Source organism: Camelus bactrianus, chromosome 19 (assembly GCF_048773025.1).
Source record: "Camelus bactrianus isolate YW-2024 breed Bactrian camel chromosome 19, ASM4877302v1, whole genome shotgun sequence".
NCBI classification, from domain to species: Eukaryota; Metazoa; Chordata; class Mammalia; order Artiodactyla; family Camelidae; genus Camelus; species Camelus bactrianus.
The window spans coordinates 20,667,398-20,810,359 of NC_133557.1; the positions used below are offsets into that span (position 1 = coordinate 20,667,398).

A 142,962-nucleotide genomic window follows, 5' to 3' on the forward strand; every position below is an offset into this window, starting at 1 on the left:
ACTACAATGAGGTATCACCCCCCACTGGTCACAATGGCCATCATCAGAAAGTCCACAAACAATAAATGCGGAGGGTGTGGAGGAAAGGCAAGCTTCCTACACTGTTGGTGAGAATGTATTTTGGTGCAGCCACTATGGAAAACAACATGGAGATTCCTTAAAAAAACGAAAAATAGACTTACTGTATAATCCAGCAATCCCACTCCTGGGCATAAATCCAGAGGAAACTCTAATTGGACAAGATACACGCACCCCAAGATGCATAGCAGCACTATTTACAATAGCCAAGACATGGAAGCAACCTAAATGTCCATCAATAGATGCTTGGATAAAGAAGTTGTGGTGTACACACACACACACACACACACACACACACACAAGGGAATACTGCTCAGCTACAAAAGGGAATGAAATAATACCATTTGCAGCAACATGGATGGACCTAGAGATGATTATACTAAGTGAAGTAAGTCAGAGAGAGAAAGACAAATACCATATAATATCACTTACATGTGGACTCTAAAAAAAAAAAAAAAAAAAAAGATACAAATGACCTTATCTGCAACACAGAAATAAACTCACAGACATAGAAAACAAACTTATGGTTACCTGGTGGTGCAGGGAAAGGGGGGAGGGATAAATTGGGAGTTTGGGATTTGCAGATATATGTTACTATATATAAAACAGACACACAACAAGTTTCTACTGTATAGCACTGGGAACTACATTCAATATCTTGTAGTAATGTATAATGAAAAAGAATTTGAAAAAGAATACATAGGTGTGTGTGTGCATAACTGAATCACCATGCTGTACGCCAGAGACAAACAACATTGTAAATTGACTCTACATCAATTTTAAAAAGAGGGAAAAAAATAAAAAGGGGGAATCGGGACAGAGAGATGGACACGTAGAGAGGAGAGACGACAGGAAGAGACACATCCATCTACCAGCCAAGGAGGGCGGCCAGGCTCTCACGAATCCGTCCCTCACACAGCCTCACATAAATGCGCCTCCCACGGGCCCACGTATTCACACGTAAGGAACCAACTCTGTTGACACCTGGATTTCACACTTGCAGCCTCCAGCACTTGAGAGAATAAATCTCTGTTGTTTAAACCACCTAGCTTCCGGGGCTTTGTTAGGGTAGCCCCAGCGAGCGTATCCAGGGGATGTGAAGTGTAGAAAGCGCTTCTCCGTCTAGCTGGCTCCTGCTTCCCGCAGACCCATTGCGCAGGCGCTGGTACTGTAATCCGCAGGCTGCCGCATTCCCCCTCTGCGCGTGGGATCCACGAGGCTTTCTCCAGCACTAAGTCCTCTGCCCTCAAGGCCTCAGGTCATCAGCCCCTCCTCTGGGCTTGACGACCCCACTACTGCCCCTCTTCCAACCCCTCCCCTGTCCCTGTCTCTTAGCTTCCTCCAACTCTTCCTGACAAGACTGGACTTGACCAACTTACCAAGAGAAAGCACATCTTTTTCTTCCCATATCCCCCCTCTCCCCATCTGGCTCTGTGTTCTGTATACAGCAGGTGCCCGCTAAAGGCCTCAGTGAGGGGCCCCAGGCTTTCAGTCTCTTTCTGGGCTCAGGAGTGGGAAAGAGGACTCATCCCCATTGCTCCTTTGCTCACGCCGAGCCCCGGTGTCTGCATCCTGCTCTTACTCTAGACTAGGGCTGAATGAAGTGCTAGTCGGGGGCAGTTCATCCTCCAAACAACCTTATGAAGTAGGTAGTATTTTAGCCCCTTTTTCCAAAGAGGAAATGGGCTCACAGGGAGGAGAAATAAGTGGTCTAAGAGGACACTTTAATTCTTGAATGTTTGATCAGGAAGGAATTTTAGACCCAGTTATGTTATCCTTCTCACCTGCCCCCATTTTACAGCTGGAGAAACTGAGGTCCAAGTGGCTTCTCTCCCTTCACCTGCCTCTGATGCTTCCTCCGAGTTCACCCTTGACCTTCTGATCACTCTACCCTCCCTTGCCCTTACGATGTGCTCTCCTCTGCAGAGGAGGGTGACCAGCAGAGGTCTTGTCAGCCCTCCTGTTTCCTGAGCTCCAGCCCTGAATTTCCACATCTTGTGCACTTGGCCTGCAGGCCCCTCAAACTCAACATGTCCCTCGCCAAACTGACTTCCCATGATCCCTGATCTGAGGCTTCTCCTGGGTTCCTCAGCTCATTACCAACTTCTCTGTTCTTGCCACTCAAGCCTGAAGCCTTTAACCTGCTCTACCTGCCATCCCCACATCCAGTCAATTGCTGACTCCTGCTGGGTCCTCCTTTTAAATATTTCTCATACCTATTGTAGCTGACCCTGGTTATGTCTCAACTTCTCTCTTTCAGATTCCTGTATCGTTTTAGAATTAGGCTTGGCTGCTTGGGACAGAAAATCAAAATAATAGTGACTTCAACAAGTTGGAAGTTTATTTCTCTCTCTTGTAGACCCAAAGTGTGGATGTGGGCAGTTTAGGGCTAGTATGGTGGTTCCATGAGGTTCAAAGAAACAGTCTCCTTCTAGTTCACTGTTTGGCATCCAAAGGGTCAGCATTTGTTCTCATGGTCCAAGGTGGCTGCTTGAGTGCCAGCATCGCAGCTGTGTTCAGCCAGCAGAAAGAAAAAAAAGAGCAGGAAAAAGAGGCTAAAGGCATGGGTCAATAGTCTTTTGAGGAGGTGTTCCTAGAAGCTGCCTCTTACCCATTCTGCTTAGATTGTGTTGACTAGGACTCAGTCCATACAATACATAGTTTTGATGGGGACTGGGATATGTGGTCCTTGTTATAGATGTCCATGTGACCAACCAAAGATTAGTTTTTTTCTGATTAAAGAAAAAGGTGAAAATTAGAGCTCCTTACCTCTTCACTGCTCTCCTTCTCTCTTCTTTCATCCTCTAATCTACCCTGAACACAGAAACCAGAGTAATCTTTCTAAAATCCAAATCCGTACATAGGGCTGCCAGGTTTAGTAAATAAAAATACAAGATTCCACTTAAATGTGAATTTCAGATAAACAATGACACCTGTTTTATTTTAAGTATGGCTCAGACAGTATTTAGGACACGCTCATGCTAAAACAATTATTCGTTAATTGTCTGAAATTCAAATATAACGGGGCACCCTATAGTTGATCTGTCAACCCTTTCAGTGTTTCCTGGACAAGTCAGGCACTGCTACTGTGTCTCCAAGCCTTCAAGACTTTGCTTAAGCTGTTTTGTCGGCCTGGAACGCTCTTCTCTATCTGAGAAGCCCTGTGTATCCAAGAGGGACCATGGCCTCTGTATCTCTACCTTCCTGGGACAGGGTAGGGGTGAGAGATTATTTCATGAGGGAAAAGACAAATCCAAGACCACACAGCAAATGAGGGGCCAGGTTGCAGTGGCCACCTGGACTCATGACTCCCTCCCCAGCGCTCTCTGCGCCCAGCTGGCTCACGTGGGCCCAGCGCTGGAACCTCTGTCTCCCGGGACTTCATTCTCTGAAAGCCCACGTCTGAGCACAGTGCCGCCAGCACACAGGAGGTTAAGCCAGCCTTGGAGTTGGGAGCTGGAGCCCATGGAGTCCTTTCTGACAATAAAGCTAATGAATCCCTCCTTGCCGTTTTCTCTTGCACAATAACATTTAATCATCATTTGCACAGCAGATGAGAAGTTTGAGGCAGATGCAATTCTGCGTGAGTGGCGATTTCTGTGTGTGGGCACCATTCCTGTTGTCCCCAGCACACCTGACAATCTGGGACTGGGACAGGCGGTTCCCCAGAGGGGGTCTGTGTGCACCCAAGTGCCAGGGCTCTGACCCCACTCACGTGTGGAAGACGGGCTTTGGTGGCACATGTCTGGGTGTGTGTCTGCTTATGTGTGGAGTCAGACACACATGGCATGGCTGTGGGTGAACCATGGTGGGTCAGCCTGAAGGCGCATATGGACAGAGGTGTTTGGGTGCCTGAGGACACGTGGTGTGGAAGTGGAAGTACGCCAGTGTAGGCAGGCAGACATGTGGAAGTAGCTATCATTGCAGGGATGTGTGTCCTTGGTGTAGATCCAAGCGCTTGCTGGAGGATGTCGGTTTGTTTGGATCCTGTAAGTGATCGTGTGTATTATATACACACAGACCTCTGTGCTCACATGTGCATACACATCTATGGGCGTCATGCACTTGAATTTAGAGTTTGTAACTGATGGTTCCTGAGGCTACACATATCTTCCTGTGCATGCGTGCAAAGGTGCATATGCATTACGAATGTGTGCATAGGGCCATTAGTGCATGTGCATGGGCACATCTGAGAGGATACGCGTATGTGTACCATGCACTTGCATGGGAGTGTCTGGGGACACACATGCTCGTTAATGTGTATGTTGCATGCCTGAATGGAGAAATGTGTTGGCTCCTGGAAGAGTATCAGTGGACACACATGTATGTGCATGTAAGAGAACACAGGTGAAGAAGGCATGTGTATGCTTTGTGGACAAATGTGAGTGCATACATGAGAGCGTGTCCTGAGTACATGCATGATGCGTGGGCCCGTGACCACGCTGGCAGACCTACAGGGGGATGCCCTGTGTGTGTGGCTGGGAACATGCATGTGGCTGCACTGTGCACCCAGCTAGGAACATGTCTGAAGGTACACACGTGCCTACATCATGTGCTGGCCTGAGTATGTGGGCGTGCTGGTACCCCCGTGTGCGTGCACTGAAGCGTGAACCCACTTGCCTCTGAGTGAGGGCTGACAGGGTTACATTTTCTAAAGGCTCAGCGGCCAGTGACAGAGCTGGCCTGAGAGCACTTGCTGGCAGGAGGTAAGTGGAGTTGCTGATTCGTGACCCGGGGGTGGGCAGCAATGACGGCTGGCTGACGGATGCAGCGCTCAGCCGCCCCCTATGACAGCAGCCGGCTCTCTGAGCTGCCTGAAGCAGGAGGTGGGAGGTTAGTTCTTGACCTGTGCGCTCAGCGCTGGCATCCCACTTCCCCAGTGCCTGCCCACACCCACGTGCAGACACACACACGCTGGTACACAATAGAGATGCAGACCCTGGCTTGGACTGCGGCCTCGGCCCCACCTCCACCTTGCTCCCCAGCTCTGCCATCTGTCTGAAGTGCCTCCCCTTCTCACCAACTGTTTCTCTCTCCTCTCCACACTCCCCCAGAAACTCCACTCTGAATCCGAGCTGCCCTGGTTCTGCGCAGAATCGTGGTGGGGTGTGTGTGAAATGGTCCTGTTCTTTATAAGCTTGGCGTCCCTGAGCTAGACCCTCCCCATCTGTAAGTACTGGCTTCCTCATCTGTAAAACAGGGCTAACGATGTGCCTGCTTAAAATTAAACAAGGCAACTTAAGTAAAGTGCTAAACACAGTAGAGTCCACCCTCCATGGGCTTTACCTGTATTAGTAATAATTACGTACAGTGCTTCGAACAGTGCCTGGCATGCAGCAAGCGCCATGTAAATGTGCTGTTACCATCATTATTACCATCATTGTCATTGTCATTAATATCTCTGGTTCTAAAATTCTTGGCCAATTATACACCCATTCTTGCTCATGACCCTGAATGTTCTTTTATCCTGTACCAATGATGGTGACCGACATGATGACAATAAAAGATGATTTTTTTGTTTGTTTCATGTTCCCAGATGCCTTGAAAGGAGGGCAGACCTGGTGAAGGGAAGGCTCTTTGTTTTCTGAGCTTCTTGATAGGGTTGGGTGTGCCCAATTAGAGCCTGGAACCAAGGTGGCTGTGCTCTCTGCATAACACAGGGAGAGGAATTGGAGCGCCAGTTCCCTCCAGCTGGTAAGAACCAATGAGACAGGTGTCCAAAGGCTGTGTATGCATGATGAGACCCTCAAATCATCAGGAAAATGTACAAAGCTCACAAAACACTTGGCATTTGTGGATACCTTGTGGAACCCAGCGAAGAAGCCAGACGTACCTATGTCCCTCCTGGGTTGGCTCAGGGCCAGTGCGGGTGCAGGAGCTGGAAGCAGAGGGGACTGAGGAGCGTTCCCTATCCCTCCATCCTCACCCCTGGATCAGCAGAAGTCATCAGGAGGCCTGAGGACTCGCACAGGCTGTAGAATGTGCTGGTGAGTGGAGGACTAGGCTCTCCCAGGGCACAGGTGGTGACATCGGATATACCCAGGTCATATGTCCAGTGCTTCCGGGGCCAGGCACTGTGCATGCTGGAGATGGTATAGATTCTGGGGGCGAGAGTGCCCCTGTTAAATCTTGGCATCTCCACTTATTAGCTGTTAGATCTTGGGCAAGCTACTTAACCTCTTTGTGCCTCAGTTTCTCACCTGTAAAATGAGGGCTGCCTCATTGAGTGAGTGAGGGATTAAATGAGTTAATTCACATGAAGTATTTAAAGCAGTGTCTGGTGTGTGGGAAATACTTGGTAAGTGTTAGCTGTTATTACTACATTTTATCCTCATTACAACCTTATGGTGCAGGTGTTCTAGCACATGAACTTTATGAATAAGAAAACAGAGTCACAGAGAGGGTAAACAACTTGTCCAAAGTCACACAGGTGGAAAACGGAAGTGCCAGAGGCTCAAAAGGTGAATCTGGATAAATAATGTTTTTTATTTCTGGCAAGATCTTTAACTCTGTGTGACCTTGAGAAAGTCATTCCCCATGGATGGTGTTTGGACAAGATGTCCAAGGGTCTTTGTGATTCTGTGTTTGTATGTCCCTCTGGATGCATAACCTGGTTGCAACCTCCCTCTTGGCAGGGTCAGAATCTTTCAAGGCAACTGGCACATGTGGATGGAACAGAGACTTGGAATCAGAGCTCCTGTGTTGTCCCAGTTCTGTCCCCCACCAGGCGGATGACCTGGAGCCAGGCACTTTACTCCTCTGGTTCTGGGCCTCCGTTTCCCTCTCTACAATGGAGATAGCAATAACCAACCTGAGATTTGTTGGGATTTTGTATGTGAGAGTTGGGCACACATGGGTGAGAGAGGGGATCACAGTCTCTCCACTGGTCCCCAAGTTACAATAACCATTCATAGCATGTGCTATGGGAACTATAGGTTGTCTCCTATATGGATCAGGGACCCAATGTGCCCCTACCTGGGCTGACCACACTAACCCCATATCCCTCAATGCACTTTAGGAGACACGGTCAAGTTGAGCAAAGCATCAAGTTTCTTGACCTGGCCTTCAAGGTCTTTTCCCAGCCCGCCTCCAACAAGCCTTTCCTGCTCACATCTTACTATTCCTGTACCCAGTAATTCAGCCCCGGGGACCACACACCACTTCTGAAGCCACCGTATCTTTGTGCTGCCCCCAGCCTTTGCCGATGCTCCTCTGCCTGGAATGCTCTTGCTTGCTTGGCCATCTCGTACATCTCATATTCATTCTTCAAGATCCAGTTGGAGTCACCTCCACCAGGAATTATTCAATCTTTCTTCTGTGTTTCCACAATCTTGTTTGGCTAATTCTGCTGCAACTCTTACCCAGTGCATTACTACCGGCTGCTTCTGGTACCCCTGCCTCCGGCCCCCACCCAGTTGGGTCCTGAGTTCCTGGAAGGCAGGAACTACTTATGCTGTGTGTAACCTGGTCAGGGTTACTCCTCTCTGAGCCTCAGTTTCCTCACCTGTGAACTGGGGCTGACAGTAGCTAACTTAGATGAGACAATACAGGTAAGGCACTCAGGAAATAATAACTATCTCTGGATCTGTCACAGTGGACCTTGGCAAATGTGGAGGGAATGAATGAATGCTTCTTGGGAGGGTAAAAAAAAGTAAGGCGAATGAACATTTATCGAGCATTTTCAATGTGGCAGAAAGGCACTGAGATCAGAGCTTAACATTCATTATCTCCTTTAAGCCCCTCAAAAACCCTTCATGGGACTATCATTAGCCCCATTTTACAGATGAGGAAACTGAGGCTTCAGCAGTTAAGGACCTTGATGAAGGAGGCCTGCCTCACAGGAGCTAGAGTTCACAGCCAATCAACGTGGAATGAATGAATCACTTCAGGGGTGGGGTGCAAGACAAAAACCCTATAGTCAAATGGTTTTAGAGCTGGAGGCTTTTAGAGATGACTTAGCCTTAGGGGTCCATGGATGGCGAGACTGCTGGGTTTCTGGACCAAACAAGATCCCATCACATCCAGTGGTGTCCAACCCCTCCATCTCCCACCAATCCAACCCTCCCACCTCATCCAAGTCCTGGAACTTTCCAGCTTGTCCTCTTTTGGCACCCCTGCTAGGTGTCCTATTCCAGTGTCACCTGAGACTCTGGAAGGCTCTCCAGTCACTAGGAACTTCCTTATCCCCCACCTGAAGCAGGAGTGACACCGATAAGACTATCCCCCCCCCCTTGGAGATGCTAGGAAAAAGGGGAGAGAACTCAGATCTGGGAGGCAGATGCTGGGGGATGCTGGGCTTCTAATAACGACAAAGATAAAAACAGTATCAAAGGCTAACATTTATTGAACACCTACTATGTGCCAGGCACTGTCCTAACCACTTGACATGCATGAAACCTATCTTCACAGCTCTTCGAGGTAGGTTCTGTTATTTGCCTCGTTTGACACAGGAGGAAACTGAGGCCCAGAGAAGTCAAGAAACTTGCCCAAGGCCAGGTAGCCGGTAAGTGTCATGGCTCCACTGTATACCGGCAAGGTGTCCTTGGACAGGGCACAGCCACTTCTCAGGTGCCTTTCTCCATCTGTTACCTGCGGGGCTCCACGTCATGGTTTCTATGACAGCTAAGATGGTCTCTGTACAGTGTCCCAGCACACAGTAGGCGCTTAGTAAATGAACAGCCTGTCCCTCCTCTTAACTGATGGAGGGTACCTGGGGAGGTATGTCCTTCTTTCAGCAGCGTCCTCCCTCCAGGCTTCTTCCCCAAGGCAGGAGGGAGCCACGCGGCCCTATCTCCCTGTCTAACCCCAGAGCCACGCGGTGCCCGTTCTCGCTGCAGTTTTAATGATGTTGGTCATAATTCCCGCACCTCTGGGTGCAAGCTGCCCCCCTCCCGCGGTCGGGGAGTCTGCCCCCCAACAAGTCCCCCCTCCTGTCCGGCCGCCTTGGGAGGTTGGGAGGGCTGGGAAAGGGGGTGAACAGGGGACGTGCTTTGTCCTGGAGTCCAGTCGGGTCCTAGGTGGCAGGGAGGGCAGGCTAGGAGGCCTGGGCCTCGTCGTCCGGGCGGTGGCCGGCGTAGAGCGCGGCCAGGGGCCGGAAGCGCGGGCCCCAGCTGCTGAGATAGGCGAAGTCCTGCTCGGAGCCCGACGAGCCGCTGTGCAGCGAGCTGAGCGAGGCGGCCGGCGAGTCCGCGCCCTCGAAGGCGTAGGTCTGGAAGGCGTCGTAGGGCGGCACCGACAGGTCCGCGTCCGCCAGCGCCACCTTGCGGCTGATGAAGTCCCTGAACACCGAGAAATCCGGCTCTGGGCTCTGCGGCCCCTGCGGGAGCGAGTGTCGCTCCGAGGGCAGGTGAGTCTGCGGGGGGCTCCCCGTGCCCCCGCCTGGGCCCCCGACGCCGCCCCCGTCGCTGCCTTTGAGCTCGCCGAAGTCGTAGAGGCTCCGCAGCGCCGACATGTCGTAGGCCTCGGTGTCCTGCTCGCCGCCGCCCTCATCATTGTATTTGATGACGTTGTCCCGCATGTCCTCGTCCTCGTCCGAGCTCAGGTGGCTCTTGTGGTGGCGCCTGAGGGTGAGGATCAGCAGCACCAGCACTGTGCGGGAGACAGCCAAGGACCAGTAAGGGCCGAGCATCCCTCAGGGCATTCCGGGACCACCCCTTCCCTTCACCCCAGCAGAGCTGGCTCAGCCTAAATGCTCATGCAAATTTCCTAGAGTTCTGTGCAAAAGAAACCTTTCTCACAGTCAGAACAGAGATGGCTAGCTGGATAGATAGTGAGCTACCCGTCTTGGGAGGTGTGCAAATCAAGGCTACACCACCACTGGGGGTGGTGTGGGGACAGAGAGCAATGTTAAGAGACTTCATGGATGCTGAGGGCTAGACCCAACCTCGGAGGTCTCCACCCTCAACTCTTCGAAGAGATACATCCCTGTGAGGTCTCTCGGTGCTTGGGAGTGGGAAGGGGTCAGCTGTGGTCTGGTGGAAGTAAAATGACCTTGACCCTGACCTCTCTTTCACCTGCACCCTCCTCTGTCTGCTCCAGAAGCTCTAGGCACACTGTTAGCCCTTTGAGTCTCAGCTCAAGATATCTCCTTCCCTGAGAGCTCCAGGTCAGGTTCAATGCCATCACCTCCAGGCTCCCCTGGTGAGGGGTTTCTCTAGCACCCTGCCTTGGTCCCTGGACCAGCAAAATCAACATCTCCTAGGAACTTGTTAGAAATGTAAATTCTCAGGTCCCACCCTATACCTACTGGGTGGGTGCCCCTCCCCATCCTGCAGTCTGTTTCAATAAGGCCCCCAAGTGATGCCGAGGCAGCTCAGGTTTGAGAACTACAGCTCCATCATAGCATAGATCCTGCTGTGTTAACATGTGGGGCTTGCCCTGGAGGCAAGCTCAATTTAAATTGCCCTGGAGGCCCCAGGGAAAGTTTCCCTAGTGTGGTACCTGGTATGCAACAAGCCTATGAACCGTGTTTGTTGAATGAATGACTGAATGAAGAATTGGATGGAGACCCGGGTGAGTACAAGGATGAGCGAGTGAAGGACTTGCCCCTTCTTGGCTTCCTTCACTTGACTTCCAGGACTCTGCATACTCTTCTTCCCCCTACCTCACTGGTAGCTCGTTCTCAACCTTCTAAGCAGGGTTTTCCTCTCCTCTTCAACTTCTTGACATCAAATGTCCCAGAACTCAGTCCTTGGTATCCACACTCCCTTTCTTGGCGCTTTCCTTGTCTCATGGCTTTAAATTCCACTTAGAGGCTGACAACTCCCCTACTGCAACCTCCAGCCTGGACTTCTCCCCTGAAATCTAGATGGTACACCCAGCTGGCTCCCCAGCAAGTCCTTGGGGTTGACCAGGACAACTGTGAACTTAATGTGTCCAGATTTGAAATAATAATAGTTCCCTCTTCCCGCCCTCAGTCACCCCATTTCAACGATGACAACCCCAACTTTCCAGTGACTCAGGGCTTTTAGTCTCTTTCATTTACTGATGAATCCCAGTGCTTAGAATAATTTAGCACATGGAAGGATTCACTGGATGAATAAACTAGGAACTGATAAGCAAATGAGAGAATTAAATGGAGAGATGGGTGGATGGATGGACAGATATGTACTCGGTATCATGTCAGGCACTGGATTCTTCTTGCTGCTCCAGTGGCCAGAGCCAGCTGCTAGGGCCAGGGGGCAGGGTACTGGCTCACGACCTAACACGGTGGCTCATGACAGGGGAGGAGGTGGGATCCGGGGACAGGTCGGGCGGGAGGGAAGGAAGGTGTCAGAAGAGAAGTTGGGAAGATGGATGGACGGCTTTCAGAGCTGGAGGCTGGGAGCTGCACAGGGGGATGCCCGTGAGAGCAGATGGTGGGGAGCGCGGGCGGCGGGCGACAGATGTGCCAGGCCTGATCAGCGATTCCGCCTGTCACCTTTAGAGCACTGATGTGCACTTTCTTCGTTTGTGGGCAATTAGGCAGAAATTTGTTTGCACTGCCTCGGAAAATGAAACCGCTGTAAAGTGCACCCTCTGGAAAAAGGGTTTCTGAGCCATGGGCTGGGGAGGGGAGAGGAGGGGGGTCTCCCAGCTAGGAGGAGCCTGCCCAGGGCCTCTGCAGGGATGGAAGAGGTGCGGCTCAGCCACAGGCAGCTTCCCCAGGGGTGGGCAGCGAGGTGTGGGAGGCAGATGAATCTCCCAGGGAACTGAGTGAACAATCTGGTCCTTCCTCGAGTTCCTTGGGTTCTGACTGTTCCATGAAGTCCAGTAATCAGGACTGAGGTGAGGCCTTTCTGCTTCGACAGTGAGAGGAGGCATGGTGACCAACTAAATCCAGTTTAGCTCCTGGAACCTGACCTCTTCATTTGACCTCTTCACTTGAAGGGCTTGACTGGCTGCTAGTGGAACTAATACAAGAGTAGATTTTGCCCTACAAAATGTCTTAAGATTTTACCCCAGCTGCCCCAAGATTTTGCCCCCAGTTTAGATTCATAGCAGGTGGGGTAGTTAAAGGAGAAGTGAATATAGAACAAAAAGACCTGATTTCAAGTCAGAGGACTAACTGGGTCCCCTTTTGCAAGCCACTTAACCTCTCTGAGCCTCAGTTTCCTCATCTGAAAAATGGGGATGATACATCTGGCTGACAAGATGGTTCACAAGAGCTCTTTTTACTACATAGAGAATAAAGTCCTACATAGAGAATAAAAGAGGACAATAGACATGAGAGAATTTTTTTTTAAATATGCCTGTTTTTTAAAAAGTACGGACAGTTTCGGCCATGGAGAGAGTGGGCCAGCATGAAACTTAGTCTCCGGTGGGGGTTGACACTGTCTGGAGCTGGTGGTGGGGCTGCTCTGTATTTAGGAGACTTCTCATAGGATCTGCATGTTAGAACTCGGAGATCACTCAGGCCAGCCCTTAATTGTGCGGAGAGGGAAAGTGAGACCATATGGGGGCTCCTAGGGAAAGAAACCCAGGGTCCAAGGATGGGGCCCAATTGGGGAGAGGGGCTGGCTCTTGGCAGACTCACCGACCAGGATGAGGACACAGACCAAAAGGGCGATGAGGGCGCCGGGGCTGAGGGAGGCAGCCATGACAAAGGCGGTGGTGTTGCAGGACTGGATGGCGCCGGAGCTGTCGCAGCCACAGATGCGGATGGTGAGTGTCCCTGTGCTGCTCAGTGTGGGTGGCCCGCTGTCCACCACCAGGATGGGCAGGAAGAACACGTCCTGCTCCTGCCGGTTGAAGCCCAAGTGCTGTGTGTGCACCGCGGCCGTGTTGTCTGCGCCAGGAAAAAGGGAGTGGCGTGTGACTTGGGGTCTGGGGTCAGCCTCCCCTGTCCCAGCCACTTCTTGATTCTACTTTAGGATCTGCCTCCCTCTGCCCCCAACTACTGCCTCCCAGCTGACCCCTGGGTCTATTCCCTGATCTCCCCAAGTTGTTACCGGCTGTCCCCAAATTCTGCCCCAGCTGCCTGAAGATCCTGTCCCCAGCCATACAGCCCACAATTCTGTCCTTAGCTGTCCTAAGAGTATTCCCTGCTGTCTCAAAATTGTTTTCAGTTATTCCAAGATTTTGTCCCCAGCTGTGCCAAGGTCCTGTCCCCAGCTATTCCAAGATTCTGTCCCCAGCTGGGCCAAAGTCCTGTCCCTGGCTGTGTCTTTTTTTTTTTTTTGCCATCTGTCTCAACAGCATTTTTTTGGTTCCAGATTCCACCCCAGCCACCCAATGCATCCTGACCCTGGGGTCCTGTTGTCCTTGGGTTGTGGCTAGCTGGACCCTGATAAGTCCTGGGTCACCAGAGAAGACTGGGAACTTGGGCTGCCACCTGCCTTTGGCTGAAGGAAACTTCTGTCAGGAGTCTAGGAGCTGAGCCTGGAGAGCCGGGGGCACGGCCCCTCAGGCCTGATGGAGAGACCCTAGGGCACCAAGGTCTCCTCTCCCACCTCTCCTTCTGATGCCTGTGGCCAGAGAGGACAGCGAACTCACATGAGTCATACTCATCGCACTGGGAGCGCCCGTCAGGACTCGGGGGACGGGTATCTGAACGTGGCAGGGTGGGTGTAGAACATGGGCTGGGGGGCGGGTGTGCCCACTTCCCTGCTCCCCTGACTCCGCCACACCTCTTCTGTATGGCTCAGGCCTGCACGGACCCGAGATCGTTTTGGTGGCTGCCAATGGAGTGGTGTAGAAGGACTCCGAGTCCAGCCGGCTGCTGTCCCCACCCTCCGCAGCCAGCTAGTTCCAAGAAAGGGGGCCCTGCTTCCTTCTGGGGGCCCAGGCCTCCCTCCTGAGTCCATCTCACCACCCTTGCAGTCTTCAGGCTGGTCTCTCTGGCTTTAGACTTTGACAGCCTGGGCCCCTTCCACAGTTAACTCAGCTTCTTCCCCACAGCCCTCAATTCAGTGTGCCCATCCTGGCCTCCATGGACACAATGCAGGAAAAAGAGCGTTTGGAAGGGCTGACTTGTGACCTTGGGCACACCTGTGACGTAGATTGGAGGTCCCGCTGAAACAAGACTGGTCGTGGATTGAAGCTCTTGTGATGGGCACATGAGGGTTCATTGTGTTATTCTATCCACTTCTACACAGATTTGAAAATTCCCATAAAAATATTACAAACTAATTTAGCTGCGTTGATCATGTACTAGCTTGGGAAAGTCACTTAGCTTTTCTGGACCTCAGTTTCCTTACCTGCAACTGAGGACAACAGCATCACAGAGGTGTGAGGATTTAATAGAACAATAATGCTTAGAATAGCTCCCAAGACAGAGCAATTCTCCATGAATGCTGCCTGTTATTTTTGTCATGCCCCACCCCCATGGGCTGCACCCCACCTCCACTCTCTGCCTAGTCTGCTCTGCCTTTATTCACCAAGTTCCCGCTAGCTAGAACACCCTCTCCACCTTCTTGCCTGGGCAAATTCCTCATCTGTCATGCTCCAGCTAAATGTCACCTCCTTTCTGTGGCCTCCTTTCTCCGCTTCCCTGGGAAGGAAGGATTTATGGCTCCCCACCCCCGGCTCTGACTATACAGGTGCCAGGCACACTTCTATTACAGCACTTGTCACGTTGTGTTAAGGTAGCAGGTGCCTGTCTCTTCCCTGGCACTGAGCCAGCCTTGAAGAGTGGTGCTTGAATGAACCACATCTTTGAGGGTTAACTGGTGGTCCGGGGTCAGACCCTTGAGCTCTGGCTTGAACTTTAGCCCTCCTGTCAAAGGGTGAGTCAACCCCAGCTGTGACAACATCTGCCTTCCCCTGGGAAAGAAAGGCTCAAGAGCAAGATGAGGAAAAGAAGGGGTGGGGTGGGACTCCTTTGCACTGACTGCGTACTTTTGATGCATCGAGGACTGGGTGGATGCCTTAAGTACGTCATGATGTTTAATCCTCAGAACTATCAAGAGTTGTGACAGTATTCCCATTTTATATACGTGGAAGTTGAGGCTCAGAGAGAAGGGACATGTCTGAATTTATCCTGTGAACTGGTAGCATAGCTACCTTTTCCACCCATCCATCAAATCATCCATCCAGCCATCCTCTACCCATCCATCCATCCTCCCTCCACCCATCCATCCAATAAATCTTTACTGAGTAACTACTATGTGCTAGGTACCATGCTAGTCACAGGGGAAAAATAAAGCAGAGCTAAACCAACCACAGTCCTGGATCTGCCCTTATGGCCTTATTGAGAGACAAATGTTACTCATATAAATCCACAATTTAGTCCACAATTACAAACCATGGTAAGTGCTAAGAAGGAAGAATATAGGAAGAGTATCTATCAAGAGGACCTGACCCAGCCCAGGAGGTCAGGGGGAACTTTTTGGAAGAAGTGATATTGCTGAGTCCTGAACAATGAGTTCTAGGAGTGGGAATAGCCCATGCAAAGGCCCTGAGGTTGGAAGACATATAATACACTCAAGGAACTGAAAGCAGTCCTTTGCGGCTGGAGGGGTGAGGGTGATGGCTACAGTGCACCAAGCAGAGGCTGGAGGGGGAGGCAGGGGCTTGCTATGGAAAGTCTTAGAGGCCAGGGTAAGGAATTTGCATTATTTTCTTAAAGGCAATAGGAGACCATTGATGGGCGGGACTTAAGCAAAGAAGCAACCTAGTGACATATCATCCATCCATTCAACAGCAAATACTAATTAAATACCTTCTACAGGTCAGGATTATTCCGGCCCCTGAGGATATAGCAATGAACAAGACAGTCATGGTCCCTGCCCCCACTGAGCCTAGACGCTAGGCAAGGGAGCCTCTAATCCAAAACACAAGAGTGGATGCAGAAGACCAGTTAGGAAGCTATTGTGTGTTTTAGATGTGAAATAATAGTGGTAGTGGAGGCAGAGAGTAGTAGACAGATTTGAAAAATGAGACGCTGGCTCTGGCTCAGCCTCAAATTCCCAAGCAAGAACAGAGAAGGGGAGAAGAGATGTTTGTTTCTCAGGGTTGCTGTCTTTGACCATGGAGCCATATGTTTTGAGAGCTCTAGTCCCTGCTACTCTGTCACTCCATCAGTGGGAATCCCTGAGCATCATCCCTGTACCCCTTAGCCACCCTCGTAGGCAGCAGCTGGCTTCATTTGGGAAGCCACTGGCCACCCCAGACCCCTACCCCACCCTTCTAGGCGGGATCTGCTCCCAGCACTGCATCCATCCATCTGGACTGACATACATCAGTGTCAATCCCTGGCTGCAAAAGCAATATTTATAAATCACATTTCCAAACTGGCTACAAATTTGTACAAAGAAACAGATGGGTTGGGGTAGCCGTTTGTCAACCTGGATATTTATATGGTGAGGAGGAGGGGGCTTGGCATTCCGTGGGAAGGGGCTGGGGGATTGGAGGAGGAGCCCTTCCCTGACTGTGCTGACCTCAGCACGCTGCCGCCACCCTTGGTCCTAGGGCTCCTATCAGGTGGTCACACTGGATGGGAGCCCTGGTAGCCAAACCAGACCCCTATCCCTGGCCAAAGAGAGGCAGCTGGGGCAGAACCTCCGGCCCCTGGAGATGGAAAGATCTCTGAACTTGGTGAGGTCAAGCCAGGACTATTTATGTCTCCTGGGGCCAGCTTAGGATACCATTGCTATAACAAGCAGGCAGGGCAGTACAGGTCATTAAAGTTGATAAAATACTGAAATAGTTCCAAAAAGATTTAAGTAGCCATGATTCTGAGTCCCCCAAGTCCTTCCCTGCTGCCTCAGCCTCTCCCTCAAGCACACCCCCAACTTTAACACAACCAAGGCACTAAGGGTTTAAAGCTTGGCACAGCGAAGGCTCCAGGGTCCTACTCCAGACTATTTATAGTCAGTGTCCTTCTGATGGGTTATCTGAACTGCACAAGTTGTTAAATATTTTTAATATGACTCCTGGAAATACAGATGGGTCTGGCTTCAGAGGTCACTGAGGAAAGTGGTGTCAAGGTCCTGGGGGTAATTCCAGACCTGTTCCAAGGTCAGAAGGAACCCACGTGATCTGGCTCCTAGTACCTCCCTGACTACATCTCCTCCAGCATTGTCACTCACTCACCCTAACCATGCAGGTCTCAAACATCCTAGGCCTGCTCCCACCTCAGGGCCTTTGCACTTGCTGTTTCTTGTACTTGGATCATTCTTTGTCCAGTTGTCTGCATGGCTCACCCTTTTACTTCCTTTAGATCCGTACTCACTATGGATTCCTTCAGAGAGGCCTTCCTAAACCCCTTTATTTAAAATACCTTCTACTTTTATCTTGCTTTTCCCCCCGTTTTGTTTAACATATTTTATTCAACACCTACTATGTGCCAGGCACCCAGGGTCCAGCACTAAAAACAAAGTCCACACTCTTGTGAAGATTGCATCATTCCTCGCTGCTGGCCACTTGTCATCCCCATAATATTATTTATTTGTTCAATTTCTGTTTCCCCTCCGTAGAATGTAAAATGCCACGAGGGCAGGAATTTTGCCTTGTTTCTGCTGCTGCATTTTCAGAACCTAGAATGGGGTCCTGACATGTAGGCACTGTGTTTCTTTCTTTTAAAATTTAATTTATTAAAAAAAAATTGGGGGGGGTATTAGGTTTGTTTGTTTATTTATTTATTTTTAACAGAGGTACTGGAGATTGAACCCAGGACCTCGTGCACGCTAAACGTGCTCTACCACTGAGCTATACCCTCCCCCTCAGCACTGTGTTTCAATAAATGCTCAGTAAATTACTGCTGAATGAAGTTACTGCCATGTTCTAGGTACTGACAATATACCTTGTTAGCCCACATCTCACTGGGGCCACCTGGCTGCCTGAGGTGGCAGGCATTTTCAGCCCCATTTTACAGGTGATGAAACTGAGGCAGAGCATAGGGTTGCATAGAAAGCCATCAACTGACCCTGGGCTGGGACCCAGGTCCCTCACTCCCCGTACCCTGGTCAACATCTCAAAGGTTCATACTTCACCTTCTTGCTGAAGGGGAACTTGCAGGGCAGTGCCTCACCATGGGATCAGCTCAGGGTGGGCTGGACAGTTTGCTTTCAAGGCAGCGAGCTAAGGCAGGCAGCACGCTGCCTCTGAGACAGGTGTGGGTCTGAATCCTGGCCTCACCACTGACTCCCTATATGACCCTTATCCTGTTAAAGTCTCATCATCTGCAAAATGGGGGTGAGTAAGCAAACCACCTCCCAAGGTGACAGTGAGGATGCAAAGAGAAACGTGAATGGGTTAAAGCACATTTTAAACAGAAGGGTGGGAGGGCGTGCGTGTGGCTTATTCCAATCTTCACTTAGACCAGGGCCTCTCTCCATCCTGGATGCTGGCCCACCCACTCCTCATGCATCCCCTCTCTGGATCTTTCCAGCTACCATTCTCTACCCTTAGGGTGCCACCCCCACGGCTCTGCCAAACCACCTCCTTCTTCTTCTCCAGTGTCTGGCAAGCAGTCTGGGTAACAGCTCTCACTTGGCCCAGACTTTGTGTGATCTTGGACCCAACGCTGGCCCCCTTGGTGCCTCAGTCTTTCTATCTGTAATATGGGAAGGGGGCAAGAAGGCTAGGCCCCTCCTTCCACGGATCCTTGGATTTGGTGGTTCAGAGGTAACTCACCTTGGATGTCGAGCAGTGAGAAATGAGGGTTGCTGGGAGCTTCAGGCACCAGGCGAAAATAGAAGCGGTGCCCATTCTGGGGCTCGTCTCTGTCCACTACGCTGATGGTCTGGATGAGCTGAAGGGTGAGGAGGGGGCAGGGAGCTGATGTAAGGCTGGGGCCACTCTGGGCTTGAGTAGAGGGTGCCCTGGCCCGTCCTGGCAGCCACCCCCTGTCCCCAGCCTGTCAGCGGTACCTGGCCTGGCTTGGCATCCTCACACACGGCTGCCTCGTAGGGTGTGGCCAGCTCTGGGGGATTGTCATTCACATCCAGGATTCGGATCCTTAGGGAAGCCCGGGATAGCTGGGCATGATTGTCTGTAACAGGAGCACAGGAGTAGGGTGAGAGGCGTCAAGTATGAGACCCAGACAATCCCCACCTACTGCTAGGACAAGATTAGGCGGTGGGGTCACACTGAGAGAGAACTGTGGGTGGATCAAGCTCATACTAGGACCATGACTGAGGACATCTGGCTAAATGGGTCATCACCACCATAACTGTTACCACCATCACCACCATTGCTATCATCATCACGACCATTAGATCATCAATGTAAACACCACCATTACTGTCATTATCGCCATCACTGCCATTGCCATTAGTAGTGTTGGTACCATTGGCATCATCACCACAACCGCCACCACCATAATCACCATTACCACCCCGTCACCATCACCAACATCATCATCATCTCCACCATTACTACCTTCACCATTACTATTACCACGACCACCATTAAATCATTATTGCCACCTCCACCAACATAACTGTCAGTACCACCATCACCATTCTCACCACTATCACCATCACCAATGCCATGACCACTCCTCTGTTACCATCACCATTAGATCATCACTACCATCACCTTTAGAATTATCGATGCCACTACCCCCCTATCCATTAGTACCACCTTCCTCATCTCTGCCATCACCACAAACACGAAAGCCATTGCTATCACCACCCTTACCACCACCACCATCACCCTATTGCCACCATCACCAATATCACCACCATCACCAATAAAATCACCATCTCCACCATCTCCGCCACAACTGTCATTACCAGCCCCACCAAAACTATCATGACTCCCACCATCATCATCCATATCATCACCACGCCCACTCCCACCCCCAACAACACTATCATCACCATTGCCATTTCCATCCTATCACCATAGAGGGCACAGAGTGATCCTGGAGCATCCTCCCCCATTCTTTCAGGCATGCTTGCACAAATCCTGTGATTTGGTACAATTTCTACCTCCATATTGCAGAAGAGAAACTAAAACATGGGAAAATTTAAAGAAGAGGTCAGCTGGCAACTGAAGTCCCAAACCTCTGCTCTTTCAAGACCCGATCCTGAGAGGGCAAGACAAACCCACCCGAGGAGGGTCTTGGCCAGGGTCCTCAGCAAAATCATGACGTCCCCACTCCTTCCACTGTGACGTCTCTGAGGTTAAGGCCTCTGTCCTGTTAGTTCCTGGGGCCCCAGCATTGTGGGGGTGTGGCACAGAATAGGTTCTAATAGGTTTGCTGAATGAATAAATGAATGAAGCCTGGTAAGGAGCTATTTGGGGGGCAGCCTGGAAGTTTCCAGGCAGCCAGGAGCCCCATGAGTTTGTGGGGGAGTGGGGCTGGTCTGCCGCCTCTTTCTCTGAACTCCAGGGCCCACTGGCTGCCGACTGCAGCTGCTTGTGTGTTGATAAAGAGAGAAATGGAGATTGGGAGGCAGGTGCGGCCACCTCCTGGGGGTCAGGGAAAGGAACGGGGGAGGGGGGAGTCCTTAATTAACTCAGACCCCGACTCCTCTCTGGAGCTCCCCTTAGCCAGGGGCACCTTATCTTCCCAGCTCACCCAGATCTGCCGCTTCAGCGATTAGAGGGGGCTTTTCCGGGGGCGGGAGATGGAAGTCGTGACTGGGAATGCCGGGTGAGCTGTTATTTTTAAGAGTGTTTTGCTGGAGAACTTAAACAGCCAGCCGATGGGTGCTTTCGGGAGGAGGGGAGGAAGGAAAGGAGGAGGGGAGGAGGGGAGCGTGAGGCCGGTTGCCAGGAACAGGCACCTCTCTCCACACTGAGGCAGAAGGGAGACCTCAGAGTAGTATGAGACCCTCAGTGGGCAGATACCCTGCTGGAGGGCTGGGTCCACTGCTGGTGAGACCCCCATTATTGTGCCATTCCTTTGGTTCTGCTGGGTTTCTCCGACCTCTTTTTTTTTTTTTTTTAATTTCCAGTTTTTTGAGACATAATTGACATATTGTATAAGTGTAAAATGTGATAATTTGATACATTTATATATTGCAAAATGTTTACAATAAGATTAGTTAGTACATCTTTATCTTATATAATTACCATTTTGTTGTTGTTCTATTTCCTCCTTCCAAATGTCACAGGTCATCTCTTGGGAAAGCCCTGAATCCTTTGGCCTGAGTGAGGGTCTCAGATCTAAGGCAGGGGCCGGGGGCAGCTGAGAGGTGTGCCTGTACATCACCAAAATTGCCACCTACAGAGCTTACCCCAGAGACCCGTGAGTTGGGGGCTGGCCTGGAACCTCTAGAGCTCATGGGCAGGCCCTAAATCAGCATCCTGTGTCCTTGACATCATAGAGGTCTCCAGCCTGGCTCATTAGAACCATCTAGGAAGCCTTTAAAACATACAGATGCCCAAGACTTGGTCATTGATGGTTTTTTAACCATGCCGGGTAAATCTAATATGCAGCAAGTACTGCAAACTACTGCCCTGGGGTGACTGGCTGGTGCTAGGGGAGGGTCCCACCTGACCCTCGCCTCTGATTGGTTTCCTCCAAAACCCTCCTGACCACAGTTAGCATCATTTGTAATAACTGATAATAATGCATAATTTTACCACCTGCAATGTTTCTGGTCTAAAACAGTGACTCCCCCAATTAATTAATCTTCATCTCTGTGCAGGACATTCCAACTTATAACAAACTTTCTTATCTATGAGCTCATTTGAGACTCAGAACCTAGAAAAGAGATCTTTGTAAACCCATTTTGTAGATGGAGAAACTGAAGCCCAGAAAGGGGCAAGACCAAAGCCACAGGTGAGTCAGTGGCAGAGCTGGGGTTGGGTCTTGAGTCTCCCAACTCTATGTCCAGTGCTTGGTCTAGATGCAATGCCAGTGGGCCTTCCAGCTGCCTGAGTATTTGTCCATCCAGCTGCAGCTACTGCTCAGACCCGGGCCCAGGCTGACCTCACCCAACGTCCGGCGGCAGGTGCCCTCTCTGGGGGCTGGGCCCCCCCTGGGTCCCACCCCCATCTCTTGGCATCTCAGTTCAGCTGACTGACATGCAAATTAGTTTAATTATTTCTTCTTCTAAAATAAATTATATTTTGCAGTAGCTGCAATATGTTGTGTCAGGCAAAATTACATTCAATATTTTTAAACTAATTGATGCAGCCTTGAGGAAGGCTGATTGACAGCCCAGTGCTGAGCAGGCCTGCAGCCTTAACTGATTCCTAAATTAAAATTAAACGTGCTTCGGCCGGGTGCTTCCTCTCTGAGCTGGCTCACCATTAATCCGCAGAGGTGGCAGGGAAAGCCCTGGGGGTCCAAGGGGCTAAGGAGGGTGGGCAGTTCTGTGGGTGCCTTGGGAAGAGAGCAGACTTGGGCCGGAGAGATGCCATGCAGTGTGGACAGTGTGTCTCAGAGTCCCTTATGTGTAACAGATGAGAGACTGGATTGGGCAATTTGAAACAGATTTCTGGTTTTTGCTGACTATTACAGTTTGAGTGCCTCCTTTGTACAAAGGACATAATGTTGAACAAGGCCAACACAGTCTCCTGGTCTAGCGGCAGGGACAGACACCATTCCAGACTGTGATAAGATTTGAGAGAAAAAGTTCAGGACTGGGAGGGCATGGGGCAGGGGCTCCTACCCTGGTGGGGTGCAAGGATGTTTGCCCTGGAGTCAGTGACCTTTAGGCTAAGATCCAACTAGGAAGTAATCAGGTAAAAGGGACAGAAAGGAAATAGTGCTCCAGGCAGTAGAAATAGCATGTGCAAAGGTCCTGGGGTAGGAGGAAAGGCTGTAGATGATGAGACTCTGGCTCCCTTCCAAGGAAGACCCTCAGCCCCTGGCAGTTACTCACCTGGTGTCTAGACCAAACTGGGCTTGGAGGGCTGGGGGCCAGCGGGAAGGGAAGAGGGGACGGGGCCTGGCCTGGTGACCCTGTTAGGGCACTCCTAGGAATGCGTTCCTTCCCAGAAGGACACCAGCAAACATATATTGAGCACCTGCCATGGGCCAGGGTCTGTTCTGCCTCATTTCATTTTGTCAGTCACTGTGGGAGGTAGAGATTAGAATTATAGCTGTTTTGCTGATGAGGAAACCAGCTCAGAGAGGTAAAGGACTTGCCCGAGGTCCCACAGGGAACAATCAAGGGAGCCAGGACTTGAACCTGGGCTTCCAAAGGGGGAGTTTTAACCATCAGATTGTACTGTTTCTCTTACCATCTTTAGCTGCCAGAGTTCTACTTGCCTCAAGACCCCAAACAAGTGTCTCTGTCTCCTCCAGGAAGCTTTCCTTGACTGATTTCTGTCCTGGGCAATCAGAAAAAAAGCCCAAGACCCACATGACCACAAGCCACCCCTCCCCCGGCCCCATCCCTCACCCCTCTCTCCCTTTGGCTCTGCTCCAAGCTTCCTGCTTTCCCTCCTTCAGATCTTTGTCCAGAGTGACCTCCCTCAATGACCTTATTTAAATTTGCTCCTTGCTATCTGACCAGATACCCCCCTCCCTGCTTTATTTCTCTCCATAGCACTTATCCAATATCCTCTATGCTTTCTCTTACTTAACTTGCCTATTATCTACTTCCCCCACTAGAAAGGAAGCAGAATTTTGGTCTCTTGGGTTTACTGCTGCATCCTAAGCCCCTGTGTGCATGACACACAGTAGGTGCTTCATAAAGTTCTGTCCAATGAATGGATTTCATCATCTGTGGCATCCTTGACTATGCTGGCATGCCGGGGAGGTGATGGGGAGAGGAGAGGGGAGGTGGATTGTGCCCCCTCCAGGATCCCTCCATCTGGGGAGCAGTCTAGCTCTGTGACCCCGTTCCTGCGTCTCTGTCTCTCTGCACCAAGGTTTTCTCATCAGTGAAACAAATGGAGTTGGACTCTAAAGTTCTCCTTGGCTGTCACACAGAGAGAGAGAAGCCCAGAGAGAGAAGTGAGGCTGCAAGAGTGGAAGTGGGAAGAGAGTGAGAAGTGGGGAGAAGGAGGGAGGGAGGGAGGGGGAGAGAGAGGTGGGGGCAGCTGGACGGTATCTCTTTCTCACTCACTTGCAGTGCGCCAGGTGGGGGGAGCAGAGCCTGGGCCCTCTTCTCCGCCATCCCCTCAGCACCTCCCCCTTCCCGAGGGAATTAAATTGCATCCAAACACGAGGCTCTGATTAGCGCTGGCCAGCTGGGCAGGAAGATTTATCATCCCAATTACAAGCTGGCCAAGACAGGCAGGCAGGACGGTGAGGGGGGCTGGGTGAGTAGGTGGGGTGCTCCGGGGAGGGGTGTCAGGGCTGTTAGAAGCCGATGGCTCGAGCTCCCTGCCCTGTCCCAGTTCACCTCTAGTGGAAGCAGGAGGTTGGCGCGCCCTTTTCTGTCTCTTTGATGATCTGTTTGTCTTCCATGTGGAGATTGGAAGTTTGACCTTGTTGGGGTGGAGATGTTTAGTCCTCCAAAGGGTGGGGGAGGACTTCTGGGTGAATTAGGGGCCCTGGAATTGGGAGGGCGGTGGGAGAAAGTTTTCCTCCCTAGTGCTAAGCTGGTTCTGATGTTCTGGGCTGTCCTACAGAGACCTCATGGACATCACAAAATCTTTCTTCCTGCCGGCATCTGTTAGGTACCTAGGTGGTACAGGATCCTGGGAGTTACTGGGTCCGAGAGGAGCCTAGGCCTGATTTACACACCTCTGGTGACGTGGAGCTCACTGCCTTCTGAAGACTCCCCTTCCATGCAGGGCTGTGGCATGCCTCTTTCCTAGACGGCACCGTCAGCCTCCCTGGTGCTTCCTCCCGCCTATCCCAGCCTGTCCTGCACCCTCAGTGCATGTTTAAGTCTGAGTCTTCCTGACAGCCTCCCATCTGTTCTGCTCCAGGCTGGCCCCCTCCCACCCATCTTCCCCTATGAACCCGGGGGACCGTCCATCTGACCATCTCACTCTTCTGCCCTAAGTCTTCTATTGGCTCTATGTTGTCCCCTGGAGATGGCCAGCTCCTCATAGGACATCTGAGGCCCTTCTGGTAGAAGCCCAGGGAGCTTCTGTCCATTCACCTCACCTTGCCCACTCCCACCACTCTCCAGGCCCAGCCTCTAGCCACACCCAACCTCTCTGTTCTCAGAATAGACAGGAGTCTTTTTGCCTCCAGGTCTTGGCACACAGGGGTCTTCCTGCTGGGAGTACCCAAACCCCCTTTCCTCCACTTCTGAGACCCAACTCAGCCTTTGTCCCCTCCTCTAGGGAAGGTTTCCTGCCTTCTTGCCCTCCAGGGTGGGGGGTGGGGGGCAAATCACTCCCTGCACCTAGTGCTCACCACCCACTTCGTTCCACTCTGCATTGTCACTGATGTCTCTCCCTGCCCATCTGTGGGCTCCCGAGGTCAGTGGCCAAGACTTTTTACCATCAGATCCCAGTGCCCAGGCCAGGTAGGTGACAAGAGGCCCTCAGCAGACCCTTTATATAAAGCATTCAGCACAATAATGGGCATATTGTGAATTTCAAATCAACAGAAGCTGCTCTTATTAATAGTTAATAATAACAGTTATTATCCTTCCAGCCACACAATACGGTACTGTTGAAGAGATGGGAAAACCAAAGCAAGAAGAGGGGGAAGGACTGTCCAAAGTCACACAGCTGGGAACCGTGCCACTAGAACCAGCTTTTCTCCATCACATCACGCTGCCTTCCTAACTGGGCCAGCAAGCCCATTTCTCCATCCATTCAGGAAATATTTATGCACACCTACTAAGAGCCAGGCCCAGTGTGAATGCTACAGATACAGGTGGGACCCTGCCCTCATGGAAGGTACTGTTTCCTGGGGAAGAGAGATGAACTAAGTATGCACACAAATTCATATATAAATCATAAATTGTGCTCTCTGGTAGGAAGGAAAAGTCAGGGTGCTGTAAAACCATGACTTGGTCCTGGGGTGACCCAGGTGGGGAAGCTTCTAGCTAATCTGGTTAACTCTTTGCTGTCCCAGGCAGCTAGAGACCACCCCTCCAGACCAGCTTGGGGCCTGGAGGAGGGGGCCGGATGCAGCCCCCTGGCACCCCCCTGACCCCCATGCTGGCTTTCCAAGTCCCCACCCCCACCTTGTCTCTTTGAAGACTGTCCCTTTACAACTGCCCTTTCCACCGAAGGATTCAGACACAAATTGTACTTTAAATTCAATATCGGTCATTAATATTTCATGATTACAAAACGTTAAAGATAATGTCAGTGGAAGGAGCGTCTGCATGGGCAGAATGGATGACTCAGACGTTCAGAGAGAGGGGAGCCGGCATACTAAGTGGTTTGGGAGTCTTTGAGGTAATCCAGGATGACAGGCGGTGGCTCCGGCTGGCCAAGCGCTGCCTTCTCCGAGGTGCTTGCAAAGCTTGGCCGCTCTGTATAAATATTTCTCCTCTGATTCTCGTCACCTCATGTTTGTTATGCCCGGAGCAGGTGGGGCGCCAAGACCCCGCCACTGTCCCTTGTTTCTGAGGAAGCCAAATGGATTCTTCAGCAGGAGGGCATGTGCTGGCAGACCCATGGGCATTGCACTTGGGGCCCCAGCTGGCTGCTGGCAGTGCTGGCCCTCTGTGGACTTGCTCTGTGACCTCAACGCCATCACTGTTCCTTCCCGAGCCTCTATTTCCTCATCTGCAAAGTGGAGATAATAATTCTGTCTTTGTCTCACTGAGATGGCAAGAAGCTGGAGTGGGTGGATTATTTGTGACGTTCCTGGCTTCGTGGCCGGCACCAAAGACATACAACTTGAGGGGCATCTGGGTGAGAGCTGGGCTGTGGAGTCAGACAGGCTGGGGCTGGGAATTTGGACAAATGACTTCACCTCCCTGAGTCTTAGTTTCCTCATCCACACACTGGGGATAATGGCAGAACTGACACCTGATAGGTGGGAAGATTCAATGAGCACATCACTGTAAAGTGTCTCACACAGATTTGGTGCTTAAGTCAAGTGCACAGAGTCAAGATCAATAGAGCCCATTAACTGAGTACTTACTAAGTACCAGGCTAAGTTATTTCTGTGCATTATCCTATTTAATCCTCCCAGCAGGACTGTGAAGTGGGAACCACTCGTTTTTCCCATTGGTTAATATCCCCAGTGAAAGGTGGGCAGGTGTTGTGAATTGCAGCTCAGAGGGGCGTGGTCTCTAGCCCAGCCACCAGTCTTTTCCTTTCGGAGATTCATCTCCTTCCCCATGCCCAGTTGCTGGGGATGGTCAATTTCTGGGGATGGTTGGGGGGATAGGAGTGGGGCCCAGAGAGCCGGGTACTGGGAAAAGGGAAGGCATGTAGCAAAGCTGTGGAGGGAACCAGGTAGACCTATTCTAGATCCCAGCTCTGCCACTGCACATCCTTGGGCAAATCTCCTAATGCTCTGAGCCTCGATTTTCCCACCAGTAAAATGGGTACTGATCTGTAACTGGTCATGATTCAGTAAAAATATGTGCTACAAAGCATCTAGCTCAGAATACCTATTAGGTAAACACTGTAAAATGTTTGTAGGGGAGAGTCCTCCCTCCTCTCCCCCCACCTCTCTCCTGTGAAATGGCAGCATTACAGACTTTGTACGCTGCTCTGGCGGTTCTCTGAAGGAGACTCACTGGCTAGAAGCACAATGCTTAACCCAAGAAGGGACCTGCTGGGTGGGCCATCAGGTGGTGTGACAAGCTGGTGGGGGAGATGTAAATGTGGGTAGGGAGAGGAGGCATCTCTGCCCAGCAGCCCAGCCATTCCCCCTGGCTGCCCAGAGAGCAGGTTCAGGGAGGTAAGGAGGGGGAGCTCTCTTCCCGCCAGTCCAGCCACCACTTCCTCTCCAGCCACCTTTGTTATCTCCCTTTCATGCGGTGGAGAAGTGGATTCAAAGGCTCCGGAGCAGCAGGCACTGAGGTTTGAGCCAGCTTTGTATTTTCTTTTAAACCGAAGTTGAAAGAGACGAAGGGAACTTCAGCCTAGGGACTTCCTCGGCTGGAAGGGGCTGGTGGGGCCCGGGAAGTGGGAGGTGGCAGCAGGGGGAGGAGGAAGAAGGCCACCAGGAGGGCTCGAAGGGGCAAGAGGAGCTTGGGTCCAAGGCATGAAGAGGGGAGTTTGAATGGTGCCCGCCAGAGGCTCAGAGACTCCCGAGTATTCCTGTTGTCACCATTGCTTACTGGCGGCTCTGCTGGCTCCTGAGACCTTGAGAGCTGACAGGGAGGGGGAGCCTGGAGAGCAGGTCCCGGCAGTGGTGGGGGCAGCACTGCTCTGGTTGTGGAGGGGGCCTGGGGCTGCACGCCCCCATGCTTTTAGCTCCTCACCTCCATGGCCTGACTTGTCTGGATCCCGCGTCTCAGGGCCCCCCTCTTTCACTCTCAGCACACACTCCCCACGAGCTGCACCAAAATGCCTGTGACACACACGCACATACACACTCTTCTAGAAACTCAGGCCAAGCACCTTGGAGTCATCCTTGACCCCTCTCCATTTCGCCCGTCCACATCATCTCATCAGCAGGTCCTGCGGGCTCTAACATCAGCATGTCTCCCTGAGCTGACCATTTCTCACCTCCTCCAAGGCTATCACCCTGGGCCAGGCCATGGTCTCATCTTCCTGGCACTGTCACCTGTAGCTTTAGCTAAGCCCCTGCTTTCCCCCACCGAGTCCCCAAACAGTCTATGCTCAATGCAGCAGCTAGAGGTATCGTGTCAGGCAACCTCCCTCCTCTGCTCAAACCTCCCACTGACTCTCACTTCACCTGGAGTCAAGTCCAAACACCCTGCAATGGTTGACCACTTTACATCCCCACCCCTGCCCTCAGCCAACCACACTGGCCTCCTTGCTGTTCCTCCAAAGTACTAGGCAAACTGCCACCTCAGGGCCTTTGCACTGGTTGTTCCCTCTGCTTGGAACACTCTTACCTCTGATGGCAGCATGACTCCCTGACTTTATCGAGATCTCAGCTGAAATGTCTCCTCAGAGAGGCCTTCCACAAAGAGAAACACCCTCTTCCTCCCAATCCCCTTCCCCTGCTTTCTTCTTTCCTGGTTTCCTGTTAGCACTTAGCATCAGCTGACATGCATACACCCTTTCTCTCAGTTAACATCTAGCTTTCCCCCGTGAAGGCAGAAGTTTTTCTATCTTGTTCAGGGTTGTATGCCCAGGCTCTACGAAAGGGATTGGTATGTAGTAGGTGCTCAATAAATGCTGAAGGAAGAAAGCCAGCCTCAAGACTGGCCCTGCCCTTTTGGCTTGGGATCCTTCCCAGGTTTTGTTCCTTCTGATCAGCTTTTGCTGTCCCCTCATCTTTGTCCAGTTGCTTACTCTTTGCCCTGCCCACAGCCCCGTCCCTCAGCCATCGCCCCTCCCTCCCACATTCACCCTGCCCCCTGGCTCACCTGCTTCCATGGCCAGCACCGTGATGTTGTGCCAGCCGGCTGTCTCTCGGTCCAGCCCCTTGCCTGTCACAATGGCGCCTGTGTCCGCATCAATATCAAAGATCTGGTCCAAATCCGAGTCGCGGTCAATGGCATACCTGAGGAGGGCAGGGCGGGTTTGACTGAAGGTGGAGCCCGTGCCCTCCACCATACTCCCAAAGAGGGACCACATTCTTGGGAGACACAAGGAGCAAGAGAGATCCTTTCCAACGGAGTGGAAAGGGATCTGGTTTGCATCTCAGTTGCCCTGGGTACCTGCTGTGTGACCATGGGCAGCTCTCAACCTTTCTGAGCCTCACTTTTCTCTACTGGGTAATGGGGCTAATAATTTGCATCCCACAGCAGTTGTGAGGGCTGGAAGAAGACAAAGTGGCCAGCACAGAGTCGGCACTCATGGACTATTTGATTCTTACGTTTCTGTAAGAGGTGACCCTAGAATTGGGCTTGAGAAAGGGACAGGGACGGCATGCCAGACAGGGGGAACAGAAGGTGCAAACGGCAGGTGAGAACTGTACAGGTGAGAATCATTTAGGAAAGGGAAAATGGTGCAAAAGATGGCCAGAACTGGGAAGTAGGGAGGGGGCAGCACCGGAACACGGAGAGTGCAGAATTCAGGGGGGTGACGCGTCCCAGGGAGCCAAGGGGAATTTTGAGCAGGAGGGAGGGGGTCAACTCTGCCGCTGTGAAGCTGTCTGGAGGCCCCAGACCAGGGACAGGGGCTGAGCAGAGGGCAGCGCGGAGGGGCCTGGGGGGATGGCCGCCGGCCCCTCCCTGCCAGCCCAGCACGCCGCGTGCTAATCTGCGGCTTTTCAGTTGCCGCGTGAAAAAGCCCTTTGTTCCGCCTTCTTCCCGGGCCTTTGTGCGGCGGCTCCAGGCCTGAAAGGCCCGTGTCCAACACATGTCTCGGGCGGCGGTGGCCCAGAGAGGCCCCGCCAGCCCTGGCCGCCGCTTCCCCGCGCTGATAATGCGGGCGGGGGCGCCGCCAGGCTTCGCGACCGACAAAGGCCCGGAATGCCAAGCAAGGGCGCTTTGTGCTGCCAGTACAAAGGAGCGTGGTGGGGCGGGGCTCTGCCCCAGCCCTCCCGCCGCCCTCTCCGGCAGGAAAGGGGCCTTCCCCCATCTTCCAGAAGGTGAAACTGAGGCCGAGGTAGGGGAGGACACCAGAAACTCCCTCTACTGGGGACCCCAAACCCCGAGATGACCCTTCAGTAGGGCCCTGGCTGCATTACCAAACCTCTCTGAGCCTCAATTTCCTCATCTGTTGAATGGGGATAATGGTACCCAGGGGGTACTGACAGATCTGGGGGCAGACAGAGCTGGCTTTGAATCCTCTGTACTTATTTTACCTGTGTGACTTTGGACAAGTCATCGGACCTCTTGGGCCTCTGTTTGCTTGTCTGGAAAAGGGGGTGATTCATACTCACCTCACACAGTGTGGGTTAGAGGTGGTAATTCATGGAACTGGGTAACAGCCCTTATTGTTTTCATATTCACTGTTGTGGTGGAGCTGAAGGCTTGTGGCAAACTGTAAAGCGCTGTATCCATGAGTGTAGTGGGCATTACAGTCTGTCTCCTGAGTCCCCAGTTCAATGCTCCTTCCTGTCCCTGAGATGCTAAGCCCACATCCTCTTTGGCCCTGATCAGCCTGGATCCTCCTGACCTGGGTGAAAGTGTGTGGTGAGGTTCAGACCCAAGATAATAATTCCTCCCATGAATACAGGACTCAACAGTTTGTAGTTTCTTTTTCTTCCAGCCATCCCTCAATTTGTTTCTTTACGCCTAAACTTCTCTGTGCTGCTCTGCGCTAAGCCCTGGGGATAAAATGGCAAACAAGACAAACAAGGCCCTTCCTTGCCTGGCATCTTGTAAGACTGATGTGATCTCACCCCATTTTGCAGATGAAGACACTGAGGCTCAGAGAGGCAACCTGCCAATCTTAGGACTACCGAGTATGGTTGTGTGTCCTGCACTAAGTTACCAGGCTAAAGAGTGGAAGTGGCGGGGGAAGTCTAGCCAGTGTTCTGCCCGCCCAGTTGTGTGTCCTAGCCCAGGGAGCATCTTCTCAAAGAGGGGACCTTTTTCCTATTTAAGTCAAGTTTCCATATGGGCTAGCAATAACCCTCCCCAAGGTTGCACAGGGACTGTCACAGAATTGGAATTTGTACCCCAATTTGGGACTCTATGCCCAGAGTTCTTTCTAGTGTGCTGAACCATCCAAAGTGGCAATGCATGGAGCCTCAGGTTCCCTTTGCCCCAAGCCTGACCCTGTCAGATGTTCGGGTCCAGAAGACGTAGAACCAGATTCTTGAGTGTTGGCTTAGCTGGAAGGAACCATGGAGACTTCCTCCTGATTTTACAGGTGGAAGAACTAAGCACAGGAAAGGGCCAGAGGCGTGCATGACACGGCCTGGGGCTCTGATTGCTGCACATGAGGCAGGGCTGGTGGAAGGATGCCCACCGCCTTTTTGTTTCTCCTTCCCTCTCTGCTTAGACCTCTCTCCTCTCTTCTCCCTCCTCCTCGTCCTCCTCCCCCCTCTTTTGTTCCCTGCTAGAGGAGAAGCGGGGGCTGGAATGTAAGTGGAGGCAACTGTTCTCAAGGCCAGGGGGCGGGGGCTGGGGGGGAGGCGCCATTAACCAGCTAGGGACTTGGGGCTGCCGGTCAGTGTGGCTGGCTGAACCCAGGTGGTTTTGTTCCAGCTCAAGGAGCCAGCGAGTAAGTGGGAGAAAGGGGTGGAGGGGCATGTCGTGTGGCAAGGAGCGTGGCCTGGCAGACATGGAGGGCAGTGGGGGAGGCTTGTACACCTCACATGTAGGTGCATGAGTTGTGGGTCTGGTCTGTGTTGGGAGTGGGAAGTGTGTATTTGTCTGTGTGTGTGTGTCTGTGTGATGCTGTGTTGCAGTTGGAAGAACAAAGCTACAAGAGGCAGCCACTCAGCCCTGGGTCTGGATCCAGGTCCACGATGTCCCCGGACAAGTCACCTCATCTTGAGCCTTAATCTCTAGCAAAATGGAAATGATTTTACTGCTACCTTGCAAGTGGTTGGGAGGATTCAGTGCCTTGCTGGGGGATAGGTGCCTAGCCAAGTTCTAGGAAAATGACTCCGTGAGTGAGAACATTGTTATTCTAATTAGCATTTAGAAATGTCTGGTAAGGGGTACGAAGGAGACCCTCCAACCCAGCATGTGGTCTGTGTGCTGGGGGTTGGGAGGCATCATATCTGGACATCGGACAGTGGTCTCAGAAGGACAGGAGGCAGCTGTGGGTCTAGAAGGTTCTCTTTGAATCCCATTGTCCTACTCATTTGGTCAGCCATGACCTGGAGGGCAGGAAGGGGAACATGAGCAGGTGTGGGTGGAAGAGCACAGTGAAAGTGTGGGTGTGTCAGTGAGTGTGTGCATATGTGTGTGTGCAAAGGAAGCCTGAGAATGGTGGTCAGGAGATCGAGCTGTGTGACTTTGAGCAAGTCACTTAACCTCTCTGTTCTTCAGTTCCCTCCTCTTAAAAATGGAGCCAATATTAATGCCCACCTCACAGGGTGGTTGTGAGGATTAGACAAGTACTACCAATAAAACACTTTTAACAGCGCTGGGCACCTGCCACATGACGTAAGGATTAGCTCTTATTCTTCTTTGTTCAGCAAGACTTTGTGCCAGGCCTGTGGAAGGGCTTCACCTGCATGAGCTCCTCCAATCCTTGCAGATACTGTTGTCGCTGCACTGCCATTTTACACTCAAGGAAACTGAGGCTCAGAGAAGCCAGGTGCCTTGCCCTGAGTCCAAAGGGCTGGTTAGTAGCAAAGCCGAGGTCCCCAGCCACGGCTGTCTGCCCAGAGCCCCAGGTCTAACTAAGAGAGCCCTCCTCAGGACCAGCAAGTTCTGCCTGCGGCCACTCCCACAAGGTAGGAACATGGAACGCTGCTGTTGTCAAGGTCAGGGTGAGAGAAGAGGGGAGGGTACGTCTTCCTGGCTTGAGGATGCACGTGGTTTTTCTCCATAGAAATATGTGCACATATAGCGCACACAGACATGAGAAACACGAAAGTCGGCAGGCTCATGTGTGTCCAGGCTGCCCGGAGCTCCTGAGTCCGGGCTCGTGTACATAAAGGTCTACGTGCAGCAGGGCTGAATGACCCGGCCTCCACCTGAGCTTCTAGCGGGGGAAGCTCTTCAGATGCCAAAGGGGCTGCTCCCTTGACCAAGGAATATCCCCCTCCACTCGCTCCATCCTGTCTGTGAGTCTTTCCCCTCCCCCACCCCTTTTAAAGCATGCAAAGACCCCACTTGATGTCTAGAAATTTGAGTATAGTCAGTACTGGCTGTGGAATGAAGGGGAGAAATGGGTGTCTAGACAACTGAGAAAAATGGTAAAGCCCATTTCCTGAGGGCCTACTGAGTTTGAATAACATGTTTATGTTTTTTATGAGTGACAGTCACAGCTAAATGTGCCAGCAATTAACTGTGAGATCATTGGTGATGTTATAATAAAATAATAATGATAATTCCTAAAAAAAAAACCTCCAACCTCAAACCACCAAACGCAGAACTTGATACATAGTAGAAACTTAATACCTGTTTTTTGAATAAATGAATGAGGCAGGTGCTACTGTGACGCCCATTTTAGAGATAGGAAAACTGAGGTTTGGAGTAGGTGCAATGATTTGCCCACAATTCTACAACTGAGCTGGGATTCAAACCCAGGTCTTCTCTGATTCCAAAGCCCATGTCCTTTTTGCTGGACCCGACTGTGGAGTGCTGGGAGGAAATGAAATATTTGCTCCCTCTGGTCCAGCGTGGGCTTTCCTGTTTTTGATGTTCAAAGGAGACTCACAGTGGAGCTGGGGCTGGTAGGGCTGTGGCTCGGCTGGGCTGGTAAATGGCCAGGCTATCTTTAAGGCTGCCTAATCCAGAGATGAGCCCATCTGAGCCCTCTCCTCCTCCTCTCAAAAGCCTTCCAAGGCTTCCCACTGCCTAAGGATAAAGTTCTATACCTTCATCAAGGTCCTTGGCAGCTTGTCCCCAAGTGCCCCTCCCTGATCTCATCTCCCCCTCCCACTCCCCCTTCCCACCGCCATGTGAACTTATACAGCTGACCTCCCTACTCCTGAATTTAACCTCCTGGCTCCATGATTCTGTTCCTGCCACCAGGCCCTCACTATCCCTTCACCCTGGAGTGCCCTCTTCCCATTCCAACCTCATCCTCTTGGTCCTTGCTCAGGGGCCACCCCTCCTTGGTACCCAGAGTCGTCACCACCCCCTCCACCCCGTGAAGCTCCTTAATCCTTAAGCCCCTGCCTTAGCCCACTCAGATCCATCACTAGATTCACTCACTTGGGGCCCCAGCCCTCGCATCAGCCCATGTCTGACTCATCTCTGTGCCTGACACACAGGGGAGGGCATGGCATAAGGTCAGGAACTGCTCTAACTGCAAAGAGAGTCCGAAGCATGGATGAAATGACAGGAGGCTGGACTCAGGAAGCAGGTCATCATAGGTTAAATCCCATTCCTTCCCCTGACAGGTTACATACTGACCAAATGTAACATAACAGTATGACACATCCTCCAATCTCTCCAGTGCAGGGACTCAGAAAATTTACTCTGTACACCTGCATTTCTGTATTTCCCAGCTGCTGCTATGCTAGGCAAAATCTCCCAGGATGCCACTTCATTTCTTCATTTCCAGAACATACTGAGCTTGTTCCTGCCTCAGGACCTTTGCCCTTGCTGTTCCTCCTACCTGGAATGCACTGCCTCACATCTTTGTGTGATTGACTCTCTCTTTCTCATTCTGATGCTCATTGGTCTACTCCTTGACCACTCAATCCAAAGTTGTCCCCTGTGGCCCCAGTGGTCCTTATCCTATTATCTTGCTAATTTTCTTCATAGCTTTCATCTGCAATGACCCCTTTTAACCATTTGCTGACTACTTGTTGACTGTTCCTCTCCTCCCCCAAGTGAGGGCAAACTTCATGAGGGGAGGGACTGGGTCTTATCATCACTGTTTCTCTATTGCCTAGATCAGTGCCAGACATGACATGACTCAAGGCGTAGGTGTTGACTAAGTCCCTGAGCTTCGGAACTTGGGAGCTGGAGGATAACCCGGGCTCTGGGCCACAAATGTGGCCTGTGAGGACCCCTTTCCTGGCTTCCCATTTCTACATCTGTCCTCTGTAGACTGGGGACTCCTCCCTAGCACTGCCCTTCGCTGAGTCATCTCAGGCCTGGCTCAGGGCCGGGCACGGAGGAGGAGGAGTTGAGTAAATGTTTGTGGTGTTAAATTGGACCTGTCTCAAGCTCCTCACCGCCTCCACATCTGAGGAGCCCCAGGGAAGGGGCAGCAAAGAGAGATGAAAGGAGGTGAAAAGCAGGTTTCAAAGTTGTCCCTTTCAGTGCAGATAAAAGCAGGGGGGAAGGGAAGCCAACGGAGGGAGGAGGGAGAGGACTGAGAAGGGGTGTGGAGAGCAATATTGGAGAGGAAGGGAGCAGGCAGATTGGAGCACCGACCTGGGAGGCCAGGATCAGGCTCTACTCCTGGTTCTTAACTCCCTCTGAGAACCCGGGGAAGCCTCCACGCTTCCCAGGCCTCATTTTCCTGATAAACATGGGTGATAAGGCCCTCCTGGGAGAGGTCTGGGACTGAGCTAGAGGCTGACAGAGATGTTTAAAGCCTGGGCCTCCCCCACAGTGGGGATGGAAGGGCGGTAGAGGAGTTCAGAGGTGGTGGAGGGCCATTTCTGCCATGAGAAGGGTGGAGACAGCCCAGGAGGCATTCTGAGCTCCGTAGCGTAACTTTAAGGCTGTCAGAATTCTGCCGGCTCATTCCCCTCAGTCTCCAGCAGCTATCAGATCTAGTCTTCTCTGCGCACACCTACCATGCCCTCTGCCTCCACACCCCTGTGCTTGGAATGCCTTTCTCATATTTACATCTGGCCAGACCCACAAACCCAGCACAGTTCAATTCCCACCTCCTCCAGGAAGTCTTTCTAGATCCCTGAGGTGAGTTCCCAGTCTGGGAACCCATGTGTCGTTAAGCAGGATGGTATCTTTGTGTCCTCATCTAGGGTTGCCATGGAAGGTTGCACAGGCTGCATACAGCTCCCAGACAGCCAGCCATTCACACAGATGACCATGGGAATGTTATTCTCATCCATCCCACCATGCCCATTTGCCCCACCCCAGTCTCCTCCTCTGGATCATTTTCTATCTGCCATTCTTCCATCTTGGGCCACAGTCAGGGACTCCCCAACCCCTGCAGTTACCAAACCCTTTTAGGGCCACTGACAGCGTGGCAGCATCCCCTCCCCTCCACCCACCTGTCTCCCTCCCTGCTCTTCCCCTCTCTCTGCATCTGTTTCTATTTCTTCCCCTTTCTGGCTTTCTCTCCAAGTCTCCTCTCTCTGTTCCCACAGTGCCAGGTAGGTCCTTCTGTCTTTAGTTATTCCTGCCCTCTTTCCACTGGCTCTCCTGTCTCTCAGATCACTTCCTCTCGCTGTTGGTCTCTCTTCCTCTCTGTTAGTCTCTCTGTCTCTTTTCTCTTTGTTTTTTTACATTTAGTTCATTTGCCATGCGGCAGTGAGTGTCCACTAGGCAGTGGGTGAGGTCCTGAGGATACAGCAGTGGACACAGACATGCATCCCCACCCTCCTGGAGCCTACTGTTCAGGGAGGACAAACAAAGGCAGCAGAAAAATAGGCAGTGTGTTTGATGGTGATGAAGGCTGATGAGGACAAAGGAAAATGGATATGGAGTCTGGGGGCATGAGGCTGGGGTGGGATTGACATTTCATAAAGAGTGGTCAGGAAAGGCCTCACTGAGAAGGTGGATCCTGAGGAAAGTCCTGGAGGAAGAGAGAGGACCAATCATGGGGATATTAAGGGGGAGAAGATTCTAGGTAGCAGCATCGGGAGTTGCAAAGGCCCTGAGGTAGAGGAGGGCGTGGTGTATCTGTACAGCTGTGAGGAGGCCAGTGTGGCGAGCAGAACGAACAAGGGAAGGAAGGCAGTGGGAGGTGGGGTCTGAGATGTTACAGTGAGGCCACATCACGTAAAGTCTGAGGGTCATTATGAGGGTCTAGTCTCTTATTCAGAGCCAGAGAGGTGCCTTTGGAGGGGTTTGAGCAGAGGAGGGCCACACCCTGCTTTACATTTGGGTGGGATCATTCTGGCTCCTGTGCTGATTCTCAATTCAAGAGGGGTGAGGACAGGGAGACCAGCGTAGAGGCAGTAATCCAGCCAAGAGAAAGCAGTGGCCTGGACCAGGGCGGCAGCCGTGCTGGAGGTGAGAAGTGGTTAGATTGTGGAGATGTTTTTAAAGCGGAGATGACAGGACTTGCTGATGGATTGGAGGGAGGTGTGAGAGAAAAACAGAAGTCAAGGATGTTTTCAACATTTTTGACCTGAAAAGCTGGAAGGATGAAGGGGTGTGTGTGTGTGTGTGTGTGTGTGTGTGTGTGTGTGTGTGTGTGTCCCAGGCTGAGCCCAGTTCACGTGCTGTCTGTTATACCTGGTTCTCCCTCCTTATCCTGAGTCCCTTGTCTCCCTGCGACTGTTCTCGAATGTGTTTCCTTTGTCTCTTTGGCTCCCGGCCAGTTTCTCTGCTTCTCTGTGTCCATCTCTCTCTCTCCCCTCCCCCGACACCGTCTTCTCCCCTTTCCCTCCCCGCCCCGGGCCCCTCCCCCTCTGCCCGCCATCTGTCCGGGGCGCTGGCAGGATAGCAGGCAGCAGGCGTCGGCCCCGGGCGGGGGTCTCACCGGACGGGCCGGTTGGCGGCGTCGGGGTCCCGCGCCGTCACCACGCCGACCAGGGAGCCCACCTGCGCGTCCTCCTGTACCTCCAGGAGGCCGGAGGGCGGCCGGAACTCGGGGGGCTCATCCACATCGGTCACGGCCACGCGCACGATCGCCTGGTCGCGGAACGTGCCCAGGTCAGCAAAGCGAGGATCCACGAACTTGTTGAGGGCCTCCAGGACCACGGTGTGCACGGGCTGGGACTCGAAGTCTAGGCGCTGTTGAGGGAGAGAGGAGAGGGCCAGTGAGTGGCCTGGGATCTGCTCAACACTTCGACAGGACAGATCCCAAGTCAGGGGCAGGTGGGCCCAGAGAGGGCGGAGCTGGCCCAAGGTCACAGTTGACTCCACAGGGCCACTGGAGTACCAGGGCTGCACCACGCAGCTGACTGTCCAAGACCCACACCAACCCTCTCAGGTTACAGTTGGAGAAAGTAAGACCCTGCTGGGGACAGTCTTGCCTAGGGACATGAGCCAAGGACTGACACCCAGACTTCCTGCTACTGGGCACAGTATGTTGGGGGCGTTACATTAATTGATTAATGTACAAAGCACTTACTATGTGCCAGTGTTTTAAATATATTGACTCATCTAATTTTACAACATCCACCCCAAAGAGGCTTGTATTATTATAATCACATTTTACACATGAGGAAATTGAGGCCCAGAAGGTTCTATAACTTGCCCAAGGTCACTGAGCAGTTAGTCACTGGCAGAGGCAGGATTCAAACTCAGGCAGTACCGCTCCCAAGTTCCAGCCCTTAAATCCATGAGAGGAAAGGGTGCTGAAACTGCTGCTGAACTGCTGTGTGTCTGTGGGCCATCTGTCTGGCCTCTCTGGGCCTCAGGTGGGAGGGTTAAATGAGCCCCATTCCTGGTATATTGGTGGCAGCTACTAATGTGAGTTGAGCCCTGATAAGCCAGGCTGCCTTAGAGCTTTCCTCAGAGATCTAACTAAATCCATGCTGAGCCTTGCTTCTCATCAGGGAGTGCTGGTGGCTGACCCTCTGATGAATGAGCTCCATGGCTCTTTGGCTCTGGCCTTCGAAGGACAATGCCTTAGAGCAAAGAGGAATTGGCAATGGTGGAGCCATGGGCACTTCCGTTACATGGCGGGGGAGCTATCTGAGTGGCAAGGGTGACCTTCCCCGAGACCTGCCTTATGTGTAGGGGACCTCTTATACCCCCAACCCCTTCTCCAGCAGCAAAATATTAAAAAAAAAAAAAAAGGAAGAAAAAGAAAGAAAAGCTACCTTCTTCCTCCATCCTGTTGCGTGGGAAATCAGGATGCAGGGAGGCAAGTGCTGGCCTGGCTTGGGAGTGAGCGATGGGCTCTGGAGCCAGGTCATCAATCAGGCAGGGGCTCTGCTCCCTGAGCCAGCACTGACTCCACAGAGACACCTCAGGCGCCACTGCTGGAGCAGGCGGGAGGGGGCCTGGGAGCCAGGGAGGAGGGGGTGGACATGGGGCAGCCCTGGGGATGAGAGCAAATGCTGCGCTGCGGTCCCCAGGCGGGGCTTGTGGCCTGAGCATGCTGCTCTGTGATACAGGGCCTCTCTGGGGCTCCAATTCCCCATCTGTGAAATGGGCTCATCTTACAGTGAGGACAAGTGGAGATCAGAGGACTAAAAACCACATAATGCTTAAAAGAGTAGGTTCTGGAGCCAGACTGCCCAGGCCCGTATCCCTACTCTGCTCTGTAAGATACATGACCTTGGATGCACCTGATTGAACTTCTCAGGGCCTCAGTTTGTCATCTATAAAATGGGTAATAATAGTACCTCAGAGGGTTTTTGTAGGGATTAAATGAGTTAATACATGGAAAGCAATTGAAAGGCGCCTGGCATATCGTAGACACTTTATTATAAGCATTAGTATAATATTATTATCCTCTGAAGAGTAGTTGAAGAAACTGGGAGTTTTCTCCATCCTCAAACCCTCAAGGCCAGGTAGAGAGTGGGTCATAATGAGCTTATTGAGTGAATGAAGGGCCATCAAGAGCAGATGTTTCTGTGGGTCCCAGAGGACAGAGCCCAGGCTGTAAGAAGCAGATTTAGGGAGACAGATTCTGGCTGAATGGGAGGAGGAAGAGCTGGACAATGGCAGGGAGTGCGCATCCCATCCCCAGAAGCGTACAAAGGCCTACGGCCATTTGAGCACCAGGGCAAGGTACTCAGACCTCCCGGGGGAGAGCAGGGTTGGAGTGGAAGGTCTCAAAGGCCTGCACAGTCCAGAGTTGCCAAGCCTGTGAACAAGTCCTAGAAGATGGATTTTTGCTTTTTTATTGGATGTCTGTCCCCTTCCCCTAGGGGTCACTGAGTTTGCTGTTTTGGCTTCTGGCTCCTGGGCTGGCCAGTGGGTGAGGAGGCTGTTAGACTCAGGAAGGAAAGAGCTTTAAAGTCACCACACCTGGGTTCACATCCTGACTCTGTTCCTTACAGGTGTGATCTTGGGAAAGCCCCTTTCCCTCTCTGAGCCTCTGTTTTTCCACTTGTAAAAATGGGCATAACATCTCATGCAGAGGAAAACACGAGGATTAGAGGAAACGGTAAGTGTAAAGGGCCTGGTACAGACTTGAAGAAGCACAGTGTAGTGTTTAAGAGCACAGATTCAAATCTGGATTGAATACAACTAGCTGTGCAGCCATAGACAAGTCACTTAACCTCTCTGTGCCTCATGGTCTCATTTGTAAAATGGGAACAACACCATCAGCGTTTTCCCAGGTTGGTCCAGGGTCTCTGGAGAGACCTAATCCCTGGAGTGGAGTGGGGTGGGGGTATTTGGCCCCTCAGTGGCCTCCCTGACTCCACTGCCCTGGGGCCTCCCCGACCCCTCCTGGGGCAGCCATACCTTCTGCACTACGATGATGGCCTCCTGAGTGTCGCTGTCTGTGGTGACCTTGAACACATGGCCGCCGCTGCCACTCTCCTCCCTGAGGTGGTAAGTCATGTCTGTGTTCTCACCCACGTCCGAGTCCTCGGCCTTCACTCGTCCCACGGCCGTGCCGATGGGAGCCGACTCCTGAATGCTGAACTGGTACATTTCTGTAGGGGACACAGCTGTGAGCAGGGATGGAGGGGCAGTCCCTCCCGCAGCTTCCACCAGTGCTAGGGGAGAGGAGGTGGGTGGGTCTCAGATGGACTCCTTGGAGGGCAGTGTTTTAAAGGACCTCCTGCCTTGCCAGCATGAGTGCTGGGGGAGGTGTGTCCTCTGCAGAAATGAGGAACACAGTGCAAAGAAGAGGGCTGTAATTCTGATCCTGACTCTATTCCCTGACTGATTTGGGGAAATGCCTGCAGTTCCTTGGGGCTCAGTTTCCCTACCTGCCCATTGAGGGGACAGAAGAGCACAGTGATCAAGGGTAAAACTCTGAAGCCAGTCCTGGCTGTGTAATCCTGAGCCTTGGTTTTCCTCATCTGTAGAATGGGAATAATAACAGTGCCTTCTTAACAGCATTGTTAATATCACAATTATCTCAGACGATGATGCATATAAGTTGCTTAGCAGAGGGCTAGCACCTGATAGCTACCCAATTAATGGAACCAATTATATTAAAATGCTGGGGCTTCATGCTGATTTTTGGTTGCTGTTGATGTTAATAATATTGATGCCTTTATTTCCACATATTTATTGAGCATCTATGATGTCCTAGATGCAGCTGTAGGCACTGGGGTTATAGCAACAAGCAAAACAGACCAAAATCCCAGGGTTCACAATGCTTTCCTCTTAATGGAAGGAAAAAGACACTAAAAGATCACATCAGTAAAACATGCAGTATGTCAGATGGTACTTTGGAGAAAAATAAAGCTGGGAAGGGGAATGGGGAGTTCTGATGAAGGTGTGTGTGGAGTCATAAATAGGGTGATCAAGGAAGGTCTCACTGAAAAGATGACATTTCTGCAAAAGTCTGAGGGAGGTGAGGGAGTGAGTCAAGCAGATATTTGGGAAAGCATTCCAGACAGAGGGAACAGCACATGCAAAGGCCCTGAGGTGGGTGCAATGCCTGGCATGTTTGAAGATGGGCAAGATGGCCATTGTGGCCAGAGGCGGAGAGCAGAGGGGAAACCAGAAGGAATGAGGCCCAGGTGGGACACCAACAACTTCCTACTCTCCTCCCAGAGCCGAGATGAAGGTGAGAGTGATTTGCTAAGTGATGGGCCAGCCCAGGTGAAGCAGGGGCTGTGGAGATGGGGATAAGTCTTCTGGGACCCCCACAGGTCTAGATACCCTGGTGTGGAGTGACTGCCTCTGATTCTTTCTCACACAGCGGTGGGGGGCGGCTCTTGCTAAAACACAAGCTGACTCCTCCACTCCCATGTGTTAATCCTTGCCATAGCTCCTCGCTGCCCTGGGGATGGAGTTGTACAAGCCCCCTTGGCCTGCCCTGCAAGCTGCTTGTTTTGTAGCCCCTGCTGACTTCTGTAGCCCCCTGCCCCAAGCCCCCCAGCCCAGCTTGAGCTTCAGCCTGGCTGAAGTTCTTGTAATTCCTTACATATGACTTGCTCTGTTCCACCTCTAGACATTCCCTCTCTTTATTTTCCTCTCTGCCTTCACCTCCCTGATTCCCACTCTTCCCTCGTCTCACTGAATATTACCTTCAACAGAAAAGCTTCCAGATCTCCAGGCTCTGCTCCTGTGTGTCTGGGGACCGCAGACTTATCCCATTGTAAGGATTACTGCATGTCCCTATCATTTTCTGTTTATTCTCTTTCTCTGTCTATCTCTCTCTCTCTCCCCTTCCCTTCCTCCCTCCAGGATGTGAGCTCCTGCAAGGCAGGGACCACATCTCTTATTCATCAGGCATTCACAGTGCCTGGCAGAACACCAGGCTGTCACATAAATGAAATGTGTGAGTGACTAGTGAATGAATGAATGAAAAGGGGCATGAGTTACTAGTGTACACTCACCAGATTAACATGAATGAAAGAATCTGACAATAACAAGTCAGTGAGGATATAGCACAGTGGACATGTGCATTTCTTTGTGTGTGTGTGTGGGGGGGCAAGTTGGCTGTATTTAGTAAAGCCGAAGAATTTATCCCACAACCCAGCTATTCCACCCCTCTGTATCCTAGAAAAATGCATGCAGAATGACACTAAGAGACATGCAACAATGTTCAAAGCAGTATCCTCCACGATAGCCTCAAACTGGAAACAACCCAAATGGCCATTGACAGGAGAGTAGATAAAGCATGGAATACTCTACAGCAGTGAAAAGGAATACATTCTAGCTACAAGCAGCAACATGTGATTTCACAAATGTAATTCTGAGAGACAAGAAAGCAAGATAGAAATCATTTATATGGTATGATTCCATTTAAATAAGGTTAAAAAACAAATGAAATTAAACTATAATGTTAGGTGATAATTACATGGGTGAATCAACCCTAAGGACATGAAGAAGAGGTGGTATATATAAATGGGATACTACTCAGCCATAAAACAGGAGGAAGTTTTGCCATTTGCAGTGACATGGATGCACTTGGAGGGCCTTATGCTATGTGAAATAAGTCAGATGGAGAAAGACACATACTTATGATATCACTTATGTATGGAATCTAAAAAATATAATAAGCTAGTGAATATAGCACAAAAGAAGCAGACTCGCAGATATAGAGAACAAACTAGTGGTTACCGGTGGGGAGAGAGGAGGGGGAGGGGCAATATAGGGGGAGGGCAGTAAGAGGTACAAATTATTGGGTTTAAAATAAACTACAAGGATATATCGTCCAACATGGGGAGTAGAGCAAATATTTTATAACTATAAATGGAGTATAACCTTTAAAATTTGTGAATCACTATACTGTACACCTGTAATTTATATAATATACATCAACTATACTTCAACACGAAAATAAAAAATAAATAACAGCAAGGAGGTAATCATCACAAAAGCAGGTAGAGTGGTTAACTCTGGAGGAAGGGTTAGGGGGAGAAGTTACAATCAAGAAAGGGCATGTGGGCATAAAAAGAATGAAATGATGCCATTTGTAGCAACATGGATGGACCTAGAGATGATCATACTAAGTGAAGTAAGTCAGACAGAGAAAGACAAGTATCATATGGTATCATTTATATCTGGAATCTAAAATATGATACAAATGAACCCATTTACAAAACAGAAACAGACTCACAGACATAGAAAACAAAGTTATGGTTACCAAAGGTAAAAGTGCTGGCGGGGAGGGATAAATTAGGAGTTTGGAATTGGCAGATACAAACTACTACATACAAAAGAGATAAACAAGGTCCTACTGTACAGCACAGGGAACTATATTCAATATTTTGTAATAACCTACAATGGAAAAGTATATGGAAAAGAATATATATGTATAACGGAATCACTTTGCTATACATCTGAAACTAACACAACATTGTAAATCAACTATACTTCAATTTTTTTTTTAAAAAAAAGGGGCATGTGGGGACTTCTGGGGTCGTGGTGGGTGGTTCCAGAAGTGTTTGCTTTATAATTATTTGTTGAGCTGGACACTGATGTTTTATGTCCTTCTGCATGTGTGCTGTATTTCACAATAAAGAAATAATGAACACATGAATGAATAAACAAGAGTCTTCTGGGGGTCCTAGTTTCTCTTCTCTGCTCTGCTCCCCCAACCTAGCTCAGGGCTGTCACAGAGCCTCGCACAGTTGGGCAGAGACTGGGTGCCCCCCACTCTCCACCACCTAGTGCTTCCAAGCTTCCCCATCAGTGAGTAGGGTTGGGCCGGGGCAGTGGGCAGGGGGCCGGCCATACCAGGCTCCCCAGTGAGTGGAGCTGCCTGGCGGGCTCTGCCCACCCCACTCTGTGTCTGGGCTGAGGCGCTGGGCTGCGATGCGCTCTCAGCTAAGGGATTGGATTCCCTTATCTCTCGGGGGTCAGTCCCCTGTGGCAGGGCCTAATGTGAGAGCAGCAGACCTCAAGTAATGACTCGCCCGATAGGAATCAGCCCAGCTCCCCACAGCATTTAGTCTCTGCCAGCCTCGCCGGCTTCCCTGGCTGCGCGGCTCTCGGTTCTCGACAGAACCTGGGATGGAGGGGCTGGTGGGTGGGTGGCTGGGGAGGTGGGGGACTGGGCACAGCCACCAGGGGCTTGGCGGGGAGCAGAGAGTGGAAAGGCCTCCTAATTCAGAAGCACAGAATCTTGCTCTCCAGGCTCAGAGGAGAAGGGAAAGACCTGTCACTCCAGACCCCAGCTTCTCCGTGCACAGTTGTAGGTGTCCCTCAGCCTGGGCATGGCTGTAGCCTCTGGCTGTAAACCTGTGATATCGCTGTATCAGCTCCCCGCCCAACACCCACACCAGGATCCCTTTGCAAGCTTGGGTCAGTAGCGGGTCACACGCAATAAGCAGGACAGGGAGGGGCCGGTGGACAGATGGGGGCTCATTCTCGGCAGGAGGCAAGGTGAGGGGTGGGAAGGTAACCGCGTTACTTGGATATATGAAAAATCAGACGACTCTGGGGCCGCCCTCTGCAAGAAGTATGGTTGGAGTGGGGCAGAGGTAAGTGGGTGACTTGGGTAGACAGACGGACCACTGGGGGAGTCCCTCTTTTGGTGGGAAGCCCACAGGGCAGCTTGGGGTCTGAGGACAACTTGGAGAGATGATCAGACAGACACACAGATACACCTCCTTCCTCTGGGAAGTCCTCACTCACTCTGCGGGAACCGGGGCGGGTTGTCATTGACGTCAGTGACCACGATGGTGACGGTAGTGGAGCCCGAGAGGCCGCCCAGCTGGCCCGCCATGTCTGTGGCCTGGATCACCACCTCATAGCGCTCCTGGCTCTCGCGGTCAAGGTCGGGAACGGCCGTCCGGATCACGCCTGTGGGAAAGGGAGGGTGAGGCCAGGGATGCCCCCAACCAGCTGCCAGCTGATATGGAGACCAGTCCCAGGAAGGGGCTGGGCTCATTCAAGTTTAGGAGGGGAACGGCTGACACAGCAGACAAAGATATGGCCACCGTGCCAGCCACCACCACACACATGTACATTCATACACATGCACGCTTATACAGATAACTCACTCATACTCAATACTATACACACACACTCAATACTACACACGCTCACACACACAATATTCTTTCATGCATACACATACAGCTATCAGATTTGTACACACACATTTTTAAACACATACCCCTCCCCCCACATATACATACACACACACACATTTATACCCAGACACACTAACACAAACTCGCTTTCACACACACTCTCATACATGCTCCCACACTTTCAAACACACATTCACACACACCCATATTCACGTGCAACACAAAAGCAATGGGATATGGACTATTTGGTTTACTGAAAAGAGGTGTAGGGACTAGAACCAGCCACTGTGTGATCTCCAGGGGTGACCGATCCTACTTTGGGAGCCTCGGTTTCCCCCTGGGAGGGTGAAACCTGACCCTCTTTGCCAGGGCCCTCCTGTGCCTGACTTGTCTGTATGGGCAGCACTCAGTCCAGAGCCAGGCCTGGAGCAGCAGCCTGGTGAGTGTGCAACAAAGTGAACTGGACTCACACTCACATGCATCCACACTCACTATGGAGTCACACTCACCTGCACATGAACATTGATGTGTCTCACACATGTACTACAGGTCACACACACATGCACACTCATAGCTAAGAATACACACTCTTATTCTCACACATACTCCTCCATGATTAAGTCACCCCAGCCCCCTCCCCCTAGGCCTGGCCCTAGATTCTCTGTCCAGGCACCGGCTGGCCAATCGCTGATCAGACAACCCTTCAAGCTGTTTGTGGAAGCAGCGGGAGGGGCAGCATGAAGGGGGTGACTGCAAGACTGATTCTGCAAAGGGAAAGGCTCGGCTCCTTGTCTCCCTGCCAGTGGGAGCCCGGGGGGAGGGGGGAGTTGATGAGGCATTCAGAGTCTCTCCCACCAGCCACTCCAACCTGCCGAGCACCAGGTGGTGACAGGTGGTGCCCAGGGCCTGAGCGCCAGGTGGAGTCATGCACCAGCAGCCCCAAGATGCGCCCCATAAAACCCAATCTCTGACTCCTGATGTCCCCAAATGGCCCCTAGACACCAGTAAAGGCAATGGAATGGGAGGAGAGGCTGTAGAGTGTGTGTGTGTGTGTGTGTGTGTGTGTGTGTGTGTGTGTGTGTGTGTGTGTGAAGCTGGGGGAGCCCAGGGTGGGGCACCTAGGGGGTGGCCCTGCTTTTGTGGGATCACATGGAGGTATGGAATATGCAGTCTGTCTAATCAGGGGTCATACAGACCCCCTGTCAGTGGCCTTTGAGACTTCTCAGTAAGCTCCTTCCTGACCCCTCCTTGGCCAAGACTCCTCCTTTCCAAGGGCAGGCGAATCTTGGAAGCAGATGAACTTGGGATAAATCCCAGATCTGCCATTTGTTGACTATGTGATCCTGAGCAAATCCCTTCACCTCTCTGAACCTTGGTTTACTTATCTGTAAAATGGGACAACCACAACACCTTCCTAAAGAACAGGATTTCTCCCAACTTGGCACCACTGACATTTTGGGCAGGATAATTCTACCCAGTAGATGCCAGTAGCAGCACCTTCCCCCTACCCCAACTCTGGTTCCAGACATTGTCAAATGGTCCCTGAGGGAAAAATTGGTTGAGAACCACTGGTGGAGAGTTTCATCTCATGAGAACTACACATGACAATAACAATAATGGACATTGATGTGCATTTACTCTGCACCTGGCACTGTTCTAAGCACCTTCAGTGAATTGTTTCATTTGATCTTCTTGACATACCTATGAGGAAGGTGCTGTGACAGTACCCATTTTACAGGTGAGGAGATGGAGGCACAGACAGCTTAAGTAATAGCCCAAGGTCACACACGTAGAAAGCACACAGTCAGGATGCCAGCAGGCACTCTGGGGTCAGAGTCCTTGCTCTGAACTGCTCTGCTGGACCACTGTAAGGATGGAGTGTCCCTGCCTAGATCGCTGGGTGTCCCCTGTCCCACCCACTATGAGGTACAAGAGGAGAGCCCAGGCCTCTGAAAGAGTGATACTACTTATGTGGCCCTGTCTCAGGTCCCGGGATATCCTCCTTGCTCGTCTTAGTCCTCATCAGGCAAACCACGTTCCAATCATGCAGCAGGCCCTCCTTGACCCATCCTCCAGGAGCTGCACTCGACACTGGGATTGGGAGGAGGATGCCCTCCTGGGGATGAGGGCAGACTCAAGGCCTCAGCTTGTCTCTTTGCTGATTTGCAGCCCCGAACCTCAGGGGCTGTACTGGGAAGGTGGGCCTGTTGTGTCCTCTACCCTGGGGGTTTGGAAGGAGGGAAAGCAGAAAGGGAAGAGAGAGGAGAGGAAGAAGGATGAAGGTGGCAGAGAGGGAAGAAGAGAGAGAGAAGAAAGAGAGGAACATAGTGAGAGTCAGACGGGAAAGAGTCAGAGAGAACCTTGTGCCTAGAGACAGAGAGGAAGGGAAAGGAGGGGAGGAGAGGGGAAGGGAGGGGGAGGGAAACCTACAGAGACAGAAAGAAGGACAGAGGACAGCAGTGAAGCCAGAGAGAAATACACACACCTGGGAGGAGGCACTTGGAGAGAGATCTACCAGGAGAGAAACAGAAAGGAAGGAAGGAAGGAAGGGAGGAAGGAAGGGAGGGAGGGAGGGCAGGCAGAGAGGCAGAGTGAACAGACCTTCTCAGGGATGCTAGAGAGGCAGAAGGACAGGGAGGGGTGGAGACAGATAGTGGGAGGGAGGAAAGGAGAGCGCAGACAGGCAGGTTGATAGGGGAGTGATCACCGGGTCAGAGACAGGGGCTCCCTGCATGAGCCAGGCAGAAAGGCAGCAGGGGAGCAGGCCAGTGGAGCACTTACTATGTGCTCAGCTTTGCACACATCATTTACATCTAGGATCTCACTGGTGCAGAGGCTGGTGATGGAATCAGGGCCACTGTGCATCTATGAGCTTGTGGACCAAAAGCTCAGTGACCCTGGTTCTGAGTGGGGCTTGGAGCAGGGGTCTGGCTAAGGTCCACCCCTGTGGGTGAGGAGCCACACTCGTGTGGCTGGCCTCCTTACTATCCCTGCCACTTCCAGCTCCCGAGGATCTGGGGACACTAAAGTCTTTTCATTTGGAAACTGGCCAGGAAGCTTTGTTGTGTGTGTGCTGAGGTGCCATCTTTGGGCAACTAGGAGGTGGGTATCCAGAGGTCACGTGGCCTCAGGCCCCTGCTCCCAGGGTCGCAACCAGTGATAGGTTGCTATGGTGATACCTCCTGATGAACTATATCCCTGCTGGGATCCACGCTCTTGAGTCATGCCTCATACGCTGACTCTGGCCTTGGCCATGCGACTTGCTTAGGCCAATGGGACATCAGCAAGTGGGACAAAAGCAGAGGCCTGATAAGCCCGTGTGCTGGGACTTGTCCTCTTAGAATCCTGAGGCCACTGTGTTGTGAGGAAGCCCAAGATGAAAAGCCACCTGGTGGGCCCAGCCGTCCTAGCTGACCTGCCAGCTGACTGTTGCCATGTGAGTGACCCCAGCCAAAGAACTGCCCAGCCAATCCCCAGAATTGTGACAAGTAGTGAATTGTTGCTGTTTTGAGCCACCATGTTTTGGGGCGGTTTGTTATACAGCAGTAGATGGTTAATAGAGGAATCGAGTTCCCCAGCTCATTCCTCTTCTGGACTCAATCGTGCAGCCGCATTTAACTGGAGGGTCAGCTGGCTGGAAGGTCCCAGATGGCCTCACGTACATGCCTGGCTGTTGGTCCTGGCTGTCAGCCAGACCTTCTCTGATCCTCCAGAGAGCTGGGCTGGCTTCCTTATATGGTGGTCTCAGGACCATGTTCCCAGAGAGGAGTGAAAGTTGCAAGGTCTCTTAAGGCCCAATCTGGGAATTTGCAGATTGTCACTTCGGCTACATTCTACTGATCAAAGCAAGCCATGAGGTGGCCTGGATTCAAAGGGTAGGGAAATAGAGCCTCTCCCCCACTTGATAGGAGGAGTGGCACAGCCATTTTACTGAGAGATCAGTTCAAGGACGGGAGGAATTGATGGCATATTTTGCTGTCTACTCTGTCCCACTCCCACTCTACTTTGTGATGCTGGGGGAAGCGTCCCAGAGGCTGGTGCCCAATTCCCAAATCAGCCTGTGAAGTTGTTCTTAAACCATCTGGTTCTGAAAACTCATTCACTGACTCATTTATTAGACTCTTCCTGAGGGCCTGCTATGTGCCAGGTTTCATAGACTCAGATTTTTGGAGTCAGATGGATATGGGTTCAAGTCTTCTTTCCACTGCTGACATGTTATCTGACTCTGGGCAAGTTCTTAACTCTCTCTGAGCCTCAGTTTCCTATTCTGTAAAATGAGAACCAGTTAGAAGGGCTGTTAAGAGGGTTAAATGAGACAAAGCTTCTAGAAGCTGGTCCCACATTTTGAAGATACCTTGAGGGTACCCCCTCCTCAAGCCCTGGGCTGAGTACCTTACATAAAGAAGTTCCATGAGGGCAGAGACCCATGTTGGCCTGGTTCATCATCTTATCTATAGGGCCTGGCACATAGTAGGTATTCAAGAAACATTTTGACCTACTCCCTTAAACTCTCTGCCCACCCTCTCGCAGCCTGAGTGTAGCTGTCTATTTGTTTCTGGCTTCTCTGTTGGAACAAAAGCCCCATGAAGGCAGAAACCAGATCGAGTCCATCAACCTGACCCCAGGATCTGGCACTTACAAAGGTTCACTTCATTCCTTCCCAGTTAAGAATTTGCAGCCGGAAAATTGAAGTCTCTGGGAGAGGCTTTCTATTCTTGCCGAGGTGGTGGTGGGCGGGGGCTGGTAATTAGAACCTGGCCTCGCTCCCCACAGCCTTGTCCTCACCCATCACCCCCGGTTCCTGCTGTTGTCCTCCCTGCCCCTGCTGTCCCCTCCAAATTCTGCAGAAGGGGCCCCGGGGCCCAAGGGATGCCTCATTAGCCCGCAAATGCCACCCCTATTTTCCCTGTGGGGGGCTTGCTGGCAGGTCTGGCCTTTAAAAACATACAAGTTAATTCTTCCTCTGGCACAGGCCTCGTGGCGCCCCGCCTCCTCCCTTCCCTCACACCTTCCTCTCAGGCCCCGTTCCGGCTCTGCTCCCTGCTATCTGCACAGCGAGAACAGACTGTACCTCGCAGCAGCTGCTAAATATAGACCCGCATCAGCGGAATATTCCTGGCTGGGGAAATGGAACTGGGGCTGGAAATGGCACCAGGGTGGCTCCTACCATGCAGCTGAAGGCAAGGGGAGGACAAATCAAGTCCTTCCTGGGCAGTGTCAGCAAAGACCCTTTCTGACTGAGACAGCCATAGGACCCTAGAACAAGGACCCTATCTGTGTTTTATCACTTGCCTTGCCTGGTGCCCACTTTCTGGCTTCTTGGTAACCGTTCCTGCCCTCCCAGGCTTCATGGCCTCCCACTTGCCACCCTCCTCCTGACTCTCTGCACTGGGGGATGTTCCTTCCAGAATCTGGCCATCCTCCTCACTCTTGGAGTCTGATGCTTTATCTGCCCACCCCTGCCACCTCCCAGCCTCAGTCTTGGCCCTTCCCTCGTTTCTGTGTTCTATCTTCCCCTCCCCACCTTAAAGCTGGTCAACTCTAAGGGTCTCACCTTGGGTTGGATGGATGAAGTCACCACCACCACCATCATCATCCCCTTGGTTCACGTTTATGTACCAAGTATGGCACTGAGCAAGTCACACACTCGTTGTTCCCCAGCCTGCATGTTCTTTCCTAGAGAGAGTGGCCCACATCCTCACTTTGTTCAGGACTCAGCTTCCATGTCACCTCCCCAGAAAGGCCTGTCCTGATTTCTTCCTCTTAGTCTATTCTCTTACCCTGTTTATATGCCTTCCAAGCACTCACTGCTGCTCAACATTATGTGCTTACTTTCCATATTTCCTACTTGAATAAAAGCTCCATGGGGGCAGGGTCTTGGATTTGCTTGCTGCTTCATTCCTAGAGCCTAGAGCAGAGCTGGCCACATACAGGCACTCAGTAAAGAGTTGTTGAGTGAAGGAATGAACTCTCCCATTGGATTCTCACGTCATGCGAGATGAGTATTATTATCTCTCTCGTGCACATGGGGAAACGAAAGCTTAAAGAGCCCCAGCCGTTCTTGGAGCTCCAGGCCCATATTTCAAATGGCCTATTCTAGATGTTTCTTTCCTCTTCTCTCATTTTTAAGAAGCCGATATCATTAAAGCTCTGTATCAGATCTCGGAGCACATTCAGTAATTCCTCTGCCTCTAGACAGTTTTCTTAATCCACATTCCTCCTTCTGTTTCTGTAGGTGGTACCCCTTCCCATCCCAGGCCCCAAAGTTAAGAATCCCCAGATTTTTCCCTCAGCCTAGTCCCGTACATTCATCCAGGTCCCCCCAGGTTTGCCCTTTGCAGGATCTCACTGCCATCCCTCACTCCCCCTCCTCAGCATCTCAACTAACCCTCCCTACCAATCCTATAGCATCTCTGGCTCCCTAACTAGATGAAGTAGGTTCAGGAGTCTGGGTGGGTGCTGAGAATGGGTGAAGGTTTTGGTTTTTGCCTTCGGGACTCTCTACTGGGCACCCCAGAATGCTGGGTCTCCCTGAATTCAGTTCCTGCCTCTGAGCCATGCTATATGGCAGCAGCCCGAGGGATCTTGTTAAAATGAAAACCCAAGCATGTCACTTCTCAGTTTAAAAGTCATCAATGAACCCACAGTGTTCGTGAGGGGGAGGGGGAACAGGCTCTCTTGCATGTGGCTCTCGGGAGTGTAATCTGGTATATTTTGGCATTATCTATCCAGATTCCAAACGCACCTGCTCTTTGACCCAGCTTTTCTACTTCCTGAAAATTATCCTGCAGATACACCCGCACAATCACAAAATGATATATGTATGAGGTTATTCACTGTAGCATTGTTCGTTGTAGCAAAAGATTGGAAACAGCGTAAGTGTCCATCAATAGGGGACTGGTGAAATAAATCTGAGTATATCCACAACAGCTGTTAAATAAAGGAATGAGGAAACTCTTTATGTACTGATATGGAATAATCTGCAAGATATATTGTTAAGTGAAAAAGGCAAGCAGTGTGTATAGTGTGTGTTTATAGCTACCATTAGTGTAAAAAAAAATAAAACAAATACATGTACCTATTTCCTTGTACATACATAGAATAGCTCTGGAAAGATACACAAGAAAATTACACTGGTTGCCTTGGGGATACAGACTGGGTGGCTGGAGGACAAAAAAGGGGTGAAGAATTTCCACTAAATACAAATTTGGACTTTTTGAATTTTGAAGCGTGAAATATATCGTCTATTTAACAAAAACTTAATTTTTTCAAGTGAATGAGTTCAAGGTCTCAGGATATATACACTAGATTACTGGGGAGGAGGGTGGGAATCCCTTCCTTCCTTTCTTCCTTTTTAAAAACATTCCTTTAATGTGTGAATGTGTTCCAAAATGTATTAGTTTTGCAAGGAGGAAAGAATAATGCAGATATTATGTGTAAGAGAATGCAATTATAGACTGGAATCCTCAACCCCTCCCCCTGAACAAAACAAACACACAAACAAAAACCCCAAGCCCAAATTCATCAAACACCCTCCCACCCCATTGCCCTTAGAATAAAATACGAGCTCTTCATTCTGCCTCACACGCGGCACAGTCAGGCCCCTGTCAGCCTCTCCACAGCTCCTCTCAACAAGCCTCTTCCCCAGTCCTGAGTTGCTTACAATTCCCCTCATGCCTCAGGCTGTTCTCTTCCTCTCGGCTTTGCCTGCACCATGCCCTCTGCCTGGAATGCCCTCCTCTGAATCTCAGTCTGGCCAATACCTTCTTATCCTTTGGAGATTGCTGCTACCGCCTCCGAGAAACTTGCATCCTAATTACCCATGCAGATGCCTGTCCCCCTGCCCCCACTGGATTGTGAGCCCCCTGATGGCACTGGATAAACATTCTGTCTGATGTCTCATCCCCCGCCTCCTCCTGTCCCAGGGACACAGAGAGTACTGCCCTTGGCTTCGGCAGCTGCTCCCAGCTGCAGGACCTTGAGTGAACCACTTCACCTCTCTGAGCCTCAGCCTCCTCCTTCTGTCCTCCCAGCCTCTCTCACCAGGTCCCTCAGAGATGTACTCAGGTTCCAGGTTCAGAGCGAGTAAAGTGGGGGACGGTGGGTGGAGGTGCTGCACTATTGCTTACTTGTGGTAGGGGAGGGCAAGTAAGCCAGGAAGCCATCCTTCCTTAAGGGGCTCGGTTTCTGTCTTCTCATCAGTTCTTTAACAGCTGCCACATGAACAGAGCTTTCATAACTGCTGAAAAGGTGCCCTTCACCAGCCAACATTGCGTTCTGCGCCCCCAGCCATGGGCCCCCAAGCTACCCTTATGACCATGACCGATCCCATATGGGCTGTGGACATGCCTTCCTCAGTTTAGCTCCAAGTGCAAGAAGGGCCACTGAGTTCAGATCTCCAAAGTCTTTTCAGAGGACCCATAGTAGCTGCCCCTGCCTTTTTGTTTTTGCGCCAGTCTTACAGGCATCCCCCGCCCCCATCCTTTTCTTTTCCCCCCTCAGTTCTTCTCTCTTTCTGCCTGGCTTCCCCTTCCTCTCTGAGACCCAGGGTCTCAAGGCGCGGGCAATTTGCTTCGGTGTGCCCTGTCCCAGCCTCAGCGCTGTTTGGTTGGAAGGCCGAGAGTAGATTTTGGCCCGCCCAATCTGACCCCGCCCCTTGTGCCACTCCTCTGGTCCCGCCCCCGCTCCACCCCTTTGGCCTGGTCCCACCCCTCACCGGTCTTGGGGTCCACGGTGAAGTGGTGCTCGCCATCCAGCACGCTGTACACCAGCCGAGCGCTGCTGCCGTAAGTGGGGTCATCCGCATCCGAGGCCATCACCTGCATCACCGACGTGCCTGGGCCCGGGGGACCAAGCGAGACATAGGTCAGCTGGGGCCACTGTGCCCGTCCTCCCTGCCTCTCCCCACCCCCAGAGAAGCTGGGAGAGGAGACCTAAGCGGCAGGTTATTGAAGCCAGTCCCCTCACAGTCCCCGGGCCCACATTAAGCCCCAACCCACTTCCTGATCTGGGGCCTTCCTAATGGCACAAGCACTACCATGGAGTCATCTGGATTCAAATCTCCCTTTGGCGGTTCCCAACTGTAGGACACTGGCAAGGGAAGGCAGCCTCTCTGAATATCAGTTTCCTCTTCAGCAAAATGGGGTAATCCTAGTCCTTGGTTCATGACGGAACACATTTTAAACTCCCAGTGCAGAACAGGCTCAGAGCAGCCTCTCAATAAGTGATGGAAATGGTGATTTTCACCAGTTAAGGTCATCACAGAGTTAGAGATAGGAAAGGAAACCAGGCATCTTCCTCCCAAAGCAGGGGTCTTTCTAGCCCCTCCGGATTTCTCAAGGGAATTCTGCCTTCTCCCTCCTCATCCCCATATCCCCCTATCCTCGCCATGGAGAGGTGTGAGGGGGGACATCCCAGAAGGACAGCCAAGTTCATTGGGGTTCAGGGGGCAGTGTCTCCTGGCCCCTAGGCAGAAGAATAGCAGCATCCAGCTTTCGCTTTGGGAAGTAGTTGTCTGTGGGCCCTGGTGCCCTCCTCGCCCCTCCCCTGGGTACAGACAGTCCCCGCCCCCCGACACACACTTCTCCTTATGCTCTGCACGTAGGCTGCTGGGGAGAGTATAAATTGGATAAAAGTCCATCAAACAGCGGCAATTAAGTTATTGATTTTCGACGCTGCCTCATTAAACTGGGAGCTTCTCTCGGCCTGTCCCAGAGATGGCTCTAATTTGACATCATGTTCAATTTGACGAAAGCAGGGCTTGGGACGTGAGGCTGGACAGGTGGGGGTGATGGGAGGGGTGGGGGAGGGGTTAGATGAAGGGGAAGGTAAAGCAGTGTGGTCCATCCAAACCTTTCTAGATGGAAAAGCTAAGGTGGAAGACCCAGGAGGGAGTCTTGGGGGCTCAGGATATAACCCAAGGGGGATGAGACTCAGACCTCAGCTTCAAGGACATGCCCTCTTCTAGGTACCCTGCTGGTGAGGGGGTGGAACCCAGGTCCCCTGAAGTTCTGGGTGGGGCCCTCCCGGTGGGCTGGGCTCTCTGGGCCAGCAGGGTGGCATACTGGGGTGGGGGGTGAGGCCAGTTCACTGCCTGGCTAATGAGTGAGGCACTGGAAGTGCTACTGCAGCAGTTCTCTAAGCCCAGCCACCGCCTGCCTCTCCCGCCTCCAGCCTGGGGCCCTCGATCATTCCAGACAGACACATGTATTTATTTTTCACTCTTTTGCATTTCTCATTTCCCTCTCCATGTCCCCCTCCTCCCAGCCTGCTAAGCCGGCCCTGCAATGCGCCTTTCTTTGGTGGCTCCAGCTCCACATCAACCATGTCAGAGTTGCCTGGAGAAGCTGGGGAAGAGGTTTGGGCAAGGCCCCTTCCTCTTGATATTTGGTAACCCAGGAATCTCCTATTTAGGGCGAGGGCAGGATCCTAGGTGCCTCCCAGTATACAGAAAGAAGAGAAAGAAATAAACTCTATTGAGCACCCACTACATGCCTGGCTTCACCAGCCACTTAAACCCATCATCTCTAATTCTCATAGCATCTCTGAGAGGCAGAGTGGGCCCCTCTACATCACAGGTGAGGAAAAAGGTCAAACAGGGGAAATGACTTGACTGAGGGCACAGAGTGAGGAAGCAGTGAGACTTGAACTCAGGACCCTTTAAGGATAAAGTTTGCTGGGAGCCAGTGTCAGCACAGGCACAGTGGCTCTGGATGGTGGCTTGTGTACTGAATCACAATCAGGGATGACTCTGCCACTTATTAGCAGTTTGACCTTGGGCATGTCATGAACCCCATTTTTGCCTCAATTTCCTCATTTGTGCAATGAGGCTGATAGTACCACCAAACTCTTGGGATTGGTTTCAGGATTCAAGTAGATTTCTGTATTCAGCACCGAGGACAGTGCCTATCCCATGCTAAGAACTCGATAAATACAGGTTGTCCTCTCAGGAGGCACTGCATGCCTGTATACAACGGAACAATCGTGCCTCCTGCAAAGACAAACTGAAATGAGAGAAGATACATAAAGCATTAGGCTCATGGTGAGTGCTCAACAGAGACTGTTGTACTGTTATGAGAGAGGGTCTCCCTGTCACTCTCCCCTGCATGTTCCCCCCACCCCAGGCAAGGCACAATGCCAGGCTGAGTGACTCCCCAGGGACATGGCTGAGCTAGCTCTCTCTTTCTTTCTCTCTCTCTCCCTGGCTGCATCCCAGGGACTCCCGCGGGGATGATGGAATCATTTCCCCAATCTGGGATTCTTTATTGCAGCCATTACACTTAATGCCAACACATGGGGATAGTGAAGGGTCAGTGATTCACCACTGGTTCCCCAGGCCTCACACCCCCTCCTACCTTCTTCACAAGTCAGGAGCTCCCCAGAACTGGCAGAAAAAAGGATGCCAGGCTTGTGGCTGCTGTAGGACCACCTTGTGCCATGCCCTCAGGTTCAGCAGTTTGCATTTTACATTGCATCATCATGTACACTCTCTCCTTCAGTCCTCACACCAATTCTATGATGCAGTGGCATGCTGGCAAATGTTTAACCATTGGCTCTGGGGAATGGAGGAGTGGGGAGGAATGCCCTGCTTTGTAGTGTTTGCTGATTTCCACGATGTAAATACTCTCACCATGGCCAATTTCAATCTACCAATGTGATATCAAGTCGCTCATGAAACTCCTAAAAATCAATATTTGGCTCTCATGAGCTGATACAAGCCAACTCCAGTACAATCCTGCATCACTTTTATTTTACAGATGAGGAAACTGCTATGCAGAGTGAAGGGTGAAAATGTAAGTTAATAATAAGTAATAACAATATCCATTATTATATATTTTATTCAATGATAATGATAGATTTGATTAAATAAGTACTTTGTGCTAAGTACTATAATAAGCCCTTTATGTATATTATCTCATGGAATTTATACAATAAAGCCTTGAGGTAAGCTCTATTAAGATTCCACTTTGCAGGTGAGGGAATAGGGGCTGAGTGAAGTTTAGTAATAACCCCTCTTGTCTCCATTTCATCATTTGTGAAATGAGGGTAATATTACTACCAAACTCAGGATCGTTGTGAAAACTCAAATAGATATCTGTGTTCAGCACCAAGGACAGTGCCTGGCTAAATTCATCTGGCAAGGAACTAGGAGAGGCAGTATTCATACCCAGTCTATCCGATGTCAAAACACATGCGTACCGTGCGTTATAAAGTATTTGGGGGTCAACAGGGGTATAAGTAGACAGACAAGTGAAGAAGGAAGGAGTCAAAGAAAGGAAAGGAAGGGAATAGCAAGGAACTGGATTCAAAGTTCTCCCTCCCTGGAAGGTGGTTCAAGCCCAGATTTGCAGAAGCAGGGCTGGGATTGGCTAGGATGTGCTTTTCGCTGTCCATGGTACTGCCACCCATCCCTTCTGCTACGTGGGGCTAATGGACTAATTCCAGGCTGTCATAGGAAGGGTTGCCCAAAGGATTCTTGGGTAAATAGGATCTCAGAGCCCAGGGCTCCATGTGGAATGTTGAAAACGGAGAGGCAGGTCCCTGGAGAGCACAGAAATCAGTGGTTCTCAACCTTGCTGCACATTAGAATCTCTTAGGAGCTTTAAAATAAAATGATGCTGAGCCCCATCCCAGACCAATTCAGCAGGGCTCTCCTGGGGCAGAACACAGGCAAGGGTATTCTTAAAAGCTCCTGCAGTGATTCTAAAGTACGTTCCAGATTGAGAACTGATGCCCTAGACCCAAACTCTGATTGAACTGATGAAGAAAATGAGTCACAGAGAGGCTCAACGACTTTCCCAAGGTTACATCATTAGTTAGTGGTAGGGAAAGATTCAAACCCATGTCTATGTAGCCAGCATGTCATACTTGTGGACTCATTGTGCCTGTACTGAGACTGACACCCAGAAGGAAGCAAGAAGGATGACACATGGCACCAAATCAGTATGAGAAGTCAGACACTCCTGTAAGGAGATGCCTCTCACAACTTCATGGAGGCTGGGTGGACTTTGGCATCAGGGACACTTGGGCTCAAATACCACCACTTCACTCTGTGCCCTTGACCAAGTCTTTTCACCTGTTTGATCTGTTTCCTCACCTGTAATTTAGAAGGATACACTCTGCCTCTCAGAAATGCTATGTGGATTAGAGATGATGGATTTAAGTGGCCAGTGAAGCCAGGCATGTAGTAGGGGCTCAGTAAAAGTTTATTTCTTTCTCCTCTCTCTGTATGGTCAGAAGATCTCTGCGGCTGTGTCCTTGGTTCTGAGTAGGAGGCCCTTGGGCACCAGTATCAGGAGGGAAGGGGCTTGCCCACCCCTCACCTCTGATTTACCTGGTTGGTTCTGACATGTTTTGTCATGGAGCCAGAATTGGAATCCATGCTCTGACTTCCAAGCCAGAATTCTTTCTCCTTATGTCCCTTAACCCTTGCTGTCTGTAAGACCTACCTGAGGCCCAAACTTGGGCTCCAGAACCCTCAGCTGCTTAGGGTGGAGGTGGTGCCATGTACAGTGCAGCTCAGAGATTAAAGACAAATTCTCACTCCAGCCCTGTCCATGGCTCTCTGTGTGGCTGTGGGAAAACTACCCAACCTGACTGGGCCTCAGTTCCCCTCCGTAAAATGGAGATAACACTTTTATCTTTCTTGCCTGCCTGGGTGAGGGAGACCCCTTTATGAGATGAAAAAGATGAAACTCTTTGGAAAAGAACAGAGTCCTCAACTGAGGTGACCAAGTGTCATTATTATGAAGATGTTTGTAATTATTATCATCCTGCCTCTTCCTTACCTCCCTTGGCTGCCCAGCTGGGCTTGGGGAAACCCTCAGCTCACATTTAGCTTCTCAAACATTTATGAAAAATGAGTCCCACCCCCTGCTGCTGCTAGAACTGCGTGGAATGCTTTCTATTAAAAATTAAAAACGACTTGTCGAGTCCTTGGGAACGCTCAGATTACACAGGAAACAAGCCCCTTCTCAAACTCCTCCCTCACCACCCTTCTCCCAACTCCCTCTTTGATCATAACTTACAGTGCCAGCTCACTGGGCTGGCCTCAACCCCACTTCCGGCCGCCCAGCCAGGGCAGCCTAATGTAGATGAATGATACACAGGAGATGCAGGGAAGTGGCTGCACGGGAAGGGGAGGTCGGAGGATAGAGGGGGAGGAGGCAGGCCCAGAGACAAGGGACAGAGAAGGTGGCATAGAGAGATGGGGCCAGAAAGTGGGTCAGAGACAGAGATACAGAGAGATGGACAGAGAGAAAGTGGAGAAACAGAGGTACCCAGACACATCGGGAGAAATTAGGACAGAGACTGAGAGACGAGGGTCAGAGAGGCAGAGATAGAGACACGGAGAGAGAGTGGGACTGAGACAGTGTGACAGAAAGAGGTAGAATTACAGAGATGAAGTCAGAAAGGAGGGTTATATACAAACAGAGACAGACAGAGATACATAGGAAGCAAAAGGAGAGTGAGAGAGAGCAGGAGGGGGGCAGGGAGAAGAAAGGGGAATTGGCCTGATAGGGTTAGGCACCCCCATGTCAAAAACACTTCTCCAGAGTCTCCAGTGAACCCCTGAACAGCCTCCCCTCACTCTTTCCATCCTCATGGATCTCAGCTGCGGACTCACCTAGGCAGGCAACACTTGTGTGTGTGTGTGTGTGTGTGTGTGTGTGTGTGTGTGTGTGTGTGTGTGAGTGTGTATCTCATCTGTTCCCCCGAGAGAGAGGACTCTCCTACTATCCCAAACTGAGTCCCATACATTCTTCTGTCCTCTCCACACATAAACGGGGCCCTTTATTAAGTAGTCTGGTCACCTTGTTTGCTGGGACAGCAACATTCTAAGTGCCTGCAGTAGCATCCCTCTGCCAGTTGCAGAAAGCAAACATCTTTGGCTTACAATTCAGTTCCATACAGTCACTCAACATCTACAGAGCACCCACTATGTGCTAGATCTTTGAGGGCAGGATGGGGGATTTGTCATCCTTGTACCCACTGCCATGTGGGCATAGAGCCTGGCAGAGAGAGGGTGCTCATGTTGCTTGAATGATTTGTTGATGGAAAAGACAAAGAAAGATATGGGTATTCCTCCCTGTCCAGATGATCTGGGCCACGTGGCCAACTCCTGAGGACCAGGGCTTCTGCTCCCCTCTGCCACCTCTCCACCAGAAACCTCCTGTCCCGTTTCCCCCCATCCTAGGTGGTGAGAGTCAGTGCCGTTGCTAGGCAAGGAGATATTGCACATATAGATCTTCCTGGACTTTAATTAAAAACATCTTTAGAAGTTGCCTCTGCAGAGGCCAGCGATTGATTCCTGGTGTGGGCCTGAGGGCTGGTGAGCCACACTCTCTCTGACTGCAGATGGGACAGTTGGAGGCTCCCAGCCTGCTGCTGCCCTCCCCAAACGAGACCCTTGGGGGACACACTGACTCCTGCCTCCTTCCTTTCCTCTCTGCCATCGACCCCCCAAGCACTGGACTTAGGAATCAGATTGTGTGCCCTCCCAATTTTATTTCCCTTCACCTCTTGAGTCTCAGTTTCCTCAGCTGGAAAATGGAGGTGTCAACACTTAAGAGAGTTCCTGGGAGGATGAAATGAGATTAGGGATGTGAAAGTGCTTTACTCGCTGTGAAGTTCTGTGCACACGAAAGAAATGGTTGTAATTGTTTTCCATGCATAGTGAGGCAAATAGCTTGGGTTCTGATTCCAGGTTCTGAGTCTGGTTCCGGCTCCAGTTCTTACTGTGGAATCTCAGGCAAGTTACTTCATCTCTCTCTACCTTTATCTCCTCGTTGGTAAAATGAGGACAGTTATACCTGCCCTGCTTATCCCCTAGGATTGTGAGAATAAAGGGAAATAGCTTCGTGAAAGCAGTGTTGGCTGATAGCTATTATTCAGTGAATGTCCCAAGAAGTGCAGACTGTACTACAAAAGCGTCTTTTCCCATCTATTAAAGATGCTGCTCACAGAGGGACCGGGATTCACAGGAGAGTGGCTGTGGCAGGGCCCCTGCCCATTTCCACAGTCTGTTGAGCCTCAATCCCACGGTCCAGCAAGGCCAACCCTATGGCCTATGTGCCACCACATTCTCCTTCCTCTGCTCCCAGCAGACATCAGATTAGACACCTAATCGATTGTGGCATTCTTCTCTACTGAGCCTGAATGAGACCTCAGACTCCTTCTCAACACCGCCCTATCGTCACTACCAACTGATCAGAGTTGGCACCAGAGATGAAACTGATCTGCTACCACTCTGAAACTGTCTCTTTCTTATTTTTGCATCCCTACATACCTAGCAAAGTGCCATGTACATAGTAGGAAGTATTACGTATTTACTGAATTAAAGCAAGTGCTTATTTTTCTATCCCCTTGGGGGCTATTTATTTAAAGTGCTAATAAACATTGGCTTAGTTGGGTGACTCATCTTTGCAGTCCCTCCAGAGCCAAGTACACTGGAGGCCTTGAATATAATGGTTGCTAATAAACATTTGTGGATTTAATTCAATTACTTATCTTTACATCCCCTGAAGTGCCCAGAATAAAGCAGTAGGCTAATAGATGTGTGTTGGATTGAACTTCTCATTTCTGTATCCTCAACAGTGCCAAGTATTTTGTCTTATACCTAGTTGGCACTAATAAGTAGGTGGAGTTGAACTGGGCATGAGAACCCCATAAAATTCTCTTGCTGTCCGGCTGACGGAAGGGGTCTGACCCCTTGACATCAAGAGATTATCTAGTCCAGTTCTTCTCTGCCAAAACTCAATCCATTGCTGATTTCGCCCAGCCTCAAGCTTTAAATTCTCTCTCTCTGCCTATGACTTCCAAAGTTGTAACTCTAGCCCTGATCTTGTTCCTGACCTACAGACTCAGGGATCCAACTGTCCCCTTGACAATTCCACTTGGATTTCTAGTAGATGTCTCAATCTTAACATGTCCAATCATGAATTCTTAATTTTGTGCTGCAAACTTGCTCTTCCTGGAGCATTCCCCATCTCAGCAATAGCAGCTCCATCCATTCAGTTGCTTGAGTCAGAAAATTTAGCATCATCTTTGTCTTCTCCCTCCCTCCCCACATCCAATCCTTTGCAAACCCTGTTGGTTCTACCTTCAATGTACACTCAGAATCCCGTATCTTCTCACCACCCACTGATCCAAGTCACCATCACCTCTTGCCCTGATGATTGCAGTTGCCTCCTGAGTAATCTCCCTACTTCCAACTTACCCTCTACAGTCCATTTTCAACACGGCAGCCAACAAACAATCTTTTTAAAATGTACATTGGATCATGTCACTCCTCTGCTCCCTCTCTCACTCACAGTACAACCACAAAGCTTTCAACGGCTACAAAGTCCTATGTGGTCCAGCTTCCAATGCCTCTTCCAACTTCCTTGGACACTCTTCCCCTCATTTACTCCTCTCTTCAGCCAAACTGACATCCTTGCTATTCCTCAAACATAACAAACACAGTATGCCTCAGGACCTTTGCACTTGCTGTTTCCTCTGCTTGGAACATTCTTCCTCTAGCTTAGTGCTTCTCCAAGTGTGGCCCTGGAACCGGTAGCATCAGTATCACCTTTGACAGTATCTTTGTTAAAAATGCAAACATTTCTAATAGCCCAGACCTACTGAGTCAGAAGCCCTGGGCAGGGAGGGGGGTGTGTGTGTGTGGGTGGATAGGGGGCACCATCTGTGTTTTAACAAGTACTCCAATTAACTTGGATGCACAACAAAGTTTGAAAATCACTGTTTCACATAGCTCCTTGGTCCACTCCCTTGGTTCCTTCAGATTTTTCAAATGTCCTCTTATAAAAAGAAAGAACTTCCCTGACCCCTCTATCTAAAATAGGACTCCCCTAGTATAACTCCCAACTCCCTTATTCTTCACAGCACTTACACCACAAGGTGTATTAGATATTGGCTTGTACATTTCTTTCCTGTCTCTCTTCCTGCTCTAGATGTAAGCTCCCTAAGAATTCCCAGTGCCTGGAATACTGCCTGGCACAGAGTAGGCACCTGATAAATATCTGGGCATGAATGGACCCCTTCAGTGCTCAGAAAGGAAACTGGGACCAGAGAGGGGCAGGGACTTTTCCAAGGTCGTGAAAGGAGCCGGGCCTCCTGACTGTCAAGATACAGGATCCGCTTTGCTGTATTAGGCTTAGCGTGGCTGTGTGGCCCACCTCAGAAGCGTGGCTCATTGGAGGCCCCCCGGCACACTTCCCTTCCCTTTTAAGCTGTGAGTGGTTTAATTTGTGAACGCTGCTGCCTTTCATGTCCCAAGCTGCGTCCCTGCTCCCTCTGATCTCCGAAGCGGCCCAGGTCCTAGTGCGGCTTGTCGGCCCCGCCCCCCTCAACCCAGATCAGGAGGCTCGGTAATTGTGACTGATTTTCAAAGCCGCCTGGAGTCTCCATAAGCACCCCGGTGTCGGATTTGCTTCCCCTTCAAAAAGTTGCTCAAATGAAATAAACTAATTTAATTTCAGCTTCCTCGTTCCCCCTCCTGGGTTCCCCTAGCTTGTCCGAGTTAAGTCCCCACTTTTTCCTGAGTGGAATGGTGAGTCAGTGGGCTGGGAGAGGGAGGCGAGGCAGGACTGGGGCTCCTTGGGGAGCTGGGGGCTGGCTCTGCCTCCTGCTCTCTGGGTGACCTTGAATGAGTCCTTGCCCTTTTCTCTGTCTCATTTCCCCCATGTATGGCACAAGAACCTAGCCACTCCAACAGTCTGGGAGCCAAGCCCAACAACTTGCTCAGTCACTGACTTGCTACGTGACTGTCAGTACATCTCCCCGACCCTGAGCCTTGGTGTTCCCATCTGTTCAACGAGGTTGCTCACATCAGTCCTGCCACCTCTCGGAGCTGAAGTGAGAGTGAAGTGATGATGGGCAAGCCACTGTGATGCATATGGGGCTGCATCTCCCTCTGAACCCCTCATCTCCTTTCATTCTCTATCCTGCAGCAGAGGGAGATTTCTCAAAGGCAAGTCTGCCCACATTACCTTCTTGCCTAAGCCTTCCCCAAGTGCTTTCCTGAAGAATATAATTCCAGCTTTCTTCTCCAGCCTCATCTCTCTGAGCTTTTCCATGTGGAAACATGCAGTTTTGGGTGAAGAGTTTGAGTCCAGTAGTGGGGGCTGCTGGACCTGGGAAGTCAGAGGCTTAAGTTACCTCTGATTTTCTGTGTGACCTTGTACCCATCACTGCTCCTCTGAGCCTCAGTCTTCCCACTTGCAAAATTGATTTCTAAGTACTCCCTGGGCTGGGAAAATCCATGGATCTTTGTCATGGACAATCTCCCAATTGATCTCTCCAGCTCAGACTTTCCTGCTGAAACTGGGTATTGAACTGCCTTTTTCAAGAACTCTACTTGGCTTTCTAATAAGTACTTCCAACTTAGCACATCTGAAATCAAACTCTTGATCTCCTTGCATCCCCCAGATCTGCTCCTCCCACTGTTTCTCCCATCTCAGTAGATGGAGATTCCACCTATTTAATTGCTCAGGTCAAAATCTCGGTAGCCATCCTGGAATTTTCTTTCTCTCACATCGCATCTAATCCATTAGCAAATGGTTTCAGCTTGACTTTCAAAATAGATCCAGAAGTCGACCGCTTTTCAGTCCCCTTACTGGTACCACCTTGTTCCAAGCCACCATCATTTCCTGCCTAGGTAATTGCAATATCCCTCTCAGTGGGCAATCTGCTTCTGCTCTGACCCCGTCCTCCCCACCAAATCTTCACAGAACAGCCACAGGATCATGTTAAAATTAAATCAGATCATGTCACTCTTCTGAACAAGCCCCTCCACTGACTTTTCAGCTTGCTCAGCATAAAATGCAAAACCCGGACTACGACCACCTTGCTGCATGATCTGGTCTGCTCAGAGGGGATTCAACTTTGGGGCCTTTGCATATACTGTTCCCACTGCCTGGAACCCTCTTCCTCCAGGGCCCATGCCCTCACTTTCTTCAAGTCTTTGTTTCAATGCCATCTTCCTAGACCCATGATCTGTTTGTTAACTTGCTTCCTGCCTGTCTTGCTTGGCCAGAATGTACCTTCCAGGAGAGCAGGGAGTCTGGTCTGTCTTCTCATTGCTGTGTCCCCACTGCCTATGCATATTTGTTAAATGAATGAATGAATCCATTCAATAGACACACAGCACGTCACACGCACGCACGAGTCTTAAAGACTGTGCACATGCACATCTGTACATGCATGAGAAAACATATGCACACCAGATACACGTGCACACCCCTGTGTGTGTGACCACCTCCACCCACATTCACACCCTTGCCATTCCCTCTTTTCCCACCATCCCTTTGTGCACACCATTTTCTCTGGTCCACTCCCTTCTCTTCCATTACTGGCTACCTGCCTGTTGCCCACCAATCTGCCAGATTTGGCCCAATCTGGGGTAGCTGGGGATGACTGCACTCTTCCCCAAGAACCCAAAAACCCTTGGCCCCTGACATGTAGCTGGAGAGCTGCAAGGCCAAGAGAGAGGCAGTGCCAAGCCCTTGGCCACCGTACATCAGCAAGGGAACATGTTCTAGGACCCCAGGCCACTGCTCCCCGTCCGGCCTGGCCGGCAGGTGACTCAGGCTAACGTTGTGGGGACGGAGATGGTGGCTACCAGTTTGTCCCTCACCCCATGACTCCAGCTCCTACTAAGAGCCCCAGGCTAAGTGGGCTTTGATGGTCAGTCAACTACCTGTGGGCCCCCCAGTGGGAGGGACAGATTTATCCAACCTTTCTTTTCAGGGTCCCGCTGCTGTGTGAATGTGTTGCTGAGTATGGCTGCATCTGAGGTCTTCTTGCAGATGTGTTTTAGTGTGTGTCCTGCCTTTTCTACATGTACAACGTGTGTGTGCAGTGCCTCTGGGTGTTTGCGGCCACATCCAGATACGGGCGGCTGAATCTGTCTGGGGACTTGCCATCTCTGTGAGCCTGTGTCCCCAGGTGGCTGGGTCTTGGTGTGCTGAGGCTTCCTGTGGGCATCAGATGAAGCTGTCTGGGTGTTACTGCATTGACTATGCCCATGCCTGTCTGCTCAACCTCAGGACGGTAATAATGTCTGGTTGTGGCTTTTGCCTGTGTCTGTGGAGGCGGCTGTGTCTGTGCATAAGCTCTTTCTGTATGAGGTGCTGTCTCCTGGGTGGCACTGTCCGTGGCTACGTCGGGTGGAGGGCCATGTCTGATTGTGGGATGGGGCCTTGTTTCAGCTGTGTCCCACCCTGGTTGATTCCGGTGGTAGGTGTGCCCGTGTTCAGCTATGCCTGCATTTATGTGGGGGGTGGCGGCTGAAGGCCACGCTGTATCTGTGTGGAACTGAAGTCTGGTGGAGGGCCGGGTAAAGGTGGACAACCGTGCCTGTGTGTGTGACTGTCCAGTTGTTGCCGGTGCACGGAGCCATGCCTGAGTGGTGCCAGGGACAGGTGGACAGCTGAGTTTGTAAGTGGGGCTGGGCCTGTGTGACAACATGTGGGGGTATGAGCATGTCCAAGTGTGTCGCTGTGTCCACATGGAGGTCCATGTCCATATCGGCACTGTGTCCACGTATGTGCCTGAGGTCATCTGTGTCCTCTGTCCAGGTGGCAGCAGTGACTGCCCAGGACTATGCTTGAGCCCATGTGGGCACCTGGGCTCACACCTGTAGCCTCTGCCCTGGGACAGCAGTTCCTGTCTCCCCTGTCCCTCCCCGAGGCAGGTTCCCCTTCCTTCTGCTGTTCTGCTGGCTCACCCCATTGCCCCCCCACCGCCTCCCCCTCAGAGCCACCAGAGCCCGCAGGCAGCCCACCTGTGGGTGAAAGCTCGGCCACGCTGCCGATGTAGGGCCCGTGCAGGAAGCGGGGCTCGCTGTCATTGATGTCCTGCACCTTGATGATGAACTCTGACTCAGGCTCCAGCAGGCGGTTGGTGGCGCGGTCCCGAGCCTGAGCCCGCAGCGTGTAGAAGGTTTTCTGCTCCCGGTCCAGGCGCTCCATGGCGTGGATGTCGCCTGTCAGCTCATCGATCAGGAAGATGGTCCCAGCACCCTCGCCTGAGATGGTGTACTTGATGGTCCCGTCACCCTCGTCTGAGTCCGAGTGGATCTGGGGAGGCAGAGAAGAAGGCATCGTAGAGACTATGGTGGGAGCTCCTCTAGGCATCCCCCCTTCAAGTTCCACGTCTCTTCTTTAACATACCCACTCTTCAGCGAAGACACTGAGGCTGGGAAGCTACACATCACCCCAGTCCCAGGCCTCACTGACAGGTCTGGAGTATTTCACCAGCCCTGCCCCTGAAATCTACCTTCCCCTCTGCAGCCAGAGCAATCAGCCTGAGGCAGATCTGAACACATCCCCATCCCACTGCTTACAACTCTCAATGGTTCCCTGTTGCCCTTACAAAGAAGTCAAAGCCACCTCCACATCTCTTGGCTCCTGCTTTGAGGACCCTGTCCTTATTTCTCTGCCTCCTGAAAGTTTACTCATCCTGCAAGGCTCAGATCAAATGCTACCTCTTCCCTAAAGCTTTTCAGGATTCCCCCCCGCCTCTGCCACCCCATTTCCCTCCAAAATCTTTGTAATACATCAAGCCACCATCATCATGCTCAGCCTGTAGGATAACTGTAGCCATGCTTTTCAAACCTTAATGTGCATGTAAATAACCTCAAGTTCTTGTTAAAAAGCAGATTCTGACTCAGTAGGTCTGGGGTGGAGCCTCACAGTTTGCATTTCTAACAAACCTCCAAGATGCTGTCCAAGACCTCACTCTGAGTTACAGGTCTAAGCTTCCTAGGCTCAGAGCCCCCAGAGGTTAGGGTTGGGAACTTCTTACTCATCTGCTACCCAGAGAGCCAGCCTCAGGGCTTGGCACATGGTGGGGACAGGGAGTCAAGGGACAGAGGAGGAAAGGGAACCCAAATTGGAGGGGCACCTACTACACGCCAGGCACTGTACTAAGCAATTCACACACTTACCCGGTTCAGAGTTCTTTAAAAAGAAAATCCCTACTAGAGTAGGTTTTGCTATCTGTACTTTACAGAATTTTTTTTTCCATTTTCCTGCTGAGGATTAGAGAAGGAGGATGATTTGCTCAAGGTCAGACTGCTGGAGAAACTGGTCTCGTCCACAGCCTGGGCTTTCTCACTCTATCCCCAGCCCCTGGGGAGGAGCCTCTGGGGCGGGGGAGAAACAGGACATCCTGGCCTAGCCTGGGTACCAGCATCATCTCCCTGTTGAGTCCTTGCACAAGTGGCTATACCTCTTTGGGCCTCAGTTCCCTCCTCTGTAACATGCGGATCATAATAGCACCTCGCTCCGAAAGGTGCTGTGGGGCTAATTGAGTGTGAAGCCCACATAAAGCCTTTAGCACCTGCTTGGTACAAGGTGACACTTACAATATGTAACAGCCAGCTTGGCAGAGGCACTGCCCATGGAGCGGTACCACAGCTCCTGCAGGGCCAGGCGGGTGCCCTTCGGTTGCTGGATCACGGAGAGGTCGGAGGGGCTGAGGGAGTTGGAGCAAGGGAGAGGAGAGGGACTATTGACCGCAGGTAGGGAGCTTTTTCACTGTGTTAAGAACCACTACAACTACACTGGTAGCTACCAGCTGAAAATCAGCCCTGCCTAACACATAATAAGTGTCCCATAAATGGTAGTGATCGTTATTATTAAATTATTACTAAATGTTAGCCATACATAACTGGGATTTAATCCAGGCACTGTTGAGCTCCAGAACCCAGGCTGTTTTCAGTGCACCAAGATCTCCTGGGCAAGGAACCAGCAGAAAGATTGTTCTCCCAAATAGAAACACCCAAGTCCTTATCCTCCAATGCCCAAATCTCTGGGCAGCTCTCAGCAGAGGAAAACGCATTCTAATGAAACCAGTGACCTTGGGCAGGTCCCTGCTCCTCTCTAAGCTTCTGCAGAGATGGCATGTGAACAAGGACATCCCTAAAGCCCCTTTCAGGCCAGGACACCATGCACCCCAGCCCACTCAAGCAGGATAACAGGTGCCAATGAGGTTGTCACGAAGGGGGATGAAAACCCACCCCTTGCCACGCAGGAGGAGCCTGGGTATAAATTCTGCTGGTGGAACTTTGTGTCTGAAAGGTGGATTATAGAAGTGCCATTTGGAAGATTGAATGGCCCATAAACATTTTCATATTTCATTAGCCGATTAATGGGCATCTCTCTCTTTTTGGCGAGTCTGCTGATTCTCAGCAGAAATTGCGGGGAGTAAATGGAGGCGTCGGGTGGAACCTTTCCGGGTCCCCGTCCTGTTATAGATTGCCCCAATTAATGCCCGTCCTGGGCTCCACCGAGAAGCCTTCTTCCTGTCCAGTTACTGTTAATAGATTTCTCATAAGTGGCTGGATTGTAAAAACCTCATAACTCAGTTTAATACCCCCAATAAAATTATCTCAAGACATCGGCCCTGAATCATCGGCAGTGCTGAGGATGAGGAGACCTGTCTCTCCTGTTGGCTGTTTGCACTTTTCCTCCACCTTTACCCAGGGGAGATGGGGACAGGAGAGGGTAAATTTGTTCCCTCTTAGGATGCTTCCACCCACTTCCTAATCAGACCTGTGGCCGGCTTATTTCATCAGCAAACATTCCTGAGCAGTGTGGTGGAAGAGACACCATGCGGGGGAAGGTTTAACAGCTATCATCTTATTTGTCTTCCTCACTGTCATATGAAACATCATTATTCTTCCCATTTCTCAGATGAGAAGAATGAGGCACAGAGAGGAGAGGTCATTTGCTTTGACACCCAGCTAAGTGCGAGAAGCCAGTCTCCTGACCTCATCGCTCACTAATGTTGTGATCATGGGCTTGTTCATTTGACCCCTCTGGGTCCGTTTTTCCATCTGAGAAATCAAAGCAGGTCCTACCTAGCATGGTGAGGATGTGGTAAGGATGTGGTGTCATGAGGATGAAACACGAGCATGTTTGTATGGCCTGAACACTCTGGAAGCAGTTGTCTCCTCTTTCTGTCTCCTGGGTCTCCAGCATGTCCCTGCAGCCAGCCATTGATATTTTATCTCAGACCTGGGCCAGGGATCACTTGCCAGTGAGGAGGGGGAAGGAGAGAGTGGAACCTAGTGGTGATGTCATTGATGGTCTTCCGTGAAGCATGACACAGAGCTCACGCTGGGGCCCAGGGACTATTCTCTGGGGACTGCATAGTCAGACAGGGCTGGTCAGCCCAGGGAGGAGCTAAGAGCTTGGAGCTGCAGATTTGGGCTGGGCTGGGGCTGCCTGCCCTGCCTGCCTGGGTGGCTGGCTCTGGAATGGAGCGGGAGTGCCTATGACTCTACCCCAGAAGGGTATTTTCAAGACTCTCAGTTATGAGCTGGGGGCTGGTGAGTGCCTACTATGTGCCAGTTGTGTTGCAAGCCTCTGCAGAAATCTAAGTTAACCCTGTGGCATATGTAAATGTCTCCCCATTTTCCAGGTGAAGAGACTGAGAAGAATTGAGGTCTGTTTGACTCCAAAGCCCAGGTTGGTCCCTCTGCAGCCTCTGGAATCTGTTTAGTCCGCTTACAATGTTTCCGGCTAAGGAAGAGGGAGAAAGGAGGAGGGAGTGCGCTGCGGGGCAGCCACTGGGCTGCATGGCTGGGGGAGAGGCCTGTACCACCCTGTACGCGCAGGCCATAGTCATCGGCAGCCTCTTCAATCTGAGCCTCTTATTTCATCATTTGGAAAAGAATTTCAAATCACTTATCAAGAGAGGGGATGGGCTTTGGATTCAGGAATGGCTGGGTGCCAGTGTCAGCAAGACGTTACGCTCCTCTGGGCCTCAGTTTTCTCATCTATAAATGAGACTGATGTTGCTTCCCCACAGATTCCAAAGATTCATCAGATAACATGTGGGAGCTCCTCGCACACAGTAAGTGCTCAGCGCTGATGAGCTTCACTTCCTTTTCCATCACCTGGTCTCAGGAAGGACTGAGGTTCACCTAGTTCATCCCTCCACCCCATCTGACACAAGAACCCCAGGCTCAAATCCTAACACACTAGAGACACAGGGGCCACCATGCAACATCTTCTTGTCTTTTAAACTCATTTTGTTTCTTCATTCAGGCAGCCTTCCCAGATGCCCTCCTATTTGCCCTCCCCCTGCTCTGTACCCTTGCCCCACGCACACTCCCCTCTGCTCCACACTCCTCTGTAACACCTCCGTGTTGCAGTCCATCTGACCAGCTGCCATGGGCCTCAGGGCCTTTGGTTTGTCTTTGTCTGAACTCCCCATGCCTGGCCCACACTCGGTGTCCTGACAATGCGTGCAGAGAAAATACAGGGGGAGTGGGAGAGGTGAGTGTGTGTGTATGTGAGCACACATATGTGAGATTGTGAGCTCCCTGAGGATCAAGCATACATCCGTTCGTTTCTAAAGCACCCAGTACAGGTCACAGCACCAAACATTGACTAAATGAATAATGAAATATACAACTGTCATTAGAATTCCCCAACTGTCTTTGGGGATTTCTGGATGATCCAGTTCCTCTGTTAAATCTCGGATACACAAGAGCTAGGCTAGGAAGGAGAGTCATGGGGCACTTCTAGACCCTCTACCACTACCTCCTTGATATCCCATAGTGATCTTGTGACTCAGAGATGATGCTCTTCCCATTGTATAGATTGGCAAACTGTGGCTCAGCGAGTGCGCACATCCTACTGAAAGCCACACAGCAAATAAAAGACAGCCCGAGGCCTGTCTGACTCCGTATCCTGAGTTCCTTCTTCTGCCTCAAGTGCCGACAGCCCCAGAGTGAATTCCCCCTCCCAAAGCCCCAGCCCTGGATCATAAACAACGTGGAAAACACAAGAGTGATGGCTTCTCATCCCGGGGGGCTGAAAAATGGGATTTATGAGGCCATTAATTACTTCCTCCTAATTAAATCAAAATTAAATGCGAGCAGAGGTACGTTTTCCTTATTAAAGACAATTAAATGGACGGTGCGGCTACGCAAATAAAACGAGTCCAGGATTTAAACGGAAAGCAAATCAAATAAAAAGCCTCCCCCGGAATGAGGGGGTCTGTTCATGCCTGTGCTCCTCGTAAACCAGGAGTTCATCAATTTTCTTTAAATATTAGCAACTTAATTAAATCTGCTCTCCTCCCCACTTTAATCCTGCCGTATATCTAAAATAGATCTCACCGCCCACAGGAGTTGGTCATAAGTGCTGACCCCATAATTCTCTCTTTTAAAAAAAAAAATTAAAAATCCTACAAAATCCACATCCAGCTGACAGAAGCCTCGAGGGAAATTACAGTTTGGAAAAGAGATTAGTCAAAGTACCCAGATTGTATGGAAATGTTGGGAGGTTGCTTTGAGGGTGGGTATTGTGCGGTGAAGGGAAGAGGTGGGTCGGGCTGCCAAGGGGGGCAGGACAGTAGAGGGAGCTGTCGGTGTGGGGCCCTGGCGACAACCACAGGGGGCCCAGTGGTTCCCGCAGGTGCCGACAGGAACCTGGCGGTGAGTGATGGAGGAGGCGGTTGTAAAATAGGTTACCGTTGGGCGCCCGGGGTTCACTGGCGGATGGTGCTGTTGCTAAGCTACCTTTGGAATTCGACAAGGACGGATGCTCCGAGCGGCTCTCTGGGGCGGGGGACGGGGAAGCAATGAATTAACTGAAACCGTGGAGAAGTCCTTTCTCCCTGAAGAGCCAGAGAGCGTGGTATGAGTGAGTGTGTGTGTGTGTGTGTGTGTGTGTGTGTGTGTATGCTGGCATGTGTGCACCCACAACCACTTGTACAAATGTGGGACTCGGCTGGAAAGGGACAGGTCGTTTTCAAGAGGTGGAGCTCATATTCCTAGAGTGAGGGGTGGGTTGGCAACCACCTCCTCCCACTTTGTAGTGAGAAACTGGGACATCAGGTTGCCAAGAAGGCTTTCGGGATTTGGGGCCGGGGTTCATCATATCTGTATATACTCGAGGTGGTGGAAATATCAGGCAACACCTATCATAACAGAAGATGATACTTACTGAGCACATACCAGGAGCTGTCCAGGTTCCTGACACACACTAACTCACTGAATCCTCACCACAACTCTTTGAGGAGGTGCCAGAACAGCCTCACTCAGCAGACAAGGAAACTGAAGCACAGAGAGGTTAGATAACGTGCCAAGGTCAGAGAGGGACTAAGCAGCAGGGATTTGAGTCCTGGCAACCTGGCTCTGGTTGGCCCCCAGCACCACACACTCTACCATCTTTCGTAAGAAAGGGCGCTTTGGGCAAATTTTAAAAAGAGATGGAAACTTCTCTTTCCTCCCTGCATGGAGTGCTTTTCTGGACGTGGCCTTGAGAGTAAGAGACGAGGGCTCTGGGTGAAGATGACGGAGGGGGAAGATAATGTAGTCATGACAGCAGTGGAGATGCTCCAAGAGGTTGTTGTGAAGAGGAGAAGAGAGACCCCCGAGGCCAGGCACAACGCTTGGCTCATGGTAGACGCTTAATACAAGATAGCTAAATTGCACTGGGTCCAGAGCCAGTGTCAGCAGAGCCTCTTCTCTTGGGGTTGGTTCTACCACAGTGTTAGTCTCACCCCATCTCTGCTAATCAAAACTCCCTAGAAAGCTGACTGGGCTTGGCATGATGTTCTCTGCCTCTAGCCCCAGTTTCCCCATCTTACAATGAAAGGATTTACTAGGGCCCTCCCATCACCAACAGACTGTGGTTCAAGGAGACAGGGGTGGCGTTTGAGATAATGGCTAGGCGGACACAGATGGAAGTGGTGAGTCAGTGGCTGGTTTCTCGTATCTTTTCAGGATGTGGGTGGCTGAGGGGGCCATCTCAGAGCCCCAGCTGCTGGGCAAACAGACAGCTGGGCTGAGATGCCTGAGACCATGACAGCGGACATTTAGGCAGATGTGTCAGAGTCCTTCGTTGACTTTCTGGGGTTTTCCTGGACCAAAGTCTCTCTTCCAGGCCTGGAGGTCTTGGAGAGGTTTGGAGAATCAGGCTGGGAATGGCCTCCAACACACTCAAGTTCAAATCCTGTCTAAGCCACTTGCCCACTCTGTGACTCTGCCCTACCTGCACCTGGATTTTCCTGCCTTACAAAAAAGATTTCCACCTTGCAGTTTAAGGGTTAAGTGCTCCATACGGGCATAATGAGAAAACAACCATAAACAACCAACCAGGCGGCAGGCTGAACACTTTCTGTGCTCAGTTTTCTACTTTAATCCTTTTACAACCAGAGGAAGTGGGCTCTCCTGGCCCCACTTTTGCAGAAGAGACTGAGGTCCAGAGAGGTGATGTAACTTGTTTAAGGTAATATGGTTAACGGGTTGGCAGAACCAAGCGTCAAACTCAGGTGTGACGGCTCCAAAGTCTGCATTCCCAGCTACCTCATGCTCAGCTGACACTGGTTCCTCCTTCCCCCTCCCCTCACCCCATTCCACTGTCTTACTGTCCTAGGGTCTGCCACTAGTTTGCTTGGTGACCTTGAGCAAAGACGTGAACCTCCCTGTACTCTGTCAAATCCTCATTTTGCTCAGTTTTGGGGATCAACTTCAGCCACGTGTCCAGAGGGGAGTGTAGCCAAGAACCAGGGATTACTACTGTATCTAGACGGGTGAAAATCTGGGTTCCTGGCAAGACTAACGCACAAGTTTACATCAAGACTTTCCTCTCCTTGACAAAGGTCCTGATCCTTGAGCCTTGAACTGAGCAGCTTGGTCAGCCTCCCAATTCTCAGACTCATTTAAGCACACAGGAAATTCCACAGTTGGTCTCCCTCGCATCTCTGCTGACCAAAACTTCCTGGAAAGCTGGCCTTGGCAGAAGCCAGAGAACTGTCCCTGGGCACTGCCCCGCTTTCCTTGCCCTATGAGCACCCTCCACCTCAACATCGTAACTGCTGACAAGTCTCTGAATAAGCCAGGCTCCCTCAGGCCTCCAAGACTTTGCACAGTCTATGCCCTCTTCCCCATTAGCCTGAACTCCTACTCAAACATCAAAACCCAGCTCAGGCATCTAGAAAACACCTCCACGAAGCCAGCCAACAGAAAACCAGTTATGAAATGCCTCGGTGTCCAGGTACTGACCTGTGAAACTTTTTATGCACCAAGGTATCTCTGCTACTCTGGGGACCCCCCAAATGGCAGAGGCTGGGTCTCACTTGCCTCTGTGAGTGGGCAAGTGAGAACCAGCCTCTGCCTCTCCAGCACTGCACCTGAGAGGGGCTCAGGGATTGAATGGATGAACGAATGTCTTTCTCCACTCCTTATACTCTTAGGACACAATTCTTCAGCCATACTAACCAACATTTATTCAGAGAGTTTGAGAAAGCAGCTTTCATTCATTCATTCACTTAATGAACAGTTTGTGAGCAATGCCTGTGCTAGGCGCTGGGGGTTTATGGTGAGCAAAACAAACACAATCTACAAGGAAAGACACACATTAACTGTGTAATCAAACAAACACATGCATAATTAAGTGTTATGAGGGAAAGATACGGGGACCTCAGAGGGCACACAACAGAGAGGGATGGCCACATGCAGGGGGATCTGTCCCAGCCTGGTGTGGTCAGGGACAGCTTCTCTGAGGAGGTGGCATTTGAATGGAGGCCTGAGTGTGAGATACATAAGCAGTAGAAGGAGCAGGACTGAGCAGTTCCTGAAGAATCTAAGGAGGGGGGTGGTGCTGACAGGAGCCTGTGGGCATCAGAGGAATGGACCATCAGAAGGGCATCAGAAGGGTGTTGTGTCCCAAATGGGAGTGAGTATGGCAGGCGTGGAGGCTGGAGGGGGAGCCGAATTTTTGCAGGCAATGGGATGGAATCTGGGCTTGACCCCAAGTGAATGGAAACTATTAAAGAATTTTAAGCAGAGCAGGGCGAGTTTGTGTGTGACATGATCAGATCTGCAAACTCGTTCTAGATGCATTTAGCCACAGGATGGACCGGGTTTATGTATGAGTACTCTCTGCTCTGAGATGCAATGGGAGAGAGACTACATAAGGAGACGGGAGCAGAGAGAAGACCCAGTTGTCCGCCTCCGATCAGGGGCAGCTGGGAGGAGGCAGCAGGGACTGGGATTTAGAGGGGAGGAGAACTGGAGTCCCTCGCGTCCGGCAGCGGGCGTCTCTGGGGTCCTGGGAGCAGGACAGAGGGTTCGGGGCCCCACTTTACCTTGCCCACGTACAGGGGCTCGGTGCCCGTGTACTCCTCCACCACGAAGAACTGGTTCCACACCCAGCCGCGCTTCACGCGGCCCGCGCCCGGCGCGCCGTACTGCGCAGCCCCGGGCGCCGACGGCGCAGGCGTGCCCGCCGCCCGCAGGGGTCCCGGCAGCGGCGGCGCTGGCGGCAGCAGCAGCAGCAGCGTGAGCGTCAGCAGCAAGGCGGGCGACAGAATGGCTCCCGCCCGGAGCCCCCGACCGTCGGGTCGTGGTCTCATGCTTGGCCTGCGAGGGGCCCGGGCCCAGGTGCATGGACGAGAGGCACCGGGGCGTCGCCGCTCGGTGGCACAACGATGCGGCGCCGCGTCACATGGTGGCCTCAGCGCGGCCGCCGGCGCGCCGCCCCCGACGGGGCACCCGGACAGGCCCCCGGCCCTGAACGCCGCCCAGCCGCGGGGGCGCCCGGCTGGAGGGGGAGGGGGCGCGGCCGCACCCGGGGCATGGACGGCCCCCGGGGGTCCCCGCCCGCGCCCCCCTGGCGCCGCCGCCGCGGCAGGATCACCAGGCGGCGCCTCGGCGGCTCCAGAGTCTGGGGTGCGCCATGGTCTTTGCGCGGTGGGGTGCTGGCTGGGGCCCTGCTGATCCTTCGGGGACTAGTGGCCGTCCCGACCAGGAGCCTGCGGGAGAAACAAGAAAACGTAAGAGGAGGCTCTCTGTGGGGACAGGGCAGGTTGGGTCTATCTCTTTATCCTTTAGCTACTAATTAAACACCTATTGTGTGCTTGGCATTGTGCAGGGTGGGACAAACAAGACATAGAAATCCCTGCCTTCTTGGACCCATATTCTAGTAGTCCTGCCCGCCCCCGCCCCCCGCGCCCTAGACGCTTCCTTTCCACTCCTAGCCCACACTTCTCCTTTCCCAGCACCACCCCCTTTCCTTGCACCCCCCCTTTCCTCGCCCACCCCCCCAATCCAGCTCTTTCTCCTGGTTCTCCACCAGCCCACGTGCCTACAGGGGCAGGACCTAATTAGCTGCTTTCCCTGCGCCTGGCTGACCATTCTCTCCAGCCCAGCCTACCCCCTAGATAACCGCCATCTCAGAGAGGAAGGAGGCCCTTCTAGAAGGGGTCTTCAAGAGCTCCCAGGACTCAGGACTCCTGGGTGCACAGTCTGGCACCCAGCCTGCCAGCCACCACTCCTGCCCTCCCACAGCAGCCCCTAGAGGTCGTTCCATCCAAAACAGGAACCCAGGGAAGGTCCTCTGAACTCATGTGAGTCCCTCCACATCCTGTTTCAGGGATGGGGCACCTGAGTCTCAGAGGGCCTTACTTGGAGACTCCCTTGTGTGGCTTTGGGTACAGTCACATCCCCTCTGAGCTTGCCTTTGGGGTCTCCCACATCCCCCCCGAAGACCTTCCTTTCCCAGAGTCTGAGAGACACTTCTCCCCCTTCCTAGGCCAGCACTGCCATCCCCAGATCCATCCATCTCTCCTTCCCTCCCTCCATGAGATCCTGCTTTCAGCAAGAAAGGATCTGAGAGACTGACTCCTACTCAAACCATAATGATGAATAATGGCTTAATGTGGGTGTTTACAGGGGACAGCAATGCTGCTTTCGTGGAGGAGTTTCAGGCACTGAGAAGCATGTGTGGGGCTGAGGGGCTCAGTCCCCACTTATCCTCTCCCTAAGCCCAGTTCAGTTCAGTTCAACAACTCCATTCCTCTTAGCTTTGACTCTGGGCCAGGTTTGGACTGGATGCTAGACAAAGATAAATAAGCTTACAGTTTAGCGGAGAGAGACAAGACCCCCAGTAACAACCTAAATGCTAGGTGGTGTGTGATCAGGGCTATAAGAGGGAGGGGCAGCCTGGCCCCTGCGGGGCTCAGGGAAGGGAGTGGGTACAGGTGTCTGGAAGGGGGAGGTGGGCAGGAGGGAATCAGGGCTGCTTCTTGGAGGAGGGGGTATCTGGTTGAGTGGGAAGAAAGGGATGGGCATTATGGCAGAGGAGTATGCATCCAGGCTGGGGGTAGTCTGTCTAGTTTGGGGAGTCAGGTTGGAAACGTGAGATATGAGGTTGGGCAGAGTATCTGGGAGTTACTGACCTAGCCCCAGCCCGGTCCTCAAGACAAGGGAAGTGGCTGGAATCTTTTGGGCAGAAGACATACTGATCACCTTCTGTGACCCAAGACCACAGTGGGCAATTCTCATCCCTTTAACTCACTAATTCACATGAGTCACTACAACTGTAAAAGTTGGTGTCTTATTTATACCCATTTTGGATATGCTCAATTCCCTAGTGCTCTTTCCCAGTATCAGCTCCAGAATTCCTTTATAGAAGGGGTTCCAGGGTAGGGAGTCATGTGTTGGGAGGTGGGGGTGATGCTGAGGGGATTAAAACTGCATCTTAGGGCAATGAGAATGAGAAAACATCAGCATCATCCATAGGGAAGAGTGGAGGGGAGGAGTCGAGCCAGCTGTTCCCTCTAGGACCCACCCTGAATTAATGGATGTCTGGAGGATCCATGAGCCTGCTGTAAGCATCCCCAGCACCCGCATCACACTGCCTCCTCACCCCCTCTGTGGGGCCTAAGCATGAAGGCACAACCAAGGGATGTTGGCAGACCCTCCTCCACCCTGGCAGCCCCGCTCCGCAATCCCCGAGTGCTGCTGCTTCTGGGGATCCGGCGTTGATTCCCCACGTTATGGGCTGGTCATAATGAGGCTGGAGTTATGGGCGAGGAGGAGGCATTGCTCCGAAACCTTCATTTCCTGGAGCTTATGACTTCCCTGCGTGCTGCAGGAACTGGTCCCCTGACTCCATCAGGCAGTTTCAGGGCCCATCACAGCCCTGCAGGGATGCACAGGGGAGGGAGGGTTTGGGCGAGGCTGGGGCCATAACTAGGGGGGTGTGGGGGGCGCAGGAGGTGGAAGCACGGGGAGATCCCTCAGTGTTCACAGGCACCCCACTGTGGTTCTCTCTCCTTCCCTGTATCCTTCTTTCCTTCCTCCCTTCCTCCCTCCCTCCCTCCCTCCCTTCCTTCCTCCCTCCCTCCCTCCCTTTCTTTCTTTCTTTTCTTTCTTTCTTAACCTTTTATAAGAGGGGGGCACAGTAAGAGTCAATCATTCATTCACCAAACATTAGTGTCTACTACAGGTGGGGAGACAAAAATGCCTTTCTTTCATTCATTCATTCATTTATTCAACATACTTTAAAAACCATCTCAGCAAGATGCAATCAGCCGCTCAGGTATATGTCAGGAGAGAGATGCATTTCTTCTGGTTATTCATTTACTCTTTCCACAGATATTTACCTATGCCTCCCTGATGCCAGACCCTGTGCTAGGCACTGGGGACAAAGTAATAAAATAAAGTTCTGGCTGTCAAGGAGCTGACCTTCTGGTAACAAAGGAATGAAATCTACCATATACTTTCAGTGATAAGTATTAAGAAGGAACATAAAGCAGGAAAGAGGGAGGAAGAGGTTGATGGAAGGGCTGGGGTGGGTGTTATAGATAGGTTATCAGGGAGGACCTCTCAGAGGAGGTGACATTTGGCTGATCTGGAAGGATGAGAAGGAGCTGGTCACACCAAGGTTCCACACAGAGGGAACAGTGTGTGCAAAGGTCCAGAGGCTGGAACAAGCTGAGGAACAGTAAGAAGGTCACTGTGGCTGGTATGGAGCAAGGGGGTGTCTGAAGATGCATCAGGAGATGGGGGGTACAGGCCAGATTGGGCAGGACTGGAGGAAGGGAAACAGTTTCCATTTTATTCTGAGTGTGCAGAGAAGCACTTGGAGGGACAATAAAAACCCTGGGAGACTGAAATGGCACACAGCCATAAGGGAATTTCATGATGTGAGTCCTCCGACTTTGGAGGGCCAGGCACAGTGTGCTGTCGAGTAGGGACAGCATCATAGAGAAGGTGGCACTTGGAGGTAAAGCGCCGGAAAGATTTGGACACGTGGAATTTGGGGTATTGGGGAGAAGCGCTCTCTTTGGAAGGGCTGCAAAGGTCTGAGGTGAGATCCCACTTTTTAAGGGGGCAGAGTCCAAGAGTGTTGTCCAGAGTTGCATAGGATACTTGGTGATGGAGTGGGGCCTCGAACCCAGGACTTGGAGTCCCCCTGTCAGAGGGCACCTTAGAGGGGATGGGAAGAGATGCTCGTCTGAGTGGATGCAGCTCAGTGCTGGGGGCACGCTTGATAGGACAAGGGTGGCTGCGGCCCAAACCCTCCGCCCCCTCCTTGGCCGGACACCCTCGTACAGGGCACATCCTGCATTGTCATTTGAGGGGCGAGGCCCTCACAGCCCCGTCTCTCCCTCCCTCCCTGGGCCTTCATACCTCAGCCCACTGGGCCCTCTTTCTGGCGGGTTGGCCAGGTTCCCTGGCTTCTGGCCAACTCTTCACCGCTCTGCACGGCCCTGCCAGGACTGCCGCAGACACTCCAGCCTCTTCCCTCCCTCCCTTCCTTTCTTTCCTGCTCCAGCTGCTTTTCCTGAGTGGGTGTCAACTACAGGACCCTGTCCTGCCATTCTGAGTCCTTCAGGGGAGGCAGGGGAGGCAGCTGTGGCCCCTTGGGGCTGTGTTCGGCTCTGCTGGGCCTCCCCGTGAGATCTTGGGCACGTTGGTGGCCTTCTCTGGGGCCCGTCTCAACCTGCTGCACAGTTGTTTAATCCCAGATAGGATTTAAAGCCAAGCCCCAGTCTGGTTTAATAAATATTGGCCTTGCCCTGTCTACTTTTCAGCCTCACCTCCTATAATCCATGTGCCCTCAGGCCCACATAAGTGCGTGTGGTTCTTGTGTGCGTGTGGGCATGTGTCTGCAAGCATGGATGCCAGTGCTTGTGTTTCTGTGTGTGTGTGTGTGTGTGTGTGTGTGTGTGTATCCGGTACACATTCATTTATTCCACGGAGATTTGTGAGTTTCTACTCTGTGCTGTTCTAGGCATAATGAGAGGAAACAGGTAGAGTCCTTGCCCTTGCAAGTCTAGTGGGGGACAGACAATAAACAAATAAATAACATGTCAGATGATGGTAAGTGCTACAGAGAAAAACAAAGCAGGGTAAGGGGCACAGCAAGTGCTGGGGTGGGGGGATTTGCTCTTTCCTACCCTTTTTCTTAGTCATCTATTATAAATGATAATTTATACAAGGTGGTCAAGGAAAGCCCCACAGTTAAGATGACACTTGAACAGAGATCCAAAGTGAGGAGAGGAGAGAGCTGTGCACATAGTTGGGAGAAGAGCATTCCAGGCTGAGGAAAGAGCAGGTGCAAAGGCCCTGAGGTCAGCACATGTTTGGTGTGCAGGAGGAACAGTGAAGAGCCCAGTGCTGCTGAAGCAGAGTGAGTGCAGGGGGACAGCAAGAGATGAAGTCAGAAGTGCAGCTGGGCTTCAGAGCCCGCAGGTTCTCCTTTAGGTTTTTCTGTGAGTGAGATGAGACCCCTAGGAGGTTTGAAAGCAGAAGAAAGACGTGATCTATGTTTTAAAAGATCATTCTCATTGGCTGCTGTGTTCAAAATAAAGGGAAGCTGGGGCTGGGGTCTATTTCGATAATCCAGACGAGGAATAAACGTGGCTTGGACAAAGTGGGAGCTGCAGAGGAGCTGAGAAGTAAGGCTGTATCACAGGATATGCTGATGGGTCAGAAACTGTGTGTGAAGGAAAGAGAGGAGCCGAGCAAGGCCATACCTGCAGCCTAAGCAGTGGAAACGATGGGGTGTCCTTTCCCGAGCTGCAGACATGTGTGGGCAGAGCAGATTTGCGGAGATGATCAGAGACTCATTTGGACATGTTACAATCAAGTCTTGGACGTATTACATTCACTGCCTGTTAGACACCCAGGGGAGACATCTAGCAAGCAACTATACTTGTAGTCAGGAGCCCAGGGGTGAGGTCCTGGCTGCAGATAGAAAGTTGGGGATTTGGATGGTATTTATAGATAAGACTGGAAGAGGTCCAGCACCTCAACACATAGAGACTGGGGAGATGAGGAGGAAACAGCTGAGAAGGATGCTGAGAAAGAGTGGAGAGAGGAGGAGGGGAGACAAGGAGAGAGGAGGTAACCTGGAAGCCATCAGAAGAAAGGACGAAGAAGGCATTAACTAGTGACCGTCTGTCCACCTTTGCCTGGGATATTAACACTTACATCTGTTGTCCTGGCATAACTGTGAATAGTGTCCTACCCGCTTTTACTCTCATTTTGGAGGATAAGTTATATAGTCATCCTATTGATGCGGCAAGTCAGATGTAGACTTTGAGTTAACCATTGGATTTAGCAACATGGAGGTCATTAGTGGCTTTGATAAAAGCTATTTTGGTTAAGTGGTGGGTGTACAAGCTTGGCTGGAGTGGATTCAGGAGAGACTGGGAAGAGAGTAGGTGGAGACACATGTGGGTGAGTGGCTGGTCCGCTAGAGATTTTCGAAGGTTTGTTTGCCTGCTCCCCCAGCTTCCACCCCTATTTCAGCAGTCTGGCTGGGTTTTATGATGTGTAAAAGAGATTTATGGGAAATATAAAAGATAGGCTGGTTGCTAACAGCTAATTCGTCCCCCTATCCTTCCTTCTTGTTTCAATTTTGTTTCCATATTCACCCTCCCACAGCTTGGCCATGTGCTCAGCCCCTCCCCTTTTAACAGTGATTAGCCTAAGCCAGTAAGAACCATTCCCCTCCTCCCCACCAATGATTGATTTAGAAAACATCACATGACACAATGCTGGCCAATGAAATATAAAAGGGTAACTCCTGAAGAGCTTCTGGATATATATTTTTTATACTTTAAAAAGAGATCCCTTGAAGAGAAATTTTTTGTTTTCTGCATGTATAAGAAAGTGATGTCTGGAAAAATAGCAGCCATTTTGGGACAATGAGGGGAGCCACTCAAAGAGGCCAAGGAAACCTACTAAGAAATGATAGAAAAATCGGTACCCTTGATGATACTGTTGAACCACGAAATGTATCCATTCTGGGCTTTGACAATCCATTTCCAGCCCCAACTTCCTCCAGACTCTTACTCTTTCTCTCCTCTGAACTCCCTCAGACCTATATGGCTGGGTCTTCCTCTGGGGTTTGGTGTCAGCTGTGATGGCAAGCTTCTGGAAGACAGAGATCACGGCTATTCCTTCCTCTATTCCTCCCCTGGCCTTCACAAACACACCTGCCAGAGCTAAGCACGGAGCTGGGGCCTGGGAGGGGTTCCGGAGAGTCTTTCCTCAGATAGATTTTGGGAGCTGCTTGGACAACATGTCTTTTCCTCTCACTGAGGATCTGCCAACCTTGCCGATTTGCTGTGGCCCCATCTATCCTGTGGGCATCACCTCCACTGCCTACACTGTATCCTTCCAGAATCTGGGCTGGGTGACCAGCACGTCCTTTCTTGACTTCTCAGTGCCCCAGTACCATTGCTGCCAAGGCTGTATGAGCTCAGTGACTCTAGGCCCTCCTTTGTCATCTGGCTGTCTCCCTGGGGAAGGAGGAAGGTAGGTCTAATCTTACCCATCTTATGTTTGTTTCCCAGCTTCTCACTCTGCCAAGACGAAGAAGAGGGGCTGGGCTCAGTGACCCTCCCCACCACCCCCTCACACAGGACAAAGCAGGAGAGATTTCATGGTGCAGCCTGAAGCTCCTCATCCCTGCCTCCTCCCCAAATTCCTGATAATCTTCCTAGCCCCTATCTCTGGGACAGAACTTTATATTCAGCGGACCTCAAACCATGGGATCCAAAGTCAGACCAGGGTTTGTGTCCCAGTTGCATGTGTTACTGTATGTGACCTTAGTAATTTTTTCCATTTCTCTGAGTCTTAGTTTTCTCATCTGAAGAATGGAGATCACAGTGCTTACCTCCTAGAGCCAGTGTGAGGAATAAACGAGATGGTGCATGTTAAGGGACCCACAGTGTTTAATAAATTTTAGCTAATGTAATGGTAATGACTGTTGTTATTATTATTTCTGATCCCTTGAACAATACTACTGGACCCCTATTATGCACAAAGTATCCTGACTAGGTAAAGGGGGTTCATAGATATTTGAGCCCAGGAGTGCACCTCGTTCTGAGAAGAGTGAAGACGCATACTGGGTAAGGGTGGTTCCTCTGGCTCCGGGGCTAGGCTGGTGCCTGGGTGAAGGGTGATGCAGGAAGAGGCAGCTCATTCATCTGCTCACTCATTCACTCCCTCTGACCCGAACACTGTTTTGACACATACATGTCCTCTTTCCATGACCACCTGGCTCCCAGGTCTGCCAGTGGGAGCTGTGCCTGGCAGTCTGGCTCTTGTCTGCCCTGTCTGAGTCCCAAGGGCACTGTGCCTGCTGAGTCCTGAGCCCAGAGCTCTCTGCTTGGCTGCTGCCTTCTCCCTGGGGTGACGTTATCTCTACCAGCTCAGTACTCTCCCTTCAGGCCAGAATGGCTCCCAGGGTAATGCAGGAGCTGTTGAGGTATGGAGTGGGTGCTGGGCAGAGCCATCTTGTCTCTGTTCACCCATCATTGCTCCCCCGCACCCTGCTCTGTGGAAGACAGGGTGGAGCCATGAACAAGAAAGCAGACCGACTACCACTTCGGCCTGCCTTGACACATATGAGCACATGTGTGCCTGAGTACACGTGTGCATTTGCATCAGTAATGATGTGTGCAGGGGCAGCACGCATGTGCACTGCATCCTAGCACCTAGAACAAACACCCCTACCTAGCAGGCACTCGGTACATGTGGAGCGAGTGACTGGCTAGTGGCCTGCTCGCTGTAGGCTGAGCCCACAAAATGTTCCCGGGGCCCTGGGGGTGATGCACATGTCCTATAAGCCCAGCACTATATTGGTAGGTGGGGCCAGGACTGCCTCTCTGTGTTTGTATGGTGGGGGTCAGGATATGTCAAAGCTTCTGGACCTGGTAGCTGGACCATTATCCATTATATTGCCTCCCATTATCCAGGGAGGCAAACGTGGGAGGTCAGAGGAGAGGGGCTGAGCAGGGCTGGGGCCATGTGCACCCCATATACATGGCTGGTCCAAGGGCCCCTAGTCTTGGCCACAGTCTATGCTGGGCATGCTGCCAGATGCACCTTCATGAAGCCTGGCTCAGTCTGGAAGGTTCTGTTCAAAACCTTCCCCAGCTCCCTTTCACTTTCAAGATAAAGTCCAACTCGGGCCTGGCATTCATTAGTTATCATTCAGAGTATCTGAATTTTTCACACTCAATGACTCGGCCCACAAGGAATCCTTAGCGGTAAGTACTGTTACGTTCCCTTATTTTCCAGGTGAGGAAACTGAGGCACAAAGAATTCATGAAAAATGCCCAAGATCCAACTGGGAAGATGTGAAGCTGGGATCTGAACTCTGGGCTGTCAGCTCCAAAGCCTGTACCTTTAGCCACTGCACATGTGGCCACTCAAAGCTCTGGGAGATCTGGACCCGCCCACTCTGCATTATAGTCACTGCATCTTTTCATGGACTCATCTCTCTGGGCACATGGAGCCACCACTGTTGACTACATTCGTTCTGGGCCTTTGCTCCTGCTGTTCCCTCTGCCAGGATTTCCCCTCTCCCATGTTGCCCCACATCCAACCCTGGCCCACCTCTCTCAGGGCCCAGCCCAACTGCCTCTCTTCCATGCAATCTCTCTGCCTCCTCTGCACCCCTCCCCCCATCCCAGTGAGCTCATTCATCTGAGCAGGTGGCTCAGAGCCAGGCTCTCTCTTGTCTAGGTCTCAGCACCCTCCCAGCTGCCCGAGGGCACCTCCCTTACTGCTCTCTGCCCTTCAGCTCAGACCTCTGTGCCGTGCTCAGAGTGGGTGCTTGCGAATGTGTGAGTGAATGGAAGAAAGAACGCATGGATGGATGGATGAATGGACAGTCAGAAGGTCATGGTGGGGTTGCCTGGTTACTGCTACACTACCTCCCCCCACACTGTCCTATGGCATCGTTTCCTTCTGTTTGTTCCATTCATTGATTCGTCGAATGTTTATTGAGCACCTACTCTCTGGCGGCAGTGTGCTGGAGGCTGAGGATGTAACAGTGGGCAAATCAAAGTCCCTTGCCGCATGCCTTCTGTTCCGTGTGTGAGCACGTGCGCGCGTAGGGGGACATACTCATCAATCCAATCATCTCACAAGTAAATGTACTATTACCAAGAGGGTCGTGTTCCACGAAGAGAAAGTACGGGGGACTCCTACATTTAACAGGTGACACAACCTCTTTAGGGATGGGTGGGGCCACGGGAGGGCACTTCCCTGAGAAAGAGGTTTTTGAGCTGACAGGTAAAGGATAAGAGAGATCCTGGGGCCCAGTAATAGAATGTGTGAAGCCACATGCCAGGGCCTGAAAGTTCAGGGGCCAGAGCATAGCGTGTCAGGGGGAGGGGTGGCTTACAAAGGGACTTAAGGCGTTTGGATTTTGTTAGATTTTGGCCCCAGAGCAATGGGAAGGCACTGAAGGGTTTTTAGCGAAGATGAGGAGATCAGATTTGTGTTCTGAAGGAGATCAGAAGCTTGTGGCTTGAAGGACAAACTGCGCGTGCGCGAGATCGGAAGCTGGAGACCCGTGAGAAGGCGGTGGCGGTGCCTGGGCGAGAGGTGGTGGTGGCGGCTCAGACCAGGGAGGCCGTCGTGGGATGGAGAGACGGTGACAGATTTGAAATATTTAGGAAGTAAAATGGACCAGACTTGGTGATGGGTCAGACGTACGGAATGAAGGGGGAGAGACATTGGGCACGACCCGCGGTTTTTGTTTTAAGTGATATTTTATTGATCACCGACCTAAGAGCCAGGCACTCTTTAGCACTCGATGTGCATCACCTTGCTTATTCCTCACAATAACCCTATAAGGTAAGTTACCATCACCCCCCTTCACAATCTCATTTCACTCTGATAAGAATGCAGCGGCGGGTGGGCATACCAATGGGACACAGTGGGGTTGTTCCTTTGGGGGAACAGCCTTGGCAGATCAAAGGAATAAAGAAGGAAGAGAGGGAGGCAGTTTGCATATATTGAGCTGATTCTGAGTCAGTGAGAATAATGATAGATAACATTTCTAGAACTTTTACTGTGTGCCAGGCTCGGTGCCATCCAATTAACCAATAATGAGGTAACACTTAGCTCCATGGAGGGCACTGTATTTCAATGATCTGATTGAAATCTCACAACAGCTCTCTTTAAAATTTCTGTTACAGAAAAAGGGGCTGTTGTGGTTCAGAGAGGTGGAGGGACTTGCCCAAGGTCACACAGCTAGCTAGTGGTAGTTGTGGAATTCAGATGGGCTGTGGCAGAGAGAGGGGGTGAGGATGGGCCCAGAGGTACTTAGTGGCTGCTGGGAAGGAAGGAAAGGCCCGCATTTGACTCTAAGCATAAACCGTGTCCCTCCCTCAAACACCTCTCGACACTGCTTACGGCAGGCCTCTTAAAGCCGGAGCTCCCATGAAAGTTATGAACATACACGTGTATGCATGTTCACACTTAGACACACATGCACATGTACACACACACACCCCTTGGCTGCCACTGTTCACCTGCCCTGGGGTGGCCACCTGGACTGTCTACTCCAGGTGCCCCAAGCGCGCACCTGTCTCCCCGCCCTGCCCCCACCCTGCTCGCCGGCTGGTGCCGCAGGCAGAGCCCGCTGTACATCATGTTGACAGTAGAAATTACATCCGAGCCGCTGTTTTACACCTCGCCCTGTCAGAACTCACCGCAGCCCAGTGATCAGGACAAATTGAATACCATCCTGGCCGTGTCAATATTTATTCCATTTTACAAACTCGCCGAATCGGGGGCAGGGCCCTGCTGTGGTGCCAGCTGCGAGGAGCCCCAGGAGGAGGCCTTTCTCCCACTCACGCCTGAGCTGCCCCCTCCTGTCTCTCCTCCTCTTCTTTCTCGACTTTGTGACCAGTTAAAAATTGGGAAATTAAACAGTCATGCCAAAAAGGGCACAAAACAAATCATTATAAAATGAACTCCATGGATCACCTTTTGATCAAAATACTGAAAATCACCCCTTCTTCAGCACTCTCCCACTGTGTCCCTCCTTGATCTAACTTACTGCTTCCTCCTTCCTGGCTTTTATGATAACCAGTTTCTGGCCTTTTAACTGTTTACCACCTAATTATACATTCCTAAAGTCTTAGTTTACTTTTGTTTTTGAACTTGAGATAGGTGGAATCATCCTGTACACACCCTTTTGCATCTTGTTTGTATTGTTTTTGAGATTCATCTTTGTTCTTGCGCATTTCCTTTCCACTGCTATATAGTACTCCATTGCATGCATATGCCACAATTTATATATCCTTTCTAATCATTTGCCTTTTTCCTCTGCTTTCCTCCTTTCTCCTGCTCTTCTTTTAAGTCTATCTCTTCTTTCCCTTCCGTCTTCTTCTCCCTCTGTTTTGCCTCCTTGGTTGTCTCTCTCCCATTGTTCTGTCTGCTACATCTGTTCATATCACACACACACACCTGATCCCAGCTCCTCCATCCTACCAGGGGACTGAATACTCTCTCTGAGTCTCTCTCTCTCCCACCTAGTTCCTGGAATACATGGCTGCAGACAGAAGGAGGTTCCCCCAGATCTGAGTCTATTAAAGCTTATCTGTCACAGAGGATCCCTAGAGGCAGAGACTTGGGGTCCACAGCAGGATCCTTTGCCCTGCACATCAGCTTCTACTCTGGCTCAGACAAGTAAAACACTACCCTCTGGGCTGGGGTGAGAACCCAGGTGGCCCCAAGTGGCCCTGTGGCCATCTGTAGGATATCAGATGAGTTAGGAGTGGGGACTGGAACCTGGGCTGGCCAAGGATGAAGCCCCACCCTCAGCTCTGCTCACTCAAGGTCTCTTGGGCCACCCGTCCTGTGCCTAGCATTGGGTCTCACTCAGGCTAGAGCAGAGGAGACCAGCAGGCTGATGGGGGTCCTCATAGGGTGAAGGGCCCTCCAAGGAGTCATGAAAGAGACTGCTTGGATCCCCCAGGAGCACACATGGCACCTCTTGCTTCCAAGCTCTGTCTTGGAGCTGCGTTGATGACACACATATTTCAGGGTAGTTAATTTTTATTGCAACCTGAGCAGATGACATTAAGGGATCTGTCCTTTTGCAGCACCGGAGAAAGCTCCCCAGGCTGGAAGGCAAGTGGGCTAAGTTGGAACTTGGCTTTGATTCCATCGTACTGGGTGACCTTGGGCAAGTCCCTGCCCTCTCTGGGCTTCTGTACAATGGAAGGTCAAACTGCAGTTCCCAGGGCTTGTCGGAGGATCTGCTGGGGGCAGGGTCATGCTGGCAGCAGAACAAGAGGAACTCTTTCAAAACACATATCCACAGGTCCCCAGAACATCTGATTCAGTAACAATGATAATACTAACAGGCAACATGTATAGGGTGCTTTCTATGTGCCAGGACTTGTGTATTTGATGAGCTAAAAATAAGAAGGTACACTTGTTGACCACTTTACATGAATTACCTTATTTAATTTGTGCCACGGACTGATGATGATGATGATGATGATGATGATGATGATGATGATGATGATGATAATTTTACAGATGAAGACACAAGGGCACAGAGAGGTGAAATGAATTGTCCAAAGTTACAGCCAGGAAGTGGGGATCTGGGACCTGAACTAGAAAAGTCTGGCCCCAGAGCCTGTCCTATGTCTGGGACAGCCCCCTGGCAGACTCTGATACTGACCCAGGAGTCCCTGGACCAGGTAGCCAGGAAGTTGTGTAGCAAAGATCAAGCATCGTGTACCTATGACAAGCCACACATTTTCACAGGATTCATCAAGATGTGTGTGAAGGGCTCACCCAACACACAACCAGTACGAGCTCTTATTGTTATTATTTTAGGTAAGCTTCACACCGTCCTCCTGAGATGCGCTTCAGTCTCTCCAGTTACTGATGAAAAATAGGTACTGAGAAGAGGTGGCTTGCTCGAGACCGTGTGGCTAGGGTCCAGCTCCAAAGCCACGAGCTTTCACCCTAGCACACTGCCTTCATTCCTGCAGTTTCTCCTGCACCTTATAATAGATGCTGAATTGCATCCCCACACTCTCTGGGCCTCAGTCTTCCCATCTATAAGAACGAGGGGCAGGACTAGTGGGCGGGGAGTCTGGCCTCCTAGCTTCTGCCTCCAACACCATGTGTTCTTGGGTAAGTTTCTTGCTTCTCCAGGCCTCAGTCTCCCCATCTGGAAAAGAAGTTTCTATGATCCTCTTCCAACACTACACACAAAAGCTGCTTTACAATAAGCCTCCTGGTGATGGAAGGTCTTAGGTCTGGTTCCCTGGAAACAGGCTTCCTCGGGTAAGGATTTGCCTGCAGGAGGTTTGTTGGGAAGAGTTGAAGGCAATGCCGTAGGAGAGGTGAGAAGTTGAACCCCAGCAGAGGCTCCAGCTGCTCCCACGGTCGCTCTGCAGCTTGGATGCCTTGAATCTATGCATCTACCAGATATTGGACGTGAGTTGTCCACCTCTCTGGGGGCGTGACCTTGAGCTAGACAGCTCCCTTTAGCTGAGGCCAATCCCAGAGAAGGGGCTCAGCTGAGGGCTGTCAGCAGCCACTGTCACAGCTGTCCTGGGCAGTAGATTCCACTACATAAAATTGGCTGAAAAGTCGGGGCCCGACCTCGGCTCTGGAGACGACAGCAGACAAGACGTGGCCTGAGCCTGGGGCTTAGCCAGCCAGGCCCTGGCCCTGCTCTGAGCCCTGTGCCCCGGGTCGGCCACACGCTGTGATCACAGTGGGATCAGCGCCCCAGATCTCGCTTAAAGCCTGGCTGCCACCGCCTGCCTCGCGGCTTGTCTCCCGTGGCTCCCCGAGGTCCCAGCGATTATGCCACTGAAAATTCCACTTTCATCTTGTCAACCTAGCAGTAAATTACAGGCCCGGGGAGGCGTGGGCCTCCTCCTTAAACAAGATTCAATTCCACTTAGCTGCCCCGCTTCCCACCCCACACATGGGTTCCCTCCCGCCCGCCACCCCAGGCTCAGGATTTATGGCCTCTCCTTGCAGGCAGCTGGTAACCATGGCGAGCTCCTTAGGGAGGCTTCGGGCTGGAGCCTACTCAGCCCCAGACTCCAGGGCGGCTGCTTCCTCCTAGGAAGGAAGGGAAGAGAGGCCAAGACGGCAGAACAGGTTTCTGGGGGCCAAGGCAGAGAGACAACAGTAACCCTAGCGATAAAGGAGCAAGCTGATGATGCTATTCCATCTAATCCTCACACTAACCATGATGCAAACACTATCATCACCCCCATTTTATAGATGGGCAAACTGGGGCCCAGGAGCGTGAGGTCAACTGCCAAGGTCAAACACCAAGGAAGCAGTTGACTCCAGGGCTGTGGCACTTAAGCACTATGGCCATTGCCTCTTCCCCCCGCCGCTGCTCCTGGAGGGCTGTCGTCTCTTAGAGGTTTCAGGCTCTCAAAGACCTTGGCCCACCCATCTGATGTCTGAATCCTCTCTTAGATCTCAGCCCCTGCTCGCACTGCTGGGGGATCACTGCCTCTCTGGAGGGCCCATTATCTCTCTAATGATTAGACACAGTCTCCAAATAATTGATCAAGTCCTGTCACCTCTCAGAAGCATTGTTTTGGCATTTAAGGTTCTCCGTGATCCGGCAGCTAACTCTTTTCCAGAAACTTGCCTTTTGTGATTCATCAACCCAGTAGGCTTCCTGGGGGTCTCCTCCCTGCTTAGGGTTCAGCTCTGCCCCCAGGGTCTTTTCTTATACTAGTTTCCTAGCTCCTGACATTTACGACCCCTCTTCATTCCTATCCCAGAATATCAGACATGGAAATCCAAAACTTTCCTCATTTTCATGATGGAGAGAGGCTCAGAGAGGAGGCAGATTTCCCTAGTGCACAGGGGGAGCAGGTCATGGACCCAAATCTTCTGCCAACTAAATTGATAAATAGTAATAAAACAGCTAACATCCACTGAGGGCTTGATACCGCCATCCTCAGCATCTCACATATGTAATCCACTTAATTCTCGAACAAGTCTATGAGGTAGGTGCTATTTCTACTGTCATTTTGCAGAGGGGATGAGGCACAGAGAGGTCATGTGACTTGCCCAAGGTCCCACAGGCGGTCTGACATCAGAGCCAGGCTCCTCTCCAGGTGCTCCCCTGCTCCACGTTGCCTCTCCCCACCCCACCTGGCTTGTTTGTAAATGGTTGAGCAGACAGAAGATGCCAAGAGGGGCCAACAGACCAAGGAGAAGTAAGGATGGCTGCTGTGTCAGGGAAAGTGGCCTGTCACTTACATTTTCGGGCCTGGGTCCTGAGGTCAGCAATCCCCCTGCCCCAAGTCTGCCCATTTGGGGTTTTCACTTCCTGCTTCCTCTGCAGCTTCCCATCCACGTCCCCAGGGACCTCCAGCCTTGTCATTTCTTCCTACAGGACTGCAACCCTGGACCTCTGGAGGCAGAGCCTGGATCTGCTGCATCTCTGTGCCTAACCCAGGGACCAGCCCATAGTAGGTGCTCAGTAAAGTCTTGCTTTTCTCTAAGGAAGTCATGTGGGGCTTCCTGTATGAGGTGTCATTTGAACTGCTCCTTGAAGGATAAGTAGGGGTTCACCATATAGAACAAAGGGGAAAGGGAGTGCCGGGCAGAGGAACCTGCTTGAGCAATGTCTTGGAGGAAGGACTATTCAGTGTAGGGTGGTCTAGGAGGTGGGGAAGAGGGCAGAAAAGTAAGATGTGGCTGGGCTGAGCACCTTGGCAAGGGGCTGGGGCCTAATGTAGAGGTGGAAACACTCATTATGACCTAGCTGTGTGTGGAACAGATTGGGGAAGGGAACAGGGAGAGAATATTTCTCACGGGTCCTACATCCCCAGGTTGGGACTGCTGGAGCTGCCAGCTGCAAACCAGTTCGGCCAAATCGCACCCCCTAAACTAGGAGCAGAGCCTCATCTGGGGTGACAGCTAACCGGCACTGATGCCAGGCCTGAAGGAGGCTTCACTTTATTCTCTCTCCTGACAAGCGATGGAGTTGGCAGATAGGACATCTTCTTCCTAATCTCCTGTCTCAGGCTGGAACAAGAAAGCAAGCTGTGCTCGGCACCTTGTTCAAAACTTAATCCTCTCCTTCCTGAGTTTAAAGTTATAGATTCAAATCACGGATTCCCCATCCTTTTCTTCAGGGGACACTAAGACTATTAAAGGAAGCAGAGCTCACACACAGGGCTGTCCTGTAAGGGCTGCATAGAGGGTGGTGAGACCCTAAATCTGATTTCATCTTTGTGGAGAAGGCAGGAGCTGGTGTGGAGGGGAGGGGACTTGGGCGTTAGACCTAGACTGGATTCCCAACTCTACTGCTACCAGCTGTGTGACCTCGGGCAAGTCACATTACCTCTCTGAGCCTCAGGGTTCTCCTCTGTCAAAATGGGGAAATAAGTCCTCCCAGGTTGGCTGTGAGGTTCACGTAGATGAATGTAAAAGTAATCCTCTGGAAAGAGTCAAGTGCTGTAACCAGGTGAGGTTCGATTATCATGATCCACGAGCGAGAGGATCAGAGCTTTGAGAGTGAAAGATAATCCTAGTAGCTGCTGTCTGTAGAGCTTTAAGCACCTGCCATTACTATCCCAGGCTGAACCCATCATGAATACCCACTCATAGAAGCCCCACCCCATCCACCCAGAGGTAGGCATTATTATAATCCCCATTTTAGAGAGAAGAGAATACACCTCTGTCTCTCCTCTTTCTTACTCTTTGCAAAAGAGAAAATGTCTCTCCTGTCTGAGGACAGTCCCTTGATTTGAGTTCTGGAGCCCACTCACACCTTCCTGGCATCTGAGAAACCTTCCCCTGGAAATTCTCCCTTCTCCTGCCTGATCTTTACCCCTCTCTGATGGGCTCCTGGCATTTACATGTAATCAAGTAAGTTCCATCTTAAAACAAACAAACAAAAATAAGCATATACCTGCCGTCACCTCTCAGCCCCTTCCCTTAACAGCAGAACTTCTCTGCAAACCAGTTGTACTCACTAACTCCCTTACTCACCTCCCACTGTCTTCTCAACCCAGTGCCATCTGGCTTTCGTCCCCAGCACTGCATCAGGATGGCTCAGAGAGGTCACCAGCAACCTACGTCTTGCTAAATCCAATGGATGTTCTCCACTCTTCACTCTACTCGACCTCTCAGCAGCATTTGAAACATGAAACTAAACAACTGGGTTCCTTCCCTTCTTCTAAAATGCTTGCTATATCTCCTTTTTAGGCTTATCTTTCTCTGTCCCATTTTCAAACTCCTCAATCTCTTCCTGGGCAATCTCAGCCATGCCAGTGGCTCCAATTACCATCAGTACTATAATGACTCCCAAGCTTAGTCTCAACCTCCCTTCTGAAGAAGTCCAGAGATAAAAATATAATTGCTTCTCAACACTTCCACTCAGATGCCTCAGAAATCTCAAACCCAACTTGTAAAAAGCCAAGCATATGTCCTCCTTCCTCCGTACTGGTCCTTCTCCTGGGCACCTCATCTCCGTGAATGGCACCCGTACCTGTCAAGTGGTCCAAGCTAGAAGACTGGAAGTCATGTTGGACAATTCTCATCCCTGCTCCCCCAGTGGGCAATCTATTATTAAGTCTGGTTCACTTTACTTCCTAAACAACTCTCTAAGTTGTCCACTTGGCATCATCTCCATTACCACCCTAATTCAAGCCAGGGTGACTCTTAGATCTTTGGCTTGTCACTGGATGGTGTGACACATGATGGAGCAAATGAGAGGAGGAATGGTTGGGGGAGGAAGCAAGAGTTCTTATTTAGATATATTAGGTTTAAGACACTCATGAGATATGCAAGAGGAGATACGTAGCAGGTAGTTGGATGGAACAATCTGGACTCCAAGGAGAGGGGATATAAATCCAAGATTCATCAGAATGTAGGTGATATTTAATGCTGAGGGAGTGAATGAGATCACTTGGGGAGAGATAGAGAGCAGACCCAGAAGTGAGCCCTGAGGAACTCCTACATCAGAGATGAAACAGAGGATGAGAAGGAAGCAGAAAGACTGAGAAGAAGCTGCCAGTGGGGTTGGAGGCCATCCAGGAGACTGTGGTGTCATGGAAACCAAGAACATAATGAGAGGTCAGCATGTTGAAAGCGGCTGAGAGGCAAAGCAAACTGAGGATGGAGAAGTGACTCCACTAGGGGATGCAGAGGTTGTTAGTGGCTTTGATCAGAGTGTTGAAGTCTGTCTTCTTTGCTACACTGTAAGCCTTATGAGGCAAGGGATGTCATGTATTTGCTCACACTATACCTCTGGTGCTTACTTAGCTCAGTAGCATCGCTTTTTGCCATGTCTGGTTATCTTTGACTATGTGTTGACCATTGTGATTGGATTTGGTTTTTTTTTTTTTTTTTCAGGAATATTCTTTTTTAGGAAGAATTTCATGCTTAGGATGAAGGTATTTGCTTCTAAGAAGGATTTGCATTTAGCTGTGGTGCTACCATTCTGGGATTGCTTTAAATAAAATTCAAGGTTTGAGGTTCCCAGGAATACCCAAGTCATGTGGAGAAAGTTGTCAATCCATGATTCAGGACTGGGTTACTTTTGGCTCACCGTTACCCCAAGGGTGAAGCCCTCTGGAGTCCTACCTTGTTATGGTGAGAATCTCCTACTTGATTGCCTACTTTGTGCAGGCCATGGACTTTGCTGTGAGATCATAAAAAAGAAAAAAAATTCAGAATTTCCAAGATCAGCAAACGCCCTCAGGACAAAAACAGATTCTATGCTGTCAAACTTCTCTGGGTTTCTGTTTTCCCTTCAGTTTTGACCTAATAATTCCTGGTAATTCCTTACAAAGAGCTTACTTGTCAGCTCTTTGATGCTTTAATAAGATGCTTTTTCTATTTTATCTAACATTCTTAGCTCTTTCCAGCTGAAGGGTTGTTCCAAAAAACCTGTCTCCTGTTTCTAAACACAGAAATTGCTAATCCCTAGGGCTTGGCAACATGCATGGCACATTGTCATGACTCAATGAATATTTGTTGATTGAATGGATGAAGTGAATCCAGGTCTCCAACATCCCCGTTCTTTCTAATGCATTGGCCATCGCACTCCCGGGCCGGCGTACTAACAGAGAGCTGTGGTCAGAGCAGCGAGCTGTGTAGAAAGGCACGGCTATGAGTTCAGAGAGGGGAAGACCTCTGTGGGAATGGGGAGGGACAACAGCATGGGGTAGAGGATAGAGCGAGGGTGAACACAAAGATGGAAGTGCATCTTGGCAGAGGAGCCATTGGGTTGGGAAAGGAGAGTTTATAGGAAGTGACGTTGTGAGTGAAGGCTGGAATGCGTGAGAAATCCAGGAGCTAACAGTGGACAGTGGGCAGAGTAGCAAGGACCAGCCAGGGAAAAGTTCTGAAGACCCAGGGAGACCCACGGGTCCAGAGTGAATTTAGAAGCAGAGCCCCAGCAGGGGCAGTTCCCTGCAGCTGGTAGGAGCAGGGAGGAGAAACAGCTTTTGTTGAAATACGCACATGGTAATTGCTAAGAAGAGTCTTTCCCCCTCATTTAAAAAGCTTTCTCCTCTGCATTTTCCTTGGTCCCAGTTTCAAAGGAATTTTAATTGCAAAGAAAATTTTGTCATCTCCCTGGGGGAAGAGGGCTCCGGAGCTTCGAACAGTCATGCCTGATGCGGATTCTTCTCCACACTGGGGATTTCCACGCTTTGGCTGCGTGGCAGCTGTCTGGGGATTGGGTAGTGTGGAGGGACGGGCAGGGGTGAGATAGGCCTCCCTGCACCTTTCTGGGGCTGGGAAGGCTAGGTTTGCAGCTGGGGGTTCCCTGGCCTGTGTCCTCCATGACGGTCTTCAGTGCCAACCGGATGACAGTCCTAACTCCTTTCTCCCCAGACCCAGTGGGTTTCTTTAATTACTTATCTTAGTTAAGCAACTGGTGTCTCAGCTTCCATCCTTGATCTACTGTAGACTTCTCCACATAGCAGCCCATTTGGAAAACAGTTTGGGAGTTTCTTTAAAAGCTAAACATAAATTTACCACACGATCCAGCAACTCCATGTCTAGATAGCCAAGAGAAGTGAAAACATATGTCCACGTGAAGACTTGAATGCCTGTGTTCATAGCCACATGATACAAAATAGTCCAAAAGTAGAAACAATCCAAAAGTCTATCAACTGGTGAATGGGGAAACAAAGTGTGGTATAGCCACACAAAGGAATACTATTAAGCAATAAAAAAGGAACACACTGCTGATATATGCTATCATATGGAATAAAAAACATTATGCTCAGTGAAAGAAGACAGATGGAAAAAAACCACACATTGTGTGGTTTTGTTTATGTAAAATGTCCAGAAAAGGCAAATCTAAAGAGACAGAAAACAGAATAGTGGTCACCTGCGGCTGGCAGTGAGAATGGGGATTGACTGCAGATGGGCACAAAGGATCTTTCTGGAATAAAAGAAATGTTCTAAGAACTGGGTACTGATGATGGTTGCACAACTCTGTAATTTACTAAAAGTCATGGAACTGTACACTTACAATGAATGAATTTTATAGTATGTAAATTACACCTCAATAAAGCTGTCATGGGGAAAAAAAGGCTCATTTCTCTCAGCATAAAAGCCAGAGTTTCTACAAGGCCCTACATGATCTGCTCTCATGGCCTCTTTGACCTCATCCACCCCCATCCTCTCCTTCCCTCCCTCTGCTCCAGCCCTGCAGGCTTCTGGGTTTTCCATGAACACAGCAGATGTATTCCCACCTGACAGCTTTTGCACTGGCTGCTCCCTCTGCCTGGAATATTCTTTCCCTAAATATCTGCAGGGCTCTCTTCCTTACCAATTTTAATATCTTTGCTCAAACATCATCCTTTCGGTGGAAAGCAACCCAATCACTCCATCTGAAACTGCAGCCCCCTCCAAGGCTCTGCCAACCCCCCTTTCTCTGCTCTTTATTTTTCATAGCATTTATCACCCTCTAATATGTAATTTACTTATTTATTATGCTCATTGTCTGTTTCTCTCTCATCACTAGCATATCTGCTTCACTGGGATAGGAATTTGTGTTGATTTGATTCCCCAATGTACCCTTAGGGCATAGAACAATAACTGACACAAAAAGGACTGAAACAAATATTTGTTAAGTGGAAGAAGTAACATGTGATTCAACAGACGTTTCCTGAACACCCTCTCTGTGCTAGGGGCTGAGCACAGAGCAGTGAATGGGTGAACAAATCTCTCACCTCTAGATGGCTTGCATTTTAGTGGTCAAGAGACCATAGGAAACAACAAATCTTAGACTAGTAATGGAGGGGAACCCCCAGCTCCGTCACCAAGAAATCACAAGTGTGGTAAACTTTACAAAAGGCTGTTAGAGGAGTGGGAGGTCGGAGGGTTTTCCTGGAGAATGAACTGTTGGATCAGTGGGAATTGGCCAGGTGGGAAGGAGGGAAAGAGGATTTCAGGTCCAGGAAATAGCGTATGTGAAGGCCAGAGGTCAGAGAGGAAGTGTGTCTGGTTTGGAAACATGTAAGATATTTGCTCCAGTTGAAACATGAACTGTAAGGGGGTTGGGGGAGAGATGCGATTGGCGAGGTGGGCTGGGGCTGGACTGCACAGGGCACATCAGAATATGTAATGGTCAGTTCAGCAGGGCACCAACCAATCAGAAAAGACACTGGCCATTCACAGTTGGGACCTTCCAGCTGTATCTCTGTTGTGCCCTAAGCCACAGGAGAGACCGTGGAGTTCAAAGTGTTGATGATCACTGAAAGGTTTAAATAGGGGAGTGACCATAATTCGATTTACCTTTTGGAAGGATTACTTAAGAGCAGAACAGAATGGAGGGGCCTGAGTTGATTGGGGGAGGCTGGATGGGGATGTTTAAACCAGTTCAGCTGGGAGAATGGACAGTCACAGGTGACTGATTGGATGTAGGTGGTCGGAAAAGGGAGGGATCATGGATAATAATCATAATCACAGCCAGCATTTCCTGGGCAGGTACCATGTGCCAGGAAAGGCTCTGAGCACCTGACGGGTCCTATCTCTTAATCCACACAACACACCAGGAATCTGAAACATATTGGGGGTTCCACGACCAAAGTGGTGCATCCAAGATTCAGACACAGGCTAGAGCTAGGCTTTCCGGGGTGAGCCCAGGTTGCTGGCTTAGCTGAGTGGTAGAGACATTTGGGGAAACGGGGGTGGCTGGGTGTGGGGGGAAGTGACAGGTGGAGCCAGTTTGTGAGGGAAGATGCTAAACCCACCAAAAGTGGGGGATGCTACCCAAGCAGAGATGCCAGCTCTATGATTGAATATGTGGGTCTGGAATCCAGAGAAGAAATTAACAACAAGTGATTTGGGCGTTACGCCCACCACTCTGGTTCAAGACAAGAGTGAGAAGTGAGAAAAGGCTCAGGTCAGCCCCAAGATTTAAAGGATGGCAGAAGCACGTAACAGGGTGTTAGGATGATCTTTTTGGGGTAAATAAAAATAAGTGTCTTTAAACAAATTGAGGGGCAGGTGGAGGTGGTGATGGCAAAGATGATGGAGAAGAAGCGCTCAGAGAGGCAGGAAGAAACAAGGAGAGGGGTCCCAGAGGTTGGAGGAGGGAGATTTTGGAGGATGGCGTGGCCACAGGTGTCCAACATTGATAAAGGACCAAGGCGATGAGGGGGCGGGGTACTGGGATCCAAGGTGAGGAATGGAAACATCGTGGTACAGGACAGCACCAGGGAGGCCGTGGGGACCCTGAGGGAGTTGTAACAGGGAAGAGGGCGGACAGCTAAGCAGAGTGGGTTGAGGATGGAGGGCTAGGGAGTGAAACGGAGACAACTTGGTAAGTTGGGCTGGGAAGGGAAGAAGGGAGGCCCGCAGTAGCTGGAGAGGAACTCGGTGGGAAGGAGGGAGAGACTTTGAAAGGAGACAGAGTTGAGTGTGTCTGTACTGATGAGGAGGAGCCGCGAGAGCCAGAGAGGCTGACGTGAGGAAGACTGAGGGCAGAAGCAGGAGACGGGCTTGGAGCACAGGCAGAGAAAGGACAGCTCCTCTGATGTAACAGGAGGGGAAGGGCGGAGCTGGGAGCAGAAGCCACGCCTCCTCTCCCTGGGACCGCCCCTCCCGCTCTTTCCCACGTGGTCGTGGCCTCCTGGGGACAGTGCTGGCTTTGCGTCTCACGTTGGCCACTAACCTCGGCCCAGGCTTCAAAGCCACTTCACTCAACTGCTCGGGCCCCTGGACAGTGGGGAGGCGGCCTCCTGACCCTGCTCATACTCTGGTTGGCGGTGTAGCCATCTGCGAGTCCTCCCCATCCCTAACTCAGACCTCGGTTTCTCCTCAAAGGTCCAGCTCCAGTATCTTAGGATTTCACAGTTCGGTGTCCCTGCCAGTCCCCCAACTCTGCTACCTCAGCCTCTGATGTGCCGATTAAGGAAAACTCAAGAGGGGGTAGGTGGTCATCCCAGCTGACAAGTTGAGCCTCCTGTCCCAGAAATGACCTGGACACCTTTCTAATCACCAGAAGACACCTGCCACATGGAATTTTGTGGATTCTGGGTCCTGGGTCCAGAATGGCCCAGTTGGTTTTTCCAGATAGTCTTGCCCTAAACCCCCAAGAGCAGAAGGGATACTGTCACTGGGGAGGGTGTGTGCGGGCTAAGGAAAACCAGATCATGGTGCAAACTCTGTCCCAACCCAGCTGTGTGACTATGAGTAAATTCTGTATGTCTCTGGGCCTCGGTCTTCTCATCTGAAAACCGGATGCGATTTTCACTCCCACGTGGTTTTATGTGATGGTTAGGTGAGATAATGCACGCAACACTTCTAGAATACAGCAAAAGCTCAGGACAGGACAACTATTATCGTTATTAACAAGCCCCGCCCCAATCTATTTCAACATCTGTGCTAGAGAAACACCAGCACGTGCTCCAGGAGGTGTGCACGGAGACAGTCACAGAAGCACTGCTGGTAATAAGTGGGAAAGAGAAAACATTCCACATGTCTACCGGTAAGAGTGGACACATAAAACGGGGTACCTTCATACCATGGGACACAGTCACTTAAATGGAATGACCAGAGCTAGACCTATCAACACTGAGAACGTTCAAAACCATTGTTGGAGAGAAAAAAGCAAGCTGCAGAGTGATGCTGTATCTAGTATGACTCCATTCACATTAAAAAATACAAAACAATACTACTTATTTTCTGTAGGTACAATCACGAATGCTCAAGTATAAAAATGCTACACAATGATACACATCAAACACACCACAGGAGTGATTTCTAAAGAAGTGGGGAAGCGAGCAGATTGGAGGTGGCGGATAAAGGGGACTTGCGTTTCATCAACAATGTCCTGGTTTCTAAGAGAATGGATTCATGTATTTCTTATAAAATTAATTTTTCAAAAGAAATTAACTTTAAAAAATTCCTGCCCTGCCTATTTCACTAAATTGTTTGAAGGACCAAATTATATGTGCACAGAGAATGTATAATTCATTTTCCAGTTGACAGAGCATTTTTTTTAGCCACGTGACCTTACTCCATCCTCTCAATGAGACTTTGAGGGATGGATTATAATTCCTGTTCTAGTGTGGAGGAAATCAGTGCGTGGAGACGTGAAGTGATTTGGTTGGGGGGTTGGCAATTAGGTTTATTTATTTATGTATGTATTATGTATTTATTTTAATGAAGGTACTGGGGATTGAACCCAGGACCTCGTGCACGCTAAGCACGTGCTCTACCACTGAGCTCTACCCGTGGGGTGTGTGGGGACAGAACTGGGATTCCAGCCTGATAGCCTAGACCCTTCTTTCTACTGCTTCAGGCTTTGGGATGAAAATGCCTTTTAAATAGTCTCCAGGTCTCTGTTGTCATAGGATAATCATGAAGGAGGCACCGTCCAGACTCTGAGCCCCCTTTCCGGAGAACCGGCAGCCTCTAGGCAGAAGTCCCGCTGCCCAACTTGAGCTGGTCCCAAAGACCTCAGCAACATGGTCTGGGGGCTGCTCTCTCTAGAGACCCTCACTGATTGGTTTCTGGCAGGCAGTATGGTGCTCGTATTGACCTTAGATATCACACTCGGAAATATTGGAATCCCAGGTCTGTCACTTACCAGCTGGTGACCTTCAATAACCCACTTCCTTGCTTTGCAAAATAATACCGAGTCTGCAGGTTGCAAGAGGCAAAATGTACACAGGAAGTGCTCTGTGAGTGTTGATTCCTGCTTTGTGCCTCTTTCCACAGCTCTCTCAACTCTAAGCAGGGGCCTGAATCACCTCTAAACTCTTAAGACACAGTACATGACATAAAGTAGGTGCCCAGGGAAGTTGTGGCTTGGCTTCTCCTGGGGTTAAATCACTGCTCACAACAGGAAAAATCACCACAATCTAACTGGAGTAGCAAACCCCACTCATAAACAAGGGCCATCTTGAAAGCTACTTTGATGGCAGTGGGAGCCATTGAAGGTTTAATCAAGAGAGTGACATGGTTAGCTAGGTCTCAGAAAGCACACTCTGTGTGGAGTATGGCTTTGGAAGGGACAAGCCCGGAGGCAGGGAGACCCGTGGCAAGGCTCTGGAGAACAGTTCAGATGAGAGTTGGGCCCTGAGGTCCCTTCTAATCTTGTCAGAATCCTGGTGAACTGGAGAAAGCCAGGGGACAGTAGGGTGGCTGGTTGGATTTTGAAAGACGCTGGGATTTTATGGGAGGTTGAGATAAAACACATGATGTACGTGAGAATATTTTTAAAAATCACATACACCCACTCTGATGCTCTCATTGTCATAGTCACAGGCTTTCTTGGGTGTACAATCTCCCTGCCCCTTTGTATTCAGGGAGCATCACCAAGATCTCCAGTAAATTCCCAGCTCACCTGAATCACTTGGCAGAAACAAGTTTTTATGTCAACTCACAAACCGACCAGTGTAAGCCCTCCGACAAACACAGCACATTATTGCAAAAGCAGGTAGCCAGCAAAAAAGAAATGGACCGCTTTCCTTTTTCTTGTTTGTCACAGACGCCTCTGTTGACCTACACCTGGCATTCAGGATAATATCACAAATGCCCGAAACTTCGGACTCAAGGGAGAGGCAGGAAGGAATATGGACAGCGTCGAGAGAGGGAGACGGCACTTTAGAGTGAAAATAGCAGGTGCCGGTGTTCGAGCGCTCACTGCATGCTGGGCACACGCACTGATTCTCGTATCCATCTCTGACGTGGGTGCTATTTTAATATATACCTTGTACAGACGAGGGAGTACAGACCTAGGGAATTGAAATCTTTTACCCACATTCACATAGCTGGCTAAGTGGCAGAGCTGGGGTTTAGAGCTTGTCAAGTGCAAGGTCCACTGTGACCGCTCACTCTCATCACCAAACCTGACGAATACCAATACTTTCTCTTTTGTCCCCCGAGACACCGATACTGATGATTTTAATGATGTTGCTTCATATATTCATTCAAAAAAGAATTATTAGAGAGCCTCCTCTACGCTTGGCAACAAAGAATAAAGGTGGCAGGCAAAGGGCATGGATAGAAGTCGGGAGACAGAGGGGTGCGTGTGTTATGTGCCCAGACACCCTGGACTTGGCGGGTTAGTCCCCGAGTAGTCTCGCCTGGGTGAGGGGGCGCAGTTCAGGAGAGAGAGGGGTCCATCAACAGTGGGCACAGGTGGGGGTGGGGCAAGAGTGCCTAGAGAGAGCAGAGAAGGAGTCCTGCTTCCTTATTTATTACCTCTGGGTTCTCAAATGCATGACTATTGAGGCAGAAGTGACAAAATAAAAAGGGAAAGGAAAAAATGCCAGCTACAGCCAGAATAAAATCAGGGCAAATAGAATAAAATCTGACAGCCAAGTATAAATAAATATTCGTAAAAGAGTTAAAGGACAGATTAAAATAAAAACACCAAATGCAATTCTTACCCCTTGACAAATGCAGTGCGAATTGGGTTCTTTTAATCAAATGTTTGGCAGGTGTATGAATTATTTATAATTCAATATCAGGTGGTTAAATGGAAAATGGAAGATGTTCCCGTCGTCTTCTCAGGTCTTATCCGCCTCCCCCAGTGAGTTTTCCCCGGGGGGAGGGGGTGGGTGATGGCCCCTCCCCCACACCAGGTACCAGGCTGGACGCTGGAGTCTGTTATCCCTGCTGTGCTCTGGGTGTTGCCATTTGTCAGTCTGCCTTCCTGCATCTCAGAGCCTTGTTCAAGAAGGAGGTCCCTGAACACTGGGGACAGGAGCCGGGGCAGCTGACCAGAGGTAGGGGAGGTGGGAGTCTGGACACCTGGGTTATTGTCTCCAGCTTCCGCAGACTCTGAGCATGCCCTTGTGTGAGTCTCTCCCTCTCCCTGGGTCCTCCGCCCTCCAGTAAGCTTTTCCATCGCCATCCTCCACTTGGCTACCTCACACTTCGGTTCACAGAGTGCATTCCAACATGTGGGCCTTGACACATCCTATGGTGGGAAGTATGATAACCATCCCCAATGCACAGAGGAGAAAACCAAGCTCAGAGAGATGTCTAGAGGTGTCTCTGGTCCCATCACTGGTACGATCTCAAGTTGGGGTTGGAGCCCAGGTCTTCAGACTCCATGTCTACCTGGAGTGCCACTCTGGGAGGAGATGGAAGTCCAGAATCCAGGCAGAGTGGACAGGACATGTGCTCCAGAATCAGACAGACCTAAGTTCCACCTCCAGCTCTGAACTCACTGTCTGTGTGACCTAGGGCATGTTATCTAACCTCTCTGATCCTCCACTTTCTCCTCCTCATTTGCGCAGTAAGGTCCTGCCTCCACCTCCCCCAGGTACACACCCACCCCTGATTCTGAATAGGACGCCACCCTCACCCCTGATGCCTGCCCATGGGACACTCTGCTCTGGCTTGTACACACACACACACACACACACACACACACACACACACACACGCCCTGTGAATAAAAGCAAGAGTGGAGAATCCCATCGCAGCCAAATGTTGACTGACTTCCCTGAGCAGCAGATGAATGAGTCCTCGCAGCTAACAAACGGCTGTCGGAAAGGTGGGAGAATGGAGGTAATTAGTCCCCTTAATGCCGATTTCAGACTAATCTTTCACACTTAAGGAAATTGTTCCAATGATTTTCTTATTTTCGGGGAAGCTCGTTAAGTAAGAAATAGAAAAATAGATATGGTAAGAGATAAGAAAATGGATTTTGTAATGACAAGCTGCCTAAACACACTGAGGTGGGGGGCTGGCTGGGCCAGGATGGAGTGACAGATCCAGGTCCTCCTGGGGTGAGTGACAGTTGGGTGTTCCAGGGCGCCTGGGGGCAAACGTCCAGTCCCAGCCTGGGGCCTTTGCAAAGTAAGTGCTCAATGCGTGCTGGTCGCAGTTGATGTATGTGGACCCTGTGCTTCTCTCCAGCCTCTGTGCTCCTGAGCCCTGGCCGGCGGGTGGGGGAGAGGGCAGGGGGAGGACTCATTAGACAGCTTCCTAAACATCTGGAAAGAGAGAAGTCTTTGCTGGGATCCAGGGCCCACTGCGGGGTGTTCAAACCTCAGCACCTTCTGCATCCTCTGGGGAAGCTAAGGGACCTTTATTGATTGCCTGCTGTATGCAAGTTGCTGCGTTGGGAACTTTTCTTCCATTTCTTCCCATAGCCCGACGGGGTGGATGTGTCACTGTTCTGTAGAAGTGGAGACAGAGGGGCAGAGGCAGGGCTGATGGTGTATAGTCTACCAGCTTTATTTTTTTTTTTTTTCAGATGTTATCTGTTCTGACTGGTCAGTGCCTGTGCAGTTGTTAAATACTTTGAATGTCACCCTTGGTCATGTGATGGGGTCAAGGCCACAGGGAGTAGGATCCAATCTGCAGTTGGAACCCTTGGTGTCCCACATCAAAGCATCCACCTTTCCTGCCCCTCCAGGCCACCTCTGTGTAATGAGTCCCAGTGGGAGGGAGGCTTGCAGGGAATGACCGGAGCCAGGGGGAACTGTGTCCCTTGGGGAAATGGGTTGGCTTCCCCAGGTGGGAAAGTGGGAAGGAGGGCCTATTGGAGAAGGAAAGATGCCCTGGTTTCTATCCTTCTAAAGGCCATTTTCTTCTTCAGTCCCTACCACCGCTCACTCCTGCCTCCTCATCTTGGCTGAAGCTGTACCTGTCCCCTGACCTGCCTACCGCTTTCTCTTGTCTCTCCAAACCTCCAGAGCCTCCCTAGAGACCAGCCATTCCTGGCCTTCATCCTAGACAGCCTCAGATCTCTCCTTCACCTCTGAACCCACTAGGGACCCAGCAGTCCCTGGTTTTAGCTGCAGTGCATTCTGGGAAATGCACCTTACCCAAAGGAAGTGACCTGTGTGTGGACCAGGTTAGCATCTTCAGCAGAAACTGCCAGGCAATTGGCTCTGGCGAGGAGAAGAACTGACCTCTAACAGGCCAAGTGGGAAACTGTAACTGTGAAAATATCAATATGACATTTCTCCTTGGGGCATGGCTGGGTCATGAGTTCAAGTCTCATCTTCCCCTTCTCCCCAGACCTCCACAACATAACTCTGTTGTGCAGAGTTTGTGTGATGTTCGGGGAAAGCTCTTAGACAGTGGTTCTCAACTAGGGGTGATTTTGACCCCCGGGGACATTTGCAATGTCTGGGACATTTTTGCTTGTCACAACTGGAGGGATGCTACTGGCATCTAGTGGGTGGAAGTCAGGGACACTGCTAAACAGCCTATAGTGCACAGGACAGTCCCACAACAGAGAATGATCCAACCCAAGATGTCAATCGTGCCAAGGCAGAGAAACCTCTCCCTAGAGTCTTTTGATCCAATGTCCCCATTAGCTAACTTACCTAAAAGGTGGGGGTAGGACCTAGCTTTTGTGTCTAGACCTCTAAGACTCAGGGTTCTGACACTTTGTTTTCAATTTAACAATCATATATTGCACCTCTGTTCAGTGTCAGGCAACGTGCAAGGGTGCTGTGCATTCAGTGGCAGACAAAATAGATACAATCTCTGCCCACTTGGAACTCAGGTCATAGTGGAGTTTGAGCTGGATCACCTTCAACTTGTCTCTTCCTCCTCTGAGCCTCAGTTTTCTCATCTCTAAAATGGGAATGATACAATGTCTCCCCTCTGTGTTGTTGTGAGGCCTTCAGAAATTTAAATGTCAAATGACAACACAACAATGTGTATCCTCGACACACATTGAAGGCTCCTCCTTCCTGGAGAGGACTGGGCAGGTGGTGGGGACAGTTTTCCATTAGAAAAAGAGAAGGTGGAGAAAATGAAGACGTCATTGAGCCCTTACTGTATGCTTCTCACGATCGTCCGAACAACCCTGCGAAGCAGGGGTTCTTTTATTCAAAGTGCAGATGAGGAAACTGAGGCTGGGGTGGAGGGAGGGGGAGAGACATGGTCTCAGGCTGGCCGGGCGGAGAGGCTGGGACTTGAACTCAGCCCTCCTGGCTCTTTCAGCTTTTTGTCCTCTCCAGGGCCTTTTAAGATGGTGCCAGGCGGGGAGTTAAGGTTCGAGGCTGACCAGGCCTGGCCTTCAAGGCTTATTCCCCAGCATCCCCCCGGGTCTTGGTCTCACCCCATTAGCGCTGCTTTAAAAAGTGCGGACCGACCGGGGCGCGTTATTGCCCACATAAATCAGGAGGTTCCAAGTACGGAACACCTTTAAACAAACAGCTGATGGGAGTGAAGTTCCAGGATCATTATTAATAGCTTTTCATTTCGGTGGCCGCTGTGCTGTGACAGGCCTTCCCAGCAGAAGCCCCGCACAGCCAGCCCTCGATCCGCTGATCCCCTGAGTCCGCCAGTCAGAATGAATGACTGTACCTTTGTGTTAATTGTGGAGCCCAAGCCACACGCGGAATACTAATAGGGCCAAGTGGGAGGGGGCGGGTGCCAGCCTTGCCCGGCTGCTGGGCAGGAAAGGAGCCCACCTCTGGCCCTCCTCCACAACAACCAGCAGCAGATCTCTATCACACACTTATCTGAGCTCCACCCTCCTCTGCTCGAGAAAACCCCATGGTTCCCATGGCCCATAGCCAAGTCTGGACTCATCTGGTGGCCATACAGGGCTCTTCCTGTCTCATCCTGTCCAATGCTTGCCTCCCTGCTTGCATTTGCACACCACGAGCCTTGTACCACTCAAACTCCTATTCATTCATTCATTTATTCATTCAACATTTCTGAGTCCTCTGAAGGATGCTGGGGACAGAGCTGTGAACAAGACAGACATGATCCCTCATCCCATAGGGTTTAACATCAAGCAAAAAAGACAGATGTCTGTGAGCTCTGGAGCCACGTGGCCTGGGTCCACACCCCAGTTTGGCTCTTTACTATCTGTGTGATCTTATGGCACAAATAACCTCTTCTGGGCCTCAATTTCTCCCTCTGTAGAAAGGGAATAATAATAGTAGCTACCTCATAGGGTTGTTTGGGCAACTAAATGGCTAAAAATACATGAAAACATGTAATGTACTATCATTTATTATTGAGCATGAAGTTCTCAATCATTGTTAGCTATTATTGTCATTAACTCAGGACTACATTAAAACAGGATGATGATGACAAAATAAAGGTACGCGGAGTGAATGGGGCATCAAACAAGGGGGCCGGCCCAGTCTGAGCTCTGGAAACGGTTCCCCAAGGAAGTCCAGTTTTCTCAGACTGGAGGGTGAGTGGGTTAACCAACTGTGTTAACCAACACAGTGAAGGTGGGGAGGGAGAGAACAGCAGAGGGAACACACAGGTAAAGGCCCCGAGGCTGGGCAGATTGCAAGTCGAGTAGGGAAACCTGAAAGGCAGCAGGAGGCTGGCGCATCAGGCGCAAGGGGGAAGGAGGGCTGAAATGAGATGGGGAAGCAGGAGGGAGACCACACCACGCAGGGCCTTGCGGGTCTTGTTAAATTTTAAATTTTGTCCTGAGAGTAATGGGAAGCTGTTGAAAGGTTCTGAAGCAGAGGATCAACATGAACCTTATCCCGTTTTTAAACTCACCCAGGCTGCCGTGCGTGTAAAGCAGACTGGCCTCCCTCACCCTGCGGGGGTGGCTGAGACAGAAACAGGGAGATGGGAAGAGAAGCTATTGTCCGGGTGAGTGATGATGGTGACCCGGTCCAGGGTTGGGGCAGTGAGGGTGGAGAGGAGAGGGCTGTTTCTAGAGATCTATGGGAGGCCAAATCCTCAGGACACAGTAGGAGTGCTTCCGGGAGGTAAGGGAGAGGGGCCTGTCAGGGAGGACTCCAAGGTGGCCCCAGCAGTGATGTGGGGAGCAGAGGGAGAGTCAGTAGCAGGTTTGGAGGGTCGGGAACCATGAGCTTGGTTTGCTTGCCCTAGTGGTCGTAGGCCTCTGAGCCTTTGCATGTGCTGTGCCTTCTCCCTGGAATGCTTTTCTCCAATTTTGTCTGATGGGAGATTTTTTTAAATTAATTGCTCAAAACCAGGCTCCAATATCACCTCTGATATATGAAGCCTCCCTGGCTGCTCGAGATCTGGTGTCTCTCTTCTCTTCTCCCTTTGACCAGTATCAACTCCCTTCTCTGCTAGCAACTTCTCTGTTGCTGACGACTGCATTAAACTGACAACTTCATTAAAAGGTATGATGACAACTACAAGAGGGAGCGGGGACAGCACCACACGCCCCTCCCAGCACCCTGTTCCTCACTGCCTGGTGCTCTTTTACTGTCCCGGCTTTGTTGTTTCCAACTCATCTACCCCCATATGTTGGTGGGGCCCGGAGCTTAGTCCTTGGGCTGCTCATCTTTTCTGTCTCACTCCCTAGGTCACCGCATGCAGTCCCACGACTTGAAACCCCATCAATTTGCTGATGACACCCAAGTGTGTACCTCCAACTCAGATCTCTTCCCCCAGCTCCTGTGTCCACTTGCCTGTTCAACAGCTCCACTTGGATGTATAAAACGCACTTCAAACTCACCATGTCCAAAACGGAACTCCAGACTTCTATTCTCCTACCCACCCCCAGATAAAGGTAAAATAAAATAAATTTAAAGCTGCCCCTCTTCCAGCTTTCCCCATTTCAGTAAGGGGCAACTCCGTTGTCCCAGCTGCTTCCACCAGAAGCCCTGGGGTCCTTGTTGACTTCTGTCTATCTCGCACTCTATATCCAATCCATCAGCAAACACCACCAGCTCTACGTTAAAATAGATCCAGAATCTGACTATTCTCACCACCTTCATTGTTAACAGCCTGGTCCAAGCCACCGTCATCTCTCACCTGGGTGATTACAACAGCCTCCTCACTGGTGTCCCCGCTTCTGCCTTTGCCCCCTACAGACTGTTCTCAGTGATGGTGTTAAAACATAAATCAGATCATAACACTCCTCTCAAAATTCCTTTGGCTTCTCATCTTACTCCGGGTAAATGGCTCATAAGACCCAACACAATTTGGCCTCCTGTTACTTCCCAGACTCCTCCTACCAAGCCCGCCTCCCCTGCCCCCCTAATTCCAGCCACACTGACCTTCTGGCTGTTCTCTGAATGTAACGGGCATGTTCCCACCTCAGGGCCTTTGCATTTGCTGGTTCTCTTGCCTGGAACACCGTTGTCCCCTGATACCTGCTCGGCTCACTCTCTCCCTTCCTTCAGACGTTGGCTTAAATGGCTGAGCCCAGTGAGAGTTTCCCTGAGTTGAGATAAAGCAGCTCCTCCATCCTCAGGACCTCCCTATCCCCTCACTCGGCTTTCTCCTTGCCCCACCCCCATACAAATTAGCCCTGTCTGTTACAGTACACATTCACTGATTTACTATCTGCCTCCTTGCCCTTTAATGGAAGCTCTACATGTAGGGGCCTTGTTTTTTTTGTGCTCAGGGCTGCACCACCAGCACCTAGAATGCTGCTTGGCATATAATAGGTGTTCAGTGGCCATTTCTCGAATGACTCTAGAACCACTGTTTTTAACACTCTGTCTACTTGTTTGTCTACTTCTTTCTCTCCCTCAGAGAGTAGGCAGCAACTGGTTCCAATTCTCCACTGTTTTTCTGGTGTCCAACACAGAGCCCGCACAGAGTGGGTTCTCATTAAATGTTTCAATAAACAAATGAATAAATAATAGAATTTCCAGATGGGTTGCCTGGGGTGATGTGAGGGAGGGGTTTTGAGGTAGACAGTTGCCTCCCGGAGCCTCTGACTCCTGTAGCCCTTCCTGCCTCTCCCCGGGACCTGGAGCTACCTTGGAGGGGAGGAGCTAGAAGCTTGACCAAAGAATCTCCAGAGGCCAGAAGGGACAGGGGATGGGATTGGGAGCTGGTGCTGGAAGGATCTGGAAGTGGAGGTTCCCTACTTGGCTACCCTTTGGATTTAGAATTCTGTTTGAAGTTAAGGAAGCTGAAGTTTTGGAAGAGGTCAGGAGTTTAGGATTAGGATTTGAATTTAGAATTAGGATTTAGGATTGAATTAAGGTGTGGGGTTGGGGAAACAGGTTGAAGTTTGGGATTTAAGGTTAAGATCCAGGGGCTTTGGTTATGGCTGAGACTTTGGGAGTTGGGCCTGATGTTTGTGGCCAACTGGTTTAGACAATGGGTCAAAGGATTGAAATTTCAGTTGAAAAATGGGATAAAGTTGAGAGTGGCATCAGGGACCCAACTTAAGGACATTCATTAGGTTTTAAAAGCTTCTCTGCCAGGTTATTGTAAGACAGAAACTCATTTTATAACAAAGTCATAAAGAGTGATTCTCCACCAAAGATGATTTTGCCACCCAGGGGATGTTGGGCAAGGTCTGGACTCATTTTCGGCTGTTGCGGCTGGTGGAGGGGAGCTCTTGGTATCTCCTTAGTAGAGACCAGGCAGGCATGCCACTAAACATCCTACAAGGCACAGAAAAGCCCTCTCAACCAAGAATTATCCAGCCTCAAATGTCAATAGTGCTGAGGCTGAGAAACCCCGTGCTAGAGAATTCATCCCTTCTCTGAAGGGTTAGCCAAGCGCTAATCCAGGTGGGCCGAGGCTCAGGATACAAGTGTTCAGGGCTGAGGGCTGGTGTGACGGGGCCTGAGTTACAGAGTGAGCTGCAGGGGCCCACGTGTCCCCTTCCCCATGAAGTCAGCTTCTCAGAGCTATCTCTGGCTCTGGCAGACTCAACAGGAGAAGAGGAGGGTGAAGGTGGAGATAGGACTCATGAAGCTATAGACCAGGGGGGTGGGAGCTGTTGAGGGGGAGGTCAGCAGCCTTGGCAGGGTCGCAGAGGGCCTCTGCTGGGTCCATGAGAGGCTTGGGTTGGGAGGAGGGACAGGCAGAAAGCGGTCGAGAGATGGCATCTGAAGAGGCCTGTGTCTGAGGCACCTTCTGCAACTTGCATGAGTGCCTTGTGCAAGACAGAATCGATATGACAATAATAATAACAACAGCGACACCCACCACCACGACAATAGTAGTAGCTAACATTTGCATAGCACTTGCTCCGTTCCATTCTAAGTGCTTTACATCTGTTAACTCATTTTTAATCTTCCCACCAAGCCTGTATGGGAGGTACTATTGTAATCCTCATTTTCAGATGAGAAATTGGGGCCCAGAGAGGTTAAGTTGTTTAAGAACTGATAGCCCTGAGTGGCAGAGCTGGCTCTGGAGTTTGAGCTTAAAGGCTCAGGGCTTGTGTTTGCAGTAGAGGGGCTCAGGCTGGGGGCCCTCTGGCTTCCGGTCTTCCTCTGCCATCTGCGTACGTGATCTCATCACACCCTCTCAACGGTCTCCTGAGATCAGTGCTATTATTACCGCCTCTGTTTCACTGATGAAGCAACGGAGGCTCAGAGAGGTTAAGTACTTCTCAACACCGCTGGGTCTGCCCAACATCAAGGCCACTGCTGCTTCTCTACGTTACAGCTTGGGCTAGATGCACCTCTGCACAGCCCTCAATGCCCACCCTTGTGGCCTCATTTGCTCCTCACAAACAAGGCTCAGACTACAGGGCTTCTCTATCTTGGCACTGTTGACACTTGGGGCTGGATAATGTGGTGGGGGCTGTCCCGCACATGGTAGGATGCTCAGCAGTATCCCTGGCCGCTACCCACCAGATGCCAGTAGTACCTCTGGCAACCAAACTGTTTCTAGACACTATCAAATGTCCCCTGGGCATCCAAACCATGCCCCCTCCCCACTGGCCAGTAAGAACAATTGCCCCAGACTGTAGGCAAGGAGGATTCTCCTAAGGTAGAGATGATTGTGGAAACTAAGACGTGGAGAGGGGTAATGTCTCACCCAAGGTCACTCAGAGAGTCAGAGGCAGGACTGCAAGCAGTACCAGGCTCACTCCAGCCAAGAGGAAGGTCTTGTTGTTGAGTTTTCCTGCTGGAGTCGTGCTCCACCTGTGAAAGCATCGAGTGCCAATAATGGGATAGAAGCTGGCCCAGGCTGCCTGTCCCATACACGCACAGGTCCCACTGGGGCAGCCTGCCCTTGCCCAGCCTTCTGCAGCTGAGCTGAGATGGCCTCACCCTGCTCCCAACTTTGGTTCTGTGAAAACAGTTCAGACTTCAATTTCAAACTGACCAAATTTCAAATCCCAGCTCTGCTACCTCCTTACAGTGGGACCCCAAGCACAATACTGAGCATCCCTGATCCTCTATTTCCCCATCTGAAAAATGAGCAGTTTGGACTAGAGTCTTTCAAAGATCCGACTAGCTCTGAAGTTCTGGCTTTCTGACAAAATAAGATATTTTGTAATTTAGCTGTGCCCCAACTCAAGGTGACACTTTGGACAAGTCATTGCCCCTCTTCAGAACCCAGTTTCCTTAAAGGCAGCTGACACTTGAGCCACACAGAACTTCTCGCTGTTCTCTAAACTGTGACTAGTTCCATTTCATTGCTTATGCTGCGCCTCTAAAATGCTATTGGCTCCATTATCCACCTGGAGAACTCCTATTTATCCTTCAGGACTGAGCCCAAGTCTTTTCCTTCACAAAGGATGCATGTGTGCTTGTGTGTATGTGTATGTGTATGTGTCTTCCCCACTCTGAAAGACTGAAAGAGTCCTTGAAGATGAAGACTGGGTGTCCCTAATTCTCATATCCTCATGGCTCACACAGTGCCTGGCACAGAGTAGATGCTCAATAAATGTTGAATAAATAAGAATGAATGAACAGAGGGAGTAGATGGTTGCCAAGACCCTTAGCGGTTCCAACATTCTTGAGTCCAGGAAAGGAAGCCAACCTTTTGCTGTTACCCAGTCTCACATTCAGAGAACTGTCCCCATCCCCAGTCCCAGTAAGTGCCAGCAACCCCAGCCACCCTCACAGCCTGCAGACCAGCTAGTATCTTGGACAGCGAGCAGACTTTTTTTTTTTTTTTTTTTTTAAGGCTTTTATCTTCAGTGGAGCTGCCACTACAGGGAGCTGTCTGTGCAGACCTGCATTGTGTGCATGGAGACATTTACTCATAGAAGACGCCTTCCTTCTTCCATTTTTCAACACATCCCAGACTGAGGACTGGGCAGGGAACTGCGTAGTTCACATTTATGCTTCTGAATATGCAGCTTCTGACTCAAGCTAGGGGTGGGTGGGGGAGTCAGTACTTCAGAATTTCCCCCTCCTTTTATTTCCTCCAGGAACCCCTCCTGCTCTTCCTCTAAGCCACCTGTCCCCAAATCACCCTCAACCCCCTCCTCCAGGAAGTCTTCCAACTGAAGAAGCCAGATCTTAGTTCCTGGTTGGCAGGGAAGGGATTGGAGAAAGAAGTGATCTATACTGTTTGAGATCTACCCACTCAACAAGTATTTTCTGAAAAGTTATAAAAACACTTGCATTAAGATTAACTTCTCAGGACCTCAGTTATTCACCTGTAAAAGGGGGTAGGTAAGGATGCATACAAGATCAAGTCCTTAGAGGAGGCAGCTCTGTGGTCTTCTATCAACCCCTCAATGCAACACATCAACTCCAACTTTCACTGACAAACAGAACTGAATGTCTTAGTTCAGCTGTTTCCTTCTCACGTGACTCTGGTTAAGTCCCTTCCTCCTCTGCGCCTCTGGTTGCAAAAAAAACCAGGGGGATTCCAGTTTCTAAGTTCTAGCTCAGCTCTGGGGGCCTGTGTTTCTAGGATTTTATAAAAAAATTCACCTCCTCTTTCTTCCACCAACCCAAGGAAGGGGCTGGAGCCTCAGAGAGGAGGTAGGGAGGGGCCAGAGCTTCCTGGGGTGGGATCTGTCCCAGCCTGGGTGTGAGAGACGAGTTAACAGCTCAATTGTTATTTCAATTACACGGATTATTTGAAAACAATGTTATGAGTTTCATCACTGACAACCTCAGGAAATGGCTGCTATGGTAACCAGGGAAAAGAATGGCCCTGACCAGCCAATCAGAAGTTCCAGTCATGCCCTCAGTTTGTACAAACTCTCTTGCCTCCCTGGGGGCCCCTCCCATCCTCTGCTTGGGGAGGAGCCATGAGAGGAAGAAAAAAAGAGAGGGGCAGGTGGAGGGACCACCTTATAACGAGGAAGAGGACAAAGGAGGAAACAGGCCCAAGGAGAAGAGGGACTCCAGGAATTGGCTGTTTCTCCCAAATTCCTCAAGGGCAAGGACCTCGCCTGGTCCACTGTACTTTCCCAGGGCTGTGGTGAGGAGTGGATTCCAGGACACACCCACCAGTCCCTGCTCAGCCAGACTGTGGGAGGGAATTCCCTGAGACCCCCTGACAAAGTGTCTTGGTCCCCCTCCATCATGAGAACACAGCAATGGGTCTCACCTGTCATTGACAGGAACAGAGTAGTCATGCCAGGCGCCCCTTCTGGGCCAGAGAAAGGGCAAGTAAGACCCTTGGGGCTCAGAGATGCCACTGAGAACCCTGGATCCCTTTCTCTGCTGCCCTCCACAGAGGCTGCCTCTGTATGTAGTGTCCTTGGGCCCATCCTTTTCCAAATGAACCACCCCAGTGGTGTCCAGAAAAATCCCTTTTACTTCGAGAGCAACCCATGCTCTCCTTATTCCGAAAGAGGCCAATTTGAAGGGCAACTGGCTAGACTTCAGTTCTGCAAAAACCCAATTCTGAAAGTCCATTTCCTTTCTTGCTTGAGCTCCCCTGCTGTCCACTCCTATGTCCCTGAATCCTTCATCAATTTTATCGGACAAATCCTTTTCCAGGGCTTAGTAGGTACCAGGCACAGTTCTAAGCACTTTACAAATAATATCTCATTTAATCCTCACCATGCCCGGTGAAGCAGGTGCTGTGGTTATCATTCCTATTTTACAGATGGGGAAACTGAGGTGGTTAAGCCACTTGTTCAAGGTTAGGCAGCTACAGAGGGACAGCACAGGGACTCAAACCCAGGCAGTCTGGCTCCAGAATCCAAGCTCTTGGCTACTGTCCTAATTCCTCCTGACTCAAATTCCTCCAGAAGACTCATAAAGTTCAACATTCATTGCTTCATCTTCTTGTATCAGGAACCCCCAAGTGCTTGTCCTGAAGCTCATGCACCATCTTTTTGTATCGTCTCAGTAGAGGAATGATGGGCAAGAAGGTATAGAGCAAGTGGCTGAGGATGTGGCTGATAAGCGAATATTCATAGATAAATGCAGGTCCTCATGGCCCAGTGTTCTGAACTAGCTATAAGGTGGGGAGGGACATCTTCATTATTTTGATACCTATTGTGAGAGGGTACCATGGGCCCCTTACCTCGTTCATTCCTAGTAACAACTCAGTAAGGGAGGTCTTACTCTTCCCACTTTACAGATGAGGAAACTGAGACTCAGAAAGTCAAAGGGATTTGCCCAAGGCCATCCAGCCAATATGTATCAGATGAGGATTGATACCCAGATCCAACTGCCCATCTGCCATTAGTACAAGAGTTGGTTCCCATCCTTGAGGGAACCATCAAAGTGTCCAGTCAGGTAACAATGGCTTGTGAAGAGCTGGAAAGGGGCACTCAGACTGAATGGGTGGATGAGCTCAGCCCAGGTGAGCAGAGGTCCACAGGTGAAATGTGGACCTTGGAATGATGACTTAGCTGAACCAGGTGGGTGTCAGCGCTCAGGCAGTGACCATATCAGATGATGCGTTGGAACATCAAACGCCAAGCAGATGGTTTGGAGCTGATGGGTAAGGCCACGGGGAGCCATTGCTGGTTTAGGGCCTCATTCCCTCCCTCCCGAGGCGGCCTCCCTCTCACGCAGCAGAGCAATTTCCCAAAGCATTTTCTCTAATTAGTGATTGTTTTCCTAACCCAGAAGCAGCAAGTCTCCAGCTTCTCCCAGCCCACGAACTGAAGCTGAGCTGCCAAAACTGCTGGTCTCCGCCCCCAGCCAGGCCCATTTGGGGACCTATGAGTCCCTCCAACCCCAAAGCCCCCCAGGGCACTGAGCAGGCTGGCGGGAGGGTCTAGTGGGCTGAGGGAGTTGATGCAGAACCCAGAGACGGCTGGAGAGCTGGAGCCACCACCTGCTGGCTGACAGAGCCTGGAGAGCAAGGTCTGGTCCCTCGGATGGGCGTGGCATGAGAGTTCCGTGAGGGAACAGGGTGCTCAGAGAGGAGACTAGGGTTCAGAATGGGGACAGAAATTCTGCTAGAGAACAGGGGAAGTACATGCAGAAAGCAACCAGGAGCTAAGTGAAGTGGCTAGGTGCTCCATGAGGGGCCGGGTGTCCAGGAGGGGATGGGGCTCAGGGAGAGGATCTGGGGCTCCAGGAGGGGGTGGAGGCTCTGAAGGGGGCTGGGGCTCTTGTAGAGGGGAGCAAGAGCTCTGCTGGGGATTCTGAGGAACGGAGGCTCTCTGCCATGAGAGGAGAGAGCTTTCCCAAAGAGGTGAGGGCTCAGAGACGAGGGGGCGCTCTGTGAGAGCGGGGGATTCTGGCCAAGGGTTTGAATGGGGGCCTGGGATTTGTGAGGAGACTGGGGGCTCAGAAGAGAGAACACGGGCTCAGTGAAGGGATCAAAGGCTAAACCGAGGAAGATAGAGGATTTGGGAAGGGGTCAGGGCTGTGTAAGAGGGTGGGGGCTCAGAGAGATGTTGGTTTATGAAGGATGGAGGCTGAGTGAGGAGAATGGAAGGGCCCTTCCTCTAAGGGTTGTTTGAGAATTAAGGTGCCCGATTTTGGTCTGGCTCATCCCAGCCACAGGTTTGTCTGCTTCCCCTGAAGGTCCCCTCACCTCGGTCCTCCACTCTTCCACTCACTCATCCCCATCTTTTTTCAAAGCAAATCCTGAACCCTTCTCCACGAACAGCTCCATAAATGCCCGGTCTGTACCCATCCCCTCTAAGTCACCCCTATAGATGTTGTAGACCCCTTTAGCCCACACATTATCAGGGAGGTACTTCAGGCACCTGTAATGATCAATAAGGTAGTTCTCCCTCCAAGCTAACTGCAATCCCTCCAGCTGTAAGTGCAGCCAATCTCCTCTGTTCTGTCCTGGGAATAGAACACAGCTGATCTGCAGGCCACCTTCTTTTCAGGCATCCTCCATAACTTTAGAAACATAAAGTGTCCTCTCAAATTTCTTTCTTCTAGGTAAAATGATTCTGGTCCCTTCCATTGATTTTTCTAATCACTATCTTCATTATCCGGCAAGCATCTCCAAATGTTTCTGGTAAGATTTTACCAGAGCCTGACACATTGTAGGCTTACAAAAAATGTAGCTTGGATGGATGAATGAGTTGAAGATCGGGAGTGAATAAGAGTGCATAGATAGCTCGCAGAGGATGGAGAGAAAGGCAGTGGTACAGGTGTGCTGGATGACGGGTGGATGGTGGAGGGGTGGAGGCGGGGGAAGGAGTGGTGGATTGGGCAGATGGATGTTTAAACAGAGGAGGGTGGGCAGGAGGAAGATGGATTGGATGATGGATGGATGGCTTAGATGGGATGCTGGATGGATGTATAATCTTAGCTGGCATCTCAACTTTTCCCCATATCTCCCAAATGCAAAGCCCTAACGTGGTTGATGGCACCCCATTTCTCCCAGACACCCAGACTTGAGACCTCATCATTTTTCACTTCTCCATCTCCACAACCAGTAGCCCTGTGATCCTATTTCCAGGCTACCTTTTCCCTCTGGCCCCTGTTCTCCATGATCTCATTCTAGCCCCAAACACATTTGTCTCCAGGACTATTTCACTTCCCTTCTCTTTCCTTCAAGTCGATCCTAAAACAATGCCATCAGCCTGATCTTCCTAAAGCTCTACTCTTGTCTATAGCTCCCTATTGCCTGCATTCCCAGCCTAGAGTCCAAGCCTTCTGAATTCTACTGAACCTCCCCTTTGTCAGCCTCTCTCATTCTTCCTCTTTACCTACGCTGTGCTCTGGTCACAGCCGGCAACGAGCTGTCATGCAAACGGTCACCAAGCTTCCCCCCTTTGCTCATGCTGTTCCCACCACCTGGAATGCCCTCCCTGCCACCTCCAATGTGGCAACGCCATCCTGGACCTCAACAGTCAGCTCAAAGGCTCCCTCCACAATATACCTTCCCGGAGCCCTTCTACCAAATTACAGTCAATGAGCCACTTCAAGACACATCTATTGGGCACCTACTATGTACATGCCCAACTGGCTAGAGGAGCCTGGCGGTGAGAGGTGAAGATGAGATATAGGATGAGAAACACATTTTCTTTGCCCACAAGGGGACACAGCCTGCTTTGAAGCACCTATGAGGGTGCACGTGCACACCAACACATAAAGGATTCAAAGGAAAAAATAAGGGCAAATCGTGGTGATGTTTAGTAAAATATTAGTAGTTAACGCTCATGGAGCACTTACTGGGGGCCAAGCACTGTTCTAAGGGCTTTACTTCTATGAGCACATTTAATCTTCTCAAACGAACCTCTCAGGTAGGTGCAGATGAGGAAACTGAGGCATGGCCGGGGTGGGGGGCGTGCTTTCAACAGCACACAGTAGGGTGGCAGAAAGAGAATCGTGGGAAGGGAAGAGACAGAGAAACTCACAACAAGGCTTACTCTGACCTCCCAGTCCCCCTCCCGTGCTGTGCTGTTATCTCCCATCTCTGCCCACCTGGTCACCTTTCTTTCAAGCCCAGGTGAGAGGCTCATTTGAAAAGATGGAAGTGAAAATGGACTATATTAGAGGCAAAGGACTCAGTCTGTGGCTGAGACACTCTAGGACCCTGGGCAAATAAATTCCCTTCCTTCCCGGGCCTCAGTTCCCTGTCTGTATAATAGAGTGGGGCCCATCAACGCCTAAAGATCCTTTCAACTCTAACATGCTTCGTCCTAAACAGCTGCTTGGATGACAGAAGCAGCCCTGGGAGCCTCTTGGCCTCAAGGTCTGGCTGCCTCTCCTGGGAACTCCTCGTTGTCCCTGAATGCAGGAATTCAGCTCCTGGTTCCTGTGGGCCCCACTGTGAGGCCACAGTCCTGTCTGGTCACCTGAATCTGTCCAGCCTGTCACTGCCCAGTGACCTGGATCCATCTGTTTCAGCTACCCATCCATCAGCCTGCCCGGGCCCATCCACCTCATGTCCCCCGCCTGCCTGGTGTCTGTCACTCTGCCCATCACACACGCACAGAGTCCGCCTCCCACCCCCACCCTGTTGCCTTACTCAGCAAGCACCACAGTGACAACAGAGAGAGAGGGTGGGGCTCTTTGCTTATAGGGAAGTCCAGTCTTAACAGCAGAGCCTGCTTTCCAGGGGCCAAAAGAGTTCTCTGCCATCGGGCATCCTCTCCATTCCCTAGGGACCACCCCCCAAGCCCCCTCCTTGCTGGGCCCAAGGGCTTCTATTTGATGAATCTGGTCAGGGCCACATGCCTCCTGCCAAAAATGTCCAAAGTGGTCCCTGAGGAAATCATCGGACAAGAGCGTGAAGATGTGTGTACAAGGATGTTCATCGCAGAATTGTTTGTAATAGCGAAGGATTGGAAACAAACCAAATGGCCAACAGTGGGGGCTGGTTGAATGAATTATGGTCCAGCCACACAATGGAGAACCATGCAGTTCTTAAAAAATGATGATGTAGATGTATATTTATCGAAATGGCAAGACCTTCACAATATATTACAGAGTAAAAAAAAAAAAAAAGCAGGTTACAAAGGCATATGTATAAAGCAAGATGCCATTTTTTAAAAATCCATATACGTCAGGATATGCACCGAAATGTTAGCCAAATGATCGTAGGATTATGGCTAACTAAAAACACTTTCATATACAAAAGGACGCATACATACATATACATATAAATTTACACACACATACGTATGTAGTGACTCTAAATTGAAGACTTCCTACAAGACCAGCCCTGGGCTAAGCCCTTTGTCTATTTCATCTCATTTACTCTTCCCTACAATCCTACAAGGCAGGTTTATTAAAACTATTTTACAGATGGAGACAGAGCCTCGCTCAGCTAGTAAGTGACCGAGCCAGGATTTGAACTTGGCTTTCTCTAATTCCAGAGCCCGTGCTTTTAATCAGGAGGTTGTTATGTTTCTCATATTGTTTATCTATAACTTTCCTGTTTAAAGACACAACATATATTTACTTAGGTGATAAAGAAATGACAGAAATTAACAAGACAAGGGGAAAAACAAGGCCGGTGAAATATACACAGCAACATACCCTCAGCCTATAGGGTCTTTGGCAACTTTTCAGCAGGCCCATCTTTCCCTCCATCCTGTATAGTAGGCTGATCCAGCCCACTGGAGAGGGTCCAGGCAACCCTGGGTAGGGTTGGGTCTCTCCATCAGGCATCTCCACTGCATGTCCCACCAGCATCTCATGTACGCTCTATTCACAGCTGGTCTCCGCCTCTTGAAAGCCTTGCTCCATGCAGAGCTCCACACCACCTCCGAAGTCAGAAAAAGGGACTCTTCCTGTCCCCCTGGTCCACCAAGTCTCCCAGCCCTGTCCATTCTACTCCTCCAACCTCACCATCCTTCTCTACTCCCCAGGCCTGGCTCCTGGCAGTGCTGGACCCCGTCTTCCCCACCCAATCCATTTTCCACTCAACAGCAGAGGGAGGCTTCTTTAAAGGCAATCCCTTCATGCCACTCCCCTGCTGAAAACCCTTCAGTGGTACCCTACTGCTCTTAAGATGCAGTCCGAGCTCCTCCTCATGGCTTTCAAGACCCACAGGACCTAGCTTCCTGCACTTCCACACCTGCATCCCAAGCTCCCTGAGTTCCACTTCAGCCAACTGAGCTTACCGTTCCTCCAATATTCTCTCTCAACTCTGGACCCTGGTATCCCTTACTCCTTGGCCTGGAGCCTGCTCCCATCCTCCCACGGAACCCACTCCCCTTCATCCCCTAGATAGTTGCTAATCAACCTGCAGGTCTCTGCTTAACCATCACTTCCTTCTGGAAGCCTCTGCTGCCCTCCACATTGGGGGGGGCTCTTATCATGGCTTATGAGAACTGTTTAACTCTGTTCTCCTTCCCGGGACCATCAGACTCCTGTCGGCTGGGATCTTGTCTGCTTGTTCTCTGTTGTATCTCTAGCATTTAGCACAATGCTTAAACATCAAATATGTATGTGCAAATATATATATTTAAATTGGATAACAAATGGATGGATGGTCAGACAGACAGACAGATGAGTGGAAGCAAGGGATAGATACTATCTGAGTTGGGTCTTTAATGCTTTGAAAGATCTTCAGGGTGTTCAGGTAGAAGGGCAGGTGTGGCTGAATTCGGGAGTGTCGGATTGGAGGCACAGTGGGAGATAAAGGAGGATGCAGACGGATTACAAGGACCTTGAATGTCACGGTGTGGAGTCTGGACTTAATTCAGTAGGCGATGGGGAGCCATGGAAAGGTTTTAATCAAGCAAGTGACACAATCCCACCTGCGTTAGAGAAAGATCGCTTTGGCTGCAGCAGGGATTGTGACGGGGAGGGGATCAGAGGCTGGGAGACCAGGAAGGAGCTGCCACAATGGTTTAGGCAAATCCACTGAGGTCTGAGCCAGAGCAGGGATCTTGGGATGGATGTGAAAAGAGAAAAGAGGTTGAGACTAGGGTGAAATGGATCTGTGGGACTCTAGAACATGTTCTGATGCCCCAGCCACATGCAGGGACTGGCCAGTCCCTTGAAGGAACCTGAGGTCAGAGACAGATCCTGGTGGTCCTGACTCATCTTCACCCTCCTGCAGGGCTGTAGGCAGGCAAAGTCATGTGCAAAACCAAACAGAGGAACAGCTGCCTTCAGCTGCCCCATGGAAACAAAGGGACGCAAACAGGGATAATAACAGTAACAATACTGCTTTGTTGATGGAGTGTCCTGTGTACCAGGCACTGTGCTAAGTACCATACATACTCCCGCACATATAATCTTCACAACAACCCAATAAGGCAGATATTATACTTTTTATCCCTTCCACAGAAGGGGCAACTGAGGCTCAGAGAAGTAAAGTAACTTCCCCGGAGTCACACAGCCAGCAATTCACAAATCCAGGCTGGTCTTAACTCCAGTGCCCATATTCTTAATCAGCTTAAATATATGACACAAAGGAGGGAGCTGGTAGCAAGTGGATGGCTGAAGGGTGTGGGTCTGATGAGGAAGCAAGAAGCTCTCAGCTTAATCTGATGGAGCCTGGAAGGAAATGTGGGGGAGGAAGGGAATTTATCCAGGTCCCTGCACCCCATGTGTTCAGACTCAGGCTCACATATTCAGAAGTGTGTCCCCACTGTAAGAGAACTGGGCTAAAGGGTGAACAATGTGTATATCCTTAACCACCAGTTGAGCCACTTTTGTGGGAATTAAAAAAATACCCTCCTCTGGGTGCAGGTAGCCCAACAACCCATGGCTAGTGAGTATACAAAGCCTTTTGGGTTTTTGTTTTTTTTTTTTTTTTGCAAATTAGAGAAAGGGATCCTTTCCTCCATAGGAAGGAGTTAGCCTGCCTTTAGGGCACTGATTTGTTGAGTGGAGCTTAAGACAGACTTCAGTCCCTACTCTCCTCTTGTACTGTAGTGCCCTTGGACAGTCAACAACATGCCCAACTGTACACAACAGCCATGCCTCCATCCACCTTGTCCCAGCAGCCACTCTGCATCATCCTCAATGAGAAAAACATTCCCTCTGGCAGATACATAGAGTTCAGACCAGGCAAGTTTCTTGTTAGTCCTTGCCTCCTCCATGGGAGAAAAGACAAAATTCAATTATGCCCATTGCCCTGATGAGAACGTTGATGTCACAGCCTGTCTTGATGGTTTAAAACAACAAAAACAAAAACAAAAACAAGGCTTTCTCTAGAGAGGCCTGTATCAAAACACAAGTTTCCAGGAAGCAAAGTCCTCTAGTCAAGAGCTCCATCTTAAGCATGCTCTGAGGAGTCCTAGAGGGTGGGGAGGGTATGCCCACCTTCATTGGGGCCTGAAGCTTTTCTCCCTGAACCTGGCCTGAGGCCTGGGGCTCCTCTCAGCCTGACAGGGTTGAGTTCCCTGCCCCCAGTCCCTGGCATCCTGTTTGGGCCACCTCAGGGTAGTATGGGGAGCCCCCAGTCCTGAGGCTGCAGCCCAAACCATCCCCTCAGAGTCTCCTCTTTCCCTGGAACCACCTGACTACATCCTCAGCTCCCACCCCCTCCTGGGCCGAGCTGCACCGGCTGCTGCCCAAGTTACATAAACAGGAATCATTTTCTCTCTCTCTCTCTTTCTCGGAATACCTGAGGCTGCATTTCCGAATGGAGCTTCCTGGTGGAATAAAAAGGGGCAGGAAAAAAAGAACAGAAAGAGAGGCAAGGAAATTTAATTGGCTGACTCCCATTGCCCATGTGATAAATAAACTCCAAACTTTGTTCACTCAGAGGAGACAGGCCTTCCTGGGCCCCTGCTCAGCCCCCTCGAAGAGGGCTGTGTCAAGCAAAGCTCCTGCAAAGGTCTCAGATAAAGCAGAGCCTTGGGAAACAGCTGGAGGATTGGCAGTCCCGGCTCTAGGCACAATTATTCCAGACCACCAGAAATGTCCTGGTGATCACAGCCAGCCCCTCCACACACAGTCTTTTTATAGAAAGACTGTGAATTGCCTGGGGTCACATCTCACCTTTAGGGACTGAGCTTCGTCCTCCAAGTCTGTTATTTAGGCTTCTCTGCAAAAGGCATTTCAACAGTTTTCCCTGGGTCCTGGCCGAGGAGCATGGGGGGCTAATTTAAACACTTATTGCATTTAAACAGGTGTTGTCTTGTTTTGCTTGCAATGTGAAGGCTAGAAATTGCTTTGTTTCCCCTAGACCTGCTGGATATGCAAGTGGAGTTGGTGAGGCCTGGAAGTCAGGACACCTGGGTTCCCATTCTGACTCTGGATACAGCTTATTGGGTGACTCGGGATTCTGAAAGGGGAAAGAGTGGGTACCAGGTGGTCTCTAACATGCTCACAGTCAAGATTAGAGGAGGGGGTTCCTCATCCCCAGGAGCTGGCTGAGAGGGCCGCTCAGGAGAAGCAGCAGCCCCTTGGCTGAGAGAGACCTGGCTGGCTTTGCAAAGAACCTGCCCCAGAGGTGCTGGCTGGGGTGGTCCCAGGTAGGCACGCAGACACCCCCAGGAAGCAGGGTTTAAATGTCAACAGTTGCCTTCCATTACAGGAGGAACTGAAGAGGAATGTCCCAGACACTGGGAGAGGGAGAGGCATAGGAGTGGAATGGAGTGGAGAAGTAGCTGGGCCAGGGGGAAGGTGAGGGAACAGGTGACTGCTGCAGAGAGAAACTGAAGTAGGCAAGATGGAAGGTGGGTGGAGGAGAAATGGTCATAGATGGTCAAAGACCAAAGGATGAGTAGAGACCAAATCCCAAAATGAGCTGTAGAATAGGGGTAATTAAGGGGGATGGAGTGGGTACTGATGGACAAGTATAAGGGGTACTAATGAGGGACAGAGGGCCACAATGGTTAGGAGGAGCCTAAGGGTTCCAAGGCAATGGTGATGCTGATATAGGGCAGTGGCGCTGACTAGTGGGGGAAAAGGATGAGATCCAGAACCCAGCAGGAGGGGCTGACAGAGAGCGGGCAGCACGCAAGCCCTCACATGAGCCTCTGCTTGTGCCGGGAGCACCTTGGCCAGACCCAAGCACTCGGAGAAAGCTGAATCAGACCCAGGGAAACAGTTGGTTTGCCCAACCTCAAGTCAGGCCGGAACGCGTAGACGGGAGGGTTCCCAGAAGCGCGAGTGTTGGAAGCTTTCGGCCGGCTTCAAGCGGCGGCTTCTCTGCCCGCCACCAGAGGGTGCCCTTGCAGCTCGGGGAGACCCCGAGGGATTCCAGATTAGCTCCTCACGCTGCAGCCCCTCCTGGTGGTCTCCAGCCTCGACCCGGCTGGGCAGGGGCCTGACAACTCCAGGGAAGGAGAGGGGAGGTCGAGTCCAGAGGCGCTAGTGAGAAGGGTCCAGACCGTACCCACCACGGGTTGCCCAGCCTTCAACACGCCCACACAATCCGTAACACCCCCATCAGCACCCCCGCCCCCTAGGGTCAGTCCCAAGTGGCTCTCCCTTTGGACGTGAGGCCGTCGGCCCAATCCTTCGGTGGAAGGGACAGCATTGCTGGAACCCTGTGCTAGGAAAAGGGGAGCGCTGCCCCTAGCTCTCCGCCTGTCCTCCCGCCCGCCCGACGGCCCGAGGGCAGCGGGGTCGTGCAGGTGGGGCCGGCAGGGGCTCCCCGCGGGCCAGTTCTCCCCCTCCCACTGAGGTGGCCGCAGCCGCGCGTGTCGCCGCGGCTTGAGTCAGCCTCTGGGTGCCCCTGGACGCGGCACGACCTCGCACACACACACACACACACACACACCCGCACGCACACGCTCCTGCCGTGCGGTATTTCCCGGTCCGGACCCCGCCTCTGGGAGGGGCCCGGGAGCTGACACCCAGCAGCAGGGGGTGGGGGGGGCGCCGGGAACGCCTAGGTCCCGACCCCCGCGTTGAGGCTGTGTGCCACCTCCCAGGCCCCTTTCGGCGCGCGGTCTTGGCCCCGGGCGCTGCCACCCGGCGGCCCGTGGGGGTCTCGGAGGCTCCGGGGCGCGCGGCGGGCGGGGTGGAGGGGCGGGCGGGGGCTGCGGGCTCCCGGCCGAGAGGCAGCTCGGCTCCGCGCCGGGGAAAGTTTGGACGTGGGAAACTCCCTCCCTGCCCGCCCTGCCGAGAGGAGGGGGCGTGCGGGGGCCAGGCGCGGGCACCCGGGCTCCCCCTGCGGCGGGAGGCTCGGCCCCCCCGCGCCGCCTGCCGGGCCGCTCCAGCCGGCCGGGGGGCTCCCTCCCGGCTTGGGCAGCCTTCCCTCCGAGGCGATCCGGCCGCCCCTCCCGCGGCACCCCGCACTCTTACCTCGGGGAGCGGCCCGGGGCTCCCCCCAGTCCTGCCGCCTCGGGACGCTGCGTGTGGCGGGAGCCCCGGCGCGGGCTGGCGAGCGGGCGAGTCCGGAGCCCGGCGGCCGCCCGGAGGAGCCGGAGGGAGAGCGGGCGCGAGAGGGGGGAGCCGCGGCGGCGGGTGCGCGCGTGTGTGTGAGCGAGAGAGCGAGAGAGAGCGAGGGAGTGAGCGAGCGGGAGCGAGGGAGTGTGCGTGTCTGACTAGGGGGGAAGTGTGCAAGGGACGGATCCCTTCCTTCCTCCCGCAGCCTCTGGTGGAGACTCGGAGAATGCAGCGCCCGCCGGGCAGGAGCGCCGCGCCGCGCCGCAGGCGGCCGCCGGGCCGGGACCCCGCAGCCGGGGAGCCCCAGCTCCTGCCCCCAAATCGCCCCCCTCCCCCTCCGGGAGAGGCCCGCCTCTCCGTCCCACCGGCTGCCGCGTGCCAGGAACCCCTCGGGGGGCGGTGCCCCTCCTTCCTCCAACCGCAGATCCGCGCGAAGGGAGCGCCCCCAGGAGGGGCACCATCTCCCTCCCAGCCTGGCAGCTCCCCCGGAGACCCCAGTTTCAGACCTAACCCTTCACCACTTGACTTTACTGCGTCCAGGGCTCCCTATTTCCTTCCCACTACTATAGGAGTCGGGCTTCAGAGGACAGGGGGCGCAGAAGAGGGTGGGGGCAGGCTCCTCTAGTGGCCGCCCCTGGCTGGCTGCCCAGAAAGGCCCCCGCACAGAGGCGCCAGTTTTCAGAAGCAATCACTGCACGTTGAGGTGGACAGAGGCCGGAGCCTAGTCTCCAGGGAGGTGGGAGGTCAGGTGTTAGGGGAAGAGAACTGGGCTCTTTCTCTTGGTGGGGGGAATGGGGAGGGGGTGGGAGTTGGGATGCTGGACATCCTGCAACCAACAAAGTAAGCAGCGGAGACATCCTTATTCTAAATTTAGCACCAGTCTTGGCCCCCAGAGCCTCCCAATAAAATCCCTTCCCAATCCTGTCCCTTCACTGCCCTGAAACACTGACTAGGTGGGTTTTCCATTCTCTTTAAAATCCAGCTAGCTGGCACCCTGAGGTCTTTCTGCCTGGCCCAGTTTCTTTCTCCTGGCTACCTGGATTTCTCTAGTCTCATCTCTCTAGGATGAGGCTGAATTAAGGAGACTTCTGGCTCCTTAGTTCTCAGTATCAGGTTGTTGATGGTGGGCTAGGACCAATGACTTCCACAGACCCACCCTTTGTTTTGGGTTGGGTGTCCCCTTAGGACCCTCCCAAAGGGCTGTCAGATAGCAGGATAGCAGAAGACAAGACCCCCATATACCTCTGTCCTGCCAGGCTGTCAGTGACCAGACACATAATGATGTATGAAGTTCAAGGCCAAGAGGGAGCAGGGACCCCGAGGGCCCCTGAACTCCTGTGGGTCCTCAGGGACCCAAGTTCTACCTCACACCCATCCTGCTTCCTGCCTTGCCTCCTTCCCTAATTTCCATCTCCAACCCCACCCCCTGGCCCTTCTCTCCATCTCCCTGGTGATTGGAATCTCTCCCACTGGCTGCCACTCAGGCCCCTCCCACTAAACTCCATCACTTTTACATTTATTTTGAGATTTATCCTCCATCTCGACAGCCAGTTCGGTTCCCTCCCCTAAGTCCTTCTCTGGGTTTATTCCCCTTCATTGATCTCTCCCAGCCCTGCCTTTGTATCACCCTCCTTCTCTCGGTCTCTCTTCCCTCTCCTCTCTATTCTTAGCCTCCACTCTTTCATGCTTTCAGAGACCAGAGGCTAGCCCTTCCAGATGCATCTCCTCACCTTCTGCTCTGTCCCTCCCCTCCGACTCACTTTGGCCATGCACTCCATCTGCCCCTCTCTCCCCTCCCTCCCTCCAGGCACCGGTGTGTGCCTTTCATCTCAGGCGTCAGATCTGTTTAATCAACTACAGGTTGTTCTGGCTGGGATGCTGTTGCTCTCACATCTGCATTCACACAGTAGGTGCTCAATAAATGTTCCTTGAATGAACTCACACATCTTTCTTTTGATCTTACTCTTCTCTCCATGACTCTTATTAGATCTCCTGTGTCTCCTCAGACTCACTTCCACCATTATTTCTAATTCTTTCTCCCTCCAACAAACCTCTGAATGTCCACGCTGGGCCAGGCACTATGTTAGGCTCTGAACACAAACTGAGGTCACCATCAGTGATGACTGAACTGTATGCCATGATTTTGCTTTTAAGTCCTCACAACAATCAGATACTAACTAGCATGAGCCCCATTTTACAAATGGGGAAACCGAGGCACAGAACACTGAAATGTCAAGCTCCCACCACTGGCAAGTGGTGAGATCAGGTTGGTACAGGGGCTTGACCTTGGCCCCTGGTCTCGGAGAAGGTAAGTAGGGACTTTTGCTGCAGTGTGACAGGGGCAGCAAGAGGCTGTGTGGTAGGACAGAGAAGGCACTCGGCTGAGAGCAGGTTGTGTGATATTGGGCAAGCCACTTCCCTCACTGTTCCTGTGCCAACAAAATTATGTGATAATAACAATAGTTAGCATTTAGTAAGCACATGCCACATATCAAGCCCTGTGCTAATGGCTTTACATCGATCATTTCATTTGATTCTCATAGCAACCAACTTATAAATTTATAGATGTGGAAACTGAGGCACAGAGAAACTATAGATTTGCCCCAAGTCACCCAAGTAGTTTGTGGCGGAGCAGGAATTCAAACTGAGGCAGGCCCAGGCCAGAGCCCACACATCGAACTCATGTGCAAGCGATACTGGCCCTGGGCAAATAACATGCCTAAGGCATTGTAGGTGTTTAGTTAGAAGTCTGAACCTGTGTGTGATTATATTATAGCCTGGACAGTGTACAAATGAGGGAGAAAGTACTCTTCCAGGCATGAGGATAGGGTGAGGGAGGATGGAGGAGGATGGGGCCATGGTTAGAATGATTCTGCAAAGGGGTTTGTTGAAGTCCTCCTCTCACCTCCATCAGAAGAGTTCGACACCGTCCAGATGCCCTAAGCATGTTTTCCTTTGGAGCTGTCACCTAGGTCCAGGGTATTTTCCTCCCTATAGCCCAAAGTTTCTCCATCTTGGTACAACTGACATTTGGGGTCAGATAATTCTTTGTTGGGGGAGGGGAGCTGTCCTGGATATTGTAAGATGTTTAGCAGCATCCCTGGGCTCTACTCACTAGGCACCATTAGCACATCTACCTGCCCCCGCCCCACCAGCTGTAACAACAAAAATGGGTCTGAACATTACCAAACGTCCCCTGAGAGGCAAAATCACCCCCTAATCGAGAACCACTGCTCTAGCCTGAGCATCTTAATGACAGGATCTGCTTCAGGACACCTGGAGAATTTGAACAGGTGTCAATGGAGCGGGAAGGCTACTCTCAGCCCCAGGCTCGGCCTTTCTTCCTGGCTCTTCTCTCCTTTTCTTCTTCACACCATGGCCTGGCCGGAGCCCACAGGGCCTCACTTCTCTCTGTGCTCACCTGCAGCCCATCTCCATCTTTCTATCTCCTTGTTCGTTTCTTAATGTCTGTCTGTTGCCTTCTCACCCACTGTCTGATTGTCTCCCCTGCTCAACCCCCTTCACCTCTGTCTCCTTCTGTCCATTAATGTTTCTGGGTCTCCCTGACTCTTTCTCTCTTAGTGACTGTCTCCTTATTTGTCTCTTTCTACCTGTCCTACTCTTCTCTCTGGCTGCTCTCTCCCCACCTCCTGCCCCGGCCTCCACCCACCTCTCTCTCTCCCTCTGCCCCTCACTGTGTCTCTGTGTCTTTCTTCATCCATTTCCTACTTCCTCTGTCCACCCACCCTCATTCTCTCTGCCTCCCTCTTTCTGTGTGTCTCTGTCCCTTCCTAGCTCTGTTTGTCTCCTTCCCTCAATCTCCCTCTGTCTCCCCTCTGACTGTCCCATTATGGCTCTCTCTGTCCCCATCCTCCTCTTCCCTCACTCTCCTCCCTCCCCTCCTGTTCTCAATGTCTCCCTTTTCCCTTTCTATCTTCTCCCAACCTTCCTTCCTTCCATCCTTCCCTCTCCCTTTCCCCTCTTCCCCTACTCTCTTCCTCTGCTCCCCTCCCTCTGTTTTTCCTCTCTTCTCCCTCCCTCCTTTCCTCCCCCTCCTCCCATTTTGTCTGTAGGAGCTGGAAGTTAAAAGCTTTTCCGAACTTGCTCTCCAGTCGCTGTTCCCGGCGCCTTTCATCTTGCCAGCACATTTGTAAAACTGCGCAGACTGAAGGGCCGTGACATGAACAACCAAAGAAATGTCAGCGCGGGGACTGGGGCCTCTAGCCCGCCGTGGGGCCTTGGCGGGGAGCAGTCAGGACGCACCCCAGCTCCTCCCAGAAGGGACAGGGATGGAGGGCCCCCCACGAGGGGCTCGAAGCCCTTTGTGCCTCTACGGACCCCAGGCTTCCTCCACCGGGCCGACGGGAGCCCAGGGGCGGGGCGGGGGCGGGGGAGGCTGCCCCGCCCCGGAGAGAGCCGGCTGGCTTTGAGCCGGCAGGGGAGCCGCACGTGCTACTTGCCCGCTGCGCGCTTGAACACCCCACAGCGTTCCTCCCGGGGCCAGTCTGTCTGCGTTCAAAACCCATCACCCCACTTACTAGCTGTGTCATCCTGGGCAAGTGACTTCACCTCTCCATCTCTCAGTTTCCTCGTAGGTAAAACGGGCATGATGATAACAGTGCCTACGTCAAAGGCTGGATAAATGAGCAAATCCATGTAAGCACTTAGAATAAATGTTTGCTGTAATTAAGGAGAACAATATCTCAGCAGTGTGGGATTATCAGCCTCATGCTCCAGATGGGGAAGGTTTAGAGACCGGAAGTGACTAGCCAGAAAGTCGGAGTAAGTCAGGGGCAGAACAGGGGTTAGAGCCCAGCTGCCTCTCCCCCTTTCTCCTCAAGAGAGTGGGCACAGAAGTGGAAAACAAGTACGGAGCTAAAGACTCAGTTTTGTTCACTGCTGTATCCTGTCGATACTGCATAGTAGATGCTCAACAGATATCAGTTGAATGAGAGAAGGAAGGAAGGAAGGAAAATGGGTGGAAAGGTGCCAAAGCTAGAAAGTGGAAAGCCTACTTTGTTTGGGGGAGGGGGTGGGGGTTAGTTGATGTGGAAAGAGCCCAGTGCCTAGGAAACTTTTGGGCAAGGAAAGTTTCTCCAAGTCTGGGATCGCCACCCGGATCCAGGCTGTGGCAGCACCACGGACAGCAGACACGCCCCGAGGCCGGGTGAGTTCTTCAGCCACCCTGCCTGGACTAGCCCTCCATCTCTACTTGCATTCCAACCCCTGGACCCCGCTCTCGGAACCTCACTCTAGGACTAGACCCCAACCTTCCACCCCCCACCCCACATTCTGTCCTTCTTCTTCTCTCTGGATCCAGATCCAAAGCAGCCCACTGGGAAAGGCATGCCTTCCCCTTCCTCCCCTCTAGTCCCTTTAGCCCACAGTGTCTGCAGCCCTGAGGCCCCACACTGCAGGTGGCTAACTGGATATGGGAATAGGGCTCCCCTGGGCTTTCCTGAAAAGCCCTAAAGACACAGGGAGAGTAGAACAGGGCCCAGGCACCTGGACCATCCCTCCTGTGGCCCTTTCCTAGTGTGGGAGAGTGAGACAGCCCTGCCACACACACCCCAACACTTCAAACACTCGACTCTTCCTGAATTATTCACCTACATCTCCCCAGGGCCGCTGCAGAGCACCCAGCCCAGGTGCTGAGGAGGAAAAAAGCAGGAGGGCCCATTAAATTTAAACACTGCTGAGGATTGTCAGATGTGAGGTTCTATTCCTGGCCTGGAGAAGAGCAGCCAGCAGGAGGGGAAGAGGGATCAGCAGGGGGCCTGGGGGAAGAGACCTACCATGGGGTGAATGACTTGCTGAGCTCCAGTAGGGGAAGGCCACTTTGCTGGAGAACCTGGGCCTCCCCTCCCTGCAGGCCCTCAGCCACAAGGAAGTGGACCTTGCTGTACCACCTCACTCACCTGGTTCTGATAAGGCAGGAGGACACATCTAAAAATAGCTCCTCTGCAGTTGCCTGAAAGCCCACCATTATTGCTTCAGCACGAGGAACAGGGCATCACCTTTCTAGCTTTACCTCTCACTGCTTCCTCCTTGCACCTTACGTCCTGGTGATGCCAAATGCTTTCAGTATATGTTGTTTAAAATCACACTCTGAGCTTTTATAAAGCTGTTCCTGCCCCTTGGATATCTCTTTCTTCCTTTGTCTTGCTGGGGAACTCCTGTTTATCCTTCAAAACCCAGCTTAAGTACCACCCCACCAGATGTCATTAAGCTTACCCACTTCTGGCCTCCTTTGGACCTGGGACACACGTCCTTTGCCTCCCACTCTGGGTGGCAGAGTCCTTGACTGTCAAGTTGTTGAGGCCACCATGGGTCATGATCCTATAAGAAGCAGTGGAGAGGGAGCTAGTCAGCCTGGAAAGTCTGAGATCTCTTCCCAGTCCTGGTTCTGGCCCCAATTCTGTGAATTTTTGGACAAATCCTTGGCTCTCTCTTGGCTTTGGTTTTCTATTCTGTAAAATGCAGGAGGAGTGGCAGGGGATAATTTCATGATGACTGAGGGCCCTTCCAGTTGTGAGTCCAAGATTCTTTGCTCAACATCTGTTTTTTGAAACCGTTCCTTGCTCTTTCCCAGGTCGATGCTGTCTGGCTAGCCCCCTTATTGATACCTGAAGCAGTGGTGGGCTGGAGCTGGCTTGTACTGGCTCATCAAAGCAAATTGTTGGATTTTTCAGGAGTTTTGCAAGCCCTTGAAACTGAGCACGTTGAGAGTATTTACACCATGGAAATTGGCAAACACTACAAATCAGGGCTTCCCCCCGACCTTCTCCCAGAGCCAGTGTGCTCTGCCTCAGTGTATCTGTTCCCACCTCCAGGTCTTTGCTCCCGTAGTACCCCTACTCAAGAGGCCCCACCTCATCCCCTGCTATTGGTCAGCTCCCACCCAGGCTTCAGGCCCCAACTCACATATCATCCACTCTGAGTGAGGACTTCTTACTTCCCTTTATAGTCTCCTCACCATCACCTCACTCCTCATGGAATGCTTGTTTTTAGTAGCAACACAGTTTAATTGGGGAAGAAAACACCTTTTGGAGCAGACTCCTATGAGTGGAAACCCTGGTCCTGCTCTGTGTCCACAAGGCCATCTTCTCATCAGTGGGGTTTCTGCTCAGGCTCCTTCTTCTAGGGGACTTCCCTGACCTGCTCAAATACAGTGATGCCCCCTCTCCACCCCACCCCTGCCATCACCCTCTATCTTTTCACCTCGATTTATTTATCTTCTTAGCTCTTGTTACTTCCGGGCATTTACATTTATTTCTTAACTTGTCCTGTGTCCATTCTGTTACCGAGTCCAAGCTTGTACTGCTTGTCCCATGACAGGCCAGAAAATTGAGGGACGAGTTGTTGGGGCAAGGAAAAGTGACTTTATTCAGAAAGCCAAGAATATGATGGACAAGTGTCCCCAAAGAACCATCTCACCTGAGTTAGAATGCAAGCTTCTTTTACACTAAAAGGGGAAAAAAGCCAAACATTTCCTGGTTCCAGTCAGCCTCCAGAGAGGGGTGTGTTAATATCTGCCTTCCTGCAGTCACTCACAGGTGGGCCTGGTCAGGATGCTTCCCATGAGCTAAACAAAGGTATTTTACCTTAACTCTCATTTCCTGGGAGGCAGGGTTCCAGAGATGAGCCATTATGTATAATTTAAGCTTATAGGCAACATCCCTTTAGTAATTAACTTGTAGCAAAAGCAATAGAATACAATATGGAGAGTCAGATCCAATATGGAGTCCGATGTGTTCTTCCCTCATACAAGTCCTCCCTCCAGACTGTAAGTTCTGTGAGGGCAGAGATCATATCTGTCTTGGTCACTGCTCCTAGAACTGTGCCTGGCACATGGTAGATACACAGTCATTTCAGTGAATAAATCATTGTGACCTTGGGAAAGTCATGCCACCTCCTTGAGTTTCAGTTTCCCCAGTATCTGGTCTGGAAGAATTCCTATGAGGTATATATTTCTAAGGTGGCCTGGGATCTTAGTCCCTGTCACCTTGGGCAAGCCAATCCCCCTCCCACACCTTGGTTTTGCCCACTTCTCAGGGGTTGGGTGAGATATTGAGCTGGACTGAGAAGTCATTTCAATCTTTGGACCCCATCTATTGTTTCCTCCCATCCTATCCCATCCCCACCTCATTCATTCACTCAACAAATATTTACTGAGCATCTACTCTGTCCCAAGGCACTGAGGATACAGCCATGAAAACGGGGATACGCTCGTGGACTTCCATTCCAATTGGAGAAGACAATAAAGAAGATAAATTAGTAAAATAAAGAGTACATTAGATAGTGATAATACTAAGCAGAGATTTCAAACAGGAAAAGGGCACCAAGAATGGTAAAGAAGGGGGCTTCCTGTTTTGGGAAAGGGGGAGTCCAGAAAATACCTCACTGCTAAGTGAGACATATGAAGAAAGACACTAAGGAGGTGGCTCTTTAGGGAAAGAGCCTTATGGGCAAGTGCAAAAGCCAGGAGCAGAGGCTGGCTGGGTGTGTTTGTGAAAAAGCCAGGAGGCGGGTGTGTCTGGAGCCCAGTGAGCTCGGGGGCAATGATGGAAGGATAGAAAGTAAGGATGACTGTTTCTCTGCCTCCCTCCCTCCCTCCATCACGGGGAAGATGGTCCCTAAGTGTGCAGCGTAGGAAGCTGGGGGCTCCCCTCCCTCTGTCCCCCACCCCTCTCCCTGCCTCCCTCCCTGCCTGCCTAGGCCCCTCCAGAGCTAGTGGGGAGCCCAGCCTCGCTGCAGGTGCCCACAGCTTCTGGCTCAGCCATTTATCTCCTGGTGCCACGAGTTTCCTGGAGCCCGGCACTTCCTCCCCACTCAGCCCTGCTCCCCTGAGTGGCAGAGACAGGTGTGAGGAATTAGCTGTGGGGACTAATGCCGTGACAGGAACCAGCACAAAAGAAGAGGACAGAGTGTAATGTTTATTATGTTTGAAGCAAAGCAAACACGCGGCCTATTTATGTATCTATAGAGAATTAATTGGCGAGCGGCAGCAAGAAGCAGATTATAAATTAGAATCATTTTCGCCAACTGAAACCCATTCATCTTGCTTCAGAATGGGCCTGTCACCGCCTCCTGACTAATTCCTTTTAAATTCGTTGCTTTTTCTCATTGGCCCCCCACAGCTCTCACCTTGAGACCCAAACCCCAAAAGGTTCCACCCGCCTTGGGGAAAGGCAGTGTTCAAGCTCTGTACTTCCCGGAGGTCCTGGCTCTCTCCTGACTCCAGCCTCCTGGAGCCCCACCCTCACCCCGCCTGGCCTGGGTCTGAGCCCCTGGTGCCCTGGCCTTACCTTCTTTCCCCTTCTCTCCTGTGGCCTAGAGCCTCCCTCAGCCCATCTCCTGCTCTGGCTGGTCCCCAAGGATCTGGCAGGAGGGGAGCCCTGGCAGTGGCTCAGGCTGGGCAGGTGGAAGGGGTCAGCCCGAGGCTGCCATCCTGGGGACCCTGGGGCACTGGCCACTGCTGCCTGCTTTAGATTCAGGCAGCCTCCCCGGGAATCAAAGGGAAACCACACTGCTGGGTTCCTGGCAGGTCTGGCTCTGGCTTCTCTCACCTGGAGCCCATGGAGATGAAAGGCTAGGGTAGGTGCTGGCAGCTGCCAGACCCAAGGGTGATGCCATGGCTGCCCTGAGGGGTGTGGCCTGGTTAACCCTTCCCTTCCTCCCGCCTAAACTGCCGCCCTTTGAGCTGGAGGCTGCAGTCAAGGCCTTTTGGGGGAAGAGAAAACAAGCAGAGTGCTAAACATTAAGAAAAAAAGCCTAATGGTTAAAAGCATGAGCCCTGGACTGAGGCAGATCTAGATCTGAATTCAGGGAGCATGTCCTGCTGAGAGGTGGCCAGTCACTGCATCTCTCCAAGCCTCAGTTTCTTTGATCGTAAAGTGGAGATGATGATGATGGTGTCCATACCCTGAACTGACATTCAGCTGGGCTTGTTCAAAGACCGCAGCACTTCCATGCCGGGCAGCGGATGGCCACTGGATCCAGCCCTCTTCCCTGCTGCTACCCTAGTCCCACCTAGGACACCTCCTCCTTCCACGATCCAAAAACTAAAGGTCAGCTCCTCTGGGCACCTCAAGGACTTGCTCCAGCATCAAGCGAAATTTCTAATGAATCCACACATGCTGTGCTGGGTGTTAAGTATTTTGCCCTGCCTGCATCTCGCGTGTGTCATGAAGATTAAATAAGATGATGCCTGGCCTCCAGCAGGTGCCCAGTAGATACTGGTTGACACCATGTTTAATCTGGACCAGGGCTCTAGGCCTGGAATCCTGACATTCGAGGCCCCAACTCATCCCTCTTCCTCTCTATCTAGAAAGAAAGAAAGAAAGAAAGAAAGAAAGAAAGAAAGAAAGAAAGAAAGAAAGCCCACCAATTACTTCCATTTTTCCACCAGGAATCCTCTATCCTCAACCCAACTTCTAGTCTCGGAGAGTCAGTGTGATGACTCCCTGCAGCCTGTGGGAGCACACACCACCAGGGCTGCGGAGCCTTTGCCTCTGGGGATGTGGAGGGTCAGAGGCAGAACTGGGGCCCCTGGAGGGCAGGTCCCCAGGGGACTGACTTCTGTGCCTTTCCCCAGGCCAACTGAAGCCTCAAGGTCTACCAACAGCCCATTGTTGAGACAGAAGGACAGACTTGGGTCCAGTTGCTAGCAGGGCCCACTACTCCAGGGAGTTATTCAGGAATTCAGAAGGGTCCTTGATCTTGTCAAAAGCCTCCAGAAAAGTTAGAGTTGTGAAAGAAAGAAAAAAAGGAAAGAATAAAGAAAAAAAGATGAGCTCTAAAATACAAAATGAAAACTGCAAAATCTAAATTAATGAGTGTTTAATTAAATGTCTGCCAAACCTAGCATTGTGCCATCTAGTCAACAGCAGCTCAGCTCACCTCTCCGTACTCATGCATTAAAGATGAGCAAGGTGGGGGTGGGTGCAGTTTACTGCATGTGCTGTGTGTGTGGATGGAGACCCTTCAAAACAGGAGAGTGCTGGGGCTTGGCTCCACCTTTGGACTCTCTTGGGTCCCAGCTCTGCTCCTCATTCACTGCGTGACCTCAGGCAAGTCACTCCCACTTTCTGGGCCTCGGTTTCTTTATCTGTCAAATGGGGAGAACCCCTCCCTAGCTCTCAGGGGGGCTGTAAGGAGCATGCAAGCATGTTTCAGGAGGGCACAGCATTTCCTAAAGTGCTGGCCTCATGGGTGGAACTCCAGTAAGGGATGGGGGCTTGCTGGAGACTGGCTGGGGAGGACTTGAACTACAGCCTCTGGGGCTGTTCTCTGGCTCTTTCTCCTACGTAGGGTTGTGGACAAGGATGATATTCAAAATACGTAATAGTTGGAAATGGACACGGAACCAGAGCAGGACCCTGGTGGCCATTTCTGGATGAGGTGTAACCCATTATTTGCTAGATCCTGGGAAAAGTCAGGGGCTCCAGGAGGAGCTGAAGGTCAAGGAGGTAGGCCGAGCCCTTGGGAGACTCGGAAGACAGGGAAGCAGATTTTTAGCCTTCAAAGTGGAAGGGTGTCAACATTTTAACGCCTGGGATAGCCCTATTGGTGTGGGCCAGCTCTGCATGGTCTGTCGTCTCCCAAGATGGACTGGGAAACCTTTGTGAGTGACATGAGATTTAAAGATCATGATTTATATGATGACCTTATGACCCAGGAATTCTACTCCTGGGTATACATCCTGGGGAAAATCTCAGCATGTCCACGGGGAACAAGTCTCAATGTGTCCATCCTGACATCGTCTGCGGTGGATGAAGTTGGAGGTGACCCCGGGTGCCCTCGTGGGGAGTGGGCAGGAAGATGTGGGGACACACACTGTGGAGGTCTGGGGAGCTGTTAGCACAGCAGACATGTACACAGTGACAGACATGGATGGGTCTTTAAAACATGAAATACAGGAGTAAGAAACCAATTGGGATCTGCTGCATAATACAATTTATGTGAATTCAAGGTGCGTTCAGATGGTGGTTACATGAATCTATGTATTGAAATTTATAGAGCTGAACATCAAAAAAAGAATCAATGTTACTGTATGCTAAATTAAATTAAATTAAATTAAATTAAATTAAATTAAATTAAATTAAATTTTTAAAAAATGAAAAAACAAGAGACAATAAAGGAAGAACCCCAGAGTACGTTGTAGTTCAAGTCCTCCCCAGCCAGTCTCTGGCAAGCCCCCTTCCCTTACTGGAGTTCCAGAGGGTTCAGTCTGGAAGGGGAGACACACTTTAAAAAAATGCATTCATGCAAAATTGTCCTCATTTGCAAAAACACATACAAACAGAAAGATCCCTTGTCACCTTGCCCCTCCAGGAACTCCCAGGCTAATGCAGCAGTCAGAGAAAAACAAAAAACAAAAAACACTAACTCACTCTAATATCATCAGGGCTATTCAAGCATACAACGTACTCTGGGACCACAGAGGAGGGAACAATTTATTCTGCCTGGAGGAACCCCAGAAGGTGGCCCCTAAAGAAAGATGATATATAATTTGCGTCTTCAACGCTGTGGAAGAGGAGTTCAAGGCATATGATAGAGCAGGCAGTGCTTTACCCAGGAGAATGCAGCTGGAAAGGTGGGATTTAAGGTGACAAAAGGGAAGATACAGTCGGCCTGGGGGCCTTTCAGGCTTGGGTACTTCTTGCCTTATCAGCTCCCGGCGGCTGGGCCCCCTTCGGTCCAAGCTGGGCTTGAATCAGCAGGCTGTGCTCCCCCCCACTCCCAGAGGCCTGGCAGGGCTCCCCATGCCCTCCTTCTCCTCCTGCCTGCCTGCCTGGAGCCTGCTGGTCCCACCTCCTGGACCCTTCCCACTCCTGCATCCTCCCTCCGCTTGCAATCCATCACTCGTTCTGCCCTCTTTTACTTCCACATCACTTACTGAATTTGCCTCCTCTTCTCCGACCCCAGCAGCACACAGCCTGAGCCCAGTCCCTGGCCAGCCCTTTCCTGGCCTATCACCAGCCTCCCTTGTGTTTCTCCCTACAATCCCCCTTCATCCTGTAGCCAGAGGGAGCTTCCTAAAGTCAGGTCTTCTCTGCTGCTCTCCCTGCATGGCTCCCCATAGCTCTTGGCTTAGCATCCAGCTCCTCTGATCCCCCCAACTTGGACTCTCTTGGTTCCCCACCTCACTTCTTATTCTCAGACATCACTAGACCACTTGAACCCTGCCCTTTCTTATCTCTGTGCTTGCTCATGATTCCCTATCTTTTGGAATTCCTTACCATCTCCAGTTCCCCTAGCAAAATCCTGTGCATCCCTCAAGGCCCTCTCAGACCCCACCTCCTCCTGGAAGCCTTCGCTGATCACCCAAGACTGCATGACATGCTTCCTCTGTGCTCCTGCAGCCCCAAATGTACGCTGTTCTAGCATGGCTCACACTGGCTCAAAACTGTCTTTTTATTTCTCTGTTAGAGGTTTTGTGATTAAAGCAGCTGGGCTTTGGACCCAGGCTCCCTGAGTCTACTACTTGGTTCTGCCTTAGTGTGACCATGAACAAATTACCTGATCTCTCTCTGCCTCAGGTTTCTCATCTGTAAGATGGAGATGAAAAGAGTATCTACTAAAGAACAAAAAATAAAAAAAATAAAAATAAAAAAACCCAGCCCAAAAAAGTACCTACCTCGTGAGTTTCTTGGGAGGAATCAATGAATTTGCGTAAGTTCTTAGGACAATAAAAGGGAAATCTCCATAAATGTTAGCTGTTATTAACCATTTCCTTACACCGAGCTATGAGTTCCTGGAGGTGAGGTGCCCAGCACCTCCCTGGGGTCTGCGTGTTGAATGGTCATCTTCTGGAGACCCGGCAGCTGGTGTGTTAAGAGTTCCCACATGGGTGCCCACCATCAGCTAATTCTGAGCCCTGGGTCTCTGAATTGATCCTTAAATTGGAGTTGATCCACACTTGTGTCTTGGGGCCCTAAAGTGCCTGTGGCTGTGGTGAAGGGGCCATCACTAGCTAGATCTCTCTCCCTGCCTCCTGGCCTGGTCCTAGCTTCCCTCCAGCCATCACCTCTGAATGATGTAGCAGATGCAACAGAGTTCAGGGTCCCCCAACCTAGGAGCCAGACCACCCAGGGTCCAGCAGGCTGACACTTCTTGGTGCATCACCTCATACCCAGCTCCTGCCTGCTCCCCAGTGGAGCTACAGCTTTACCCCAGGCTGTCCCAATCAGGCTCTCCCGCCTGGGTGGTCCTCAGCCTCCGTAACAAAGAAGTTTTTCTTGGCGGTGTTACTAATTAGCAGCAAAAGACGATTAGTGTCATTAACAGCCTCAAAACATTTGTATTACGAGCTCCTTGCTGGATGCAGGGGTGCCCCAGACGGAAGTGGGGGTGGGAGCCTTGGAGTGATCAGGCTTGGAGGCAGCTTGCGGGAGAGGCAGCGAAACAGAGGGAGGGAGGGAAGGCATTGGCAAGGAAAAACGAAATTTAAAGTGGATGAATTATTTACTGCAGGAAACAATCCCGAACTCACTTACTCTCACTCGGAACATCCCAAACTG

The 142,962-nt window shown here is 51.1% G+C and overlaps 1 protein-coding gene across 1 annotated transcript; it reads right to left on the reverse strand.

Moving 5' to 3' along the window:
* Window positions 1–8,409: 8,409 nt before the first annotated feature.
* CDH22 (cadherin 22) lies at window positions 8,410–77,934 on the reverse strand. The gene is made up of 11 exons (XM_010958775.3): window positions 77,273–77,934; window positions 67,944–68,238; window positions 54,876–54,995; window positions 45,759–45,926; window positions 40,956–41,149; window positions 38,071–38,324; window positions 29,286–29,422; window positions 18,870–18,991; window positions 18,634–18,751; window positions 12,593–12,844; window positions 8,410–9,666 (listed from the first exon to the last, which is right to left on the reverse strand). Exons 1-11 carry the CDS (start codon window positions 77,537–77,539, stop codon window positions 9,113–9,115), a joined length of 2,481 nt encoding a protein of 826 aa, XP_010957077.3. The 5' UTR covers window positions 77,540–77,934; the 3' UTR covers window positions 8,410–9,112.
* Between the last annotated feature and the right edge of the window lie 65,028 nt (window positions 77,935–142,962).

Excerpts from the sequence above, each read along its gene's own strand:
- CDH22 (XM_010958775.3), bottom strand. The coding sequence starts at position 77,539 with ATGAGACCACGACCCGACGGTCGGGGGCTCCGGGCGGGAGCCATTCTG. Across the intron at positions 45,927-54,875 it reads CACCGTGGACCCCAAGACCG|GCGTGATCCGGACGGCCGTT; the intron begins GTGAGGGGTGGG and ends CCTTTCCCACAG. Across the intron at positions 41,150-45,758 it reads CCCGCCCCGGTTCCCGCAGA|AAATGTACCAGTTCAGCATT; the intron begins GTGAGTGAGGAC and ends TGTCCCCTACAG.